This window comes from Parasteatoda tepidariorum, chromosome 7 (genome assembly GCF_982258835.1).
Source record: "Parasteatoda tepidariorum strain Cologne lab strain chromosome 7, Ptep-v5.0, whole genome shotgun sequence".
Taxonomy (NCBI): domain Eukaryota; kingdom Metazoa; phylum Arthropoda; class Arachnida; order Araneae; family Theridiidae; genus Parasteatoda; species Parasteatoda tepidariorum.
This window is the reverse complement of record NC_141761.1, coordinates 17,885,447-18,029,625: the sequence shown is the minus strand read 5'-3', so window position 1 is coordinate 18,029,625 and position 144,179 is coordinate 17,885,447. Positions and strand designations below refer to the sequence as shown.

General features: G+C 31.3%; 5 protein-coding genes across 5 annotated transcripts; 3 read left to right on the top strand and 2 right to left on the bottom strand.

Moving 5' to 3' along the window:
- Positions 1-3,373: 3,373 nt before the first annotated feature.
- On the top strand, positions 3,374-17,647 carry LOC122270846 (uncharacterized). The gene is made up of 3 exons (XM_087168697.1): positions 3,374-3,903; positions 4,529-8,178; positions 8,296-17,647. Exons 1-3 carry the CDS (start codon positions 3,475-3,477, stop codon positions 17,522-17,524), a joined length of 13,308 nt encoding a protein of 4,435 aa, XP_087024823.1. The 5' UTR covers positions 3,374-3,474; the 3' UTR covers positions 17,525-17,647.
- A 44,859-nt stretch (positions 17,648-62,506) lies between these two features.
- Positions 62,507-64,565, bottom strand: LOC139425207 (uncharacterized). Its single transcript, XM_087168696.1, has one exon. The coding sequence runs from the start codon at positions 64,563-64,565 to the stop codon at positions 62,685-62,687; it is 1,881 nt and encodes a 626-aa protein (XP_087024822.1). The 3' UTR covers positions 62,507-62,684.
- A 9,598-nt stretch (positions 64,566-74,163) lies between these two features.
- On the top strand, positions 74,164-81,994 carry slx1 (structure-specific endonuclease subunit SLX1). The gene is made up of 4 exons (XM_016067778.5): positions 74,164-74,550; positions 76,139-76,190; positions 78,916-79,101; positions 79,988-81,994. The coding sequence occupies exons 1-4, from the start codon at positions 74,384-74,386 to the stop codon at positions 80,336-80,338; spliced, it is 756 nt and encodes a 251-aa protein (XP_015923264.2). The 5' UTR covers positions 74,164-74,383; the 3' UTR covers positions 80,339-81,994.
- Positions 81,995-88,331: 6,337 nt separating this feature from the next.
- Positions 88,332-88,917, bottom strand: LOC147806930 (uncharacterized). Its single transcript, XM_087167436.1, has one exon. It carries the CDS (start codon positions 88,800-88,802, stop codon positions 88,425-88,427), a length of 378 nt encoding a protein of 125 aa, XP_087023562.1. The 5' UTR covers positions 88,803-88,917; the 3' UTR covers positions 88,332-88,424.
- Positions 88,918-89,129: 212 nt separating this feature from the next.
- On the top strand, positions 89,130-141,357 carry LOC107451613 (carboxypeptidase D). The gene is made up of 26 exons (XM_087167432.1): positions 89,130-90,115; positions 93,921-94,063; positions 94,188-94,357; positions 95,781-96,163; positions 97,245-97,436; positions 99,547-99,830; positions 102,472-102,574; positions 104,973-105,115; positions 105,768-105,934; positions 108,392-108,659; positions 109,200-109,308; positions 111,694-111,949; positions 119,679-119,868; positions 126,003-126,111; positions 127,412-127,558; positions 129,470-129,650; positions 129,948-130,140; positions 130,382-130,508; positions 131,905-132,033; positions 134,389-134,499; positions 134,584-134,645; positions 134,731-134,862; positions 137,262-137,447; positions 137,581-137,683; positions 139,880-140,120; positions 141,174-141,357. The coding sequence occupies exons 1-26, from the start codon at positions 89,242-89,244 to the stop codon at positions 141,208-141,210; spliced, it is 5,040 nt and encodes a 1,679-aa protein (XP_087023558.1). The 5' UTR covers positions 89,130-89,241; the 3' UTR covers positions 141,211-141,357.
- The last annotated feature ends 2,822 nt before the right edge of the window (positions 141,358-144,179 follow it).

Below are 144,179 nucleotides of genomic sequence, written 5' to 3'. Positions count from 1 at the left end.
ACACATTATAGCCTATTCTAGGAAACAACCTTGATTTAACACAGATTTAAATTCACTTTGGGAGGTTAGTCAAGAAGAGTCTGGGAATGAGTTTATTTTGTAAATTAACAAAATAAAGTTGAATAGCCCTTTGTTTGTATCTTTTTTTTTCCTCGCGATATTGAGAAAAATAGAAACAAATAAAGTCTTTGCGTAGTACTTCACATGGAAACTTTTACATTTTTACTAACATATAAGAGTAACAAATTGGCGACACCTGAAATCGTTTTTATTGAATAGTGAACCTATAAAAGCAATGACCAGAATCATCTTAATTTCTGTAACTTACATAGCAGTTGGAATACAATTTTTTTTCTTCATTACTATCTGCTAAAACTGCTGAGAAATATCGAATATTTCAAATAACTTGACATGCTATGTATGGTGAGCATTTTAATAAGCTAATTTCAATTACGTAATATTCTATTTTAGATTGTCGTTTTTAAAAAAGCTTGGTGCACTGAGATTTTAATTCTGATGGTGTCGAGTAAGTATGTGAAACAATAACAATTTTTTTGAATACCTTTCTTACATCCTTTATGCTTTGATTTTCTTAAACATGTAATTTATCTTTCTTTTTATGTGTTTTGTCAGAGTTTGCGTCTGTTGATCCGATTCTTAGATATTAAATCATTAAATGGCTCATTAAATACAAATTTTAGTTAGTATTAAAAGAAACAAAGTGTACTTAGATCTATAACCTATAATTACTTAAAAAAATATATTTTCATAACTATTATTTTACAGAATTTAGTGTTTTTTGTGAAAGAAGAAATCATTTAATGAAAAAAAGATCAAAGTTTCAAAAACTCAAAACTTAACATCAATTTTAGTTTAAGCACATTTCACTAAGTCTCTAAAAAATTTAAGAGTATCAAAAATAAATTTTTTCCATTTATACAATGCGTTTTTCCAACTATGATTCCGAACAAAAATATCATTTATTTATAATTTTTAAACTTACTTTTTATTTATTATTTTGTACGCTACATTAAATACATTATTTAAATGATTGGCAAAGTTTGAATTGTACTATAATAGTTTTTTACATCAAGTGTATAATTAAGGATCTCTGAGAAAAAAGAGAAACTTTCCAAATTTTTTTTCTTTTCTTTTTATTCATCATTGCATGCGTAGCAAAACTCAAGGAAATAATCTTACAGCAAATCGACAAGGATCATATACACGTATGGGATTTGAATCATCAAATTTTCAGATTTTGAATTCAACTCAGAGGACTAACGAATGTCAAAACAAGTTCTAAGTCATGATTTACGTGGAAATATTTAATGTCCAACATTGTGATTTTGGACTGTCATGCTATACATTTTACATACCAACCAAGCGTAGCCAGTGTTCGACGTCTGTTTAACTCCTTAACGGTCGGGTAATTTTCAAGAAAACGGTCATAAAAGTGTCTATTTTGCCAAATACAAGTATTTGATTAGTGCTGACATCTAGTTTAAAATAAAATAACTATCCACAATTATCTTAAAAATATCCCGGTACTGCCATCTGGTGTGTAAAATGAGTAATAAAATGTTTTCCGGTCAAATGAAATGAATTAGTTTTATTCCTATTGGCATGTTACTACTGAACACTCCAGTCCGGAAATTTCACGAGAGCGAGAAATCGAGGGCGAATCCTCACCCCGTCATTATCACGGGAGCGAGAAGGAGCGTTAAGAGTTTAAAAAAAAAAATTTAAAAAGTCAATAACTGCATTTTTTTAAAAAAAATTGGCTAAAAAGGTGAAATAATTTGGTTTTTATCACGCAAACCCAGAAGACATAAGAAGAACTATTACAAAAGTGATACGCCGTACATTTCTCATTTTGAATCTGAGAAAAATAAGATTTCCTTTTTTTTCCACTTAGAAAACGTGTTTTATAATTACATATTTTTTTTATTTTATTACTCACTTCTTTTGAGTTTGACGGTTAGTTGTGGAAAGTTGTGGCAGTTATAATAATAATAAATTTTAATAGAATAGTAATAAATAAAATAGTAATAAATTTTACTTGTACAATTTAGAAAACGATTGAAACACAAAATTTTGGTTTAAATTTAAACATTACAGCCAGTCGCGAAGTGGTTGAAATTTTCATAAATGAGAAATTCTGTTTGGCTGCAAAAGAACGAATTTTTTTTTAATGGTCAGGAAACGATTGATGTTTACATTGGCATCAAACACAAAACTCCAGGAAAGATTTGAGTATCCTAGCTACTCAAAAAGTAGTCGTAATTTCGATAACAAGAGGCGGCTTTCAAAAACGTGTAGATTCAAAAATATCAAATTAATAAAACGAATAAATAAGTAAAATTAGATAAAACTAACTCTTTTAGCAATTTTACAAAATTATTTTCGACAAACGAGTTTGAAAATAAGTTCTACAGTCACCAGTAAGGTTTTACTTTCTCAGATCGCTACATTGCTAAGAGTTAGTTTTTATTGCTTTGTTGGGAATTGGGATGCTTTTAAATAAATCTGACGATAATTTATAAATACATAAAGCTTATAATTCTGTGTTTTACTGCTATATTGAAGAGACCTTTCTTTAATTTCCATTATAACTTTGTTCATTGCGATGAATTCATACGAAAATATGAATCCATTTTTGTTTTGTCTACCACTACAAAATTACAATTCACTAGTATGTAAGACATGATAATTCGATTTTATGATGGGGTACCTTTTCATAGATGACGGCTGACATTGTTGTTAAGAACTCACCCCCACATTGGTGACCCGGACGTGATGTGAACACGCCTACCTTGACGGAAACGCCCACTACGATGTGAACACGCCTACTTCGATGGATGGTCCACATGGAACAGCTGACTTGCTACTTGTGACTGCGACATTATCCACCTCCTCGCACTGTTGCTACTCAGTCTCGTCTCGATCATACACAACGTCAGCCTGCATGCACTCGACTGCTAAAGGCAACACAGGAGCGACTGCGACCGTGAAGTTAACACACCTCTCACATTCAGCACTCAAAAAGTACGGTGATCTTAATACAGCTCTCCCGGCCTCTCACAAAACAGCAATGAATCAACTAGTGGTATCCGTTCATTGAATTCTATCACAGATATAATTCTGGTGGGGGAGTACTGTAGGGTGTCCACCACTACAAAATTACAATTCCACTTCCCTAGTATATAAGACATGTTAACTCGATTCTATGATGGGGTACCTTTTCGTAGATGACGGTTGACATGGTAGAACAGCGCCCCACAGTGTAATAAATATTAATGAATCACATAACTATTTAAACAGCTTGGTGTTTCGATATTAATTAAAAACTACAAATTTTCCTTTTTAGCACACGTCACAAGCTCCTTTTGTCCACGGCTGAATTTACCAACGAATTTAAAAATTGGTGAACTGTGTAGCAATCAATTCGGAGACATTTGTGAAGTTGTTTGTGAAATGAATGGTATTGAGATTTGGAAACACTACATTCAATGCCTCGAAATTGGCGAATGGGAAGTTCTCCCCGACTGCCCATCGCCATTGAAAAAATCTTCCAGTTTGGATCTGATTAGATGCAACAACCTTCCAGTTGATCTCCAAGATCTCTCGACATGCTTTAGAATCAAATTGACTGCAACAAGTTCAGGAGTCTACCGCCAGAAGTCGCACTGTACCGACATTTTGGCTTTATTCGTTAAGTTCGGAAGTTGTTCCGAAATCTCAAATGATTGTACAGTAAATTGTGGCAACAGTAAATTTGCCCTACTTTGTATAGAAGATGGAAAAATGTTTCCCAAATGCGCCCCATCACTAAGTCTAAAATGCCCGCCTTTGAAGTTTGCTGAGCTCGTAGACTGCTCTAGAAATCAAGATACTTCTTGTAAGGTTTGTAAGAAATAGAGCTACATTGATCCAATGAATTTTATCACACTTTAAGACTTGACTTGTAACTTTCTTAATTTTATGAACTAGCCCTTCACTCTCTGCTATTATGGTGCACTCTTAAAAACTTAATTCATAAACCTAATAGCATTAAAATGTTTTACGAATTCTATGATCCTACACTAAAAGTGAAGAATTTATTCTCTTTATATAAAAGTGGGACCTTAATTTTTTTTAAAATTGAAATTTGTAGTTTTAAGAGAGTTAATATTTGCGAATGTTGTTTTTGCTTGCAAAGTGTGAATATAGAATTCTTATAAATTATTAAATAAATGTCCTTTTACAGAAATCCCTGAATTCTGCAGTAATTATGTTCAAAAATTCAATCTAGTGATTTTAAAAATTAATCCATGTAATGAAGGAAATTATTGTAAATTAGTAAAAAGTTCTAAACCTTTCATTTAACTTTAAAGGGACGGAAGTGCAATAAAACATCAAGAAAAATTATTAAAATAAAATGTTTATTTGATAACACTATATCTGTTTTTTCCTGGTATTTTTTAACTTTTTTTCCACAAAAAAGCTTTAGCTTGCTTAAATTTTTCAAAAAGGACTCTTTTCATTTTAGATTCGATGCCCCAATCAAAAGGTCATGCCTCTCGCATCAACATGTCTGCCTTCAGGTGAATGGTCACCTCTGCCTACGTGTAATGCCCGATTGCAATGTGCAGAAGAATCCCTTCCTATGGAAGTAAGTTTCATCGATCCCACTTGCAAAGCATCCCAAAATAAATTTTGTGAAGTTGGTTGTCGAGTTTACACTTATGTACCGAACGTCAAAATATATCCTCAAATAATTGTTTCCATTAAAAAAGCTTACTGTGGATCATCTGGAAGCTGGAAAAATTTACCACATTGCCGAAATGCAAAAATTCATTTTTGGGATGACAGAATAAAGAATTCCCAATGTCCTAAGCCAAAGCTTGATGAGAACAGTTTGATAGAAAGCAATTGCTTCAGAAATGAAGGTTCGGTGTGTCTGATAAAGTGTAAAAAGGGTTACGGACCAGAAGGTTGGCACGAACTACGATGCGTGAAAAAGAAGTGGGTTACTAAACTTCATTGTGTTCTCATAGAGAAGTGTCCGCCTTTGCCAAAATACTTGGTCCTTACTTGTGACTGCAAACAGAGTGCAGGATCTGCCTGTCAAGTAGAATGTAGAGAAGGAATATTGCAAGGAAATAGCACAGTGTATTGTTCTCAGTTACCTAAATGGATGGGACTTCCTCGCTGCTTACCTGAAAACTTTTACAGAACGTCTAATTGTAACAGAAATCACTTGCATCCTTACATACAATTTGTAGATAAATGTGCTTTCAAAGAAAGGGAAAGATGTCAAGTAAGATGCATTAATCAGTTTGTACTTATAGGACAGAACTTTATCATTTGTTATAAAAGTCGATGGATTAATGTTCCCGAATGTTTTCCGAATGAGCTCTCTCCTTATAAATTGTTCAGCATGCGGTGCGCGTTTCCTCCCCCGATTCCTGGAAATGTAAGGATAACAGGGATTTGTAGTCCTAATGTTGGTATAAGCTGCAACCTCACTTGTCGTGATAATCCGACAGCTAAAATTTCGGGACCGAACGCAACTACCTGTCTTTTTCCCGGGCTTTGGAGCAAAGTAAAACCTTGCGAAGGAGGTAAAACTTACTGCCCCGCTCCTATCTTACCGAAGCATTTAGAGGTTATTAGTGATTGCTCTGGCGTTGAAACAAATTCAGAATGTAACATTCGCTGCAAGCAACGCAAAGAACTTAATTTCACTTTGATCTGTCGAAGTATTGCGGGATGGAATAGATATCCAAATTGCCCATGCCCTCCTCCGTCCATTCAAGATCCTTTATTACTGAAGGAAAAATGTAATTTGAAATATCCAGGAGAAAGGTGTCATTTAAAATGCAAGCGTGGGTATGCCTTAGAACAAACCACGACTATCAGATGCTTAGATCAATTAGAATGGACTGCCTTCCCTGTGTGTACGAAATTACTTTGTCCGAAACCAAAGTTGACCGCCTCTTTGACTTTTCATGAAAATTGTGCATCAAAAATGTCCGGTGAGTACTGTCAGCTTGAATGCCGAGAAAAGGGTCTATTCGTAAAGGAAGATAAAATTAAATGCATTGATGGATTATTTTGGACAGCCTTACCGAATTGCACTTGTCCACTCCCTAAACTTAGTGATAATTTAGAATTTATAAGCAACTGTACAAGTGTGATGCCGTATAGCACTTGCTCTCTCACTTGTAAGGAATATTTTTATTTAGTTGGACATCATTTTATAACTTGTCAGGAAAACATGAAATGGAGCATTTTACCAAGATGTAAGAAAATAACTTGTCCTGAGCCTCTCATTCCAACAACTATATTTTTCAGCGAAGATTGTACATCAAAGACATTTGGTGAACATTGTTTGTTAAGATGTCGCTACGGAGGAAAACTGCTAGGATCGAATAAAATTACTTGCAAAAAAGAAAAAAAATGGTCATTGTTCCCAAAATGTGCTTGCCCTCCTCCAGTTTTGATTGATTATTTATTATTTGCTGAAAATTGTTCTACTAAGTTCCCGGGTGAACGTTGCTCTTTAAAATGTAAAAAGGAATTCTCCTCTGCGGGAAGTATTTTCATACTTTGTCAAAATGACACAAGATGGAGTCCTTTTCCAATGTGTAAACGAAAACCTTGTATCAAAAACATTCTGCCAAAATCATTAGAATATGTTGGAGACTGCGCAGAATTATTTCCCGGAGAAAAATGTGAAGTTGAATGCAGAGAAGGAGGTAAAATGCATGGTGTCAAGTATATTCAATGTATACAAGGTACTAATTGGACAGTTCTTCCTGATTGCTCATGCCCCATGCCAACTCTGCCAGATGCTCTAGAAGAAGATGAAGATTGTAAAAATGTGAAAGTTGGAGAGCGTTGTTACTTAAAATGCAAAAATACCTTTCGCTTGAAAGGAAAAAATTACATTATTTGCCTAAGTAATACAAGGTGGTCACCTTTACCAAAATGTGAAAAAGTGTTCTGTCCAAAACCTAAACTTCCTAAAAGTTTGATCTTTAATGAAGATTGCTCTTTCAAATCTTTGGGAGAAACATGCCGCCTTAAGTGTCGTGAAGGGGGTGATTTTCTTGAACTGAACATGTTGACTTGTATAGAAAACGAAGACACTGTTAAATGGACATCCTTTCCAAGTTGCACTTGTCCATCTCCAATGATAGATAATGATTTGAAAATGGTTGAAAATTGTAAATTCAAAATACCTGGGGAAATTTGCCTTTTAGAATGTGTAGAGAATTCAATTATTATTGGCAAAAGTTATATTTCTTGCCAAAATAATACAAAATGGAGTAAACTACCGATATGTCGTGAAGTATTTTGCTCCAAGCCAATACTTCCAAATGAATTAATATTTCGAGAAGACTGTTCATCCAAAGTTATCGGTGATGCGTGCTCACTCGAATGCCGTACTGGCGGCAGAACTATTCAGGATAGTAAGATTTATTGCATCACTCTTACAACCTGGTCATCTTTACCAAACTGCTCATGCCCACCACCTTTTTTCCCACTTAACTTAAACTCGTTAGAAGATTGTTCGTCGAAACAACCAGGACAAGTTTGCAAAGTCTTTTGCAAAGAAAAATTTCATTATCCGGCTAACAGTCACATAACTTGTGGAGCAAATTTTCGTTGGAATAATTTTCCTTCCTGCAACCTAAGACATTGCTCAAAGCCAGTACTACCAAGCTACCTACAGTTCGACGAAGATTGTTCTAAAAAGATACCCGGAAATGCTTGCAGACTTTTGTGCAAAATGGAAGGAGAAATCGCTCATGGTAATAAAATTAAATGCTTGAAACAGCTAAAATGGACTTCATTTCCTATATGTACATGCCCGAACCCGAACCTAAGTCCAGGTTTATTCCTAACTGAAACTTGCTCATTCAAAACTCCCGGAGAAATTTGTTTGATTGAATGTCAGAAAAATTTAGAGCTGTACGGAAAAAATTTTGTTATGTGCCGAAACAATTTTAAATGGACAATAGAACCTAAATGCTTAAAAAGAAATTGCTCTAAGCCTAATTTGCCTAGTCACCTAATGTTTAAAGAGAACTGTTCTTCCAAAGGTGTGAAAGAAAGATGCGAATTATTGTGCAAGCATGGTGGTACGATGAAGGGGGAAAATTACATTGAATGCTACTCTTCACTGAAATGGTCTGAATTTCCCATCTGCTTCTGTCCCTTTCCAAAACTAAATGAAAAACTAAAATTTCTAGATAATTGTTTTAATAAAAGTGCAGGTGATAAATGTCTTTTGAAATGTAAATCCAGGTTGAAAACTTCGGAGATCGTTTCAATTTATTGCCAAGAGAAGGGATCTTGGACAAGCTTACCAATATGTTCAAACACAACATGCTCTACTCCTAATCTGACAAACTCGATAGTTTTGAAAGAAAATTGTTCGGCGAAATATGTGAATGAAATATGCAGATTAAAGTGCGAAGATCCATTCATGATTTTAGGAAAAGATTTTATTGAATGCCAAGATGATGCAACGTGGAGCACGTTGCCACGATGCATAGAAAGGATGTGTTCTGAACCCGTATTTAGTAGAAGTGTTTTAACTTTAAAAGGAGCTTGTTTGAAAAAAGTGGGTTCGTTTTGTGTTTTAAGCTGCAAATTGGGAGGCGAAATTATTGGAGACAGTAAGATTGTGTGTTTAAATAACTATACTTGGAGCACTCTGCCAGATTGTACCTGTCCATCACCACTTTTAAAAAATAATTTAAAGGGTAACTGTTCTTATACTAGGCGCGGACAAAAATGCAATCTTTACTGTGAATATGGCTTGCAACTTGAAGGGTCGGATTTTATTACTTGTCAAAATGATACTAATTGGAGTTCTCAACCTTTTTGTATCCGCAAAACATGTCCAAAACCTGAAATACCAGAAGCAATATTGCAACTGGAAGAAAATTGCTCATCCAAATACGTAGGAGATAGCTGTAAAATTTCTTGCAAACAAGGAGGTAAATTGATTGGAAGCAAATTCATAAAATGTCATAATAATTCTGAATGGAGCACATTACCAGACTGCAGCTGTCCTGAGCCGCAACTCACAGATGAAGTAGAAATTAAAGACAATTGCACTTTTAAAAAAAGGGGCGAAATTTGCAAAATTAGTTGCAAGAACAATATGAGATTAATCGGGAAGGAATCAATTACATGCCTTAACGACACACAATGGACACCATTGCCGTTCTGCCAATTGTTAAACTGCTCTGTTCCTCAACTCCATTCTTATCTGACTTTAAAGGAAAAATGTTCTTCTTCAAATGAAGGGGAATCGTGTGAGTTAATATGTGTTAACAAAGGAACATTACTTGGAAATCATACGATAAAATGTACAGATGGAAAAACGTGGAGTCAGTTTCCTGACTGCACATGCCCACCATTGATTTTAAACGAAAGTTTAGTAGCTGAAGATGGTTGCGGGCATAAAAAAAGGGGTGAAAACTGCACCATTTCCTGTAAAGAAAACAGTAAGATGTTGGGGCAGAATTTAATAACGTGTCTTGAAAATGCTGAATGGTCGCAATTACCAAAATGTGTTTCAATTTGTCTTAATCCTGAATTCCCCGAATATTTGGAAACAAATGACAATTGCTCTTCGAAACATGTTGGTGAAAGATGTGAGACAACATGTAAGCAAGGAGGTAAAACGATTGGTAACAATACAATTGAGTGCTTAGTGAACCAGTTATGGAGTCCATTTCCAGAATGTTTGTGTCCCGCTCCGTTTTTAGGTGACGATTTAGAAATAGAAGATAATTGCGATGAGAAGAAAATTGGAGATATTTGCAAAGTTAAATGCATTGGCTACAGAAAATTGAAAGATGGTGAGTTTTTGACGTGCCTAAACAATACTAAGTGGTCAATACTACCTAAATGTGTTTCGATCTGCTCCGAGTTAGTACTTCCTGCACACTTAGTTTTTAACGGAACTTGTGATTCAAAGACAATAAATGAAACCTGTAGTGTGAAATGCATGCATGAGGGAAAACTTCTCGAAAATGCTACGGTAAAATGCCTAACGGAAAATGAATGGAGCGCCTTACCTAATTGCACCTGTCCACCACCGCTATTAACGGGAGGCGTTCTAAATAAAACTGATTGTAACGAAAAGAAGAAAGGTGAAATTTGCGAACTTATGTGCAGAAAAAATAAAAAAATTATAGGAAAAAATTTTATCACGTGTTTAGAAAATATAACGTGGTCAATCTCACCGAAGTGTGATATGATAATATGTGCAGAACCCAAACTTCCAACATATCTAAGTTTCAAAGGAGACTGCTTTTCGAAAGAAATCGGAGAACCGTGCGAAGTAGAATGCAATCAAAATGGTTTACTTCTCGGTGACACCAAAATCAGGTGCATGGCAGAGAATACGTGGAGCGAATACCCCACCTGCGCCTGTTCAAAACCAAACCTAACAGAGTATCTGAAGACTGAAGAAAACTGTGATTCGAAGAAAGTAAATGAACAATGTAAAATGACCTGTATGGAAAGTAAACGAATGCTAGGTCAAGATTTATTAACCTGTCAGGAAAATGCTACTTGGACAATGCTGCCGAAATGTGTAGCTGTATGCTTTGAACCTACACTTCCCAAGTATTTAAGAGTTGAAGGAAATTGTTCTTCTATCATAGTGGGGGGTACATGTGAAGTTGAGTGCGTTCAAAAGGGACAAATTCTAGGAAATTCTTCATTAAGATGCATAGCGGAGAAAGAATGGAGCCCACCTCCGATTTGCACCTGTCCACCACCCCCACTAGCAGGCGGTGTTATAAATATAGAAGATTGTAATAAAAAGAAAATCAGTGATACTTGTAAAGTTAAATGTAGGGAAAATAGTAAACTCTCTGGAAACAATTTCTTAACATGTTTAGAAGATACTACTTGGTCATCTTTGCCTAAATGCGATATGATAACATGTGTGATCCCTGTGCTGCCCGAATATTTGTCATTCAAAGGGGACTGTTTTTCGAAACTCGTAAAGGAATCTTGCGAGGTGCAATGTCATCAAAATGGCAGCATTATTGGAAACAATCTAATAACATGCCTAAGTGATCAAGAGTGGAGTGAGTATCCAGACTGCACATGCCCTTTGCCACATTTATCTGAAGATTTCTCGGCAACAGAAAATTGTAGTTCCAAGAAAAGGGGAGATACCTGTAGGATTAAGTGTAAAGGTACTAAGAAATTAATAGGACAAAACTTTCTGACGTGCTTAGAAAATAGAAAATGGTCATCCTCTCCTATATGTGCTTTCTTGTGTTCAACTCCTAAACTACCCAAATATTTAACTTTTAATAGCAATTGTTCTTCAAAAGTTGTAAACGATTCTTGCGAGGTAAGCTGCTCACAAAATGGTAGTATTTTAGGAGAGCCTGCAATAACATGTTTAAGTGAAAAAAATTGGAGCAAATGGCCAGACTGTACTTGTCCAGCCCCACTTTTACCAGCGGATCTCAAAACTGCTGAAAAATGTAATTTAAAAAAACACGGAGACAGCTGCAAAACTGAATGCAGTGGTAACCAGAGAATAATTGGACAAAGCTCTTTGATGTGTCAAGAAAGTAGGAAATGGTCAATATTGCCAAAATGTGCTCAAATATGTCCTGTACCCGTACTTCCAGATTATTTGGAACTAAATGGAAATTGTTCTTCCAAAGTTGTTAACGAAACTTGCGAAGTGAGTTGTACGCAGAAACGTCACCTTCTCGGTAATAATACAATAAGATGTATCCCAAATAATAAATGGAGTTCTCTACCAAATTGCACATGTCCCCCACCCTCTCTGAAGGGAGGTGTCATAAGCACAGAGGATTGTAATAAAAAGGAAATTGGCGAATCTTGTAAAGTTAGTTGTAGGCGACAAAGCAAAATGACAGGCAACAATTACTTGACTTGTTTACCAAACATGGAATGGTCTTCGTTACCGAAGTGTGATATCATAACTTGCTCCAATCCTACTCTTCCTTCTTATCTAGCTTTCAAGGGAGGTTGCTATTCTAAATTAATTGGAGAATCTTGCGAAGTACAGTGTGAGCAAAAAGGTAGTATCTTGGGGAAAACGGTGATAACATGTGTGAGTGAGCAGGAATGGAGCCAACTTCCTGATTGCACTTGCCCATCCCCAGTATTACAGAAGCATCATTTAGAGATGATAGATGTCTGTGATTTAAAGAAAAAAGGAGACCTTTGTAAAGTTCGTTGTAAAGGAAATAAAAAATTAGTAGGATCTAATATTTTGACGTGCAGAGAAAATAGAAAATGGTCATCCCTACCAGTTTGTACCTCAATATGTTCGGTGCCTCAACTTCCGAAATACTTGGCTTTTTCAGGCAATTGTTCTTCAAAAATTGTTGGTGAATCCTGCAGAGTAAAATGCACACAAAATGGTACTATAATTGGATCAAATCTGATAACTTGCTTAAGTGAAAATAGCTGGAACAAACCTCCAGAATGTACTTGCTCAGCTCCAATTTTAACAGAGAATTTAAGTGCATCAGTTAGTTGCAATACCAAAAGTATAGGTGATATTTGTAAAGTTAGTTGCATGGGAAATACTAGATTGGTAGGAAAAAGTATTTTGACATGTGAAAATAACGCCTCGTGGTCACCAGCACCAATTTGTGCTTCAGTGTGCTCTGTACCTAAACTTCCACTCTATTTAAAGCTGGAAGACAGCTGCTCTTCTCAAATAATCGGTGAAACGTGCAGAGTAAAATGCCTTCAAAATAGACACATTATTGGAAATCCCTCTATAAAGTGCTTAACACAGACTAGTTGGACTTCACTACCAACTTGCACTTGCCCTCCACCATATTTTACGGGAGGTGTAATAAATTTAGGTGATTGCAATAAAAAGAAGGAAGGAGAAGTCTGTCATGTTAAGTGTAGAGAAAACAGCAAACTTAAGGGCAATAATTATTTGATCTGTTTGAAAAATGCAACCTGGTCAGCGCAACCAAAATGCGATTTGATAACATGTTCAAATCCAAAACTTCCTCATTATTTGACGATCAAAGGAAATTGCTTTTCTAAATTCAAAGGGGAATCCTGTGAGGTACGCTGCAATCAAAATGGATATATTGTCGGGAAAGCTGTGATAACATGCTTGAGTGAGCACGAATGGAGCCAACTTCCTGATTGTACTTGCCCACCTCCACATTTATCACGTGATTTAGAAACTCTAACTCTATGCCATTTTAAGAAAAAAGGAGAGTCATGTGAATTGAAATGTAAACAAAATAAGAGATTAATAGGACAGAGTACTTTGATGTGTCAAGAAAACAGAAAATGGTCCTCACTGCCTACTTGTGCTACTTTATGCTCTAGGCCTAAACTTCCAAAATACTTGAGTCTAAAAGAGAGTTGCTCGTCGAAAATTGTAAAGGAATTTTGCGAAGTAAAATGTGCCCAAAATGGTAATATTATTGGTAAAAACTTAATAACATGCGCAAGTGAGAATGATTGGGGTAAATACCCAGAATGCACTTGCCCAACTCCAACAAATTTTATAACAGCAAACTTAAAAGTAATGGCTAATTGTGATAACAAAAAAATCGGAGAAATTTGTAATGTTAGTTGTAAAGGAAATAAAAGATTGTTAGGACAAAGTTCTTTAACCTGCCGAGATGATGCTACATGGTCTCATCCTCCAACTTGTGTTTCAGTTTGTTCCGTACCCAAACTTCCAAATTATTTACAGTTAGAAGGAGATTGTTCCAATCAAATCATCGGAGAAACTTGTAAAGTGAATTGTGTTCAAAGTAGACACATTATCGGAAATCCTTTGATAAAATGTTTAACGCAGACTAATTGGAGCGTACTACCAACCTGTACGTGCCCACCACCATCTTTCAGAGGAGGTATTTTGAATTTAGAAGATTGTAATAAAAAGAAAATAGGGGATGTTTGTAGAGTTAGTTGTAGAAAAAATAGTAAAATGGCGGGGAATAATTTCTTGACGTGTTTGAGTGATGCTACTTGGTCTTTGCAGCCAACGTGTGATTTGATAACATGTCGAAATCCGACACTTCCTGCTTACTTGACTGTAAAGGGAAATTGCTTCTCGAAGATCATTGGCGAGTCTTGTGAGGTACAGTGTTCTCAAAATGGCAGAATAATTGGAAGAGCTGAGATTACATGCTTGAATGAACATGAATGGAGTAAAATTCCAGATTGCACTTGCCCCCAACCACATCTATCAGGAGATTTAAAGGCAAATAGTGTCTGTAATTATAAGAAAAAAGGTGATACATGTGAAATCAGTTGTAAAGAGAATAAAAGAATAATAGGAGAGAATATATTGACTTGCCAAGATAGCAGAAAATGGTCATCACAACCAAAATGTGTCTCCATATGCTCTAAGCCTAAAATTCCAAGCTATTTAGAGCTTGAAGGAAAATGTTCTTCTCAGATCATTGGCGAAACTTGCAAAGTTAATTGTGTTCAAAATAGAAAGATTATCGGAAATCCTTCCATAAAGTGTTTAACACAGACTAGTTGGACTTCACTACCAACGTGCACATGCCCTCCACCTTCTTTAAGAGGAGGAGTTCTTAATTCAGAAAATTGTAATGAAAAGAAAATAGGCGAAATCTGTAGAGTTAGTTGCAAAAAAAATAGTAAAATGACTGGAAACAACTTTTTGACTTGTTTGGACGACGCTACTTGGTCATCACAGCCTAAGTGTGATTTGATATCTTGTTCAAGCCCTAAACTTCCTATTTATTTGTCTATCAAGGGAATTTGCGTTTCTAAATTCATTGGGGAGACGTGTGAAATACGATGTACTCAAAATGGTAATATTATTGGAGCAGCTGTGATAACATGCTTGAGTGAACATGACTGGAGCGAATTCCCAGATTGCACTTGCCCACAACCTCATTTATCAGTGGATTTGGAGACAAAAAAGAGTTGCGATTCCAAGAAAAAGGGTGATGTTTGTGAAATTAGATGCAAAGAGAATAAAAGACTAATAGGACAGAATACTCTAACCTGTCAAGAAAATAGAAAATGGTCACCACAACCAAAATGTGCCTCAATATGCTCGAAGCCTAATCTTCCCAAATACTTGATTCTAAAGGACGCTTGTTCAGCTAAAATTGTTGGGGAATCTTGCCAAGTAAAGTGCGCACAAAAAGGTAATATCGTTGAAACAAATTTAATAACATGCCTGAGTACAAATGACTGGAGTAAATACCCAGAATGCACTTGCCCATCGCCTTCTTTAACGGCAAACTTGAGAGCAACAGTGAATTGTGATCACAAGAAAATAGGAGACGTTTGTAGTGTTAGTTGTGTTGGAAATAAAAGATTGGTTGGCCAAAATGTATTGAAATGTCAGAGTGATGCCTTGTGGTCGAAATCTCCAACTTGTGTTTCAATATGCTCTGCGCCAAAACTTCCGCCTTATTTGAAGTTTGAAGAAAACTGTACTTCTCAAATCATCGGAGAATCCTGCAAAGTGAATTGCGCTCAATATAGGCATGTAATCGGAAACCCTTTGATAAAATGTCTAACACTGACTCATTGGACAGTACTGCCTACCTGTACGTGTCCACCGCCAGAATTAAGAGGAGGTGTTACAAATTTAGAAGATTGTAATAAAAAGAAAATAGGTGAAGTTTGTAGAGTCAGTTGTAGAAAAAATAGCAAAATGACGGGGGAAAATTTCTTGACATGCTTGGAAGGTGCTAACTGGTCTTTACAACCCAAGTGCGATTTAATAACATGTTTGAATCCGAGACTTCCAGTATTTTTGGCTATAAAAGGAAGTTGTTTCTCAAAGCTCATTGGTGAATCTTGTGAAGTGCAGTGTTCTCAAAATGGCAGTATAATTGGAAGAACTGCAATAACATGTTTGAGTGAGCATGCGTGGAGCACATTTCCAGACTGCACTTGCTCTCCACTTCTTCTATCGAATGATTTAAAGACGAAGGATAATTGCAATTTCAAGAAAAAAGGTGAAGTTTGTGAAGTTAGCTGTAAAGGAAATCAGAAAATAATAGGACAAAGCACTTTGACCTGCCAAGAAAGCAGAAAGTGGTCCTCTGCCCTACCAAAATGCTCATCTGTGTGTTCGGAACCTAAACTTCCTGCCTATTTGAATCTTAGAAGTAAATGTTCTTCAAAAGTGGTTGGCGAAACTTGTCACTTAACTTGTTCGCAAGGCGGGAAACTAATTGCAAAATCTCAAATTCAATGTTTACTTGGATCTAATTGGAGTTCCTTTCCTGAATGCACCTGTCCGAATCCCGTACTTCCTAGAAAATTAAATATTGTTGGAAGCTGCGTCGACAAAAAAAGAGGTGAAATCTGCACCATAGGTTGTAAACGACATTATAAATTAAAAGGTAATAATAAATTGACGTGTGGAGTTAATGCAAAATGGAATTTCCGAGCTCTGTGTGTTACAAGATGTCGAAAACCTAAACTTCCTTATTATTTGACTTTGACTGAGAACTGTTCATCCAAAGGTGTGGGTGAGTCATGCAATGTTAACTGTAGGAATAAAGGTCAAATGATAGGGAATGCCAAAATAATGTGTCAGAAAATGCACAAATGGACTTCTTTGCCCGATTGCTTGTGTCCACCCCCAACATTCACCAATGATTTGGAAGCCGATGAGAACTGTAACTCCAAAAAAAGGGGGGATGTTTGCAAGATTCGATGTAAAGGAAATAAGAAAATAAGAGGACATAAAACAATAATGTGTTTTAACAGCACCAGGTGGTCATCACTTCGTAGCACTCAATGTATTTCACCAAAATGTCGAATGCTCTTTCCACCCTCCTACATTCAATTTGAATCTCCATGCGTTAATCCGGTTGTAGGTAAATCTTGTTCCCTAGTTTGCACCCAACGCGGTAGAATGATTGGAAATAAAGTCATACGATGTTTAAGCAACGGCACCTGGACTGCTTTACCTGATTGCACCTGTCCACTACCAAGAATGAACCCAGATCTGGAAATAGTCTCAAGACATTGTACAGACCTGCGAATAGGTAAATATTGCCAACTCACTTGTAGGGACAGGAAGAAAAGAATAGAAGGAGATGGTAGAATGAGGTGCCAAAGGAATGCCCGATGGCCAAGGTTTCCGAAGTGTCGCACCGTTTGTCCCGAACCTAAGTGGTTTAAAACATGGTTGAGAAGTGATTCTACCTGCAAAAATATAGCAATCGGAGAACGTTGCGTACTCAGATGTAAGTGGGAGAAGGAAGGATCGAAATTTATTCAAGGAATAAACTACATGATATGTTTACGAAATCTAACATGGTCTAAGATGCCTGAATGCTACTGTCCCCCACCTGTAATGCCTGAAGGCATGGTGTTAGTACAAGATTGCTCGAAACTGGTTGTAGGGAATCGATGCCCCGTGGGGTGCGCAGCTGGATATCACTTAAAAGATCCCAGACTGAATTATTTATATTGCACCAGTTCTACTTCTACTTGGGGACAGTGGCCTGTATGTCTCAAAACTTAACTTTATTTGACGATTTAAAAACTATACTTTTTGTTAATCACTTCATTCTTCTCACTTCATATAAAGCGATTTATCACAGAGTGATAGCAATCTTATTAAACGACATAAAGTGTTGCTGTAGAACAGAACGATGTAAATATTTTTGTGAGAATAAATAACTGAATGGAGGAAACCGAAAAAGGGCTTCACATCACTTGAACTCTTATGTAGTAAAACACAAACCCTTGATACATAAGAAATATGAAAACATAGACTTCAAAGATAAATGAATTGTATTCAGTGTTTATTCTCAATTATACAATTGTTCATTCTCGTATTTTTGAGCCAAATACATAAATCAACATTTCCAATTTTAAAAAACTAAGTTTAAATGTAAATTCCCTCTAAAAATAGAAAAATTAGTTTCACATTTCTTTTAGATGGAAAATAGTGTGCACTTTCTTATTGTATAAAACAAAAAGGTTTTTAATATTTCGCTTGTAAAAATTGCTCATCACAACAGGTTAGTTTAGTTGGTATTAAATTCAAAGTGTAACCTACATTAAAAATACAATAAAATTACATTTTAGTGTTCAGAGATGTGCATATAAATCATTCAACTCTCACACAAATTATTAAACTCGATGTTATGTAACAACATTTTTAAATGTTTCACACTAATACTGACACGTTTTTCACATAAAATTTAATTTCATATAGTTGGGTAAACACTGTCACATGAATACATTTTCTGTTACTCATATAAGTGTAATGCAAGTGTAATCGCCTGAGTATTATGTCGTTTTTTTTTTAAATAAATGATCATAATATTGTAAAAGTTGAGCGTATTTTATAAAAAGTTAATGAAAGATCTCTATTTAAAAATTGCGAGAAATTACTTCATTTGTATTTACCCGGACTTATCTATTGAAACACAAAAATTTACAACTTTAAATCCTATAAAATGTATGAAAACTATAATTCGTTTATTTACATATGTAAATTTTCTGCCAGGAGCCTCTTTTATATAAAAATAAAGTATTGAAGGTATATATATCAAGAATATTAAAAAATATTTAATAAAAGCAATCATGTTACTAAAGATACTAGATTTAATAGAAATCACTATAAAAATTTGTGGCAATCTTCACTGGTGATCTTAAACTGTGGACCATGTAACTAAAAATGTTTTAAATTTAATTTTAGTGTTCAAGTTAAGCTTAAAGTAGTCAGAATTTTTATTGACGATAGATTCCTTTTGAAGATGATAATGATAAGAATTAATATTATCATCCAGTTCAAAACTCTATTTAAAATTTTTAATACGCTAGCCAGTTTTAAACAGATTGTAATTTCGATTGACGATAAAATTGCAAAATTCTACTTGTATCAATCAATAAACGGTTGAAACTTGCACTGTCATCAGACATGGAGCTACAATTGACATTTGAGGGTTCTATTTAATCGGAAATGGGTTAAACTTTTGATTGCAAAATTCCATCACTGCATACGCAAAAGCGAGCTAATAAAAACGTAGAAATAAAAAAATAACTTAACCCCAAAATATAGGGAATAGCCTCAATCTGGAAATTATGGCCCCCATATTTTGGTCAGAAGGGCGATCCAAAGTTTAGACCGCATAATGTTAATTTGACTTTTTACGTATTTCGTCATAGCTCAGTAACTTTCTAAGCGAATCAAAAAAGAATTTGCACACAATTTTAAAATTCGTTTATTCAAAGGTAATTCTATGCAGAAAATAGATTTCAGTAAATATTTATTATTTTATTTAATAATAGTCGAAAAAATTTAGAATTCTATGGTATATAATTTTTTTACATAATTTAAAAGCATGCAATTTTTCATGGCGAAATACAAAATTAAAGCAAAATCGTTCGAATAATTCCTGATAAATGGAATTTTAAAATTCAATTTCTCAGGAACTATTCGACCGATTTCGCTCAAACCTTGTATTTTGCCATGTAAAATAACATACTTTAAAATTATGAAAGAAATTGTATGCATTATAATGGAAATCGATAAATGTGTCGCCTATTATTAAGCTAAATGTCAAAAAAATAATCAATATAGACTAAAAGTTATTTTTTGCATGGAATTATCTTTGACTAAGAGAATTTTATAATTGTGCGCAAAATTTTTTCAATTCGCTTAAAAACTTCTAGAGATATGGCGAAATGCGCAAAAAAATAAAATTTACATTACTGGGTTCAAATTTTGGTTCGCTATCCTGACGAAAGTACGGTAACCGTATTTTCTAAATTGCGACTACCCCTATATTTTGAGGATTGAAAATCCAAATCTGTTGAGAAAAAGGTATGCGTACTCAGAGAAAGTGCGTTTTTGAGCCTCATTCTAATACATAATTGCACCGTTTTCCCAGTTTTTTAACAAAATAACATTATATTTTTTTTAAAAAAAATGCGTAACTTAAAGGAATATCAAATTTTAAAATGTCACATGCGACAAAAATTATTCTGAATAAATACTAAATAGAAAAATAAAAAATTTTTCTATCTTCTGACTACAATTTTATGATAATCATTTGTCAAATACTCATTGATTTAAACATGCCAAACAATAAAAAGAAGACATTACACATATAATATTGTCAAGTATTTATTTGTATTAAGGATCAAAAAAGGAGATTAGTTTGACAGATATTCAGCTAACTTCGGAGGATCAATAGAAAAGTAAAGCATGGTTTGATTTTCATATAGACATATCTATCAGTTGGATAATAAAGTATCACAAATGTAGATAAAAAAAACGTAAAAATGGTCATAAGAGCTCTTTTTTTTTCAAAAATAGCATCCACACAAAGCTTGAAATCTCTGTTGAAGTTATGGTTAATTGTAAACCTCATGCAGAAACTATGTCTTAAATCTTCAGCCATAAATTCAAAATAATAAGCTGTTTTTTTTTTATCACTTATTTCCTGAAAATCTCTAATCTACTATTTTTTCTGCTCAAATAACCGTAGTGTTACGTTTGAACAACGTTTTTTGAATCGTACGTTTTTACGTTTCTTGAATCGTATGTCACAGCTTTGAAAAGATCGTCTACGTCCATTGTAAATGTCTTTTTTAATATTTTGTATTTATAGTTAAAATAATATTAAAATATGTCAGCGGGGTATTTTTAACTTTTTTTCAACGTATTTTTGCAAAACCTCTTATTTTTACTGATGTAATATTTTTTTGAGCGGGAGCATTTCACCAAAATTGACTTAAAATCTTTATACGGAAGCTGACGCAAATTTGCGAATTCCCTAATATCAGGAATCAAAAATTTTAACGAAGAGGAAAATACTATACTGCACCCATTATAATCGAATTTTCACTTTTTATCAATAATTAAAATCATAAAACTTTAGGTTTATGTAAGTATGCTTAAAAAATGCAAAATTTAAAGAACTTTGATTTAAAAAATAAACTAATCAAGGTATTTGCGCATGTTGGCAACAATAAAAATTTTATTGTATTTATTTTGAACTGACATTAGTTATTACTATTTAGCTTATTTTAGAGATCTGCCGTATGAAACATTAAATATGTCTACACAATGCCGATTCAAAGGGTAATTTGTAAATATTTTTCAATTTCAATTCTAAACTATGGCAGGTTTATTATAACTGAAATGCTGAATTCAGTTCATGAATATAATATATAACTGTTAATACTAACTGTTCACAAAATATGTAAACTTCTTTAATTTGAATTTAAAAAAAAACAATGTTTAAATATTTATCCTGTATAGTAATTTTGAATTTATTACTTTTCGAGAGATTCATTTTAACAACTCAGATGCAAAATCCAATTTTAAAACGAAACGTGAAAAAGGGATGATATATAATTCCAGAGGGCATTATGAATTATGTTTTTTATTTATTTAATTTTGATCATTTTTTGAAGGGAGAGAGATAGACATTTTTGTTTAAAAAAAAAAAAAAAAAAAACAATTATAACAGCTGAGCTTGCGAAGGAATTTTACTCTTGGAGTTTGTCACCTTCTGAGATGAGTGTAAAACTGTGCTCTACCAATCCTGAAGCTTCCAAATATCACCACCATTCGTGAAAACTAATTTTGTTAATCACGTTTGTTCTATTTTTGTATGTTTTTAACTGTTCTATCAATAAAGAAACATGCCGTCACTACTCAACTGAACCACACCACTGAGAAGTACAAAGCTTTTAAGAAAAAATTGCAGCTTTAATATTTCAAAAAAAGGTTTGAAAATTTTCTAATAAATTTTGTGGCAAAGTTAAAAATTTAATAGCAGCATAAATTCCTTTTTTGAAACTGCACAATTTGAACACCTTTTAACGAAACAAAGCTTAAGAAAACAATCTATAACATTTGTTTTAATGACTAAAGAATAACAATAATATTTTTTTTTTATTATATAGTTGGATGTTCGTGAAAATGTAAGGGACATCGTGATTTTCATTTTGCTGAACATGCGTAAGTATTGGATCTTTTCGTACGTTTAGCCAAAAATGTTAAATTTAATTTTTCCAGTTTTCTTTCTCAGTACAGTATTTTGATTAGCTTTGTTAAACATTCAAACAGTTTGTGCGATTTCTTTTGATGTCCATAAAATAAGTAAGTTTAAACAATCCGGTAAAACTTTCAAGAACAACTGGGAATCACAATTGCACATTTGGAAATAAAATTACCTGATATCCCAGCTCACTGCTCAAAAGTATTTAAAACTCTTGAAAATATTTTATTTTTGATGATGCACTGTGTATAGAAAAAGTTTTTTAACAAACTCCTGACTATACCGGAATCAGATTATAACGACATCACTTAAAAATAGCCGATTCTGTGATGAAACTTCTTTATTTACGATTATAATATCCGTATAATAAAACATTTACGAAAATGGTGATTTATTTTCAGGTGTTTCAATATACCAAGGATAGTTCCTGGTATAGCGAAATACCAAGATTACATTACTTAGTGTGAAGTAGCTTTTTATTTAGTAACACTAAAATTTATAATACAATTAAGAGTTACTTTTATGATAAAGCAAGAATCATACACTTAAGATGCATATATACCTACCATATGTCTTAAATAAAATTAATTTGCTAATCTAATATGCGCTCAGACTGAATATTAATATGAATTTCATCAAAACCGTATTGAATGGAAGTTAAACTTTATAAAATTTATTTATACAATTGTCAGATTTATCTAAATTTCATGAGGACATAAATATATTTATTATACAACTATAAAAATACATGTATTTTATAACAGTTATTAGTAGTTTGTCAATTCAATCGGATAAGAAGATTTAAATTACTTCACGAATAAGCGACTACAATCAATATTTTTTATCGATCAGTAACGAGGATTAAAGCTTGCTTAGTATTCAATAAGCTGTGACTAGTTTGTCAATTCAATATGACAAGAAGAACTCGCCAGTACACTTCATGAAAACAAACCGCCATCTTGGCCGCCATATTCTCAGTATCTTAAAATTGCTCATCTTGATATTGATATCTTGATCTTTAACTTTCTACTAATGGCCAAAAAGTATTTTTACGTGATTTCACACAAGAATTCAGTTAAATACGAAATATACAAAAACTGTTCGCCAAATTTATGGAACTCTGAAAAATACTACCACCTCCACCAACGAGCTACTGATTGGTGTAGGTATTTAGATTTAACCTAATCCTATGAAGTGTGTTCGATTTGGTAGTAACGTTCAATAAAGAAATCATTCACACAAGAGTTTTTTTAAGATGAAATTTGGATGAGTATTACACCAGCACAGTTTTTACAAAGCAGCAATCTAAAGACAATACAGGATGCAAAATCAATAAGGTTGACCTATCACGGTCAGATCTTATAGCACTACCAAACTTATTTTTGTCTCTTAAAAAAATATTACTGATAAATATTAATATATATAAAAAAATGCTAAATTTATCTTTCCAAAGCAGTTTTTTTTTCTTTTTAAAATTATCTACTATCTCGTTACCTAAATTTATCTAATTGCAAATGTTTTCTTTTTTAGCTCCTATCCTACATTCAATATGTCTTCCATCACATTTGCCAAGAAATATAAGTATAGGTAAAGTATGTGGTATTCAGTCTGGAGATATTTGTGAAGTTATATGCGACATAAATGGTGTGGAAATTTGGAAACAGGACATTCAATGTTTAGAGAACGGGCAGTGGGAAACTTGCCTAAGTTGTCCAGCGAACAAAATATCTACTGATTTGGAACTGGTGAGATGCAACAAGCATCCAGAAACTGTTGCAGACTTTGCATCTTGCATCAAAATCAAACTAACTGTTTCATCTTATGCTCCGCATACCAAATCGTTTTGTCCTAAGCTTTTCGCTTTATTTTTAAAGTTCGGCAACTGCACGAATTACTCAGAAGACTGTACCGTGGCACTTTGTGGTCCTTTTGTCATTTTATGCTTAGAAGGCGACAGTTTGTTTCCTTCGTGCATCCTCAGAAAACCGAAGAAATGCCCTTTCTTGAAACTTGCTGTGAATTGCTCGAGAGAACAAGGAGCATCTTGCAAGGTGTGTGTTGACCAAAATTTTAATAATACTCGTATGATACCAATATAGAATTTATCAATAGCCTAATATTAAGTTCGTGGAGGCCATTGCAGAATGATATAGTAAAACAAAATGTTCGTGACATTATGATGATAAATTATTCTCTTTCTAAAGGATTTTTACATCATAATGTTATTTAGCTCTGTTTCCAGATAGTTACTAGCAAATTCTAGGATATCCACCAGTAAAAGCTGATTACCTACACACAAATCGTGAGGTTTCCTTTCGCAATAAACGCTCTCCTGAATAATTTTAAAATGTGACTTATCATTATATTATCCAAATTTTTTGAAATGAATTAATTTTAAAAAATATAGCACTCGATTTATAAAAAACAAATATGTATAAACTTTAATTACCCAATCACATCTCGACAGAAATAAATGTGATTGGAAAGAACAGAGGAAAATAAGAAATATTTAAATCCAATTCGAGCGTTATCAAAATATTGACAAATAAACTAGCACCAAACTTTTATGTGCATAATTATGGTACAAATTATAGTACGAAGGCAATGCAATAATTAATTATTGGAATAATTTTGTGAGATACAAAAGTATGTCTATTAGCTGCTTTTTTGAGAAAGTAACTTGCACAAAAAAGATTTGTTAAAACTGTTTGAAATTGTATTCATTAATTTAAATTTATTTAAGAGTAAACTGCTTCATCTTCAAAGTAGACCAAATTTTTAATCAATGCACAAACATTTTAAGAACATTTTTTAACTTGATAGTTAAATCGCTAAACTTAAAATTTAACATGATTTTTTTCGACTATTTTTCAAATGATAGTGGCATGGTCCGAAAATATGATATATTTCCGGTTTAGGTTATACTTACATGCAGGATGTCTTAAAATTCGTGCATAAAGTAATTTTGATATCAAGCCTAGATTTTTTATTTAATGATTATTAATTTCTTATTGATTCATGAAGTCTACCTGTTCTCTACGCACTAGCTAGCAGATAAGTCTCTTCCCCCAAGCATCCCATCTATTTGCAAAGATCTCTGCCAAATTAGTATATTCCCAAGGAAGTGCGATATTAGAAGTATATGTCCCATCTATCTCCATCTTTACTTCATGAATTGATGATAATTTTGCCTTTTTTTAATGATCTTTATTAGGCCAGAAGATTTTTGAAGGAATTCTAAAATGTTTTGTTTAGTTTTTCAGTTTCGAGAATATTTAGCTCAATACAAAAGTGAGGAGTGAATAACAACTTTAATAATATTTATTTTTGTGTTGATTTTTATATTTGAAGCTCTCCAAAATTTTTGAAGGCTTCTGAAACAGGCTCTGTATTTTAGGATTCTTTAGTTTATACCATCACTACTGTATCTTTGCTTATTTTCTATTGCTCCAAGGTATGTGAAAGAATCAACTTCTTCAGAATTAATTTTTATCTTAGTATTAAATTGTGTATTCCTTCCCATGGTTTTTGTTTTATTCTTGTTAGTTTGTAGACTGATTTTATTTGCATTTTTAATTCTGCTTTCTTTTCAAAATCGATGTGAAAGGAAGGCAACTGCATAATCAAAATCTTCTACTTAGAATTTCAACTGATCACTCTTTCTTTTTTTTTCTATTTTGGTTGTATTTTTCCCTATCCAGTCAGTGGAAATGTGCTTGTGCACAAGTCAGTGTATACCCGTCTTACTCCTGTTTCAACGTTAACGAAGTCTGTAAGTGCACTTTATACCTCAATGTGTGCTTTACTTCATCATAAAAGCTTTTGATGATATTAACAAATGTTTCAGGAATTTTGTAGTCTTTTCAAAAGTTTCCACAGTTAGTCCCTATCAATTGAATCAAAAGCCTTTCTGAAGTCTATAAAATTTAGATTTAGAGAGGAATTCTTCTCCAAGTTTTGGTCAGTTATTTTTCCATGCATAAAAATTTGTTGTATTGCTTTGTTTTGAGAACGAAAACCAGCCTGTTCCACTCGTAAATGTTTTCCCGTTTCGTATTTTGACCTATTACCCCTATTCGGATAATAAACTCTACAAAATACTTTTTTAAGTATAGAGAAGAGATTTATGCTTCTCCAATTTTCCACCTTTATCAGTGATTGCCATAGATATGGTGCTTTTTCATACTTTCAAATGATATTAAAAAGCTGATGTATATGGAGCTGATTGCTATGTCAATTTTCAGTAGTTTAAGAGCAATGCAATAATTAAGAGTAATGCAATAAAAATGGAGTGCTACCTCCTACACCTAAGAAAAACGCGTTTTCATTATTGATTTATGCCTTCGTCACATAGTTTCCCGCATTGGTGATCAGCAACGGTCACTTCGATCATGTGATTCAACGCCATTAAGATATCCTTTTTTTTATATATAAGTCGAAAGTTAATGCTAATATGCATGTGATCACAGACATTTTTAATTAAGGAAAAAATTGAGCTCTATATCAACGAAATGTAACCATATTTATAAAAATTAGTCTTTGAAAATTTTGGCTTTGAATGAGTTTATGTTAGCAAAACTACGGAAATCATTCACTCAATATGCTATTTCATACATAACGTTATACACTGTGTATTTAATGAATCAAAAAGAATTCCTAACTTTTCATTAAATTCGAGTGTTTTCTATTAAAATTAATTTTAAGAATTCCGATTCGCTCTGCATTAATGAGTAATTTACGCTACTGTACAATAATATCCAAAGATTACTGCTTGATTTTCTGACATAGGAAGGAGCATGTTCAAAAATACTTGCTTTCTTGCGTAATTTATTGTCTTTTCTTGGAATCTCTGAAAGTTTTAAATCTTTTTCCTAAGTCTGAAAAAGTTGCAAGAACTAAACATCTTTAAAGTTACAAAATAATCCTTTAATTATTTCTTATGACATTTAAAAAAATTTCAAAAACTGAAAGAATCTCTTTCTTTATTCTAGGGTAGTGCATAAGATATTAATTGGATCAATGATAAGTTTTTTTCCTATGACATAGCAATGAAATGCGGTTTTTCATGCACTTTCAGATTAGATGTCCCAACGGTAATATATTGCGAACCGAAGTCACGTGCCTTTCATCAGGAGGATGGTCGGCTCTACCAAAGTGTGGTGCGCAATGTGCAATGGAATCACTCTCAGCTGAAATATACTTCCTCAATCCCGTGTGCAAAACTTCGCCGAATGCAACGTGTAAAGTCGGTTGCCTAGTATATGTATACATGCCATTTTTAGACTCCCACCCGAGGAAAATTGTCTTTATTAAGAAGGCGTATTGTGGATCATCCGGGCATTGGGAAGGTCTTCCAAATTGTACAGAAGCAAGAATTCACTTTTGGGATTACAGGATCAAAACACTGCGTTGTCCTGAACCCTATTTTGATAAAAATGCTATTCTTCAAAATAAATGTTTAAGAACAGAAGGTTCAATATGCCTATTAAAATGTAAGAAAGGTTATGAGCCAGAGAATTTGCATGTATTTCGATGCGTTGAAAAGAAATGGGTTGGCAAACTTCAGTGTACTCATGTTAAAAAGTGTCCATCCTTACCCAATCATCTAATATTTACATGTGACTGCAGTCGTACTCCTGGAACTACTTGTGAAATTCAATGCAAAAGTGGTGTTCTACGTGGAAATAACACAATATATTGCTCTTATATCCTAAAATGGATGTATTTTCCAGACTGTATTCCTCAAAATTATTCGAAACTAACCGATTGTAGATCCAGTAACTTGCAACCAAATATATCTTTTGTGGATGAATGTACTTTCTCAGAAGGAGAAAAGTGCCAAATAAAATGCGCCAATGAGTTGGTTTTAGTTGGATCTAACTTTATGACGTGCAAAGAAGGCCAGTGGTATGATTTACCACAATGTATTTCTCTAAAATACTCGCCTTACACTATACAAAGAATAAAATGCGAATTTCCACCACCATTGCCGGGAAATTTGAAAATTGCCGGATTGTGCCGATCCGAAGGAGGAATGAGTTGCGACATAGAGTGTCGTGATTCAACAGCAAACCTACAAGGACCAAATGCAACTACTTGCCTTCCTCCTGGACTATGGAGCAGAGTCGAACCTTGTACTGGAGGTAAAGTTTACTGCTCTCAGCCCGTATTACCTAAACATTTAGAGCTTGTTAGACATTGCAACGGTCTTCAAATAGGTTCTGAATGCGAAATACGCTGCAAGCAGAATAAAAATTTAAAATTCACTTTAGTTTGCCTTAATGCAATGGGGTGGGACGAATTTCCTAACTGCACATGTCCTTCACCATCAATTAAAGGTCCTCTTGCATTGAAAACATCATGTGAACTCAAAACTCCTGGTGATATCTGCAACTTAAAATGTGAAACAGGATATTATTTGGAAGGAATATCATCTATTAAATGTCTCAATGACTTAAAATGGACTACTTTTCCGACGTGCAAGAAGCACATTTGCCCCAAACCTAAGCTAAACGAGTATCTTATTTTTAAAGAAAATTGCATCGCAAAATCAATGGGAGAATATTGCCAATTAGAATGTCGAGGAGGTGGAATATTTCTAAGAGAGAACAAAATAAAATGTGTGGATGGAAAACGATGGACATATTTGCCAATGTGCATGTGTCCTGCTCCAAAACAAACTGAAGAATTAGAATTTTTTAACAACTGCTCCAATATTCTACCAGGAAGAAGTTGTTCTTTAAAGTGCAGAAAACAAGCTTTAATCATTGGTGAACCCTTCATAACCTGTAAAAAAAATTTAGAGTGGAGCATTTTGCCAAAGTGTAAGAAAATAAGTTGTTCAAAACCTACACTACCCCTTACTTTACTCTTCGCTGAGGATTGCTCATCAAAATCTGTGGGTGAGCATTGTCTATTAGAATGCCGTCGGGGTGGGCAAATGGTGGGAACTAATAAAATATCTTGTTCTAAATCTTTAACATGGTCTTCAATGCCAATTTGCACATGCCCTCCTCCAGTTTTGCCTGACTTTTTATCGTTTACAGAAAGCTGCAATAAAAAGTCTCCAAATGAGCTTTGTACCTTAAAATGCAAGCACAATTTCATCCCAGAGAAAGATTCTTTCATAATTTGTAAAAATGACACCAAATGGAGTATTTTTCCAAAATGTAAGAAAAACTATTGCAAAATTCAAAAACTTTCCAAAAGTTTGAAATACAGTGAGGATTGCTCTGAAATTATCCCGGGTGGAAAATGCAAGGTTGAATGCGTAGAAGGAGGCAAAATGCATGGTAATAAATATCTAAAATGCTTAAATGTATCTCTCTGGTCACATATTCCCAATTGTTCATGCCCTGTTCCAAATTTACCAAATTATATGGAACCAGAAACAGACTGTACCGATGTGAAAATAGGCGCGAGATGTATTCTGAAATGTAAAATGCCATTCTATATGAAAAATGAAAATTTCATCACCTGTAAAAGTAATACTCGCTGGACTTCAATTCCAAAATGTATTAAAATGGTCTGTCCTAAACCAAAGTTAACAAAATTTTTAAAGTTTCATGAGGATTGTTCTTCAAAAGTCATTGGGGAAAAATGTCTTCTGGAATGTCGCGAAAGGGGTACAATTATTGGATCCAATTTTCTAACTTGTCTAAGCGTAAATGAATGGACTCCTTTACCAATCTGCACATGCCCAGAGCCTCAACTAGAGACTGAAATGAAATCTGTGGAAGATTGCAATTCAAAAATGCCAGATGAAACTTGCTCTTTAGTTTGCACACAGAACTCATATCTCTTTGGGAAAAATCTGATCACTTGTCAAAATGATACGAAATGGAGCAAACTTCCAAAATGTCGCAAAATAATTTGCTCTAAACCAATACTTCCAAAAGAATTAATGTTTGAAGAAAATTGCTTATCCAAAATTATTGGAGAAACATGCTCTCTAGAATGCCGAACTGGTGGAAAGACAATCCAAAGTAACAAGATCACCTGTTTAAATTTTAACCACTGGTCAGCGTTACCGAACTGTTCGTGTCCGTTGCCTGCATTCCCGAACAATTTAGTCTCACTGGAAGATTGTTCTTTGAAACAACCAGGAGAGTCGTGTAAAGTTTCTTGCAAAGGAACTTATGATATTCCTGATTACGATTACGTAACTTGTAAAAAAAATTTCGTATGGAACGCTTTTCCTACCTGTAGACAAAAATTTTGTCTAAAACCAAAACTCACAACGTACTTGACTTTTAATGAAGATTGTACGTCCAAGAGACCAGGAGATATGTGTAATCTTTCATGCAAAATGGGAGGAACTACTATTGGGAACAGTGCAATAAGATGCTTGACTTTAAGGAGATGGTCTCCTTTGCCTACTTGTACTTGTCCTAATCCAAGTTTCCCTCTTGGTCTATTAGCTATAAACAGTTGCAAACTTAAAATACCAGGTGAAACTTGTTTCTTAAAGTGTCGAAATAACATGAATCTTATAGGAAAAAATTACATTATATGTCGAACTGATAGTCAATGGTCAAAAGCTCCGAAATGTGAAATAAATATTTGCCCGAAGCCGGAATTGCCAAGTCATTTAATTTTAAATCAAAACTGTTCTTTTAAAACAGAAAGAGCACGGTGTGAGTTATTATGCAGACATGGTGGAAAAGTAATAGGTCAAAGTTACATTGAATGTCGTTCATCTCTAACATGGTCGAGGTTTCCCATGTGCACATGTCCCTTACCTATACTAGGCAAAGAACTTAAATTCCAAGAAGATTGTTTTAACAAAACTGCTGGCGACAAGTGTGTTTTAAGTTGCAATACCAAGCGAGAAACTTTAACAAAAAATTTCATAGTGTGTCTTAACGAAGGAAAATGGTCGAATTTACCAAAATGTTTCAAGAAAATATGTCCTAAATTACTGCTTGAAGGAAGTGTTCTGGATCTGAAAGGAAGCTGTTCTGGAGAAGTCGGTAAAAGTTGCAAAATAACTTGTAGACATGGGGGTAAAGTTCTTGGAAGTGATAGAATAGTTTGCTTAGATACACTTCTTTGGAGCCCATTACCTGATTGTACTTGTCCTGTTCCTTCTTTAAGAAATAATTTACATGGTGAATGTTCTAATATAAAACGGAATCAAAAATGCACACTGAAATGTCTTGAAGGTTTTAAGATTATTGGAAGGAACTTTATAATTTGTCAAAACAGTACAGTCTGGAGCTCTCAACCAATATGTAGTCGTATTAATTGCCAAAAGCCTAAATTACCAACACCAGTACTAGAATTAGGGGAAGATTGTTCGTTAAAGCATGTAGGTGATAGTTGCAATGTTGCTTGCAAGCAAGGTGGAAATTTAATTGGAAACCATGTCATCAAATGTTTGAGTAAAAACATTTGGTCTCCTTTTCCAGATTGCACTTGCAAAACTCCTAATTTAGGAAAACTTCTAACGGGAAATTGTTCTTCAATAATAAGAGGAGATAAATGCTTCCTATCTTGCAAAAATAACTCGAAACTCATTGGTCGGAACTTCCTTAAGTGTGAAAACGATACAAAATGGAGTCTAAAACCTAAATGCGTACCCATGTTCTGTCCAGTTCCGAAACTAAACATTTTTTTGAAAATGCAGGAAAATTGTTCTCTCAAAATGATAGGAGACCAATGCAATGTAGCGTGTAATCAAGGAGGGAAAATTATCGGCAAAAACTTTATAAAATGCTTAAAAGGTGAAAAATGGAGTAGTTCTCCAGATTGTACTTGCAGAACACCTATTCTTAATCTTAATTTGAAAATGCATGAAAATTGTTCACTCAAAAAAAGGATGGAAAAATGTCGGCTTACTTGTGAAAAACATTTTTTATTGAAGGGACGAAATTATATAATTTGTCTTGGTATCGGTAAATGGAGCGAATTACCACATTGCATGAAATTACCTTGTCTCAATCCTTCAATACAAGGTAAGTTACTTCAAATAATAGGTGATTGTTCTTCGACATTTTCAGGAGAGATTTGCAAATTAGAATGCGCTCCTGGTCGAAAAATCGTGGGGAAAAACTACATAACATGTTTACCAAATAGGCATTGGACCCCTCCTCCTGATTGTAGCTGCAAAATATTAAATCTCCCTCCACATTTAAAGCTGCGAGAGAATTGCACTTACGAAAGAAGAACAAAATGTCATTTACAATGCGAAAAGGAGTTTAAAATAGTTGGAAACACTTTTGTTACTTGCCAAAGAAATCACGAATGGAGTTCTTTTCCAAAATGCATTCCACAGCATTGTAGTACTCCAACTCTTCAGAACGCTGCCCTGGGGTTTAAAGAAAATTGTTCCGCCAAATTTATTGGGCAAATCTGTAAACTGTATTGTAGCCAATCAGGAAAGTTTGTTGAAAATGACTATATTAGATGTTTAGACATTAATCATTGGAGTCCTGAACCTGTTTGCACTTGTCCTTTACCAATGATAACTACTAATATGATTATGAGAGAGGATTGCTCAAATAAAAAACCCGGTGAAACATGTTTATTGGAATGCAATAAAAATAAGCATTCACTAGAACGATATACTATTAATTGCACTAGAAACTCTACATGGTCGCCATTATCTCCATGCGAAACAAAGTTGTTGACAGAATTTTATCCTTTTTGCCAAAATCATAATTCTAAAGGGAACTATCGACAGTTACACCGGATCTGTGCAACAAAATTAGATCAGAAGATGTGTAGTATTTCTTCTATGATATGTCCTAATCCCACTTTCCAAGGTGGAGTATTAATGCATGAAAAAAGCTGTACACTCTCTTGTCAACTAGGTTATGAAATGCTAAGTAATGAAAAAATGGAATGTTTAAAAGAAATAAAATGGATTGCCTCACCTGATTGCTCATGTCAAAAGCACGCGTTAATTTCAGAATTAATTCTCCAGAACCAATTGCCCATAAAAATAGAGCTGACAGAAAACAAAATAAAATGTAAGCTACTTTGTGATGAGAAATTTAAAATAGTTGAAAGGCATAATGAAGCTTGCTATCATTTACCAAGAAACTGCCCTGAACCAATAATTCCCCTTGAGATATTCGAGTTAAAAGAAAACTGCTCTTTTAAAAGTGTTGGTCAACTATGCCTCCTGAGATGTAAGCAGGGAGGATCAATGATTGGAAATAACAGCATAGAATGTCTGAAAACTTTGAAGTGGAGTTCACTACCTGATTGCACTTGTTCCTCACCACATTTACATTCTAATATTGTAAGCAAGAGTGATTGTTCACTGAAAAAGAGAGGAGAAACGTGTGAATTGAGCTGTGAAAAATATTTTAATTTGATAGGAAAAAGTACTATTACATGCCTTAATGATACAAGGTGGACACAGTTACCACAATGCAAAAGTGTTCCGGTTTGTCCAAAACCAACTATTCAAAGTGAAGTTTTAAAACTTGAAAACAATTGCACCTATAAGCATTCTGGAGAAACGTGTGAAGTTTCGTGTGCTCAAGGAGGAAATCTTGTGGGTCGAAGCGAAATCACATGCTTAAGCAATGGTAGGTGGAGCTCTTTTCCAGATTGTACCTGTCCCGAGCCCGCTTTTTCACAAAACTCTATGATAGCCGTTGAATGTACTGATAAAAAGGTAGGTGAGATTTGCAAGTTGAGCTGCAAATCAAATTTTAAACTCAAAGGTAACCCTGACATAAAATGTCGAAATAACACAAAATGGGATTTTGAAGCAAAGTGCATTGCAGTGTGTGAAGAACTAAAACTTCCTGCTTATTTAGAATTTCATGGAAACTGTTCCTCCACAAGCCAGGGAGAGTTTTGCTTTGTTGGCTGCAAGCAAAACGGTAAGATTGTTGGAAATTCAAATATTGAATGTTTGAAAGATCATAAATGGAGTCCAATTCCGGAATGCGCATGCCCACCTCCGTCTTTAAATGAAGATTTGAAATTCGAAGAAAATTGTTCTTTCAAAAGAAAAGGCGAAGTTTGCAAAATTAGTTGCAAAAACAAAAAGCAGTTAGTAGGGGAAAGTTTCATAACTTGTCAAAACAGCATTTTTTGGACAAATTTGCCACATTGTGTATCAACAACATGTCTTAAACCAGAACTTCCTTCTTATTTGGTTCTTAACGAAAACTGTTATTCTAAAAGCATTGGTGATTCCTGCGAATTAGGTTGTCAGCAAAAAGGAAACATTCTGGGAAATTCCACGATTATCTGCTTACTAGGCCGCAAATGGAGTCCATTTCCGGACTGTATGTGTCCATCCCCTGTATTAACAAATGGCTTACATACAAAAGAGAACTGTGCACTTAAAAAAAGAGGAGAATTTTGCAACGTTGATTGCGGAAATGATGCAAACATATTAGGTGAAAAGTACATACTCTGTCAGAACGACACGAAATGGCCAACGCTGCCCCAATGCATCTTAAAGAACTGCTCAAGTCCTGAACTTCCTGATTACTTAGATTTTGAATCAAATTGTACTTCAACGCATATTAATGAATCATGTGAGTTAACTTGTAGGGAAAAAGGTATGCTAATCGGAAATTCAACAATTAGCTGTTTGAATGGTAATAAATGGAGCCATTTTCCAGATTGCACATGTCCTCTGCCATTGTTATCCGATAATTTAGAAATTGAAGGTAATTGTTCTTTTGCAAGAAGAGGAGACACTTGTAAAATTAGATGCAAAGACGAAAAAGTATTAAAAGGAGATGAGTTTTTAAAATGTTTAAATGACGCTACATGGACAGCACAACCCAAATGCATCGATGCCAAATGCTCAGAGCCTAATCTGCCCGAGTATTTGATTCTTAAGGAAAAATGTGCATCTAAAAATATTAATGAAACTTGTGGAGTAGTATGCAAGGAGAAAGGCAAAATTCTAGGAAATAGCTCTATTAAATGTTTAAAAGGACAAAAATGGACTTCTTTCCCGGACTGCACGTGCGCAGCACCAAATTTAACTGAAGATTTAAAATACGAAGGCAATTGTTCATTCAAAAAAAGAGGAGAAAGTTGTAATATCACTTGCAAGAATAAGAAAAAGTTGTTGGGAAAAGATTCCTTACTGTGCCTTAATTCAACAAAATGGTCATCATTACCTGTGTGTACTTCTCTAAAATGTTCTACACCTCAACTTCCTCCTTACCTAGCTTACAAGGGACCTTGCTCTTCTGAAAATGATGGTGATTCGTGCGAGTTAACTTGCAACAACAATGGCACAATTCTTGGAAATCCTAGAATAAAATGCATCAGTGAACATGAATGGAGTCAATATCCGAACTGTACGTGCCCACCACCATTTTTAACAACTGGCTTAGCAACAGAAAATAATTGTATTTCTAAAACAATCGGTGAAGAGTGTAAATTTTCTTGTGAGAAAAATAGTAAAGTGATTGGACAAGAAATATTAACTTGCTCAAATAACGCGACATGGCCATCCATACCAACGTGCTCCTTACTATGCGTGGAACCTGCACTTCCCGACTATCTGGTGTTTCAAGAAAACTGTACTTCAAAGACTATTCAAGAATCATGCAAAGTGAGCTGTAAAGGGAAAGAAAACTCTTCTCTTGTAGGAAACTCTTCTCTTTTATGCATCAACGAAAATGAATGGAGTCCATTTCCTGAATGCACATGCCAACCGTTACTTTTAACTGAAGATATGAAAGCAAGCGATGACTGCAATTCAAAGAAAACGGGGCAAACGTGTAAAATCAGTTGCAGAGAAAACAGAAGATTAATAGGACCTGAGACGATTTTATGTTTAAGCAATAGTACCTGGACTTCACTTCCTAATTGCGTTTCAATATGCTCCCCTCTGAAGCTCCCTAACTATTTGCAATTCGAAGAAAATTGCTCTTTTAAAATGGTCAATGAAACCTGCAACGTAAAATGCAAGCAAAATGGCACACTACTTGGAGCTGAAATTATAACATGTTTAAAAGGAGATAAATGGACTCCTTTTCCTAATTGTTCATGTCCTGTGCCTACAGTAACGAAAGATATAAAAATTGAGGGAAAGTGTGATTTAAAAATGTGGGGACAAACATGTAAGATTGGTTGTAAAGCAGACAGTAGACTGGTTGGAGAAAATGTATTAACATGTCAAGCAAACAATGAATGGTCAACACTGCCGAAATGTGTTTCAATTTGTCCTGATCCAAAACTACCAGAGTATTTGGAAATGAATGATAATTGCTCTTCGAAAATTATTGGTGAATTATGTAATGTATCTTGTAAAACTGGAGGTAAAGTAGTTGGAAATGTTACAATAGAGTGCCTAACGAACCAAGTGTGGAGCTCGTTTCCAAACTGTATGTGCCGTTCTCCCCTTTTAGGTGATGATTTAGAAACAATGGAAAATTGCGATGAAAAAAATATTGGAGATATTTGTAATTTGAAATGTAAAGGAAACAAAACAATGAAGGGGCGAGGATGGCTTATTTGTTTAAGCAACACCAGATGGTCTAAATTTCCAATTTGCTCTCCAATCTGCTCCAATTTAACTCTTCCTACACATTTATCTTTTAACGAAACTTGTGATTCAAAGACAATAAATGAAACATGTAATGTGAAATGTACGCATGGAGGAAAACTCCTTGAAAATACTACCGTGAAATGCTTATCAGAAAATGAATGGAGTCCATTACCAAATTGCACTTGTCCCCCACCGCGGTTAATGGGAGGCGTTGTAAATAAAACTGACTGTAACGAAAAGAAGAAAGGTGAAATTTGCGAACTTATGTGCAGAAAAAACAAGAGAATGTTGGGGGGAAATTTCATTACATGTTTAGAAAATACAGCATGGTCTCATTTGCCAAAGTGTGATATGATAGCATGCTCTGAACCTCAACTTCCAACATACTTAAGTTTTAAGGGAAATTGTTTTTCGAAAGTAATTGGTGAATCTTGTGAAGTCCAATGTAATCAAAAAGGCCTTCCTCTCGGAAATACCAAAATAACGTGCGTTACTGAGCATGCGTGGAGTGATTACCCGAAATGTACCTGTTCATTACCCCACTTAAAAGAGTCTCTTAAAACAGAAGAAAACTGTGGTTTTAGGAAAGTTAAAGAACATTGTAAAATAACTTGTTTGGGAAATAGACGAATGATAGGAGAAGGTTTACTGACATGTCAAGAAAATGCTACATGGACTATTTTGCCCAAATGTGTAGCTATTTGTTCCATCCCAACACTTCCTGCCTTCTTGAAGTTGAAAAACAATTGTTCCTCTCAAATCATAGGTGAAACTTGTGAAGTAAGTTGCATTCAAAAAGGTCATATACTCGGAAATGCCACGATAAAGTGTATAGCACAAAGCAAGTGGAGTCAACCACCACAATGCTCCTGTCCCCCACCGACTTTATCGGGAGGTGTTGTCAACTCAGAAGACTGCAATAAAAAAGAAGTTGGTGAGAGTTGTAATGTTACCTGCAGAGAAAATAGCAAAATAGTTGGGAACAATTCTTTGACTTGCCTAGAAAATACCACTTGGTCCCCTCTACCAAAGTGCGAAATGATAACATGTTCAAATCCTATACTTCCCGTTCATTTGAAAATCATAGGAAATTGCTTCTCAAAACTCATCGGAGAATCTTGCGAAGTAAGTTGTAAGCAAAACGGTACTATTATAGGGAATGCTGTGATAACGTGCTTAAGTGAGCATGAATGGAGTAAATTTCCAAACTGCACTTGCCCAACTCCACATTTGAATGAAGATTTACAAACAATAGGTGTGTGTGTTAATATGAAAACAGGAAATGTTTGTAATCTTACATGCAAAGGTAATAGGAGATTGATAGGAAATGATTCCCTTACTTGTCTTAAAAATGCTACATGGACCTCGCTACCAGGATGTGTTTCATTTTGTTCAGTACCAAATCCACCAAGTTACTTGACTTTCAACGAAAGCTGTACTTCAAAAATAATTAATGAAACATGCAAATTACGGTGCATACAAAACGGAAAACTTTTAGGAAACGATTTCATAAAATGTTTAATTACGGACACCTGGAGTGAATTTCCCGAGTGCTCATGTCCAGCTCCGAAATTATCTGCTGATACGAAAACAAACGAAAACTGTAATTTGAAAAAAGCGGGTGAAGTTTGTAAAATTACATGCAGAGGGGCTAAAAAACTAGTCGGACAAAGTACCTTGGAATGTTTAGAAAGTCGACTGTGGTCGATGGAACCAAAATGTCTTACAGTTTGCGCAGTACCTTCCCTTCCCAGCAATTTAAAACTGGTTGGAAATTGCTCCTCAAAAGTGATTGGAGAAACTTGTGAAGTAAGTTGCGTTGAAAATCGAAAAACACTTGGAAATACTACAATAAAATGTTTAACAGATAATCAGTGGACTGGTCTACCAAACTGCACGTGTCCCCCACCACCTTTAACTGGAGGTGTTGTAAATTTAAATAACTGCAATGAAAGGAAAACGGGGGAAGTCTGTAAGCTGGGTTGTAGAAAAAATAGCAAACTGATAGGTAACGATACACTGGTTTGTTTAGATAATACAACCTGGTCAAAAATACCTAAGTGCAATATGGTAGCTTGTTCAAACCCTATCCTACCCAAATACTTGGGGTTCAAAGGAGATTGCTTCTCTAAGCTCATAGGCGAATCTTGTGAATTACAGTGCATGCAAAATGGAAGTATTGTTGGAAAAAATGCAGTAACGTGCTTGAGTGAGCATGCATGGACTGATCTTCCTGACTGCACTTGCCCATTGCCATCCTTGCCAGGAGATGTAGAGGTGGCTGATAACTGTGTTTTTAAGAAAAAGGGAGATAACTGCAGAATCAAATGTAAAGGCAACAAACGGTTAGTTGGAAGAAACGTTTTGACATGTCTGGAAGATAGGAAATGGTCGTCTCTACCTACTTGTGCTTCAGTGTGTTCTGTTCCTGAACTGCCCAAGTACTTAGTGACGAAGAGCGCGTGTTTTCTCAAAATCATTGGTGAATTTTGCGAGATAAGATGTGCACAAAACGGTACCGTAATAGGAAAACCAATAATAACGTGTCTAAATGAGAAAGAATGGAGCAAGTGGCCAGATTGTACTTGTCCAAGTCCAATTTTGCCAAAGGATTTAGAAGCTGTAAAAAGTTGCGAGTTGAAAAAGGAAGGAGATATTTGTGAAGTTAGATGCAGGGAAAATCAGAGACTTATAGGACAAAACAGCTTAAAATGTTTAGAAAATAGAAAATGGTCGCCACTGCCAATTTGCTCAGAAATATGCTCTGTACCTACTCTACCTGAATATTTAATATTAAAAGGGAATTGTTCTTCGAAAGTAATAGGAGAAGTCTGTGAAGTTATTTGCGCACAAAACCGACAAACACTAGGAAATTCTACCATACAATGCCAAAGAGGCAACACGTGGAGTTCTCTTCCTAGTTGCACGTGTCCCCCACCACCTCTAGCGGGAGGTGTTATAAATTTAAGCGATTGTAATAAAAAGAAAATAGGTGAAATCTGTAAATTGAGTTGTAGAAAAAATAGTAAAATGACTGGTAACAATACCTTAGTTTGTTTAGGGAATACTACTTGGTCACCACTACCAAAATGTGATATGATAACCTGTTCAAATCCTATACTTCCATCTTATTTAGCATTCAGAAGAAATTGTTTTTCAAAGCTGGTTGGAGAATCTTGTGAGCTACAGTGTGCGCAAAATGGCAGCATCATTGGGAAAAATATTATAACATGCTTGAGTGAACATCAGTGGAGTGAACTTCCAGATTGCACTTGCCCATCTCCAATTTTCTCTGGAGATATAATAGTTATGGTAGGCAACTGTATTTCTAAGAAGAAAAGTGATGTTTGTAATATTAAATGTACAGGAAACAGTAGATTAATAGGAAATAACACTTTGGTGTGTCTAGAAACTAGAAAATGGTCATCTCTACCAACTTGCGCTTCAATATGCTCTGTACCTAAACTGCCAGCATACTTGGTAAAAGATGAACTTTGTTCCGCAAAAATCATTAACGAATCTTGCAAGGTAAGTTGCGCACAAAAAGGTAAAATTATTGGAAAACCTACTATAAGGTGCTTGAATGAGAAAGAGTGGAACAAATGGCCAGATTGTACCTGTCCACCACCTCTTTTGCCATCAGAGTTAAAAGCTACACAGAATTGTGACTTGAAAAGAGAAGGCGACATTTGTGGCATAAGGTGCCAGAAGAATCACAGATTAATAGGACAAAGCCTTTTGAAATGTTTAGAAAATAGAACGTGGTCTTTACTACCGAAATGCGCCAAAATATGCTCTACACCAGTTCTTTCCGACAATTTAAAGTTGAAGGAAAATTGTTCCTTGAAAATAATAGGTGAATTCTGTGAAGTAAATTGCGTGCAAAATCGACAACTGCTCGGAAACTCTACGATAAAATGTCTAACAGATAATAAGTGGAGTGCTTTACCAAACTGCACATGCCCCCCTCCGCCTCTAACGGGAGGTGTCATAAATTTAAGTGACTGTAACAAAAAGAAAGTCGGTGAAATGTGTAACTTGGGGTGTAGAGAAAACAGTAAACTGATTGGCAATAATACCATAGTTTGTTTAGAAAATACAACCTGGTCAGCACCGCCGAAATGTGATATGATCATTTGTTCAAACCCTATTCTACCTTCTCACTTAGCATTCAAAGGAAATTGTTTTTCAAAACTAATTGGAGAATCTTGTGAGCTACAATGTGCGCAAAATGGCAGCATCATTGGGAAAAATATTATAACATGCTTGAGTGAGCATCAGTGGAGTATGCTTCCTGACTGTACTTGCCCATTGCCCATTTTATCAAAAGATATGGTTCTGGTCGATAACTGTATTTCTAAGAAGAAAGGTGATCTCTGTAAAATTAAATGCAAAGAAGCAAGTAGATTAATTGGAAGAAACACTTTAATATGTCTAGAAAACAGGAAATGGTCATCTCCCCCTTCCTGTGTTGCAGTGTGCTCTGTACCTAAACTTCCGGAATACTTGACACTAAACAATAATTGTTCATCAAAAATCATTAATGAATCTTGCAGAGTAAGTTGTGCCCAAAACGGTACAATTATTGGAAAACCTTTTATAAAGTGCCTGAATGGGGGTGATTGGAGCAAATGGCCGGATTGTACGTGTCCATCACCACATTTGACAACGAATTTAAAAACAGTACAAAACTGTGAGATGAAAAAAGAAGGCGATGTTTGTGAACTTAAATGTAGTGAGAATCAAAGATTAATAGGACAAAGCATTGTGAAATGCCTAAAAAATAAAAAATGGTCTTTACTGCCAAAATGTGCTGATATATGCTCTTTGCCAGATCTACCCGATTATTTAAAATTGGAAGAAGGTTGTTTCTCAAAAATTTTAGGTGAGATTTGTGAAGTAAATTGCTTGCAAGATCGGAAGATCCTGGGAAATTCCACGATAAAATGTCTTGCGAAAAATAAGTGGAGTGCTCTTCCAAACTGCACATGTCCCCCTCCTCCTCTGTCGGGGGGAGTTATAAGTGTAGGGGATTGTAATGAAATGAGAGTAGGGGAAATTTGTAAATTAAGCTGTAGAAAAAATAGTAAAATGACAGGAAACAATTTCCTGGTTTGTTTAGAAAATACTACTTGGTCTGCACTACCAACGTGTGACATGGTAACTTGCTCAAACCCTACACTCCCAGGCTATTTAGCTTTTAAAGGAGATTGTTTTTCAAAACTTATTGGGGAATTTTGTCAGTTACGGTGTGAACAAAACGGCAGTATTATCGGACCAAATTCAATAACATGCTTGAGTGAACATCAATGGAGTAGGCTTCCTGACTGCACCTGCCCAATGCCGATTTTATCAAACGATGTTGAAATAATAAATAACTGTACTTCTAACACTAAGGGAGGTATTTGTAGAGTTAAATGCAAAGGAAATAGGAGATTGGTCGGGCAGAATACTCTGACATGTCTAGATAATAGGAAATGGTCTTCTTCACCTGCTTGTATTCCAATATGCTCTGTACCAAAACTTCCTGAATATCTGACCCTCAGTGAATTGTGTTCTTCAAAAATTATAAATGAATCATGCAGGGTAAGTTGCGCCCAAAATGGAACAATTATTGGACAAGAATTGATTATATGCTTGAGTAAGTATAAATGGAGCAAACACCCAGACTGCACTTGTCCAATACCTATTTTAACAAAGGAAATACAGACTGCAGACAATTGTACTTCGAAAAGAAAGGGAGACACTTGCAATCTTCTATGCAAGGAAAAGAAAAGATTAATAGGTGAAAATAGTTTAAAATGTCTGGAAAGTAGGAAATGGTCGTCTCCTCCGACGTGTGTTTCAGTATGCCTGTTGCCTGCTCTTCCAGATTACTTGGCATTAAAACAAAATTGCTCAAACAAAATTCCAGGTGACGTTTGTGAGGTACGGTGCTCACAAAATGGTAGTATTATTGGCAAATCTGTTATAAAGTGCTTGGATGAAAATAATTGGGGTGATTGGCCGGATTGTACTTGTCCTTTGCCACTCCTACTAACGGATATGAAAACTGTAGGAAAGTGCGATTTTAAGAAAAAAGGTGATATTTGTAAAGTGGATTGTGAGGCGAATAAAACACTTATAGGTGAAAACACAATGACATGTCTTGAAAACAGAAAATGGACAGTGCCTCCAAAATGTGCTCCCATGTGCCCCATGCCTAAACTACCAGAATACTTGACTTTAAAAGGTACCTGTTCTTTAAAAACATCAGGAGAATCTTGCGAAGTTAACTGCGCTCAAGACGGTAGTATTATTGGGAAGCCTATCATTACTTGCCAGAATGAAAGTGAGTGGAGTAAATGGCCAGATTGTACTTGTCCAATACCGAAATTGACAGAGCATGTAAAAATGTTAGAGGACTGTAAAAATAAGAAAGCAAATGAAAATTGTTCTGTTAGTTGTCAAGAAAATCAAAGATTAATTGGACAAAGTGTTTTGACGTGTCTAGGAAACAGGAAATGGCCAATGTCACCGGACTGCGCTCCTCATTGCTCCTTACCTAAACTGCCCTTTTATTTGAAACTTAAGATCAACTGTTCAGCAAGAATTGTTGGTGAAACGTGTGAGGTAAGTTGTTTGGAGAAGCGTCAAGTTGTTGGAAATTCTACAATAACTTGTTTGACACCGACGAAATGGAGCACACTGCCAAAGTGTACATGCCCTCCACCAACTCTAACAGGGGGTGTTATAAATTTAGCTGATTGTAATACAAAGAATATAGGTGATGTCTGTAAAGTTAGCTGTAGAAAAAATAGCAAAATGATCGGGAACAATTTATTAACTTGTTTCGAGAACACGACATGGTCGACACAACCAAAATGTGACATGATAACATGCTCAAATCCTGTACTTCCAGCTTATTTAGCCTTCAAACAAAATTGCTTCTCGAAGTTAATCGGAGAGTCCTGCGAGTTGCGATGTGAACAAAAGGGCAATATGGTTGGTGAGGCAGTTATTACATGCGTGGGAGAACATTCGTGGAGCAAACTTCCAGATTGCACTTGCCCTTTACCACATTTGTCAGCATATTTACAGGTAACAACTAACTGTGCTTCTAAGAAGAAAGGAGAGTTTTGCAAACTTAAATGCAGCAGTAACAAAAGATTAATAGGAAATAACTCTTTAACATGCTTGGAAAGCAGAAACTGGTCAACTCCACCAACGTGCGCTACAATATGCTCTGTTCCAAAACTTCCTGAATATTTAGCTTTGAAAGATAGTTGTGACGCAAAAATTATTCACGAATCTTGCGAAATAAAGTGTGCTCAAAATGGAACATTAATTGGAAAGTCTGTAATAACTTGCGTGAGTGCTGATAAGTGGGAAGATTTGCCAGATTGCACTTGCCCAAATCCAGATTTATATGTGGATGTAAAAAGTTTAGAAAACTGTAATTTGAAGAAGGCTACAGAAAAATGTGCAGTTAGTTGCCAGAGAAATCAAAGATTAATTGGACAAGGTTTTTTGAAGTGTCTAGGAAATAGAAAATGGTCAGTGTCTCCAAAATGTGCCCCTCTCTGTTCTATACCTACACTTCCCTTTTATTTGAAAATGAACAGTAATTGTTCCTTTAAAATTGTTGGTGAAAGATGTGAATTAAGTTGTGTGGAGAAGCGTCAAGTTGTTGGAAATTCTACAATATCTTGTTTGACACCGACGAAATGGAGCACTCTGCCAAAGTGTACATGCCCTCCACCAACTCTAACAGGGGGTGTCATAAATTTAGCTGATTGTAATACAAAGAAAATAGGTGAAAATTGTAAAGTCAGCTGTAGAAAAAATAGCAAAATGATCGGGAACAATTTATTAACTTGTTTGGAAAACACGACGTGGTCGACACAACCAAAATGTGACATGATTACATGCTCAAATCCTGTACTTCCAGCTTATTTAGCCTTCAAACAAAATTGTTTCTCAAAGCTAATCGGAGAGTCTTGCGAGTTGCGATGTGAACAAAAGGGCAATATGGTTGGTGAGGCAGTTATTACATGCGTGGGAGAACATTCGTGGAGCAAACTTCCAGATTGCACTTGCCCTTTACCACATTTGTCAGCAGATTTACAGGTAACAACTAACTGTGCTTCTAAGAAGAAAGGAGAGTTTTGCAAACTTAAATGCAGCAGTAACAAAAGATTAATAGGAAATAACTCTTTAACATGCTTGGAAAGCAGAAACTGGTCAACTCCACCAACGTGCGCTACAATATGCTCTGTTCCAAAACTTCCTGAATATTTAGCTTTGAAAGATAGTTGTGACGCAAAAATTATTCACGAATCTTGCGAAATAAAGTGTGCTCAAAATGGAACATTAATTGGAAAGTCTGTAATAACTTGCGTGAGTGCTGATAAGTGGGAAGATTTGCCAGATTGCACTTGCCCATATCCAGATTTATATGTGGATGTAAAAAGTTTAGAAAACTGTAATTTGAAGAAGGCTACAGAAAAATGTGCAGTTAGTTGCCAAAGAAATCAAAGATTAATTGGACAAGGTTTTTTGACGTGTCTAGGAAATAGAAAATGGTCAGTGTCTCCAAAATGTGCCCCTCTCTGTTCTATACCTACACTTCCCTTTTATTTGAAAATGAACAGTAATTGTTCCTTTAAAATTGTTGGTGAAAGATGTGAATTAAGTTGTGTGGAGAAGCGTCAAGTTGTTGGAAATTCTACAATATCTTGTTTGACACCGACGAAATGGAGCACTCTGCCAAAGTGTACATGCCCTCCACCAACTCTAACAGGGGGTGTCATAAATTTAGCTGATTGTAATACAAAGAAAATAGGTGAAAATTGTAAAGTCAGCTGTAGAAAAAATAGCAAAATGATCGGGAACAATTTATTAACTTGTTTGGAAAACACGACGTGGTCGACACAACCAAAATGTGACATGATTACATGCTCAAATCCTGTACTTCCAGCTTATTTAGCCTTCAAACAAAATTGTTTCTCAAAGCTAATCGGAGAGTCTTGCGAGTTGCGATGTGAACAAAAGGGCAATATGGTTGGTGAGGCAGTTATTACATGCGTGGGAGAACATTCGTGGAGCAAACTTCCAGATTGCACTTGCCCTTTACCACATTTGTCAGCAGATTTACAGGTAACAACTAACTGTGCTTCTAAGAAGAAAGGAGAGTTTTGCAAACTTAAATGCAGCAGTAACAAAAGATTAATAGGAAATAACTCTTTAACATGCTTGGAAAGCAGAAACTGGTCAACTCCACCAACGTGCGCTACAATATGCTCTGTTCCAAAACTTCCTGAATATTTAGCTTTGAAAGATAGTTGTGACGCAAAAATTATTTACGAATCTTGCGAAATAAAGTGTGCTCAAAATGGAACACTAATTGAAAAGTCTGTAATAACTTGCGTGAGTGCTGATAAGTGGGAAGATTTGCCAGATTGCACTTGCCCACATCCAGATTTATATGTGGATGTAAAAAGTTTAGAAAACTGTAATTTGAAGAAGGCTACAGAAAAATGTGCAGTTAGTTGCCAAAGAAATCAAAGATTAATTGGACAAGGTTTTTTGACGTGTCTAGGAAATAGAAAATGGTCAGTGTCTCCAAAATGTGCCCCTCTCTGTTCTATACCTACACTTCCCTTTTATTTGAAAATGAACAGTAATTGTTCCTTTAAAATTGTTGGTGAAAGATGTGAATTAAGTTGTGTGGAGAAGCGTCAAGTTGTTGGAAATTCTACAATATCTTGTTTGACACCGACGAAATGGAGCACTCTGCCAAAGTGTACATGCCCTCCACCAACTCTAACAGGGGGTGTCATAAATTTAGCTGATTGTAATACAAAGAAAATAGGTGAAAATTGTAAAGTCAGCTGTAGAAAAAATAGCAAAATGATCGGGAACAATTTATTAACTTGTTTGGAAAACACGACCTGGTCGACACAACCAAAATGTGACATGATTACATGCTCAAATCCTGTACTTCCAGCTTATTTAGCCTTCAAACAAAATTGTTTCTCAAAGCTAATCGGAGAGTCTTGCGAGTTGCGATGTGAACAAAAGGGCAATATGGTTGGTGAGGCAGTTATTACATGCGTGGGAGAACATTCGTGGAGCAAACTTCCAGATTGCACTTGCCCTTTACCACATTTGTCAGCAGATTTACAGGTAACAACTAACTGTGCTTCTAAGAAGAAAGGAGAGTTTTGCAAACTTAAATGCAGCAGTAACAAAAGATTAATAGGAAATAACTCTTTAACATGCTTGGAAAGCAGAAACTGGTCAACTCCACCAACGTGCGCTACAATATGCTCTGTTCCAAAACTTCCTGAATATTTAGCTTTGAAAGATAGTTGTGACGCAAAAATTATTTACGAATCTTGCGAAATAAAGTGTGCTCAAAATGGAACACTAATTGGAAAGTCTGTAATAACTTGCGTGAGTGCTGATAAGTGGGAAGATTTGCCAGATTGCACTTGCCCACATCCAGATTTATATGTGGATGTAAAAAGTTTAGAAAACTGTAATTTGAAGAAGGCTACAGAAAAATGTGCAGTTAGTTGCCAAAGAAATCAAAGATTAATTGGACAAGGTTTTTTGACGTGTCTAGGAAATAGAAAATGGTCAGTGTCTCCAAAATGTGCCCCTCTCTGTTCTATACCTACACTTCCCTTTTATTTGAAAATGAACAGTAATTGTTCCTTTAAAATTGTTGGTGAAAGATGTGAATTAAGTTGTGTGGAGAAGCGTCAAGTTGTTGGAAATTCTACAATATCTTGTTTGACACCGACGAAATGGAGCACTCTGCCAAAGTGTACATGCCCTCCACCAACTCTAACAGGGGGTGTCATAAATTTAGCTGATTGTAATACAAAGAAAATAGGTGAAAATTGTAAAGTCAGCTGTAGAAAAAATAGCAAAATGATCGGGAACAATTTATTGACTTGTTTGGAAAACACGACGTGGTCGACACAACCAAAATGTGACATGATTACATGCTCAAATCCTGTACTTCCAGCTTATTTAGCCTTCAAACAAAATTGTTTCTCAAAGCTAATCGGAGAGTCTTGCGAGTTGCGATGTGAACAAAAGGGCAATATGGTTGGTGAGGCAGTTATTACATGCGTGGGAGAACATGCGTGGAGCAAACTTCCAGATTGCACTTGCCCTTTACCACATTTGTCAGCAGATTTACAGGTAACAACTAACTGTGCTTCTAAGAAGAAAGGAGAGTTTTGCAAACTTAAATGCAGCAGTAACAAAAGATTAATAGGAAATAACTCTTTAACATGCTTGGAAAGCAGAAACTGGTCAACTCCACCAACGTGCGCTACAATATGCTCTGTTCCAAAACTTCCTGAATATTTAGCTTTGAAAGATAGTTGTGACGCAAAAATTATTCACGAATCTTGCGAAATAAAGTGTGCTCAAAATGGAACATTAATTGGAAAGTCTGTAATAACTTGCGTGAGTGCTGATAAGTGGGAAGATTTGCCAGATTGCACTTGCCCAAATCCAGATTTATATGTGGATGTAAAAAGTTTAGAAAACTGTAATTTGAAGAAGGCTACAGAAAAATGTGCAGTTAGTTGCCAAAGAAATCAAAGATTAATTGGACAAGGTTTTTTGATGTGTCTAGGAAATAGAAAATGGTCAGTGTCTCCAAAATGTGCCCCTCTCTGTTCTATACCTACACTTCCCTTTTATTTGAAAATGAACAGTAATTGTTCCTTTAAAATTGTTGGTGAAAGATGTGAATTAAGTTGTGTGGAGAAGCGTCAAGTTGTTGGAAATTCTACAATATCTTGTTTGACACCGACGAAATGGAGCACTCTGCCAAAGTGTACATGCCCTCCACCAACTCTAACAGGGGGTGTCATAAATTTAGCTGATTGTAATACAAAGAAAATAGGTGAAGTTTGTAAAGTCAGCTGTAGAAAAAATAGCAAAATGATCGGGAACAATTTATTAACTTGTTTGGAAAACACGACGTGGTCGACACAACCAAAATGTGACATGATTACATGCTCAAATCCTGTACTTCCAGCTTATTTAGCCTTCAAACAAAATTGTTTCTCAAAGCTAATCGGAGAGTCTTGCGAGTTGCGATGTGAACAAAAGGGCAATATGGTTGGTGAGGCAGTTATTACATGCGTGGGAGAACATGCGTGGAGCAAACTTCCAGATTGCACTTGCCCTTTACCACATTTGTCAGCAGATTTACAGGTAACAACTAACTGTGCTTCTAAGAAGAAAGGAGAGTTTTGCAAACTTAAATGCAGCAGTAACAAAAGATTAATAGGAAATAACTCTTTAACATGCTTGGAAAGCAGAAACTGGTCAACTCCACCAACGTGCGCTACAATATGCTCTGTTCCAAAACTTCCTGAATATTTAGCTTTTAAAGATAGTTGTGACGCAAAAATTATTCATGAATCTTGCGAAATAAAGTGTGCTCAAAATGGAACATTAATTGGAAAGTCTGTAATAACTTGCATGAGTGAAAAAGATTGGGATAGTTGGCCAGACTGTACGTGTCCGTTACCATCTTTATCAGTAGATCTAAAAGCTATAGAAAATTGCGGTTTAAAAAGAGAAGGACATGAATGTAAAATTACTTGTATCGGGAATAAACGGTTAATAGGAAAAAATACTTTAACTTGTCTAAAAAATAGAATGTGGTCAATGTTACCAAAATGTGCTCCTATATGTTCTGTACCTAAGCTTCCTGAATACTTAGCTTTGAAAGGAAGTTGCTCTTTAAAAATAGTTGGTGAATCTTGCGAGGTAAAATGCGCACAAGGAGGCCATTTTATTGGCAAAACTCTGATAACATGTTTAAATGAAAATGATTGGGATGAATGGCCTGATTGCACTTGCCCACTGCCAGTATTACCACATGATCTTAAAACAATAGGTAACTGCGATTTGAAACAACAGGGTGATAATTGTAAACTCACCTGCTCAGGAAACCAAAGATTAATTGGCACAGATACATTAACATGTCTTGGTCGTAGAAAATGGTCAACATTACCAAAGTGTGCACCTATTTGTGCCATACCTAAATTGCCCAAATATCTGTTTTTCAAACAGAGTTGTTCTTTAAAAATTGCGGGGGAAACTTGCGAGTTAAGATGTGCCGAAGACAGTAAAATAATTGGAAAAAATGTAATCACCTGTTTGAGTGAAAATAACTGGGGTGAATTGCCAGATTGCACTTGTCCGCCACCTTTTCTATCAACGGACTTAAAAGCTTTGGAAGATTGTGATTTTAAAAAAGAAGTAGATGTCTGCAGAATTGACTGCAAAGGGCATCAAAGATTAATAGGAAAGAATGTTTTGACGTGTTTAGAAAGCAGAAAGTGGTCTACGTTACCCAAATGTGCACCGATTTGTTCTATACCTAAACTTCCTGAGTTCCTATCTTTAAAAGACGAATGCTCTTTGAAAATTATTGGGGAATCTTGCGAGATAAGATGCGCTCAAAATGGAAAACTTGTTGGGAAACCTAAGATTACTTGTTTAAGTGAAAATGATTGGGGCGAATATCCAGATTGTACCTGTCCACTGCCTGCTTTGCCAGCGGATCTAAAAACTTCAGAAAATTGCAATTTGAAAAACGTTGGGAGTATATGCAAAGTCCACTGTAACGTGAATCAAAAATTAATAGGGAAAGATATTTTGACTTGCTTAAAAAGTAGGTTATGGTCAGAGATACCAAAGTGTGCAGCCATATGTTCTGTACCTAAGCTTCCTTTTTACTTAGAATTAAAAAAAGATTGTTCATCTCAAATTGTGGGTGAGTCTTGCGAAATAAGTTGTGTCCAAATGCGTCAAATACTTGGAAATAATATTATCACGTGTATAAGTCCGAGTCAATGGAGTTCTCCGCCAAAGTGCACGTGCCCTCCACCAACTTTAACAGGTGGTGTCATAAATTTAAGCGATTGTAATAAAAAGAAAACAGGTGAAATTTGTAAAGTTGGTTGTAGAAAAAATAGCAAAATGATTGGAAACAATTTATTGACTTGTTTAGAAAATACTACATGGTCGACTATACCCAAGTGTGATATGATAACATGTTCAAACCCTATACTGCCTGAATATTTAGCTTTTAAAGTGAACTGCTTTTCGAAACTTATTGGAGAAAAGTGTGAGGTACAATGTAAACAAAATGGAAATATAATTGGATTGGCTGTAATAACATGTTTGAGTGAGCATCAATGGAGCAAACTTCCAGACTGCACATGCCCATTGCCGCTTTTATCAAAAGATATAGAAATCATTGATGACTGTGTTTCTAAGAAAAAGGGCGATGTGTGTAAGCTTAGATGCAAAGGAAACAGCAGATTAGTTGGACAAAACACTTTGGTGTGTTTAGAAAAAAGGAATTGGTCTCCATCCCCTATGTGCGCTTTAGTATGTTCTTCGCCTAAACTTCCTGGATACTTGGTCTTAAAAGAAAGTTGCCATTCAAAAATATCTCATGAATCTTGTGAAGTGAAGTGCGCCCAAAAAGGTAATATTATTGGTAAGCCCATAATAACATGTGTTGATGGAAAAGAGTGGGGAGACTGGCCAGACTGTACCTGTCCCCTACCAAGTTTATCAGCAGACTTACATACAAGGGAAAGTTGTGAGTCTAAGAAAGAGGGAGAACTTTGTAGAATAGCCTGCATTGGGAATCAAAGAATCATCGGAGAAAGAAGCTTGACGTGTCTTAAAAGTAGAATTTGGTCACAATTGCCAAAATGTGAACCAATATGCTCTACACCAAAACCTCCTGAATATTTGAGTTTAAAAGGTATTTGTTCTTTAAAGATAAAGGGAGAACTTTGCGAAGTAGGATGCGTACAAAATGGAAAAATTATTGGAATGCCTCAAATTGAATGCTTAAATGAGCGAGACTGGGGCGGATGGCCAGATTGTACATGCCCACTTCCATCTTTGCCAGCAGATCTAAAAACAGTTGGAAATTGTGAATTAAAGAAGCAGGGAGACGCTTGCAATATTGAATGCAAAGGAAATCGAAGACTAATAGGAAGAAATACTTTAACCTGTCTTAAAACTCGGAGATGGTCTATGCCTCCCAAATGTGCACAGATATGTTCTGTGCCCAAATTGCCGGAGTATTTATCTCTCGAAGAGAGCTGCTCAGCGAAAATTATGCACGAATCCTGCAAAGTAAAATGTGTGCAAAATGGAACCATGATTGGAAAGTCTATAATCACGTGTGTTAGTGAAACAAATTGGGATGAATCACCAGAATGCACATGTCCATCACCAGTATTGTCATCGGGTTTAAAAACTACAGAAAACTGTAATTTAAAGACAGAGGGCGATGTTTGTCGAATTAGCTGTAACGAGAATCAGAGGTTGATTGGACAAAGGTCTTTGACTTGCCTCAAAAGCAGAAAATGGTCTCCACTTCCAAAATGCATACCTCTATGTGCTATACCTAAACTTCCGGATTATTTAGTTTTTAAAAGCAGTTGCTCCTCAAAAATTTCTGGTGAATCTTGTGAAGTCACGTGCTCGCAAAATGGTAATATCATTGGTTCACATATAATAACATGCTTAACTGAGAACAAATGGAGTGAATTACCGGATTGTACTTGCCCATCCCCAATTTTATCGGTTGATCTAAAAACTACAGAAAATTGTGTTAATAAGAAACAGGGAAGTGTTTGTAGAATTGGTTGCAGTGGTAATCAACGACTTTTAGGAAAAAACTTTTTGACGTGTCAGAAAGACAGAAAATGGTCAGATCTTCCAAAATGTGCTCCGATATGTAATACTCCTATACTACCTGCATACTTAGCATTGACAGAAAGTTGTTCTTCAAAGATTGTTCGTGAATCTTGCAAAGTAAAGTGCACACAAAACGGAACTATAGTTGGAAGATCAGCTATAATGTGTTTGAGTGTAAATGATTGGAGTGAATGGCCCGATTGTACTTGTCCGCATCCAGTTTTATCCTCTGACTTAAGTACTTTAGAAAAATGTGATTCAAAGAGAGAAGGAGATGCCTGTAAAATTGGTTGTAGAGGGAATCGAAGATTAATTGGGCAGAAAAGTTTGATGTGTCTAACTAGTAGAACGTGGTCAATGTTGCCTACATGTGCACCCATTTGCTCTGCCCTAAAACTTCCAGAATATTTAGCTTTTAAATCCAATTGCTCTTTAAAAATTGCTGATGAATCATGCGACTTAAGGTGCGCACAAAATGGTAATATTGTTGGAAACCCTCTTATAACATGTTTAAATGAGCGAGATTGGAGCAAGTTTCCAGACTGTACCTGCCCATCTCCAACATTATCCAAGGGCTTACACACCAAAGAAAACTGTGACTTGAAGAGAGCTGGGGAAAATTGTAGAATTGGTTGCGACGAAAATCAACGATTAATCGGACAAGGAACTATAATGTGTCTAACTAGTAGAAAATGGTCACCACTGCCAAAATGTGCTTTAATATGCTCTGTGCTATTACTTCCTGAGCACTTAGCTTTCACATCTGATTGTTCCTTAAAGATTGCAGGTGAAGTTTGTGAGGTAAAGTGCAGCCAAAAAGGAAACGTTGTTGGAGATCCTCGGATAAAATGCTTGAGTGAGAAAAATTGGAGTCCATTACCAGATTGTACTTGTCCATCACCTCCTCTATCAGGGGGTCTACAGAGTACAGAAAACTGTGATAAGAAAAGAGAGGGAGATGTCTGTAAAATTGACTGTAATAAGAATCAAAGACTAATAGGACAGAAGACTATAATGTGTCTCAAAAGTAGAATATGGTCCGGGCTCCCAAAATGTGCTCTTATGTGCTCTGCACCTAGACTTCCTGAATACCTAGTTTTAAAAGTTAGTTGCTCTTCAAAAATTACTGCCGAATCATGCGATCTGAGGTGTTCGCAGAATGGAAAAATTATAGGTAAACCTTCGATAACTTGCTTAGATGGGAAAAACTGGAGCGAATTTCCAGATTGCACCTGTCCTTCACCACATTTATCATTGAATCTCCAAACTGCTGAAAATTGTGATATGAAGGGAGAAGGAGAATTTTGCAGCATGATTTGTCAAGGTAACCAAAGACTAATAGGGCCAAGATCTATAACGTGTCTAAAAAATAGACTGTGGTCTTCATTACCAAAATGTGCTCCAATATGCTCCCTTTCAATAATTCCTCAATATTTAACTTTCGTAAATATTTGCTCTTCAAAAATTGCTGGTGAATCTTGTGAGGTAAGTTGCTCACAAAAAGGCACTATTATAGGAAAACCTCTTATAACTTGTTTAAATGAGAGAAATTGGAGTGAATTTCCAGACTGCACTTGCCCATCGCCATCTTTATCAGAAGGTCTACGAACAACAGAAAAATGTAACATGAAAAGACAGGGAGATGTCTGTGAAATGGGCTGCAATAGGAATCAAAGACTAATAGGACAACATTCAATAAAATGTCTTGAAAATAGAATGTGGTCAACGCTGCCAAAATGTGCTCTAATATGCCCAACACCAGTTCTTCCTGAATATTTGACTCTGAAATCAGGCTGTTCGTTAAAAATAACTGGTGAATCTTGCGAGGCAGTGTGCACCCAAAACGGTAAAATAATTGGGAGACCTATGATAGTATGCTTGAATGGTAAATATTGGAGCGACCTTCCAGATTGCACTTGCCCAATACCACTTTTATCAGGTAGCCTAAAAGCAATAGAAAATTGTGACTTCAAAAAACAAGGCGAAGGTTGTGAAGTTAGTTGTGACCAGAATCAACGCTTAATAGGACAGCAAATTTTAACGTGTCTAAAGAGTAGAATGTGGTCCGTTAAGCCAACTTGTGCACAGATATGTTCAAAACCTACACTTCCTGATTATTTAGTTTTAAAAGGTAGTTGCAATTCAAAAATTATTCACGAAACTTGCGAAGTGAGATGTTCACAAAATGGAAAGATTGTTGGAAATCCTGTAATAACGTGTTTGAGTGAAAAGAACTGGACCGAATACCCTGATTGCACTTGCTCATCTCCAATTCTTTCAGAAGAACTACTTGCTACAGAAAACTGTGATTCAAAAAGACATGGACATACTTGTAAAATTGAATGTAATGGAAATCGAAGATTAGTGGGACAAAATGCTTTGAAATGTTTAGAAAGCCGATTGTGGTCAACGCCACCTAAATGTGTTCTAATATGCTCTGTTCCCAAACTTCCTGAATACTTAAATTTCAAATTCAGTTGTACTTTAAAGATTCCTGGAGAGTACTGTGAAATCATGTGTGCACAAAACGGAAATATTGTTGGGATACCTAAGATGACATGTATAAACGAGAAAAAATGGACTGAATTTCCAGATTGCACTTGTCCATCACCGCTATTATCAGGAAGTCTTAAAATTGCAGAAAACTGTGATGGTAAGAAAGAAGGAGGTATATGTAGAATCAGTTGTCAGGGGAATCAAAGATTAATAGGTCTAAGAACTATAACTTGTCAAAAAAATAGAAAGTGGTCAACATTGCCCAGGTGTGCCCTTATATGCCCAGTACCAGCACTCCCTGAATACTTAGCTTTAAAATTCAGTTGTTCTTCGAAAATTGTTGGTGAATCGTGCGAGGTAAAGTGCTCCCAAAACGGAAATATTGTTGGAAGACCAATAGTGACATGTGTAAATGAGAGAATTTGGAGCGAACTTCCAGACTGCACTTGCCCGTCACCAGTTTTATCAGCTGGTCTTCAAACTACAGAAAACTGTGACAGAAAGAGAGAAGGAGATGTGTGCAAATTAGGCTGCAACAAAAATCAAAGGCTAATAGGACAACAAACGATGACGTGTCTAAAAAGTAGAATGTGGACTACTGCGCCAGAATGCGCTCAGATATGCTCTGTTCCTATACTACCTGAATATTTGGCTTTCAAAATCAGTTGTTCTTTGAAAATTGTTGGCGAATCTTGTGAAATAAGGTGCACTCAAAATGGTAACGTCATTGGAACATCGTCAGTTACATGTTTAAACGAAAGAAAATGGAGTGATTTTCCGGATTGCACGTGTCCATCACCACATTTATCAGGAAGTCTAAAAACTTCAGAAAACTGTGATGCTAAGAAAGAAGGAGATGTATGCACAATCGGTTGCCTCGGAAATCAAAGATTAATTGGTTTAAGAACTATAACTTGTCTCAAAAATAGAAAGTGGTCAACATTACCAAGATGTGCTCTGATATGCTCTGCTCCAGAACTTCCAGAATATTTAGGCTTAAAATTAAGTTGTTCTTCAAATATTGTAGGTGAATCTTGTGAGGTAAGATGCATCCAAAACGGGAATATTGCTGGAAGTCCTATAATTACGTGCTTAAACGAAAGAACTTGGAGTAAATTTCCAGACTGCACTTGCCCGTCACCAGCTTTATCAGCTGGTCTACAAACTACTGAGGACTGTGGCAGAAAGAGAGAAGGAGATATGTGCAAATTGAACTGCAACAAAAATCAAAGGCTAATAGGACAGCAAACGATAACGTGTCTTAAAACTAGAATGTGGTCTAGTAGTCCAAAATGCGCTCAAATATGCTCTTCACCTACACTTCCAACATACTTGGCTGTCAAATACAGTTGTTCCTTGAAAATTATTAGTGAATCTTGCGAACTGAAGTGTTCACAAAATGGTAATATTATTGGAAGTCCTATAATTACGTGTTTAAACGAAAGAACTTGGAGTAAATTTCCAGACTGCACTTGCCCGTCACCAGCTTTATCAGCTGGTCTGCAAACTACTGAGGACTGTGGCAGAAAGATAGAAGGAGATATGTGCAAATTAAACTGCAACAAAAATCAAAGGCTAATAGGACAGCAAACGATAACGTGTCTAAAAAGTAGAATGTGGTCTAGTAGTCCAAAATGTGCTGAAATATGCTCTTCACCTACACTTCCAACATACTTGGCTGTCAAATTCAGTTGCTCTTTGAAAATTATTAGTGAATCTTGCGAACTAAAGTGTTCTCAAAATGGTAATATTATTGGAAGTCCTATAATTACGTGTTTAAACGAAAGAACTTGGAGTAAATTTCCAGACTGCACTTGCCCGTCACCAGCTTTATCAGCTGGTCTGCAAACTACTGAGGACTGTGGCAGAAAGATAGAAGGAGATATGTGCAAATTAAACTGCAACAAAAATCAAAGGCTAATAGGACAGCAAACGATAACGTGTCTAAAAAGTAGAATGTGGTCTAGTAGTCCAAAATGTGCTGAAATGTGCTCTTCACCTACACTTCCAACATATTTGGCTGTCAAATTCAGTTGTTCTTTGAAAATTATTAGTGAATCTTGTGAACTAAAGTGTTCTCAAAATGGTAATATTATTGGAAGTCCTATAATTACGTGTTTAAACGAAAGGACTTGGAGTAAATTTCCAGACTGCACTTGCCCGTCACCAGCTTTATCAGCTGGTCTACAAGCTACTGAGAACTGTGACAGAAAGAAGGAAGGAGATATGTGCAAATTAAGCTGCAACAAAAATCAAAGGCTAATAGGACAGCAAACGATAACGTGTCTAAAAAGTAGAATGTGGTCTAGTAGTCCAAAATGCGCTCTGATATGCTCTACACCTACACTTCCAACATACTTGGCTGTCAAATTCAGTTGCTCTTTGAAAATTATTAGTGAATCTTGTGAACTAAAGTGTTTTCAAAATGGTAATATTATTGGAAGTCCTATAATTACGTGTTTAAACGAAGGAACTTGGAGTAAATTTCCAGACTGCACTTGCCCGTCACCAGCTTTATCAGCTGGTCTACAAACTACTGAGGACTGTGGCAGAAAGAAAGAAGGAGATATGTGCAAATTAAGCTGCAACAAAAATCAAAGGCTAATAGGACAGCAAACGATAACGTGTCTAAAAAGTAGAATGTGGTCTAGTAGTCCAAAATGTGCTGAAATATGCTCTTCACCTACACTTCCAACATACTTGGCTGTCAAATTCAGTTGCTCTTTGAAAATTATTAGTGAATCTTGCGAACTAAAGTGTTCTCAAAATGGTAATATTATTGGAAGTCCTATAATTACGTGTTTAAACGAAAGGACTTGGAGTAAATTTCCAGACTGTACTTGCCCGTCACCAGCTTTATCAGATGGTCTACAAACTACTGAGAACTGTGACAGAAAGAAGGAAAGAGATATGTGCAAATTAAGCTGCAACAAAAATCAAAGGCTAATAGGACAGCAAACGATAACATGTCTAAGAACTAGAATGTGGTCCAATCCGCCAAAATGCTCTCTGATATGCTCTGCACCTACACTTCCAACATACTTGGCTGTCAAATTCAGTTGTTCTTTGAAAATTATTAGTGAATCTTGTGAACTAAAGTGTTTTCAAAATGGTAATATTATTGGAAGTCCTATAATTATGTGTTTAAACGAAGGAACTTGGAGTAAATTTCCAGACTGCACTTGCCCGTCACCAGCTTTATCAGCTGGTCTACAAACTACTGAGGACTGTGGCAGAAAGAAAGAAGGAGATATGTGCAAATTAAACTGCAACAAAAATCAAAGGCTAATAGGACAGCAAACGATAACGTGTCTAAAAAGTAGAATGTGGTCTAGTAGTCCAAAATGTGCTGAAATATGCTCTTCACCTACACTTCCAACATACTTGGCTGTCAAATTCAGTTGCTCTTTGAAAATTATTAGTGAATCTTGCGAACTAAAGTGTTCTCAAAATGGTAATATTATTGGAAGTCCTATAATTACGTGTTTAAACGAAAGGACTTGGAGTAAATTTCCAGACTGTACTTGCCCGTCACCAGCTTTATCAGATGGTCTACAAACTACTGAGAACTGTGACAGAAAGAAGGAAAGAGATATGTGCAAATTAAGCTGCAACAAAAATCAAAGGCTAATAGGACAGCAAACGATAACGTGTCTAAGAACTAGAATGTGGTCCAATCCGCCAAAATGCTCTCTGATATGCTCTGCACCTACACTTCCAACATACCTGACTGTCAAATTCAGTTGTTCTTTGAAAATTATTAGTGAATCTTGCGAACTAAAGTGTTCTCAAAATGGCAGTATAATTGGAAGAACTGCAATAACATGTTTGAGTGAGCATGCGTGGAGCACATTTCCAGACTGCACTTGCTCTCCACTTCTTCTATCGAGTGATTTAAAGACAAAGGATAATTGCAATTTCAAGAAAAAAGGTGAAGTTTGTGAAGTTAGCTGTAAAGGAAATCAGAAAATAATAGGACAAAGCACTTTGACCTGCCAAGAAAACAGAAAATGGTCCTCTGCCCTACCAAAATGCTCCTCTATGTGTTCGGAACCTAAACTTCCTGCCTATTTGAATCTTAGAAGTAAATGTACTTCAAAAGTGGTTGGCGAAACCTGTCACTTAACTTGTTCGCAAGGCGGGAAACTAATTGCTAAATCTCAAATTCAATGTTTACTTGGATCTAATTGGAGTTCCTTTCCTGAATGCACCTGTCCGAATCCCGTACTTCCTCGAAAACTAAATATTATTGGAAAATGCGAAAGTAAAAGAAGGGGACAAACCTGCACCATTGGATGTAAAAGACATTATAAATTAAAAGGTAGTAATCAATTAACGTGTGGAATCAACGCTAAATGGAATTTCCGAGCTCTGTGTGTTACAAGATGTCGAAAACCTAAACTTCCCTTTTATTTGATTTTGACGGAGAACTGTTCATCCAAAGGTGTGGGTGATTCATGCAATGTTAACTGCAGAAATAAAGGTCAAATGATAGGGAATGCCAAAATAATGTGTTTAAAAATGCACAAATGGACTTCATTCCCTGATTGTTTGTGCCCTTCACCAATTTTTACCCATGAATTAGAAGCCAGTGAGAACTGTAATATGAAAAGAAGAGGGGAAGTTTGTAAGATTCGATGCAAGGGATACAAAAAAATACGGGGACATAAAACAATAATGTGTTTTAACAGCACTAGGTGGTCATCACTTCGCAGCACTCAATGTATTTCGCCGAAATGTCGAACTCTCTTTTTACCCCCTTTCATGAAGTTTGAACCAGCATGTGTTAACCCGGTTGTAGGTAAATCTTGTTCCATAGTTTGCACACAGCGTGGTAGGATTGTAGGAAATAAAGTTATTACATGTTTGAGTAACGCTACCTGGAGTGCATTACCTAGTTGCACCTGTCCACAACCAAGACTGAACCCTGATCTCGCAATAGTTCCCAAACAATGTCGAGACCTGCGTAGAGGTAGTTATTGCCAACTTACTTGTAGGGACAGGAAGAAAAGAATAGAAGGAGATGGTAGAATGAGGTGCCAAAGGAATGCCCGATGGCCAAGGTTTCCGAAGTGTCGCATCGTTTGTCCCGAACCTAAGTGGTTTAAAACATGGTTGAGAAGTGATTCTACCTGCAAAAATATAGCAATCGGAGAACGTTGCGTACTCAGATGTAAATGGGAGAAAGAAGGATCGAAATTTATTCAAGGAATAAACTACATGATATGTTTACAAAATTTAACATGGTCTAAGATGCCTGAATGTTACTGTCCTCCTCCTGTTATGCCTGAAGGTATGATATTAAAGCAAGATTGCTCGAAATTGATAGTAGGAAATCGATGCCCCGTGGGATGCGCAGCTGGATATCACCTGAAAAACCCTAACCTGAACTATTTATATTGCACTAGTTCGACTTCTACTTGGGGACAGTGGCCGGTATGTCTCAAAACATAACCTACCTTCAAGCTTAAAATTTATATTTTTTAAACGCTTCAGTTTCGCCTCTTTACGAGCAACAGAAAGTGAATGCCGTATGAAGCAAAGTAAATTTATTGCTTTTATCCAAGCATATTTCCACCACCGTTTTATTAAATATTTTTACTTGAAAGGATTATAATACTCGAAATTGAAACGAACTAATACTTTGTTTGCTATAAAAAAATATTAAACACTGAATTTATATTTTTTGAAAGAAATATTTTATAAGTGTGACAATTTAGTTAAAAATTGAGGGTGGAAAAAATATATCATGAACTAAGATGTCTAACTTCCCTTATCTTCCACCTACTATGTTCATATGGTATTCCCCAAATATTGTACCAAATATAAAGTTGGGCAAAAACTTTTTATTCTATATGCAAAAAGCATTTAAAAGTAATTATTTTTATTAAATTTGTTCCAATCTATTTGGAATTTGTTTGGAGAAATATTTAATGTCTATTCAAAGCTTATATTGAAGAAATTAAACTGATGCGTTCTCTCGTTTTTATTTTGCATTTGACATTTTCTTAAAATGAACTACATGCACGCGATTCAACGGAAATTTGTGTTCCCTTTATATTTATAAATCTTTCGTTATTGAGATTCATTGTTTAAAAAATTTTCAACGGACTATCGAAAATAAATTTTAAAATGTGTGTATATGTAAAATGCCAATACTAAAATGTACAAAAGTGTGCTGTAGGACTAAGTCAATGAAAAGCAATATATATGATTATATTCGGATGACTAAGTTGGTTATTTATGCTTTTTTAAGTGCATGTGTATAATTTTAATAATAGCATTTAATTCAACTTTTACTGTTAATAAATGTATTTAATTTTAATATGAAATAAATGCTACTTACTTTCTTTTGAAATGACTTTTCTCTTTTATGATTTAATTGATAAATACCTGACTAAAACATTAAAAAAACGAATATTTTAGATTAAAAGTATAATTGCAAAACTAGGCTTCAAGAGGCATCTAAAAATTTGAAGACTAAGCATGAATGCTCGCCAGCGGATGAAGAGGGCGCACTCGCACCCCCTGAAAATCCAATAAACTAGAAATTTTATTTTGCTTTTTAAAAAAAATTATTTTAAGCAGTAACGAAAATGCCTGTTAAATATGATATTACATCTATTGAGATTCATAAACTGAGAATAAAATTGTCATAAGTGGCAGATAAAAAAAACTACAAATTGTTGAGAGATTATAGAGTGAAACCAGGAAACTTCTATCACCATTCACTCTCAGTTCTGTTGAGTCCGTCCGAGTGTTGCGCGAATCTGATTCAGTATCTGTGACTAGAACGTTGTTGTTGTTGTAGTTCATTTCCGTCACACTAGAGTGCACAACGGGCTATTGGCGACGGTCCGGGAAACATCCCTAAGAATGATCCGAAGACATGCCATCACATTTTTGATCCTCTGCAAAGGGAATAACACCCCTGCTTCGGTAGCCCGACGATCTACACGCGAAGTCGAGCACTTTACCGTAGAATAGTTTAACGAGGACCAATACCGCGCACTCTCGGCCCCTACGCAGACTGATCCAAGTGGTCACCCATCCGCACACTGACCGCAGCCAGTGATGCTTGACTTCGGTGATCGTGACTAGAACGGACTACAGAACTTGTAAGCAATGGCAGTATTCCAGTAAGTATTCCTCTATTCACGTATGCACGAGCTATCAAGTCAGATCAGCTATTTTTTAGAGGAACGGTTGGAGAGACGTGACATAAAAAATTTTTATAGCAAATTTCGATGTTCAATGACCATGTGCTGGGTTTATGGGTCATTCTCACTGTATGTGAAAAATCACATATTTGAATTTGTTGCTGCGAACGAGAGCCTGATTACCGAATTTTTAGAGAGTATGAAAATATTTACCCCGACCTGCCCCAATTGAGGGCATACGGGTAAATGTTTATTAAAAACCAAGTAAGAAAAACATTAAAGAACATAAAATACAAAAAATGCATAAAATACATAAGATACAAAAGTCAAATGGCAACAGCCTGTAAACTTTGCGGGCGAACAATACTCTTGAACAAAATTAGTTATCTACAATTAGTCAGAATATTAAAGGCACAAAATTTAAAAACTAATCATAGGGCAAATTGCCTATTAAGGAAACAATTAATCGAGTTACAGGTAGTAAAATCATCAAAATAGTGTTTAAATAGTAAAAGTGGATTAAAATGGTGTGAATGACGAGGACAGTTCAAATCCTACCTAAGAACACCATGAGATTTAAAAAAAAATTTTTTTTTTTTTTTTTAAAGTCACTATAAGTCCAGTTTTAAGGATAGTCATCCCGGCTAAAAGTCAAAATCGCCGAACCAGAGTCTCCAGCGATGAGGTAATTAAAGCGAGATAATTAGAGTTGACTCAGGGGATATGGAAACGCTGATCCATATGGTAGTTGGACGGCCAGAGTTAGTAAATTTACAGTGGGTTTAATGTATCTTCCAAAGTTGTTTTGATAATGTCTTTGATGATTGATCTGCAGGTCAGGTTAGAGTAAATCTGGTGTTCTGTTTTGTTGTGAAAATTGTTGCCTCGTCGTGTTTGAAATTTAGGACATTGAAAAATTAGGTGATGGATGTCTTGTTGTGAGTTGCAATAAGTACATGTTGAAGATTTCCCGAAAAATCTTGCTTGGTGTGTGCCAAACACGCCGTGGCCGGTTAAGAACTGATTAATATAAAAGTTTGCCTTCATTCTTGTAGTTTTTGGATCCTTAAAAAATTTGTAAGTCTGCCGTCCTTTTGTACTGTTGGTCCAGTCCAATTTCCACTGAGCCATAATATGGTTGTTGATTATAGATTTGATCTGAATGGGGGTCAGCCAGGTAGTATTTTCTATGGAGTCAAGTCTGATGGCTTCTTTGGCTAGTTGGTCCGCCTCCTCATTGCCGGCATGCCCCGCGTGTGCTTTAATCCAATTCAGTGAGATACTCTGTCTCCAAGCATGTTTTATGTCATGAACAATCGTATTTTTATGTGTGGGGTCAGCCAGTGCGTGCAATGAGGAGAGTGAATCTGTATAAATTGTAGTTTGTTCTTCCTGTTTTGCTGCATAATTTATTGCTTCTCTGATCGCCATCAGCTCGGCCTCAAAAACTGAGCAATAATCGGATGCTCTGGAGGAGGTCTTGGCAATAGTGATGCCATTACACTTTATGATTACTCCGAAACCTGTCCTGAAGTGTTGAGGTTTGACCTCCATCCTGGAGCCATCCGTATATATTTCTAAACCATTATTATCTGGAGAGTTATATCCCCAAGGCACAGCGAGTTGAGTGGCAGGGTGAACTGGGGCTTTTGTAGTAAGGTTCGTTTTTTCCAAGATGGAATCAATAACTGTCCTTTGAATGACGGGAAGAATGTCATCTATTTTCAAGCCCCATTTAATGCGTTTGTTGAAGATTGTCTCAATAACCTTCAAATGAATAGGTTTAATGCCCGCCAGTATCTGGATAGATTCAGTGCTTGCTGTGGAATAGCACTTTGTGATTGTGAGAAGCGGTATTCTTTGTATGGATGCAAGTTTCTGATTTATTTTATTAGTATTTCTATACCAGACACTGGCGGCGTAGAGTATTATCTTCTCGCTGGCCTGGAGATATATCTTTTTGAGAATATATGGGCTTAACCCCCAGGTGGCTCTAGCGACCCTTTTTGACATTTGATTGAAATTCGTGATTTTATCTTTAACCTCGTTGAGATGAGGAATCCATGTCAGCCCTGGGTCCAGTAACACACCAAGATATTTCAAACTGTTGACAATCTTCAGGTTTGTGGAGCTCTGATCCATTTTGATGCGCGGAGTTCGGGAAGTTTTCTTATTGTTTTTATTAAAGACAATAATTTTTGTTTTGTCCTGGCTAAATGTTAACTTGTGTGCTCTGGCCCAGGCTGACATTGCTGTGAGAACGTGGGTCGCTAGTTGATCAAATCTATATAATATGTTGTGTCTTAGAAGAATGAAGACGTCATCGGCAAAAACAATGATATTAAAATCTTGATAGTTAAAATCGGGGAAAGGACTAAAATCGATGAGAGAAGCGTGTTTAAAAATGGTGTTCACGTAAATTAGCCAAAGTATGGGTCCTAAAGATGAACCCTGAGGGACACCCAACTTTACATTGCGCTTATCAATAATGTTTCCCTCTTGATCCTCATAAATTACAGTCCTGTTGTTCAAAAAGCTGAAAATTATACCTTTGACATTGTAAGGGATATTTAGTTGGTTTATAATAGTCTTGAGAATATCCCAATCAGCATGGTCGAATGCTCCCTTAACCCCTTGCATCCGAAGCGTCATGAAAAGACATTTACAAGCAAACTACGGCAAGTGTCGTTTCGTGACGGTCTGGTTTTTTTGGGGTAGGGAGAGTAGAAGAAAAGATTCTTGGGTGGGGGAAGAAATGGGGGTCAGTTAAGGGGAGGACGAACAAAGAGAAGGGTTGGCAGTTTATTTCAATTACTCAAACTATTATCCATCCCCTAAGTTTCTTCTGAATGGGTTGCTTTTTGCTTTGAAATTTGGCCTTCAAGAAAAACGCCAATACTATCATTTTACTTACATTGAAAACTATTTTGTAAAGCACAACTAAGAAGCTTTTTCTTAAGCAATGTTTTTTTTTCTTAAATAACATTATTAAAAATATGTAATCTAAGATTATGATTATTCGATAATAATCTACTTCAAATAATGTTTTATTTTTTTTATCCGCATTTTGTTATCATTAAAAACAAATAAATAAATAAAGTAAAAAAAATTTATGATAATATTAAAAAAAAAAAAAATTCAGTGCTTTTATATTGTTTTAGTTACCTAAATTTTTACAGATTTCAATTGTTATAAAACTTTTTATAGTTTTTCGGTAAAGAATATAATAAAGATTCTTTGAATAATAAATTTTTTCTTCATTTTCTTTCCATTTTATCAGATAAGTGATTCTTTAAATTTTTATTATTCGAGGATTTATTCATCAAAATATTAAACAAAAAATCTGATTATAAGAACTTTACACAATTTTATAATTTTCAAGATTTTTACGTTTAATAGAAATACGAAAATAATGATTAATAGATATGGCGCGAAATATTAATAAAAGTTTCATTTTATTTTACTTCATATTTATATTATATTTATTTTCTTTCAATGCATGTAATAAATTTATTAATATTATATTTACGGATTTACTAAAAGCAAAAAATTTAAACGGAACAAGGGATGTTATTTTTTAAATTATTTTACCTGCGTTTTTTCAAACGAACCTTCAGCGAAGAATTAATAAGAGTTATTTAAAATCAGAATCAAATAAAAGTTGTTTAAAACCAGAATAGTTAAAATCCACGAATATTTGATACGAAAAAGCTTCTCGACTAATCTTTCTAATCACTATAGAAGGGGGAAAAAAAACTTGTTCTTTAACTATAAGTTAGATGTTTTTGACATAAAATTTTAAAATTCAAGGCTTGCTAAATCACGGTAAGCATCTCAGGGTACCAGAAAAAGTATAAATAACTTGATATAATCATATAATTACAGACTCAGTCATACAATTTAATATGATTTATTATTTATTATATAATATATTCATATTAATACACAATTAAAAGTTAGCCTTTCGTAAATTTGGTCTTTTTGTAGATAATTTAATGTGATTTAAAAATTAATCTGGTCTGGATCAGCTTGAATTCCTGATTAGTCAAATTTTAAAAGCTCAGTGGAAATCATTTAGTTCTTGAAAAACATGCATCAATAGTAACAATATCGAATGAACAGGAAGCATAATTTGAATTCAGATTGACCATCATACTATCGCGATTATAAATAATTTGAAGTTCTGAGTGTATACTAAGAACATGGTTGAGATCTAGAAATATTTTGTTACGAGAACAATAACAGTACTATTATTCATGCTACAACAGTACTATTTTTGCACTAAAAGAGAAAACGAAGTAATTTCCAGGCTATTCTGTGATTATTATTACTATTTTTGGTAAAAAATTAAATCAAATGCGGATTCATTTGCATCAGTACTATATAAAGAAATATGTTTAAAATTTATTATAAGTGTTATTAAAATTTATTATATATAAATTGAGCAGATTGATTTTATTGATTGATTTTATAATCCTTAAATTTAGTTTTTAAAAGAAATCAGGACATGGATTGCACAAATTTGTAGTAAATTATTATTTTTTAGTTATTTACTTAATTATTATTTTTCATTATTTGGGAAAAAACATCCTACTGTAAAAACAGCTTAATTGTGAAAACAACAGTTACAACTCCAATACATATATTAAAAAGGATTTTTTTAAGGGAAAAAGAACTTTTAACAACAAATTACATTAACCACCGAAACTGACTTTAAAGTTAGCAATCAGTGATGTTACAAATGGGTAAATATAGAGCATTTTTGCCATTATCAAATCATAATATTTATAACGATTACGGATTAAATCAAAATGAAAACATAAAACTATGAAAAAAATTGTTTCTGCTTAATTATTTATTCACACAATTCATATTATTAGGTGTAAGTATAATATTTAAAAGGAAAAAACCTGTTTTTTTTGTTGTTTTTCTTGCTTTTGTTTTTTAGAATGAATGGACTTTTATATCGTAAGACCAAGATATAAGGAATAAAAATCAACATGAAAATAAATTCATTAATTTTTGAATTTTCCTAAATATTTTGAAAACAAAACTCGTTAGTTATTTGTTGCATCTTACTTCCCCTGTTTCCGTAAAAATTAAATATTTTTTGCAATTACATTGAATTTGAAAATAAATTAATAAATAGAATTAAAAATAAACCATCTATTGTTCTTGAGTTCTTGTAGTAAGCACTTCAAGAGAATATTACTAGAAAGAAAAAGCATGGCGAATGGAAGAAAGTAACTAATTCCTTGCAATACGAAAGCATTTCCTGTATCATATTATAGAATTCACCGGAATCATTATTTTTAAACAGGCTGTCAACAAGTAAATAAGTATTGTAAAAACTACACAATACACGTTCTTGAAAGGATAATAATATACAACAAAATATAGCTCTTGACACTTATAACCGAGTTATACCATCCACCACTCCCCTTTGTGTGCTATCGGCATCACAGAAAGGGAAATACTTCTGCATTTACAGTGAAATCGTGTGCTAACTCATTAAGCATTAGCGAACATATTACTTTGATTATTACATATTTCATAGGGAAAAAAAACGGAATTTTGTTATGTTGAAAGAAAGATTGAAGTTTTTCCCAATTGAAATTTCGGGTAAAACTTACACGACCTTATTATAACATATGGTCTGGTTTGAAATAATTAAGTAAATTAATGTTTTAGTAACTTACTTTTTATAATTATCAAAATAAAATAATTATCAACAGTGAAATCTTAAACATTTGGAATGTATCCACATATAAAAAATAACCACACAAAAAAAGTATTACACCATATTCATCTTAATCATAAAATGATTCTTAAAATATAAGTTTAAGTTCAGGTAATTTTCATTCGCTTTAAGAAAACTCTTAGGACAAAAGGATTTCTATTTTACCAGGACTGTGGAATCTGTAATTAATAAAAAAAATAATTAATCAATATAGACAGGGACGAATCAAGACAAATACGAAAGCACTAAATTTTCTCCGCATCTCAGTAAGTATTTTAAATTTACTGTAGCAATAAATGACATTTCTAATACCGGGGAACTTCATGTAATAAATTTAACCAGCTTTATGTAATAAACTTTTGCTATAATAAAAACGAAATGCGCTATTATCTAAAAATTGAAAATTCTCAGCAAATAAAGCATTTTAATTTTTTTAGATTTGAAATAAAAAATAAAATGCAATATTTTTAATGATAGTAATATTATTGATCCGGGCTGGTGACTGGAAACCCACCCAGTTTTGGAGGGATGAGTACCAAGTAGCAGCTTGTCTAGGAAGTAAAGGTGGTTTGTGCGCAATAGTGACCATATTGCCGCGATCATGCCATCGCTGACAAAACACAGCTCGTGAGCTTCATTAACTATGTATTTGATTCTAAAATACGTACATTTTTTAAAACTTTATCTGCCTCGATGCCCCATTTTAAACATAATATTTATAAACATAATGCCAAATTTATGAACATAATATTTTATTTTTAATATTAACATCGTAAATCTTGGAAAAAATATTTCCCTGTGACTTGGACTTTTAGGTTATTTTACTTTCAAAATTTGTTTTCAGTTTTTTTTTAAAATTTAAAGTCTAATTATTTTTAAACTATTTTTATTTTCTATGATCATATATATAAAGAGAAGTTACGCCTTATACATGTTTCAATTGTCAAATTTCCACCAGATGTTCAAAACATTATATATTTCTGGAAAGATGTTAGAAGCTTTCCTTTTCAAAAAATATATAAGTGTGAATAATAAATAAAATAAAATAAAATGAACATTTCTTTTTATGTTTTATATAGAGTAGCCTGTGTATAATATAGGGAATTGAATATTAGATTTAATAATCTTATTTCGTATTGTAACAATTCTCAATAAAGCGTCAAAATTTATTAAAGATATTTAGCACCGAAACGATTTTTTTAAAATTCGTTTCCATCTTTCCTATTCGAGAAAAATTGCTAAAATTCCGATTCTTCTTTTATTCTCCCAATCATCTTTCTATTTTTTTTATTTATATTTAGATTATTTTAATTTTTTTATCTATCATATTATCTCTGTTTCGGTAAGAAACTGATAATTCTAAAACTGAGTTGCTCTTAGACTATATGACAGGAGAGAGAGAGACAGATGGAGGGAAGAGCCCATTCAACTTTTCTGAGAACAGAAGCAGGGAATATTTAGCGGTTCTCTTTTACCTAAGCTAAACGGTGAATTCCAGCCGTGTTCCTGAAAAGGCAGCACTATAACATGACACCTTTTGTCACACTCTATTGTAGAAAAACGCGTTGCACATTTCCTTCTTTTCTACTTTACTTAAAGATTTATTAGAAAATCAACCTAGTATCTAAAGACAGTTTTTTTTGTTAATCAAAATTGAATCTTAGATTATAAATCAGCCGCTAATGTAACTTAGCTTTAAATGTAACGACTAAGGCTAAATATTCGGTTTAAGTATTACGTAAGCGAAGTAATTACGAAAGTATTAAGTATTACGAAAGGAAGAAGAAGGAAGTTTGAGGTCTCATTTTTCTAACAAAAGGGGTGAGGTTAATGAGCAATGTTTACAAAAAATATTATAGTCACATTATTTTCAATTTTTTTAAAATAAAAAAAACATTTTAACGAAAAATTGGGAAAAATTAAATGTCCTAAAAGAAAATACTAGAATTTCCTGAAACAATATTCAAATTTTTTTTGTCTAAATCTAAAATTGCATCATAGAAAGCAGTAAGTTCAACTCGCTATTCAAAGCATTGTAGAGACCAATAGCAAGAAAATATAATTAAAGGTAACATACACTCAAATTGCTCACTGCAATTTTTCTTTTTTGGTTATTTGTTTGTTTTGCTTTGTCTAATTTAGAAATGTATGTAAATCAACACGTTAAACATTAAAATTAACTGAAAACAGAGTTAGTTTCAGTTTTAGAAGTAAAAATCGATTATACGACGTTATCGTTTATACGACGTTTTTCGGTGGTCCCTTCGGCGTCGTATAAACGATGCTCCACTGTATATATATATATATATATATATATATATATATATATATATATATATATATATATATATATATATATATATATATATATATATATATATATATATATATGTATATATATATATCTTCATTTATTGTGACTTTCAGAACATAATCTCTTTTTTTGTTCCACTTATATTGATTTTAAATTATTTTGTATTATAGAAAAATATTTTAAAAGTATAACTTTGAACAAAATAAACATGCGATTTCGGAAAACTTACTAATTTCGAGACGCAGTCAACCATAGTTTTGTTCATCATTGGGTTTATCTGACATTAAAAGATAACACTTGAAAATATCGTGCAATAAACACTTTTTATAATTAAATAGAGCTATGAGCTAGCAAACATTACTGATGTTTTATCTTTAAAATATATATATATTATAAAAATACATATATTTAAAATTGTTGAATTATTGTTTAATTTATAGCAAAGGTATCTGTAAAACCAATGAGTAAATTCTATTTTTCAAACTCTTGAACGATGTAATTAAATTTTTTAGAGAATTTTTAAGATGAGTGGTAGATTAGTTTCTTTCATCTTCTGTCCAAATTTTAAAATGCACTAACAGTCCTAATTAATACGAAACACAAACTCATAAATTGATAGTTATAGGTGTATATAAATATAGATCCATATAAATATAGATGCAGAGAAAAATAAAATAAAAAACGCACAAAATAAATATGCTTAAAATGTTTTATATTTCAGTATAAATTACTGTCGAAATTATAAAAAAACTTTTTTAACTTCAGTAAGTAGATTTTACTCTTTATAATTATGACAATCTATAAAAATAATTTATTCTAAAGAAATACTTTTAATTATATCAATCCCGCTACATATGAATGACTGATTTATGAACATACAAGAATAATAATTACTATTATAATTTTTATATTTTTATTCAACTGTATTCTTTAGTAACGTTATTACAAAGTAATTATGATTACAAATCCTGTCAATTTGAACACTGTTGATTTGAATTAAGAAGCAAGTCGTGAACAATTATATTGCATGCATCTTAATTTTTATTTTCGGCCAGGACACTTAATAAAATGAAAGATATGTTTCAGAAGCCGTTTCTTATTATTGATTTATTTTAAAAGCTAATACTCTTAAATTTACTAAAATATAACTCGGAACCGTTTAGTATTAATTTCTTTATTTAAGAAATAAATTTAAAGATAACGCAATCATAATATTAGATTTCATAAACCATGTTACATTAAATAAAATTAATAAATCGCTGTACTTATACAAAAATTAAACGGATGAGATAATTTGAATATTCGGCACTTATCAAAAGAGTCTTCCTCTCTTATTTAAAATTTCGAAAGAATAGAAAAAAAGGAAAAAAGAACGAAATAAATAAAAGAAAGAAAAAAATTAAAGTATAATTTATTACTCCTCTACTTGAAAATCGCCAATAAGGTGCTAAACTTTTATTTTCGGAAAACTTATATTTCATGTAAATGTTCTAATTTGTCAACAATTCCCCTCCTTTGCCGCATGAGTGATTTTGAATACTCAACTGCGAGAAAACGATGACCCCTCCTCAACCCTTCACAGGAAGATAGTTTTGGACGAGTTCAATCATAGAAACTGCTTTCAGAAAACTCCCGTAATGAAGGGACACAAATTCTAGGACTCGATCGGAATCAGAGGGTTAATATCCAGGGATAGAGAGTAAAGGATCATTCTCACTATCTGTTATTTTTTCGCATGCGAGTGAAAATCAGAGATTGTTGGTAAATATGTAACCACGAAAAAGTCTGCAATTAAACTCCCGTTCACATGCGATTTTTTCTTCTCGTTTTTCTCACGTCAACATGGGGTGACGGTCAGTCTTGATGGTGGCAGCAGAAATTAAGCTGGTTTTTGATGGAATATAAGTTGGAAACCAACAAAATATGTTGGTTCCTGATTAATTTTTGTGCTGGACCATCAGAAAGTACCATCAAACCATGTTGGTTTTTGATAGACTTTTTTTTTTTGTTGGACCATTGAACAATACCATCAAAATATGTTGGCTCCTGATAAATTTTTTCGTTGTACCATCAAACCATGTTAGTTCTTGATGGACTTTTTGTTTGACTATTGAAAAACACCATTAAACTATGTCGGTTTTGTCTATGTTGGCCCAACATAAATTAGTTCCAATTCCCAACATGAGGTGATGGTCAGACTTAATGGTACCATCAGGAATTAAGATGGTTTTTGATGGAATATAAGTTGAGACCAACAATATATGTTGGTTCCTGATTAATATATACATATATAATAAAAGCAAAAAACAAGAAGAAAATTAAGAAAAATAAGTTTTATTTATTGCGCATAAGCTGTAAGTAAATAGAACTCATAAAATAAGTTCAAAATGTATAGAAAACAAGGGAAAAATTACAGAACAATGAAAAAAGGGGAAAAAAGGAAAAATAATATTAAAAATAACAAAAAACCGGAAAAAAAGACAAAAATTTAAAAAAAATTAATAAATCCAGAAAATAAAAGATATAATCTTTTTATCAGCTCACATGATAATATCCGCAAAAAAGAGTGCTTTCTAATATTGTATCAATATAGCCGAAACAAAATATATCAATACAATAGTGTGACAATCAATACAATCTCATATTGATGCAATATTAGAAAGCACTCTTTTTTTTGGATATAATCGTGTGAGCTGATGAAAAGATTATATCTTCTATTTTCCAGATTTTTTCAAATTTTTTGCCTTTTTTCCGGTTTTTCGTTATTTTTATTTTTTACCCCTTTTTTCATATATATATATATATATATATATATATATATATATATATATATATATATATATATATATATATATATATATATATATATATATATATATATATATATATATATATATATATATATAATTTTAAAATTGCTTTTAATCTGTAGAAAAAATCTTTTAACGGCATGTCGTTTATTTTTAAAATTACAGACTAGCCACGTCCACCAAATAAATTTAGAGAAAGTAAAAATGCTTTTAATTGTGCTCCAGAAACATCCATATCATAATGTGACTTTGATGTTATTCTGTCTTGTGGTATCACATAAAAGTCTTCTTGACAATTTATTGCGATTTTTTTCACTTGGTAGTCATAAATATATTTTACCGGGAATTAAGTCCCTGAGAAACTATGTTGCCACTTGATTACAACTTTGATGCCTTAAAAATCACATGAGAACCATTTCACGACTAAGTTATAAGATTATCTCTTAAAATAGAATGTGTGAATCAGATTAGAGTCATGAATGGTCAAAACAATTGTCCTCACGTGTGATATTTTTTAAATGGCTCCAAAGGCCTCGCAATATGATTTTGAAAAGAAAAACTTATCTAAGCGCGTTTGTTAAAACACAATGATCACGTTGGGAGCCAAATGGTTCAAAAACACAGAAAAAAAAACCCGAAAGAATAGGCAGTAAAGAACTTGCTACGCTCCCTAGTGTAGAAAACACCATCCATATCGTTATTGTGTAGGCTGTACTACGACGGTTAAAAAATATATATAAGTTCCCGATCAAATGGGAAGAAAATACGGCAGGAATTTTTTTACTCCAGAATCAATTCAAGTACACCTTCATAAAAGGCTGAAGCAACAAATCTAGTAACCATAAACGACAATTAAGCGATAACGATAATAAAATTAACCAATAAGATTTGCGTATTTAATTTTAGCAGTGGCTGCGAAGTAATGTCATGTCTCTTTTAAGTTGATTTGTTGTTAAGTTTTTCGTTCAAATGAGATAATTGGCGATCGAAATGGGCTGTAGGTGGCGCAGATCAGAACTCTCTACCTATGGCAACATTTCACCAGCGTGTGGAGAATCATAGAGGAAGGAAGTACGTCAGTTTCTCTCTTGATTTTTATATAGATTAAAATCTTTTAAGTTGAAAAACTACATGAAACTGAAAGCTATATAAAACATAGTTCTAAAGAAAAGCATCACGGAAAGTTTAAAAAATATTTTTATTAAATAAAAAGAAAAAATATTAAGAAAAGGGAAAATATCGTAGTACATTCCTATACAACTGAAAAGAGGAGGAGAGGGAAGGGAGAAGGGCCAAAGGCATGAAACCGGTCTCTCCCCAGATGGCGTATTCGAGCGTTGCGATCGCCAATTATTTTTGTAAAAAAAAAATCCTTATTCTATACAGAAATAGAAAGTCAAAATCTATACAAATAAAAATAAAGAAATTTTGTTTGAAAATTTAAATTACATATACCTATGAAGATTAGTTGATATCGTTGAATCTGTATGAAAAATGATAAAATAGCATGAATAATATTCTTTTTAAGTTTTTAAAGATTTTCCTGTTTATTAAAGTTTTCTTGTGATATTAGATAAAGATTTACTACTATTTGTTTCAAAACAAAATGGAAGTGGAAAATTTCTACGGGTGTTATTTATTGTATTCTTTAAATGAAAAATATAAAGGAAGAACTTACATCGGTTTTACAGTGGATCCAAATCGCCGAATCCAGCAACACAATAAAGGAATGAAAGCGGGTGGTGCTTTTAAAACAAATGATAAAGGACCATGGTACAGAGTTCATTAATTTTAGAAAGAAGTCTTATTAAAATAAGTTTGTTGTTGCGCACATAGTATTAATACCCTATTTTTGCTTGTCTGTTAGCTTACTATAAGAGTGTTGATGAACGAAATTTTTTTTTCACAGAAATAATTTTGGCATGATGGCAAGTGCCTGAGATTTACATTTGCCCTGCAAACCAAAATTTGTAAATGCAAATGTCATTGTGCATAGATAAATAAAATAGACAAATAACTAAATAAAAAATTAATTACACTAATTGATGCAAATTTTACATCTTTGTTAAACTCCATTTAAAATTATTTAACATAATAAATTTTTAGGTTGTAATGAGGCTATAGGAGGAATGTAGGCTATCAGAATAATAAAAAATTTAGTGATGCTTTTCTGTTTAGTTCTGAATATACTGTTCTGTATATTCAGATAATTTACTAGTTTATTTTTCATTTAAAAGAACAAAGCTGGCACCTATGAAAATAAAATTAATGAAGAAAAAAAAACAGTTGAATATACTTGCATCAGGTAACTTTGCATATCTCTTATTTACACATTCTTCACAGGTATAAGAGTGTTATAGAATTCCAATTGTGTAGTTATGAAAATGTAAATATGTGTATCATAACAGACATGACATTAATTTCTAGGCTGTTGTAATTCATTCATTAAAAATTTACTTCTAATTTGTTATAATTTTATCAGAATATAATTTTGACAACTTTACGAAACATAAAATATGACTAAGTAAAAAGCTTAGTTATTGAAATGAAATTCGTGTAATAACATTTTAGTGTTTATGATTTGCATAGCTGTATTTTTAGTTTTCCTTAATTTAATTTCCTTAAAATTCAATTATTTCTTAATTACGGCCCTGAAATATTATACTTCCTGTACTAGAAACTGTCTGTTAATGAGTATGACACAAAGAAAAATCATTTACTTTCTTAGAATTTTTAAAAAAATACTTTTCGAATGGACAGCAAATGGCACCCAAACATTAAAGTGACCCATAAACTGTAAGCCAATTTAATAATTTTTTCTCAGAGACCCAGAACCTTGTAGTGCATAGATTTCCTACTGATTTATATAGCATTTGTACAATGCATACAAAATAAGTTAATAATTTTTATGTTATAATTGGATTTTCAGGTACTAGGTCTCATTCTTAATGGTTTAAGGACCTAACCTTCAATATGCAAATTAAATTGTATTGATGATATTTGATGTTACAAAATCAGAATTGAAAATATTTTTTCTTTGACTAAAAATGCAACGTTTCAATAAAATTAAATTGTTGACTTGGAAATAAGGGGAGGGGGTAATCATAACCGGGAAAATTTTGTCCATAATATTAAATAGTACTCTTTGTGTGTTTTGCAATATCTTTCAAATTATTTATAGACGGTGTGCCTATAAAATTTTAACAGTTTTATTATATGTAATATTTTATTTGTAAGATTTTATTTGTAATGTTTTATTTGTATTGTTTTATATGTAATATTTAATCAATGCATTAATGCTAAAAAGTTTTTTTTCTTTTTTGTAAATTCTTGTTCAATAATTAAATTAAATTTTTATCAGGGACATGGTACTTGTAGTACATGGATTTCCTACTGATGTTTCTGCTCTTCGAGTAAGTTTTTATTTTGTTATGACACATATGATATGACACATATTTCTTTCTGTATTTTAATTTCTCTTAAATATCACCCCTTTAAATTATGATATAAATGCTATTATTTTAGTCTCCAAGCATTTGACATCCAGATAAATTCATATATAATATTTTTTTTTTAATAATATGCCACACGTCTAATCAATGGCTAGAAGAAAAAAAATTTAAGCCAAACATTCAAATTCTCAATTTTTTGCAGAATCGCAGTAACTAGCTTTACTTGTGACAAAGCAATGTTTTCTTTAAAACTTGTAATTACTTGCAGTCTCAATTACTTACTGAAATGTAATTTGTTAAATTATAATTTTAATAGATTATATTGCTTTCAAGTAATTTCAAAATGTAAGAATATTGAATTCTTAAAAATAGAAAAAGCAATAAATATTTATTAAAGTGCATCGTTAAATCATACTAAAAGAATGCTCCATTTCCTAGCTTACTTATAAGGCTAACAGGCCATCAGGATTACAGTTATTATTTTTTTATTAATTAGAAATAAATTATAACTAAAAAGACAATCTCAAAATAATTAAGCAGTTACTGATTTCTTAGGCTATTATTAAAAATAATTAAATTAAATGGCAATATATTTTAAGTATAAAATTTATATACACAATAATTTATATTTTATGTGTTTTTGCACTCAAATTTTTTATTGAAATGTGTACAGCTTCATTTAAATGTGCTTTATTTTTTTACATATTGTTTTTTTTTATTTATTTATTAGATATTACAAAAAAATTAATTTATAATTATGCTCCTTTATCTTTGCAGTTTATACACTTACCTTTATACACTGCTTAACATGTTAAAAATAACTGATTTATGTAAAGTTGCAGTCTTGACAGCCAACCATTAACAGTAAAATCAAATGTAGAGGGCATGATAGAGCAATACCTGTTATCTCTATAAAATGCAGTGCACCAATCTATTCCTTTATTCAAAAATTCATTATGTTAGGTATTTGACCAAAATAGCACCATAGGTTGTTTCTGTAAGGAAAAAAGTATTTTATTAATTATTTCAAGATAGCTTATTTCTTTGAAATTCAATGTGGTGTTGCAATAATTAAGTGCAAAATATTAGCAAGATATCATTTGAGTTCTTACGATCCTGGACAAGCTGTTACACTACTGGAAGCAGGTCAAAATGTCACCATTGTGGCCTCAGTAATGGGAGTGTTATAGAGTTGTCATCTCGTGATTAAAGAAGACCGCTGAAGGTGGAAATGCTCTGCGATAGCATGTTGGCGGTCGTTATAGGTACATCGCACCACAAGAGGAACAGTATGTATTCCCAGCAGTTAAAGGAAACTGAAATGTTACTCCCAAGCAGATAGCTGCAGACCTTGCAACTACTAGCGGTACACATGTTTCTGCCAGAATCATCTTACGGCTATAAAATCTAATTGGTTTGCATGCATGGAAAATTGTTCGATGCATCCCACTTTAACCAAGCCATCGTTGAGAAAGATTACATTGATGTAAGGAACATATTAGGTGGGGTAACCAGCAATGGTTCAGGGTGATGTTCTCCAAAGAATCTCAATTTACTACGACAAGTGATTCTGGCTACCAGTTAGTGTGGAGAGATAGAAGAACATGTTCACAACAATAGGCTCATAGACGTAATCGGTGTGGCTCAGGCATGCATGTACGAGCAAGTATTATGCATATTGTCTGAATACTGCTTCGCATCTTTGAGCGAGTTTGTGTAACATGGCAGTGGTTTTGCAAAGAGATTATTCTGGATCATGTTTGTTTTTTCAGGGATGTAGTAGATCTGGACTTTCTGTTATGATACGTGGCCTCACAGGTTCACTAGAAAGTAAAGATATTTTATGTATGCCATGGCCTGTGTACTCCTCGAACTTAAATTCTATAGAGTATGCCTAGGAAGTTCTTTGCAGATGTGTTTCACAGAAAACACATCCTTTCTAAACCGTACAAGAGCTGAAAACCACATTGAGAGAGAAGTGGGGCAATATCTCCCAAAGACTCTTCAATAGTTTACTTGACAGCATCAATAACAGATGCAAAATGTGCAGTATTGTCCAAGGTTATTACACATCTTATTGAGATACTAATTTTTGTATCATTCTGGCAAAAAGAGCCATTTTTCATGACTTTTAGGAAATCCTCCATTGAGCATCTTTTTATTTTTAATTTTATTGTTTTTCTATATATCAATATCTGAACTATTTTGCAAAATAATAAATGCACATTGTCCCTACTAAATATGTATTTAGTTTCATTTCATCAATCAATGTCTATTATTAATTATTCTGAAAAATGTAAACTGTTCCTCAGCAATTGTCAAGCAGTTTATTCATAAAAATGAAACTAATATATTGTTTTATAGTAAGACACTTAAAGTTTAACAAGATTCATTTTCTCTGTTCTTGGATGTAATGTTTTGCTACTAATTTCAATATATTGTAACAAATAATTCAAATTTATTTCTTAATGAAAATTATTCAGAATTTAACATGTTGGAATAGAAATTTCATGTGTCAGAATCGGAATTTTACATGTCAGAATCAGTATTTAGCATATGGGGGTTGTTTCTCGAACTGCGATTGCTTGGCGAATAGCTTGGCATTTTAAGCTATTTTGTGTTAGTGATTGTTAAAATGTAGGCTGCTAAAATATCCTGTATAATTAATATTAGTTTATTTTTGCAGTTTGAATGGGCTTGGCAAAACCCTGATAAATCTAGAAGATTGAAGCATGTAGCTAAGAAAGTCCCCCGAGAAAGTGCTCTGAAATATAGATTTCGTGTTATGTCTGAAATGTTAAGAGTTGGTCCCTGGAACAGATTACCTTTGGCTGTGCAGTGGCTGGATATAAACTACAAGCAAGAATTTGATGTAAGTTTTATCTTTCGAATTTGAAAAAATTTATAAATAAACGGTGACCTTCCTGGAATTATTAACAATAAACAGTAAGGGTGTACAGTCTACCGACAGTTGACGTGCAGCCAGTGTGAGTAAGAAGCAGAATTCTGTTTGACCAGCCATTGCTGTAATTCAAGTGTGAAGCATCTCTTTGGAAAGTGAGTTAATTCCACCATTTCCCCCCTGCTCTCTATTGCTTACCAACCTTTGTATTATTGGTCCCAAAAACAGCTTGAACATTTCATTTCAGATCGCATGAGATCACTTTGTTTACTCTTTTTGCCATACCTCAATGTCTTTTTATATGTCATTTTAATAAGATACTTGCTAAGCCTCTGTACTACTGGCACGGTACTTTCCAGATCACTGTGCTCGCCCATTTCACCTCTAAAACCCCTGTTGGATGAAGTGGCAAAAAATCAAGATATTTGAGAAGTTTGATTTTTGTTCAAAAAAAAAAACTTGACAATTTAATTACTCTAAAATTAATTAGAAATTGAAATATGTATGGAATTGTAAGATGTATTTTTCATCTTCAGACGTAAGGGTGCGAGGCTACCAAAGATCATAGTTCTACTGCTAATAGTTTTGTCTAATTAAAGAAAGTGGGGGGAATGTGTACCATATTTAATAAAAAGTCATATTCTTAAGTATAAATGGAACACGAATACGAATTACTTTTTTCAATTATATTGATGAAGTGCTGAAACTATATTCATTGCAGAACCTTCTCAGTTTTATTGAAGTTGCATGTTTGTTTGTTTTTTCCAGATATAAATCATGTATAATTATTTTCCAACTTCATAGAAAAAATTTATATGATTGCTTTGTATATTAATGATTATCTTCTTTTTTTAAGGTTTCTAAATTACCTCCATTACATATACCTATATGCATTGGTCCAGTTCAGCCACGAAAAGTAAAAAAGACAGGCACTGAGTGCGAAACTGATGAAGAAGTGAATTTGAAATTTTGTTACATCTGTGATAATATTGTAACTAAAGATGATAAACAGTTTATATGCTTTAATTCTAATTGCTTGCAGATATTTCACATTCTTTGTTTAGGACGGAATTTTCAGTCTTGTACAAAAGAAAAATTCCTCCTTCCCGTTGAAGGTTTGTGTCCTAATTGTAAGACATCAACTTTATGGGGTGATGTAGTGCGGTATTCATCAGGATGTTATCGTGATACTAATTCTGCATCTTAAGTTACATAAGTTAAGATGCAGAGTTACATAAGTTAAGTTACTGTGCAAGTAAGCAGTTTACTTAATCGTTAAAATTGTTTATAAAATTGTTTTAATGATGTATAGATTTGTTTATTTTTCTTGCACTCCCTAATGTGCATTTATTTTGACTAACATGCTGAAATTAATCTGACTAATCTAGCAACTAAGTCATGAAGTATTAAAAGTGACAAAAGGTTAAGCAAAGCACAAATTTTCCATTAAGCTGTTCTTTATATAGATACATATAAAATGGCAGGCTTTGAGTTTTTCTAAAACCACTTAGTATTTTGAAACTTAGATGTCAGTGCAACTATTTAGTTTATATAGATATGCAATTTACTCTTTAAAGGGTAATTTGTTTTGACAATTTTTCTGTTCATTAGAAAAGTTAATTTAACAAATTTCACTGAATTAATATTGCTCTAATTAACTCTTAATAAGGTTTACTTGGATATAAATTATAAGATAAAGTCTCAAAAATTTAACATATTTCTGAATGTTAATATTGTGTACATGCAGTAGGCTAACTAGAAAATCTGGCTCTTTGCAAATTGCCTACTTTATTTCTGAGGCTTATTGTAGTGAGACTTGTAGGTGTTTTACAAAGTAACTTTGAGTTTGCTAAGTGTTAAATTTCCAATTAATCTTTAAAAGTTCAGTTTTTTTAAATAGTTTAAAATTGGTAATACATCTTGTAATAACGTTGATATTTGTATTTTGCATAGTTTTTTTCATCAAATTTTTCTGTGTAGCAATACAAAAAAAACTGTGATATATTATTTTTTATATGTTAAATTTTATTTTTAATTACATGTAAGTGAATGGTATATCCATATTATGCGCATGTTTATAATATTATATTTTGAAGAAACTTTTTATTTTATTGCAAATTTAACATGCTTTTATTATGAGAGCTTTTGGTCCTTGGCTGATTAGTGTGATAAAAAAATATTTTTATCTAGAAAGGTCTGTGACGGATAACAGCCCACAAAATACACTAAAAACAGCTAGTAATATGAAGTGATATGAATATGTATAAAGGATTTGTGCCATTTTATGATTTATCATGGTTCCAACCCATTTATGTTTAGTTACTTTTTAAAAGGACAATTATTCTATTCATAGTTAGATAATACAGACGCATGCTGTGCGCGAATATATTAGTGATGATTCTCAATTTTGCAGATACTTTTTTTTAAAAAAAATATTTATTGTGATATAAAAAAAAGTATCTGCCCTCGCAAAAAAAAAATTTATAGTGGGGGGAGAAAGAAAATGCAAAGCAGATTGAATAATCATGATTTAAAAAAGAAAGTCAGTGTTTAGTTGTATGTTTGCTGCTCCCAAAGAGAAAAGATATAACTGCCACTTTAGCCCAAAGATTAACAATCCCATCGTTGATGGTTGAGCTTACAATCAGCTGATTTTTTACAACTAAAATAAACGATTGCGATGACAGTAGGAAATCTTTTAATGTAATTTCGTTTAGAGCGAAATTACTAACATTACTTAATTTGATAATTACTTCATATGAATGTATTAATAATTTCCATGTATAACTCTAATGTTCAATAACATGCATGTGATGTGCATATTTTTTTGCCAAGAATAAATAAAATTATTTAAACGGTTTTCATATATTTAATAAAACTATTCAATTATCAAAAATATTATGAACTTGCAGATACTTTTGGATTGTGTGTGCAGATACTTAATGTTTTTATCTTACTATGATTTTATTTTACAAAAATTGTAGCACAAATGTTTCAACATTGGGATTTGTTTTGAAGAAAGAATTATAGTTCAGCGTAATAATGTATTAATAGTACAGGTACTTATACTTTGATCTGAAATCAATATGCAGTGCTTTTTCAAATCTTAAATGGTAAGTAACAAAAATAAAAATCCACTTAGTATAAGCAAATAAACCAGTTTTTCAATCTAGAAATTTTTCATGTATAAACCCCTTTTGGTGACTACAAGATAATTGGTTAAGTTCTGTTTCCCTTTTTCAATATGTATCAACCATAATCACTGAACCTAAGGTCATGTAACATTATTTTAGGAATTAGAAATAGAAACTACAATTATAATATAGTGGAAATAAATGCCTAAAAATTTTTTATCACACTAAATTAATGTTTGTTGAAATCCAAGGGTCCAAATCTCTGTTTATAAAAGTTTTTTTAAAAAAAACCTAAATGGTTTCAATATTTTCTGCTAAGTATAGATTTCATTTTACCATGACTGTGAAAAATGAAATGAATTATGGATCACATATTATAAAAGAGGTGTGTCTGTGTGTTCTATCTACATAGACCTCAGGCATAAAACTCAAATACATGTTATATACTGTTTAACATGACACAACATTTTAAAAAGAAAAAGTTGTCAAGTGTAACATAGAAACTGTTTGTAAGTTTTATCAATTTTATTTATTTAATTCATTTGGAAATCTATGAAAAATTCATAACCAAACCTTTTTTTTTTGTAATTAATCTGAAAGGAGCTAGATAGAGGAAATGTGTAAAGCTTCGCTTAAATGCATAAAGCTTGGCTTAGAATGAATAAAATCATAAAAAAATAGAGAACAATGTTTATCATCTACAATCAAATTTAATGTACATTAGTTTAATATAATGGATGAGCTTGCTGCTCATTACAAAACTTTTCCAATTGTAGAATAGAATAAAGTTTAATATCGCTATTTACTTTTCTTCCTATTTTTTATATTTAATTTAAAACAATCATTTGCAAATAGAAGCTATAAAATCTCCTTTTATCTATAAACCAAATATCTTCAGCAAATGATACTGCATCACCTCTCCTATATTTCCAATGAGTACCTTCACATGTTGTTGTTGGAAAAAATGAGGTAGCTGATGCCTAAGTTAAAGAAGCAACTGGAATAGTTTAAATTTCTGTCGTACTCACTTTTTTAGAAATCTGTTCCAGAGAAAAATCTGCTGTTGCCTCTTCCTGGGAATTTCTTCCAGCAGATGACTGGTACGGGGATAAGTAACCTGAAGTTGCCCTTAATTTTGTGCATGGCTTCACACTTTAGACTGCACTGTTAAGACCATCAAGTGGGCACTTAAAGTGTCTTAGATTTAACCAAAGTAAAAAGATATTCCCCATCTGTGGAAAATGGAATACCTTGAATTACGATTATCTCCTTTTCTGCATGGGATTTACACCCCCCTCTTGTATACGGACTCATAGAGCTGGCCAACCTAGACCAGTTAGAATAGGCAATGATTGCTCTTTAAAACAGCATGTATGAAATAACAAAAGGAATGAAACCTTTTACAGCTTTTTCACTTAATACTGGCTCAATATTAGACTTAAATTAATGCAGGGGTGATTGTGACACAAAGTGAAATACCCTGAAAATTTTATGTCCAAAAAATCGATAACAAGATATCAATCTATATACTATTCATATATAATTTCTTTGAATTAAGAGTTATAATTAAATGCACTACCAATGTAGAATATCACATTGTAGTAACTAATTTAAGAAAAAAACTTCGTTCTTACAAGAATCGTGACGTTGGATTTTAAAAACGCCAAAATACAAATCGCAATATTGGATTTAAAAAAGCAAAAATATAAATCGCAATATTGGATTTAAGAAAGCGAAAATATAAATCGCAATATTAGATTTTTGAATCGTGTAAATACGAATTGTGATATTTATTTTAAAAACATAAATACAAATTGCAATATTGGACTTTTAAATCACATGAATACGAATCGAGATTGCGATTTTTTAATCGCGTGAATATGATTCACAATGAGTAACTTTTGAATCGGGTAAATAAGAAAATCTATGTTTGATACTAAAATCGTAATATTAGCGGATTACGGTATAGTTTCAAATATTAAAAACGATAAAAATCCAACAAACCAAAAAACTAACATATTTTAGCAAAGGTTTCAAAATTTTAATTTTTGAATATAGAACTTAATTCTTACTTCAAATTTTAGATTGCAGTGAAAATTTCATCGGATTATAAGTTTTGTTTCGCGGAAGTCTGCGAATCAGTGGTCTTGAAATATGCAGATTTCTGCAAAACAAATCATATGCCCTGTTTCTAGGCTTGGAGGAATGATCCGAAATTCCGGGGTACACACCCGGAATACAATGACTCTTGTTAATATTAGACTAAAATTTAATATTGGACTGGTTGATTTAGGATTATTGAAATAATTGACACCTTGGGACACCCTTGAGTGCCATAGCACACACTAAGGGTGTCCTTGTTTTCGACAAAATTTCTAGATTTAAAAAAAATTAAATATTTTGATTTATTATTCAAAATTAAGGAAATTAATGTGACTATATATAATAAACAACAAAAACACTATATGCAATGCAAATTTAATATTTAAAAAAAGATTGTTACAAAATGTTACAATAAATCGGTCTATTTTAACGATAGTAATTTAGAAAAAGTTTTTAATATGACAATTAAAACTTTTACATGGTAATTAACATGGTTAAAACTCTCAAAAACTTATCAATCCTCAGATAACTAAATTAAAGAACTTTATCAAGGAGTACAGAAAAGGAGAAAAAAAAGTTTGGTCTTGCTATTCAAGAAAAAGCTAATGGATCATTGCTATTAAGAATGAATATTAAATAAACTCTTTCACCACCAATATATGAAATGATTTTATAATTTTTATTTTGCAGAATTATGAGAATTCGATATTGGGTTGCGGAAAAAATATTTTGCCGTTTGTCATATTATATTCATGAAACATAAAAAACATCATTAGGAGAACATGGAGTTTTAGTTTTTTCATGTTTATCAATATCTCTATAACTAGCTGTTTTAATATAACATAGAATGATTTATTTAAAAATTATTAATACACCAAATTAGAAAAAAGTTAACTGAGGTAACACAATAAAAATTTTATTATTTATTAAAATGAAACACCTTAATTGAAGTAAAAATATTTTTATAAATTTTCAAATTAACTATAAATTTTCTATTTATGTTCATCATTAAGTTTTGTTCATCTGTACCTTAATTGTGAACAAGTTAAATCTTTTTTCTTTTTAATTTTGAATAGGTAACTATTATTGAACTTATTTTAAATGGATTTACTTTTATAAGATATTTACACCAGCTTGCAATAACAAGGGTAGAAAAATGCCTTGAAATCGATAAGTTGTGTAAAACAAGAAATATAACACTAACGAAAAATATCTATCACCAAGCAATTATAATTGAAACATGACAAAATTAACTCATGTCATGTAAGATGTTTATTTTTAATTTCATATCCAGGGCTCGAAATTAACGGTGGTCCGTTGGTCCGTGACCACTAAAATCGGAGTCCGACCAGCATAAAATAATAAACAGTGGTCCGCCGGACCACCATCCGCCGCAGCCGATCTCCGCTAATCTATTCTCGATCTTATGAAACTTAAACGATCTTACTTAAAACTATTTTAGAGCTTATTCACAATTTTTTTTTAAAAATTTTTTATACAAAATTAATATTAATCAAAAAAATGCGATTTAAATCAAAAATTTATGATTTTAAAAAAAAAATCATGATTTTTTCAATCAAAAATGATAATTTTTTTTTATTTATTTGCAGCTAATAGGAACGCGTAGACGGACCAGTGAAGTTTTGTGCGGACTAGTAAAATGTTTTAGTTACTGGTCCTATGGACCAGTAATTTTTTTAAAACATTTCTACCCCTGATATCCATTATTTTCGATATTTACTCAATTTCTTTAAAAAGGGATTTGATCTTATATTTTACAGATGAAAAAAAAAAGATGAATATTATAAAACCCATACATAACAAGGACTCCAGAAACAAAAAAAAAGCTTGTTTAATCCAGTGACCTGCGAACTTAAGAGTCCTGAATCAATAAAAAAAATAATAAAACTTGAGAAACATCTTATGTGAATGGACAATTATAAGCAATTTTTTTAAAAAATCTTAATGCATTAGAATCCGTCAAAACCACTAGAAAACATTTTATAACTTTTTTAAGAGTGTCAATTATTAAGTTATTTTTGTAGCAAAAAACGCTAACTTTCGTTTTTATCTAAAACGGGGAGTCGTGATTATTCACGAACTGACGTCACTTGTGTACATCTGCCGTTCTTTTACAATTGCTGTGCATTTTTGCTTATGTTTGAATTTTCGTACTTAAATCTAGCAATTTTAGATGGTAAATAACTATGCGAGAATAAAGATATAATAAATTGAGCCCTAATGTCGCTTAACAAAAACGTGGCTGAAATGTGACATATTTTTATAATATTTTCTAATAATAATAACATATAATAATTTATATGGTACCCACTGAAACATTGTTAATAGTTGATGGTTCTGAAGATTTTTAAGTTCAGTAAAAAAGGAGTTAGAATGAGTTATGGATGCCTGATATTACTTAGTAAAATGTTATAAATAAAAAATAATTTTGTTCTATCATTTTTTTTAACCATGTTAATCTTAGTTTTAAAGTATAACTCTAATTTTTTTTCATGTTAAGTGAAAAAAATGGGAAAATTTTTTTTTATTAAATAGTTTTAGATTTTAAAAATATACAAAAGCTTAAGTTATTGATTTTTTTTATTTATTTATTCTAGTTGAATTTAATGCACGGAATTATCTTCAATAGTCTTTTTTAAAAAAATGTGATCCCAGTTAAACTTTTAATTCATTCTTTAAAAAAAAAAAAAAAACATTCAAGTTAAACTGGGGGAAAAAAGAAATTTATATATTCTAGATTTTTATTAACTTTATTTTACTTGCATTAATATATGTTATAAGAGTATTGAACTCAAGCATATGCATTTATTTAGTTTTAATTGGAGAAACAAGAATTAAATTTTATAAACACTTAGCATAATTATAAAACCCAAATATTTTGCACATAGATTGTCACTATTATAGATGAACTTCATTTATGAAAACACTGATTTTTTTTTAATGCAATGCCGAATAATAAAACCATCCACCCTTTATCTAAATGTATACTATTTCTATCCAATGTGCAATTGATCTGGATTAAGTAATTAGGCTGTAATTGAGCATGTTACTTTAACTTAAAAATAAGTTTCTATGAACCTGAGTACTACTCATTTTAACCGAAAATAAATGTTGATTCGCTGTGAAGAGCTACGTAATCATTTCTTCAGTTATTTTAGGGATAAATAAACAATTTGAAGCTGTAAAAATATTTTTTCTATTTTCCCACACTCTCAAGCCGTAAAATTACTTAACAAAAATTTTACTAATAATATACAAAGGATATTCATACGATATAACTGATATTAAAATTAAATTCAACTCATCTTCACTCAAACTTCAACTTTTGATATAGAAGTCTTTTGGGGGAATTTTAATACTTAATAATTTAATAAATACACATTTGGAGAAAAAACAATCAGTAAAAATATACTTGAGGGTACCCCTTGGCGACTTATGTTTGGCACCATTCCTATTTGCGCGGAACACCGTAGTAACAGGAATGGCAGCCAAAACATGATATTTCAATAAAACAATGGAAAATTTCAACAAAACTTGTATAAAATTGCAATGAACCTAATATACGCAAAATTAATAAACCCAATAAAATGTAGTCATTTTTAGAACCAGAAGCAAAAGTAACCTTACCAGCCGGTATTCTACTTAGAACTAACTGACATCCGAAATCACATATACCGTTGAACATTTAAAAATAGCGGTATAATCTCAACCAATTCGAATCACGATTGTTTCAACATCACCCAGCTTGGCGAGAATCAAGAGGCACCCTCAAATATAGTCAACCCAGGAGAGAAATTTGAAAAGTTAGGATTGAAATTTTAAAAAATTAAGAGAAGCTGTAATTTTCCATTGCTTAATTTTACATGTTTTAACTACATATAAAAGGATTTCTGAATTTAGTAAATGTAACCAGATAAAGTTAAAAATGAACAGTTAAACTACTTTATTAGAATATTTTTAATAAAATTTAATTTTATTCAAATCTTCGTTTTCTGCATATATTTACATCATTACACACAGGACTGATATAACAAACTAATTATCTGAGTCAACTTCACTATCGCTTTTATTCACCTGTTCTGAACTTTCTTCGTTTTTCCGCTGGCAAACAGATTTTAATCCTATTTCACACCTGTAAAACACATTCGTTGAATCGCTGCTTTGAATTGATAAAGCTACACTTGATTGTCCAGAATCAGCGATAACTGTCTTTAGTCCATCAAAATCTAGAGCTTTATAAGCATTTGTAACATAAATTGTTTCAGTTCTAAGGCTGTCCTTTTTCTTGCCTATTAAATACGGTTTGTTTTTGATTTCGTCATACCTTAATTCACACCATGAAGGGCGAAGAAGTTTCAGAGCCTTTTTAGCCAGTGATTTTTCTTTCTCCAATTCATTCATTATTGGTAGCATTTATTCCGTTGAACTAGATAAATTTTAAAAAAAAATTATATTGTAGACAAGTCGTTTCAAAAACAAATAATGAGATAAACATCCGGTTGATCATTTCTGCAACAATATTCAGCAACACAATTTGCAGTTACAGTTTGTTTGCTTTTATAGCAATGAAAAATATTCATGTGGACGTTGCCTATTAGCCGCGACTAATAATTAAATAGATAAATCTTATTGGCCAAATGATATAAGCCAGAAATAACGATGAGGATAACAGCCAATCAAATAAGCGTATTCGACTAAAAATTCTGTTAGCCAAGCAGAAGCTACGCAGCTTTTTAGTTGTTTCACTAAAAAGAGGCTTTCAAAATTGTTTAGTTCTTCTACTAAAACCGAAACTGAAAGTTTTTCTGGCAATGTTGTCATTCAGAGGTTGAATTGTGCTACGAAATAAATAATGGCGTTGATGATGAGGAACTTATTTATAAAACCGTTTTGTACATTTTTGGTGCTAATTATTTTTAACTTTCAAAGCAGTCCAACAATTGGTGCAAACGCTTCTCCAGCATTTAATTCTCTCACATCGAATTCATCACATTACCGTCATTATGAAGAACTGAAGGAAAATCTGCTGAAATTAGAAAAAGATTATAAAACTTTAACTAGTGTTTATTCCATAGGTCAAAGTGTAGAGAAACGGGAACTATATGTTATACGAATAACATCAAATGTAACAATTAACAAACCTATGTTTAAATATGTGGCTAACATACACGGCAACGAAGCAGTTGGTAGAGAACTACTTTTAAACTTAGCTCAATATTTGCTTGAAAACTACGGAAAGGACGAAAGAGTAACAAAGATAGTTGATTCAATTGATATACATTTATTACCATCAGCTAATCCCGATGGCTTTGAGTTTGCTCGTGAAGGTGATTGTTTTGGTTCCTCCAAACCAACTGGAAGAGAAAATGCGAATGGAATTGATTTAAATCGAGATTTTCCGGACCAGTTTTCTTTGGATGAAACAACCAGAATGACTGCTGGTCGTCAGCCGGAAACAGTTAATTTAATGACTTGGATTGTTTCCAATCCGTTTGTGCTTTCTGCTAATTTACACGGAGGTGCATTGGTTGCAAGCTATCCTTTTGATGATTCTAAGTATCATAAAATTTTTGGTGTAAAAAGCCCCTCACCAGATGACAAATTATTCATGAAGTTAGCTAAAACTTATTCAAATTCACATGCATTTATGAAAGAGGGACATATTTGCCCTGATGATGATTTTCCAGGAGGAATTACTAATGGTGCAGAGTGGTATGATGTTGCTGGTATGTTCAATGTTTAAAAAATAGTAGTAAAATACAGTATACAAAAGATTAAGTTGTTTTTCTTGGGGAGATTTCCATATCATGATCTGTGCCAGAATAATCATCAAGTCTTAGCAACTTTCGGGCAGCGACCCGTAGGAAATTAAAAATAAAAACTTCGCAGAAAGGGACCCATTTGAAAGGTATACTTTATAGCTACCTCCAGGCAAACATCTACATGTTTTTTTTTATTTTTTAAATGTGCAAGTTTGAAATCTATGTAGCACTTTAGTGATTGAACTTGGCGCGACAGATCACGATCCGGAAATATCCCTTTTGTCTTATAAATAGTAGGTATAGCAACAAGGGCAAAACTGTATCTAATGGAAAGATTTCTGAATTTGTATCAAAGCCAAAATTAAAGTTAAGCTTGGGGACTTCTGGGTAGTGACTTGCTAGAAACTGAAAAGAAAAATCATTACAGAAAAGAATCAACTCGAAAGTTATAACTCAAAGCCAACCCTAGTGAACCACAACATATTTTTGAAAAATTTTAGTAACCTTTTGGTGCCTTGCGAAAGGTAGTAACAAACAGATATCAATAGGGGAATATTTCCTATATTATATCAGGGATCTATCCAGGCCGAATTTATTACCGTTTAGCGGTACCTTCACAAATTCAACATTAGGAAAAACAGTAGTTTCCCAAAATACTTTTTCTTAAAATTTTATTTTCGTATCCCTTAAGAAACAATAAGTCCATATTTTTGTGTTGATTTTTGATATAATTTTTAATTTTTCACAAATTATATTTAAATTTTCACAAAATAGGCACCTCTCAGAAAAACCTAGACAGACCCCTGAATATTCTACGACAAGACTTTTAATAACTTTTCATGCAGATATTGTTACATTTAAACTCTAAATTATTTAAATTACTATAATGTAATTTTTAAGTGATAGAGATTCCATCAGTGTCTGTCTATATCTTCTATAATTGCTAATGTACCAAATGGTTTTTGTACTTACAAGAATTTAAAACGAAAATGCTTCGTGGTTTCCAGAATAGCTACAAGACGTACTTTTTGAATTTGTTTCTTTTTGTGAATTTTTTTTTAGTTGTCTAAAATTGCCTAGTTGTTTCCAAAATTTGGTGATAATAAAATTTTCATTGCAACTTGGATTTATTGTTCTGCAAGGGGCTTCATACTTTTAAGCACATTTTTTTGAAAGTATAGGTAATGTAGCCTGTATTAGGTGATCATTATAAATTAGGTAGCCATTCTTTTACTGTCTGTATGTTAATTTCTTGACAGGCAAGTTTAGATGTCCCATTAATCAGTGCACCATGGATGACCCAACTATATTTTTACCCAATACTTTCAATTGTTAGAATTAGGGTCTAGTTCATTTCATCGAAATCACTTTATCAAGAGGTCATTTCATTGGCCAGGTCATTTTGTTGATAGTGTCGTTTTATTAACAGGCCCTATTGTCAACATATTAATTTTGTTGTCAGGGCTGATATATCGACAGAGTAATTTTGTCAATGCTCTATTTCGTTGGCAAAATTGCCATTTCATCAACATGGTGGTTTCGTTGACAAGTTAATTTCGTCGTCAGGGTCATTTTTGTCAACAGGTTAGTTTTATCAACAAAGTCATTTTGTAGGCAGAATTGTTTCTTTGACAAGATCTTTTCATTAATAGGGTCATTTCCTTTTTCCCCAAATTTCCTTTTATTTATTTCCCTTTTTTATTATAGATAATAAATCATGACTTTTATCTCATTATGAGGACATAATTTTATATCTATCTTTTTTAACAATCATTCATTGTTACCGGGCTACACTGAAGGCTAATGATATTGCGATACATTTAATATGCTGCACTTGTTACATTGCATCTTACAGTGTTTTCATCTCAGAAAAAAAAATGGGTGAGAATTTCTCACCCTTTCTCAAAAACAGGGTGAGATTTCAAAGATTAAAAAAAAAGAAAAACACCAAGAGACTTAGGGGAAAAAATCATTTATTTAATTATAATGCATTTTTAACATCTTCTAATTTTTAAAGCCTTGAATATTTTTACTGCATATGGAAAATATTCTACATCTACTTTTTCATCAGCTATTCTCATTAGGTTGCTCAAATGCGTATTTGTTTGGTTTTGATCGTTTCTACCCACATTTGTCCGTTTAGGAGTAGAAGATATTGGCTTTACAAGGCATTTGTCCATCTTACATTAACGAGCAAAAAATTTGAACATCTTACATGAAGAAACCTTACCTACGGTAAACACCTGGTTGCAGAGAAATGCGTTCTGAAAGAGGTTCCGTAATTCGGAAGGATGGTGCTCTGTTGTTCTTAAAGGTTCTGAACAATACTGGTAAATAGGGAAGCTAGATAATGGGCCAAATGTTGAAAATAATAAAAGATCCAGGAAGAAAAGTGAAACGAATTTTATTCTAAATGGCGCAAATGAGAAATTTTTTTCAAAATGCGAGAAATTCGCGAATTTTGAAATTGGTTTATAGAATGTGCGAATTTCTCGCAGTAATCATTTTTTAATGCGAGAATATTAAAAAATATGCGAGATTCTCGCGTTCTCGCGCTGTAGTGAAAACACTGATATTAGTTTTGTTTTAATTTCATATTCGATTTCATGGTTTTGTATTGGATCTAGTTTCCAAAAAAATTTCACATTTTGATCTACCATTTTGAAAATTTTGTTCCCTTTAGTCATGTAAAGGAGAAAAGATTACTTTATTTATTTGTAGAAGAACGACTTGTTGATGTAGGTCAAATTTATTATGAAACATTTGTTTTCTTTAATTAGAAAAACTTACATCAATTTTTTGATTGATAAAAATCATGTGTTTTCATATTATCATTCAATTCTATCATAGAGCTACTTTTTTTTATTATTTAGTTTTTGTTTGTTTTCTTTTTTAGTTTCCTCAAATTAGAGTTTAGGATGAGCTGTCATAGAATAAAACCTAAAGTATCTATATTATATAAAACGTAATACGTATGTATCAATGAAACCGATGATATTTCTTTTCTCGTGTTGGCAACAGTTTTTTTTAATTGATGAGCTTCGGCGAGCAAGAGCACATAGTGAGCATCATATGGCTAATCTATATTATATAAAACACTAATACATTTTAATTGATAGGCTTCGGCGCGCAAGAGCACGTAGTGAGCATCATATGTCTGATCGGGTGAATTCTCACCGAATCATCAAAAAAATTCTCACAAAACTATCTTCATCGAAGCCAATGCTTTACATCCGACGTTCAGTACTATTTCATATTGTTTTACAACACATGGTTTTAGCCCTCTGGTGGGAAAGACTTTAAAACAAAGCTTACAACAGTTACTTTTCTCAACAACTGAAATTTTGAATAGTGTGACTAAGAAAAATATGTGAACTGTTTGCAATTTCAAATTAATATTGAAATGCACAGGTTTAGAATTTTCTACGGTGAAAAGTTTTCGGAATTTCTGTGTTCAAAAAAGTATACAAAAGCTAGGCGTTAAGAACGTATCCAATGAGCAAGCAAAGCGAGCATCGGATTGCGAAGCAATCCGAAGTGAGCTGCGAAAGCAGTTCCGGGGTTTGTCAAGCTCCAGCGAGCAGGGGGCGAAACCTCCTAGTATATACTAAAAGACTATGTCATTTTGAAAATTTATAAGTACAAGTTAAGTAATATACAAATATAAAATTTGTAGAAATGGAATTTGCTGCTAAAATTAAATGCATTTGTATTGTAATCAGACTAAATTAAATCATTTTGTTTTAATGATTTTTTTTCTCTCTTTTAGGTGGAATGCAAGATTTTAATTATATATATAGTAATTGTTTTGAAATAACTTTGGAACTTTCTTGTTGCAAATATCCTAAATTTTCAAATATGTCTGATGAATGGGAAAATAATAAAGAAGCCCTATTATCTTTCATGGAGCAGGTGAATCTAAGTCACAAAATTTTTAAATTCATTTTATTTTTTTATTTATTAAATAGTGGTTGTTCTTGATTTTTTTTTTTTAAGATTAGAATTATGTGTCCTACATTTTTAACATTTCTTTTAGATTCATATTGGTGTCAAAGGAAAAGTTGTTGATTCTGAAACAAAAGAGCCTATAAAGCAAGCTTTTGTAACTGTTATAAGCATTGATCATAATGTTACAACTACAAAAACTGGCCACTATTGGCGCTTGCTTTTACCTGGTATTTACAATGTGCAGTATTCTGCTTATGGGTAAATATAATTTTTTGTAGAATTTGCAAAACTTGTTTGTTTTTAGTATGCTTTTAGTTAGTTTTTTTACATCACTAATCAACTAATCCTCCTTTGCGCAATAACAAATCTGTCACATGCAATTTTCTGTTTGCAGTTCCTTTTACTTACTTTCAAATTGAAACCAAATTATCATCCGATATCGCCCAACTTGTCAATAATAAAACATGTCAAAGCAGTTGCTTACTTGTACTGCTATTAGTCCGTACTTGTACTGCTATATCTCCGTACTTGTACAGCTATTTGTACTGATAACAAAGCTGTACTGATTTTGCTTATAAAGATAAAAGTAATTTGAAATCTTTTTTTAATACTTATTTTTATCAAATAATGTTAAAAAAGTTTTCAAGCTCAAAATTTCATAAATTTCTGTCGTGTTATTATGAGCAACAGTGTGTCCACAAGAAGCATAGGGCTGTTCCCTATGCTTCTTTTTATCACTAGCCAAACTCGAGGACTGAGTTCTAATTAATACATATAACAGCTAGATGATAACAGCTAAGATTTATCTGTAATTTATTGCAATTTCATGATTGATCTTACAGTTGAGTAATAAAAATTACGATGTTTAAAATTTTACAAATAAATTGCTTAAAATAAGTTTTTTTTTCTCCTTAACTATCAAAAGTTATAAAAAATTTTTGCTTGCAACTAATCTACAATAATTTTTTTTCTATTCCTTAAATAATTTTGAAAACAATAAAAAATGAGAACTGTTAGATAAAAACAAGAAGAAGAAAAAAAGCAATTTCCTCTTTCCTTCTTCTTACAAGTTAATTTGAAATTTAATTCTCTCTCCTTATAGAAAAGCAAAGGAACATAAGCTCAAATCTTAAATGTTTTGAGCAAAATTTTTTGCTCAAATGCAAACAGGAGCACCGTTTCTATTTTAACCAAAAACTAGAGCAGGTAATCAGTTTCAATTTTTGTGTTTGATTTTTATAGTAAAGTATAAAATTTCAGTATTTTTAATTTAGTACCCTTATCTAAATGATGATACTTTTTTCTATTTAATGGTAAAGTCATGCTTAGTTTCATTAATATTATATACCTGCATAAAATTAAGCAGTATATATGCCTTAAAATTATGCTAATTTCATAAAAGCTAACTGTATATCGTTCTGTGTTATTTTACTTCTGATTACTGATAGCTAATTTGGAAAGTTGGCAGCTCTTCATATATTTATTACTTGAATCTTGTCACCTGAGCATTGGACAAAATTATACTGAAAATACCCTGCTTTACACCTACTAGTTCTCTTAGACTAATGTAATGTTGAAAACCAGTAACTGAAAATATTTTTAGTTATCTTAGTTACTTTTATGGACACAATTTTAAATGATTTTCAAATGGCAATTTTGTAACAAGTAATGTTCGTTTTAGGTATAAATCAAAAGTCCAGTTGGTTGTTATTAAAGGAAATATTACAGAAGAGGTCAATGTTGAACTTGATCCAGACTCTCCCGTAACTCAGCAAAATCTTGAAACTTCTTCTACTTCACCAACTCCTATTAAAATCACTGAATCATCTGTTTCAACATCTGAATATGTGCCTTCTATAACTCTAAGTCATGAATCAGAAGCCGATAAAAAATCTGACGTTCCACTATTTAAGCATCATCACTATGAAGAAATGGTTGCAATAATGAAAAACGTATCTCAGGAGTGTTCTAACATTTCTAGATTGTATACCATTGGGCAGTCTGTAGACAATCGAGAATTATATGTGATTGAAATGAGTGATAATCCCGGAATACATGAACCAGGTATACATTTTTTACATACAGTACAGAACCCGTTATCCGGAATTCAGAAAACCAAAAAACCGGAACGAAATTCGATAATTTTTCCCTCCATTTTTTAAAAAAAAATTTTTTTTCCTCATAAAATTTTAGGATTTTTCTTTCTTTTTTGAAAGATGTTTACCTTACAGTCATTTTGGAAATAATCATTAGTGTATTACATTATCGTTTTTTCTTCTTTTTAAGATTATTACCAAATATTTTCTTTTAGTTTGGTTTAACAATAAAAAAACGGCTTTTTGTAGCGATTCAGAAAACCGGAAAAATCAGTTATCCGGAATAGCGATGGTCCCGATCGTTCCGGATAATCGGTTCCCTACTGTACTTTGATATTTCCCTTATCTGATTTTTTTTTTAACTGCATTGCAAAGGACCTTAAATTTGCCTTGCATTAGATTTTTATGTTTTTAAGTATTTCTCTTATCTAATTATTTTGGACTGATCGTTCAAAATTTTGAAACTTGAGAATTACAAAATCCACCGCTTATAAAATTAAAAAAATTCCGGAGAATTCATGTATCGCAATACGACATATTGAGCTCTTAGAAATATATAGCGTTCTTGGAATCTGCCACTTTGATTATGGTATTGCTTGTGGATTGTAAAACACTAGCTGATTGATAAATTATTAAATATATCTCCAGTATATGCTGATTCATATTGTTCGTTGTTTATTTGATGTATATTTTAACTGAGTATAGATTGATGGAAATGAATCACAATATTTTTATTCATTGTTCACTTTACTTTGGATTATAAGTGTTTAGTCTATTTTGTATCATTTTGATTACTTGTAGCTTTTAACATCATTTTACTATGCAAAAGTTTTATAAAATTTCTTTAAAATATAATTTTTTATGATTAATAGGGCAACAAGGAATAAACCTATGTGTAGGATAGTATGCTTCATTAGATTGTCCAAGAATTTATATGTATTTAATTTTAGTTTTATCCGCAATTTTAAATTAATACTCAATAGTCATTTTATTAATTATCTATCTGTTATATACTTTTTTACCCATTAATAATTTTTGCTTCCTTTTAGGTGAACCTGAATTTAAATATGTTGCTAATATGCATGGCAATGAGGTTGTAGGAAGAGAAATGCTACTGCTATTGATTCAGTATTTTTGTGAAAGTTATGATAAAGATGAAAAGATTAAAAGGTTACTCGATACTACTAGAATCCATATCATGCCTTCTATGAATCCAGATGGCTATGAAAAAGCTAGAGAAGGTATGCTTTAACTGTTATTTGTTTGCCTTATGTTTTGGTTTCCTTGAAATAAAAAATTGTAAAGCTATTGCAGGTGCAATAATTTTAAGATTTCTCCCCTTACTGTTTTCAGGAAGCCTTATTTTTTTTTAAATAATGGAAGGAAATTATTTATAGGCTAATAACCATTTGGTATCAGAGGTTTAACTTTTTAATTTAAACTGTTTAAAAAATGTGAGCAATTTAACAGTTAATTTTTTTAATGTTTTATATATAAAACATTAATAAAAAACATTCTAACATTATATCACTTTACATAGAAATTGTTTGTGTGATATACAGTTAGAAAAAATATTCATTTCCAATAAAATTACTTAACTTAATTTTTTTTTCCTTCTGTGTTGAAAACTTTGGTTTTTGAAATTCTTCAAAAAAATTATTTTCTCACTTATTCTTTCCCCAAATTTAACTTTTGTTCTATATTTAAAATTTTTCCTTATGTAATTTCTTCTTAGATTTTTTTCTGCCCCCAAATTATCACAATTTAAAACAAATTAGTTAATTTGGGGTTTTTGATGGCTTACATAAGCATTCCTGATATCCTTAGATCCTACCTTGTCAGCAAAACAAGAGCAAATCTCAAAACTCCTCCGCCACCCCGTTAGATGCTTATGTAATATTTGAATGCCCTTTTGTGCGAAGACGTTAATGAAATGAACAGAAATGGTCTTTGAGAGTGGACGCCATGTAGTTATTATTATATTATTTTTAAAATTTCAAAAATAAAATAAATCATCAAAATTTTCATTGTAAAATATGATATTTACTAGAAATTTAATAGTCTGAGTTTTTTGTTAGTGTAGCTTTAATTTTATTTTCAATTTAAACATAAATATACTGCATATTTCAATGTATTAGTAGACTTTTCGAAACCCGAAATTTTGCGAAAATCAGGGTCGACACTGGTAATAATTTATTGATCGTGATTTATTGATAAACAGTGAGATAGATATGAATATATCAATTGGTATGTATATATCAAAATATAGATATGAATATATCAATAGGTAAATGACTGTATCAATTTACCTATTTCCAAAACTATTTTGAATATGTTCTGTACAATCGATTTTGCTTTTTTTTTCTAATCATATTTCTTTACACAAAAAGATTTTTTTTTGGAAACAATATGTTAAACTAGATTCAGAAAAAAATTAAGAATGAGAAAAGTTAACTATAAATTCAATAATATTTCAAAAAATATGACAGAATAAAAACTTTTTACTCTTAAAACTACAAATTTAAAGATTCAAGAACATTGCCAGATTTAATAATGTTAGTCATACAGATCCCACTCTTCAATGGATCCTCATCTGCTGAATCTCACAAAAAATCGTCTTCACCTCCTCTCAAGGATTTGAAAATTCCACACTTTTTAAAAGCTTTTAATGTAATATTTGAAATCAAGTTTTGCCATGCATCTAATATCATTTGACTTATGGCATCTATATAAATAATGATCAAGTAATTGACAGTAGTCGACTTACATTCCTGACATACCGGAAATTCACAATCTTGTCATAAAAAATAGGGGGTTGAATTAATCACTGAGATATACGTAGATATGATTGTGCACCGGAAAAAATCCGTATTTCCAGATTTTTCACTAAGCGTGATCCGGAAGTTTCTGGAATTCCAAAGTCCAGAAATTTGAAGAAATCATCGATCGTATTTATTTATAAAAATTCTTGTATATTTTATTTAAAAGTATTAGAATTAGAATTTATACTTGGCGTCTCTTTCATTTGTAAATATTTTTTCTGATAAGATAATAAATGTGATCAGAAATGAAAGTAAACTTATATATAATTATTCATTTAAATAATGCTGTGTATAATTTATTTAGAATTTCATGATTTGAAAATATAAATGATTGAAATTTATAAAGACTTTAATTTTTAGAAATGCGTTATTTTTACTCAATATGCGAAAATATTTACTCAAATTATTTCGCATTAACTCAAATGTGAAACTATTTACTCAAGAAATTTTCAGGATTTTTGGGTTAGGCTCACAATCACCCCTGTAATACGGTAGTGGTAGTTTTAAAAAGCTAATTTATGTATTATAGGAGATGCTGATGGAGAAGTTGGACGAGAAAATGCAAACAATGTGGACTTGAATCGAAACTTTCCAGATCAATTTGGTGTATTTAAAGAAAATGCTGTAGCACAACCAGAAACAGCAGCAATGATGAAATGGATTTTGTCCTATCCGTTTGTGTTATCAGCCAATTTGCATGGTGGTTCATTAGTTGCAAATTATCCTTTTGATGATAATGCAGCAGGAAAAGATATGTATAGCAAAAGTCCAGATGACTCCGTTTTTCGAAAATTGGCTTATGTATATTCTGAGGTAATTATTTTTTTTTCTTCTCACTGTAATTTTTTTTAATCTGAAACAAATAAAATTATTTTAAAAAAAAACTGGTTAACATCTAATAAAATAATAGTAACAGTTTTCATTGTTTATTACCTACAACAAAACAAAAATTTTTACAATTCAATCAGTATTTTTTTTATATTTAACTTGATGTTTTTTTAATTTTTGAATCATTTTTACTCTACATAATTTTCTCCCCTATAACAATATGCCAATAAGCCTGCAATATATTTAGGTTAAAATTAAGCCACATTCTTCCTTCTTAAAATATGTTTATTAATGTAGTAAATTTCACTGCTTATTTTCAAAAGAAATTGTCCTAGAATATTCAAATTAGGGTATACATAATAGTGATATTAAGCTAAATCTGGTAAATTTAGTTTATATCCTAAATTTTAATACTTTATTCCCCATTTACATAATTTTAAACTTCACTAAAGAAAAAAAAAAGAAAGACTAAAATTTATGATTATTAGTTTGAAATTGAATGATCATATCAAAGGAAAAATATATCTTTTTAATGTATTTTTTTCATGTAATAAACTTATCAAATAACTTTTCCTTATTTAGTTGTTATGTGGTAATACATGCATATTTATTCAAATTTTTAGTAAAATATTTTATTCTTTTATACCAAGGAATAAGTTTTAAAATGTTTTATACTCTGAGCTTCAGATCTAGCTTTCATACAACTTTAACTTTCTGTATAACTTACTAGTTTTTACTTTTAATTTTTCAACTAAAAAATGGAGCGAGTAGTATAATTTAGGAAAAAAAATTCCAATCTTTTATCCTTGGTTAAAATTGAGTTAAGTTTGAAGGTTAAGATTTAATTTTTGTGTTTTCTTAAGATAAACAATATTAGATATCCATTATCCATTAAGATATCCATTATTTTCTTCATAAAAATCTTCTTAACATTTTGCCTCTATAAATGCTATGTTACAGAATTAAAATCTCACTGTATTTGCTAATTTAGAGTTAAAAAAAAAATAATGTGATTGTCAAATTTAATGTAACACATTTCTCATTAATCTCATTTGCCACATTTTGAAAGGATTTTTAAAAAGGTAAGTTATGCATGCAATTTTTCTGAATACTGTCTGTAAATTTATTTTGAGTATCTCATTTTTAGGCAAAATTTTTCATTAGTTTATTCTTAGCACCTGGAAAAAACTTTATCATATTTTTTTCCTGTTATTATTTTTTTATTGCTTTTCACTATGATTTTGATAATCTTGTAAATTATATTACTTTTGTAAAAAAAAATATTAATTTTAAATGGAATGCAGGTTGGAAAAGAGGAATTTTTTATATTAAATTGATAAAAATGAACATTTATTACTCCTTAAACTGTTATTCTATCATCTGCTTCTTCAACCATTTGTGAAGCACTCTTTCAATTGTTACATTTCATAATGCATTCAATTGTTACATTTCTAGAATGAAGGAATGGGAAATTTTGCTATAATGTGCAACTCAAGTCATAATATTCACTTTTTCAGATTAACATTTATATTTCATTCCTTGGATAGAATCTCTTCTGGAAGGGGTTTTACTTAGGGTAATCAAAAGGAAACAATCTTAGATAAAAAAAATTTCTTTACCTAAAATCCTTACATTTTCTTTACCTTTAATTTAACAAATGCTGTAAAACAAGTGATTCAGCTTACGTGTTATCTCCTGCCAAGTATGCCTAGAATTGTTGGGAGGACAGCAGGGAAAAAAAGCTATAACCAGAGATGCCAACATGCTCCGTACATCGGATAAATATTTTTGAGTGGTAGCTTTTTAAAGGCATGATTCTTGATTTAATAAACTCAATTTAATGTGTTTCACTTACCACTTCTTCCAAATAATTCTAAGGCATGTATGATATACCACTTTGTTACAGTTACGTCGTGTTCAGCCTTTTTAAAAAGTCGGCAAAATTAACAGAAAATCTGAAAATTTCAACCTGTAATTCTCAATTGTTTTTTAAAATCTTTTGTTGAATTCGGAGATGCTGGCATCACTGTATGACGTCCACTCTGAGAAGACTAATAAAGAAAATAGGGGGCCAGCAGATTTAAGTAGGCGAAATAAAACAAAACTTTGAAAAAATTAAATTAATCAATGAAATAAAATAAAAATCTACTAGGAAGAAAATAGTAATGAAAAAGATAGATACTAATTGCCAAAACAGAATATGTTAGGTTAAATTTAAAACAATTATGGTAATTTCAGCTCAAACTGCTGTTACATATTATTTTAAAAAGAGAAAATTTAAATGTCCAGGGTCCTAAGTACACATAGTTATCAAAGACTTGCAGAATCACTTAAGGCTATTATTTAATGTGTTATTTTTGTAGTGTGTTTCGCTAATTGAGTAATTCATTTTCAATATTTTATTTTAATCACAGAAACAGCCTACAATTCATTTAGCTCAGTAATGTGGTAAAGGATTGATGAATTAATTATTTTCTTTTATGCTTAAATAAAAATTAGAATATAAGCAAAATTACATTATATTTCCATTAAATATGCTGTCATTAAGTTTTATTTCTGTTTGATGTATATTTATATCTAAATTTGTTAATTATTTTCATTTACTGGAATTTTACATTTATTGCAGAAACATCCTACCATGCATTTAGCTCAACCTTGTGGTAAAGGATTAATGAATGAAAAATTTCCTGATGGAATAACTAATGGTGCTGCATGGTATAGTGTTTCTGGTATGGTTGAATATAATTGTATATATTATCTTAATAAAAAATATTTTCAGAAATAATGAAAATATTAAAACAGAAAAATCAATTCAAGCCTTATTTGATTTGGGAATACTAATTTTACTAGTAACATCATGTAATAAAGCATGATTTCTTTTTAAGCCAACCAAATTAAGAAAGATATATTCAGTAATTATTGTCTAAGATAAATTTCAAATTAGTTTCCTTATAAAATTTCAACTTGTAATATTGAGTGAAATTCATAAATTTGGAAGATTATTTAATATTTTTATGCTTTTTAGAAAAATTAGTGTAGTGAAACCTCTATTTCTCAAAAAGATATGAAATCCAAGAAAATGCAAAAGTAGAGACTTACAAAATTTCAATCTAGATGTGCAAGAGTGTATTTTTATTGAGAAAAGTACAATTTTCAAAATATATTTCATAATGTGGATTTTTGAGAAAATAAATATATATATATATATATATTCAAAGTTTATTCAAATTAATATTTCTCAAATCCATCAATATAAAATTCCAAATTGATAATTTAAAAAATGCAGGGCTGATTGTACTCCGGAAAAAATCCGAATTTCAGGATTTTTCGCTAACAGTGATCCGGAAGTTTCCGGAGATCGAACGTCCAGACGTTTCAAAAAATCATTGATCACAGAAGTTTCCGGAAATCAAATTTTCAAAGGTGGAACTTAAAAACACAGTTTATTTTATTTGTTTGTAAGGGAGAGATACTTTATAAGCTTATATTCATGATTAATATTCATTTTTTATCAGTTAATAGTTGTTATAATCATAAACTCAAAAAAGAAAGACATATTTGTAAATTTTTATTACTTCTCCAGGTCATCATAGGTATGTGTAAAATTTTAAATATATTTTAGGTAAACTAAGAAATATTAAGAAAAAGGAAGAAAAAAAACCTTGTAAAATTTTTTTTCTAATTTTTCAATTTAAACCGTTTTTTTTTTAACTCAAGAAATTTTCCGGAATTTTGACTTGGACTCACAATCACCCCTGAAAATGTAAAAATTTTTTGTTTTATGTTTCGGGATACTTATTTTGCCAAATTTTTTTATATCTCTTTTAAAGTCACACGCAATTTATTTTCTGCAGATGACTTTCCATTTGTTTAGATACAAACAACGTTTTCAATTTCCAGTTTAACTGATACAGAAAATTCAAATGTGATCTTTTAAAATAGTTGTTATAACAACAGAAAATTAAAAGAAAAATTTCTATAGTTTTTTCCTATCCTCAAAATATCAACCATGCATCATTACAGAATTACCAAGAGTTTTTAATTGCAAATATCTATTGATTGATTGAATTTGCTGTTTAGAATCTGAAAGTCCTGTCTTGTTGTTAAAAAAAAATCTGTTTATTATGATTGATTTATCAACTAAAAACACTGATGTTTTCTGTTAAAAATTTTAAAAATATCTTTTGTTACAGACATTTGGATTACATAAGCTTGACTCTAATCTGTTTATATGTAATGAACTGAAAATTTATGTATTTAATTTATTTAAAAATGAGTGTAAAAATAAATTTTATAAACTTACTACAATGAATCTGTTACTTAGGAAAATAATTTGAACTATACATTAAAACAAATAATTCCTCTGTTTCATCTTTAAATTAAGGTTAAAAATTAAGAATGTCATAAACATTTCCTCTGAATTTAGTAAACATTTCTTACAAAGGTAGAACTTAATGATTTACTTCATCGTATTCATTATAATGAAATAGACAAATTTTTCGCACTAAATAAATTATGAAAGAATTTTCATGATTTGTTTGAATAGTTATTAACACACTAAAAGGGACTACAGGCACTTAACACACTAGACTCCATATTAGGGATAATCCAAAACACATAAGAGAAACAGATAGTGATATAGTATCAAGTGGTTGCTGCCAAACTGCTCAACTTTTTTATAGATTTTACCAGCTATGAAACTACTGTGAATGTTACTTATAAAATGAATTCTTAATCACTTTGACATAATCAGGGAAATTACAAATCCAATTAAGGTGGTGATGCTACCCACCATATGTGGGTGGCCATTTTTTACGAATAGATAAACAAAAAAGGGTGTAATGTTAAAATAATAATACAGTGCTTAGTAAAATTAATGATACATTTATTACAGGACTGCTAACTTTCTACAATTTGTGGGAATATTTTTTTATTGGCAGCAAAATTTATGCACTTTTAATTTTACAATTTGGTTACTTGAAACCATTCTGTATGACAATTATTTAAGAATTTTTATCACCTGTTAACTTTTCTTGAAATGGATTTAGTAAACTTCAAAAGTCTTTTAAAAAACATTTATTTAATGCTAATTTAAAGACCTCTCTCTTAGCTATTTATTTTTTGCAGGCGGCATGCAAGATTGGAACTATTTGCATAGTAATTGCTTTGAAATCACTTTGGAACTTGGTTGTTTCAAGTATCCAAATGCAAGTCAGCTTCCAGAATACTGGAGACACAACCGAGAACCTCTCATTGCTTTTATCGATCAGGTAGATATAAATTATGAAGCCTTAGAAGTTTTTTGAATGTTATGTTACTTTTCCTATGGAATCGTATTGTTAGTTTAATAAAAATTTCATGCATTTTCCAGAACTCGGGGAGTAAACAGTTATGTTGTATCTAAAGATTTTGTTTGGTTTATTATTATTATGTTATAGCTTTTTTTAAAAGAAATCGCATCCAAATCCATCAAAGAAAAGTTAGGTTTATTCAGAGAAAGTACGTTTGTGTGTCTGATTTTATAATTTAAAATATCAGCTGCACTAGTTACATAGCATATTTGAAGTCACCCCCACGAACCATTAAGATTGAGTCCTAAAACTTGAAGATCTCATAATTAGATCAAAAGTTATTCAGGGATTTCCGTTATTTTGGTGCACTGTACAATTTTGTTACCTATGCATAAATCGACCCCTTGATTCTAGTAAAATTTTAGGGATTTAAAAAATCAAGATGTATGGTAATTATTACGAAATTTTGATTTTAATAGTTGACAGCTTCTAACTGAGATGTTATCAGTAAAAGTTTATTTTCCCAATTTTACTTTCCTTTTATATTTAGTTTTTATAGCATATTTGCAGTAATGGGAGAAAGCTAACAATTCCTATGACTTGAAAAATGTGTAATTGATTTTTATTTCAGGTTCATAGTGGTATCCATGGTTTTGTGAAAGATGCAAATGGTAATGGTTTATCGAATGTAACTATACATGTTGATGGAATAGATCATGATGTTATATCTTCCCGCTTTGGTGATTATTGGCGCCTTTTAGCTCCTGGCAAATATATGGTTGTTGCAAGTCTTGATGGGTATTAATTATGCTTTATATAATTTAGCTTACAATGTATGATTTATACTTGTATTTATTTTTTTAGTTCTGTTTTTTGCTTATTTCAATATCATTTTATTAATTTTTTTACATCAATTTAATTATTATTTTTCGTAACACTTCATAATTTGCTTATATATATATTTTAAATCTAATTTTTACTGCTTAGTTTTCATTAAACTGATTTTTTTATTTTTATGTTTGATTAACTATGTCTTATTAAAAAAAATTTCAATATTTTCCCTTTAAATGTCAAGTTTTTTTTTAGATGAAAGTCATATCTTTTTTTAAAAAATGATAGTTTTTAAAATTATAAATCCTTTAAGCCTTTTGAAAGATGCTAAAAAATAGCCTTTACTTTTTTTCTGAACTTTTTTTTCTCTTTATCATTTTGAGTTAAGAAATACAAGCACACAATATCTGATATTTTCATGAATTTACTTTATTTTAATGTGTAGCATTTTGTTCTAAAGTAGTACCAATTATTTGGTGGATTGCCTTAAGTTGCTGTTCTTGTTAATCATAACTAGTTTTACATGGGGCTATACCTGATACAAAAATTTATAAACTAACCAAAAAAAATTAAACAGGGCTTCCATGGGTCAGAAAGAACAGGGAAAACCTGGAATTGACAGGGAATTTTATTTTAACTCTAAAAAGCGGGGAATATTGAAGGAAAGTTGCATTTTTCTACAAAAAGCCTGGAAGACTCCTATATCATACCTGGAAAATAACCAATCTCAAAATTATCAGTAACTGTAATCAGTTATTGAGATTGGAGTTAATTAATTCTATCTATTACGATTATTCTATAAAATTCAACTTTTTCGGGAAACTTTTCCGTGTTTCCATTCTTATTCTATTATATGTTTTCGCTCATAAATTTAATATTTTGCATTGCAAATATTCTGATTAAATTTTCTGATTAAAACTTGCATGGTGTAGATAAAATATGGAAAGAATTACCACTGTATTGAAATTTTCCTGCTATACCTGGAAAAGTTGGGGAATTTTTTTTTTCTGAAGATGAGTTAAAACCCTGTTAAAATCTAAAACAGGAAGAAAATTTCAGACATGAATTCTTTTTTATGAATCTCCAGCAAGAAAGCTTTTTCAGAGGGGAATTGAGCATTGTTACAGTTCTTACTACTTTAGAAGACCTTGTTTTTCTTGGCAAATTTAAGACTTTTCAAGTGTCCATTTAGGAGACTTGACAAAAAAGTCTCCTCTACCTTTAAAAGTAGTAGAAACTCCTGGCAGATTGCCACTCTACTCTTGAGTTGGAGAAATGAGTAAGAGGATAATTTTTGCTATAGAACCAGAACTGAACACTCTCGAGTTTTTACATATTTTAAAAGAAAAAAAAAGCACAGAAGTAGATTTCTGATTCCTGTTTAGGGCTGGCAACTTTCAATGCTTTTTGGGGAAAATTTCCAGTATTATTCTCTAAGTTTATGTCTTGACGTATGATTCGTTGTTTTGTAAATTTGATTTGAAGTTATATTCGGCACCACTATATTTAAATAATTCAAAAGTTTATACAAAATGCCACTTTGTTCCACCTCTATCATAGTATGGCTTTTAAAATGTTGGCAAAATTATCAAACATTTTGAAAACTTATAGTTTTTGAATGCTTACCACTCTATAAAATATTTTGAAAAAAGCATAGTAGTTGGCGATTTTTTCCTTTGGCTTACAAGGAAATCTTGTAATTGCAATAGGTCTATAACTCTCATGTGAGCCAGCTGAGAAATTAGTTGATTCGACTTTAATTGTTGCTATCCAACAGGTTTGCAGCAATCCTCTCATTAGGGGCATTTTGTCTATGATCATCATAAACGGCTATTGTACTACTCTCCTTTTCCCGTGAACCAGAAATCGTCTTTTAAATGGAACTACTATCAAAGCTACAAAAAAAAGTAAAACACTTTTGTACAGTCAATTGTTTTCTAAGGGGTCGTGAAAGTTAAGGCTTCACAATTTAAGCCAACGCCATGATGGTGACCATGTGGTCATCATTAGGAACAGAAACCTTTACTTCCTAGGCTGTCAGCCATTCTATTTTGAAGGTGGGTATGTTTCAAAAATAGAACCCAGAAGTGAATGGGATTGAACCTTAACCCTACACGATGAGAGTTCAGTACCTTAACTACTCTGACATTACCTTAGTATTACTTAAAATTCCAACAATTGTTCATTATGATATTGTTTTTTTCTACCTTAACTAAAGTACGCAAAATTTGCAATTATTATCAAGATTAGTTAATTAAACATTCATTTTTCCTTTTGAATCTTTCTATGGCAATGTTAATGTATATTAATAAATATCTTTCATTTTGAAACCGTGTATGTTCTCTCATTATATGTTTTGTTATTTGTCATCAAAGGTAATGGCACATTATTTTGTTTGAATTTATATTGATGATCACCCAACAGGTATGCCCGAAGCACTCTTCAAGTCGTTGTTCCAGATGATGTGCAAGGAATTCAATTGAACTTCACTCTTGATAACAAGTTTTTTGAGTGGTCGGAGAAAAATGATTTTGGTATTTTAGAAAACATTGACGACAATTATGTAGATTTCATGGAACTGCACAACCAGTTATTAAAGCTATCCTCAGAAAATAAAGCTCTCATAAAACCGATGGCCAACTTTGGTAGAAATGGATTAAAAGCCTTAAATTTCATAATTATATCCTCAGAGGTAACTTTCAAAATCTTTAAATTTATAAAGCAATTTTGAATGATTAAAAAAAACAAGCATATTAAAAAGTATTAACTTTCTTAAGAAATCATTAATTTTTTGTTTCAGTTTTTAACCTATATCTAAAAAATTAAAATTAATGAATAATTCTATGTATTAGAATTTAATATTATTTTCAGATAGGCAAAATTTATTGTATTAGTTTTTTATAACTTTAATGAACTCGAAGTAGTTATAGAGAGAACATATTTGCTAAAAGGTGTTATTTTATATTGCAAGAAATAAAAAAAAAACTTATTTAAAATGTATTAATTATTTTGTCAGAAAATAATATTCTAGAAACGTTTTTAAATGATCTGAATGACATTGAAACTTGGTTAATTTTTATTTTGTAGTTTTCTGCCAAAAAGTTTCTTATTACTATTTCCTTTATGTAAAGCTTTAACTTCAATGCTCATCAACGTTCTATAACCTTTATATAAAAAAATATCTGCTGCATTTTCTGTCATATTAGTTATAAGTAATAAAAATTTGTTTCAGGTTGAAAAAAGTGATCATAAACGTAAAGTAGCTATTGTTGGTGCTCTTCATCGTAACCAACCCAGTGGAAGAGAGTTATGCCTCAGGCTCGCTCGTCATCTTGTTGAAGGTAAGCAACTTTTATAAGTTGAATTGATTGATGATGTTTTCTATGATAGAGGTTGCTGTAAACTATGATATAGTGTGTTACTATATTTATCTTTGTATATTCATTATTAGAAACTTTATTACTATCATTGAAAAATTCTTAAAAATGGTTCATAACAAAGACTAATGCACTAGTTAATATTTGTAAGAATGCAATATCAAACACAGTATTAAAATATTTACACTAATGAAACATCGGAGCTAAATCAAAATTACTAAAACAGCAATTTCTTAAGACCTTTTTTTTCATGAAATAAAAACATAAATTTCTTTAAATAATGTGGATGGTTAACCAAATGAAGCTGAACACAGGTGGTGCTAGTAGTTGAAATTTGTAATACTACTGGATACTACTTCCAATTTATTTTTATGGCTTAGCATGAAAAACACAATATCCTATATTGTAACTGTGCTATTCATTTTTCCATTTTTTAAATCCATTAATCATACAAACACTTAAAACATTGCAACTCATACACTTTATTCAGGCTGTGATATTAACTTTTCTAAATAGATTTATGGATTTGGATTTTTTTTAATTTATAAAATACTAAAAAAACTTATGAATGGTAATGCTACCTTTAAATTTAAACGCAAACTTCAATAATGAATCTTACTATAATATCAAGCCTGTTTATACATTATCTCATAAACATACCTTAAGTGAAAGTAAACACTGGGAGTTCTCTAGATTCTATTCCAGTTTGTGGACTTTGTCATTGTGTACACTCAGTTAACCATTCCGTTTGAAAATTATTAAGATCAAATGAAAAAATGTCTCTTTTATGTATAACAAATTTGAATTCAAAGCTTTTGTTACTTAAGTGATGTGTAGGGTATCCACACACCGGGAAAGTCATGAATTTCAGTATTGAGCAAAATTTGTCATGAAATGTCATGATTTTAACTATTTTTTAAAAGAAAATCATGGATTTAGGTCTGTGAAAAATCTAATTCTTAAAATGGAATTTAAAAATATCCCCACCCCCATTTCATGGTTTTCCAAATATCTGAATTTGTAATAAAATCCCCATTCACAGTCATATTTTATTAAAATATTAAATGTTTTTATCCTGTTCTTTAAAAGTTATGGTGTTCTTTCAAAAAATGAAAGAAAAAACATTCTTTCTAGAGCGAATTATCTTTTAAACTTCTGTGATTTCAGAATTTTTGTTATTATTTTTAAAAAAAAAAATTTTTTTTATCAATTTAAAATTCTAGCTAAAGCAGGCCAGTCATTGGCGAATTTTTTTTATTCCGAAACGAGAACAGAAAAATCAGGAGTATTTCTTTCCTTTCGGATGAACAAGAAAAGTATCTTTAGAATGTAATTCGGCAGAAAAAAATTATTTGCTTTTGTATTTTTTTCAGCTATTTTGTTGCTTCAACTCTTTCTTTCCTCTGTTTTTTTTTTTTTTAAATTTAAAATCTTTAAATATGAAGATGCAGAGTATAACAGTTTTGGTTATACCTATCATTTCAATTTATGTTATTGTAATGCTTTTTTAAATTTCTTGTTGTTTTCTTGTCAGAGAAAATAGTAACTTTGTTAAATCATGAAAAATTCTAGGAATTAGTCATGAAAAGTCATGAATTTGAAAATCTAAAATATAGCAGATCCCCTGGATGTGTTTTTTTAACAACTGAATCAGATTTTCTAGAATATTGCCTTATCCTAAAAAATCCAATTTAATTTACAGCTTGCAATGGCTTTCTAGCCATGAGTAGGTTTTAAAAAGTTTTTTTTTTTTTTAATGCAATGATTACAAACTGCTTTAAACAACAAAGTCACTCATTTAGGAGAAGAGTTATGCTGGAGGATGCAATTTGCACTCAAAAAAGTTTAAGATTTATAAAAAAAATAGTTTTGAATAACAAATTTAAAACAATTTCTACATGGAAATTTATAAAAAATTATCTATTCATGCTTATGAGCCAGTTTTTCAATATATATATTATTTGTTTTTGCATTTTTTCTTTCAACCTTCGATTTCTTATGCCTTTTTTGACAGCAAAATATTGAATTAAAAAAATACTTCTGATTTTGTTAAATTGATTTTGTTTTAAGAATTGAGAGCTACAGAGCAAAATATGTAGCTCTCAATTGAAATAACATGCACACATTCTTCTAATTTTGATCATGAGTGTAGATTCACATTTGAGGGTATGAAAAAGAAGTAAGAAAAGTAGCACAGCACTTGAGGGTCAAAAAAAGTTTCAATTGCAATAATTTCACCACTTATAGCACTTTAGCTCCAATCACTGACAAGTGTTATAATATTTTGTGTTATAATATTTAATGTTATTAAACTAGTATTGCTTTTAACTCTATTAATGTTATTTTCAGGTTATAAACAAAAAGATCCTAAAATTGTTAAATTATTGGAGGATTTGGCAATACACATAATACCTTCTGTGGATAACAGAGAATTTGGAAAGTCGCATCCCAAAGAAAAAAATACATCAAATGACTTAGATTTTGGAGATAAATTTGGGGATGATTTCGAGGGAGTGTTTGCACCGGTTGAAGGCTTAAAAAATAATCTTAACTCTTATCATTATTCTTCATTAATAAGTATTGAAGAAGAAGGTTTAGAAATGAGGTACTACACTATTATATTCTAAATATGTGCGTTATTTGTTTTTAGCTGAGATATCTTTAATTATTTGTATTTTTTATTATTTTAGCTGATTTTTGTAACAACTTTTTTATTTTTAAACATAATTTCGTTTAAATGTTTTTTCTGTGATTATATTTTTCATTGTAGTGCATAGTCACTTACATATAATTTTTAAATTTTTTTAATACTTATCCTTGTTGTTGGATTTTTGTAACAGAGTGTATTTTCATGGTAAATTTAAGCTTAGTTTAACATTTTATTTTGCTATTCAGCGTATAATTTTTTTTATATATTGTTTATTTTCAATTCTCCCTACTTATCATATTGACTTATTTTTATAATTATATTTATTTATGCTTAAATAAATATTTATATTGCATTTTATAACTAAACTTTTTTGAAAATTTTCATTTTATGACTTTTTTTTCTTTAAAGCTATTTTTTTTAATAATTGCCCTCATTTTATTACCCATTAAATGATTAGTATATTAAGAAATGTATTGCATAAAGTTATCAAATAGTTACATCTTTAATGCCATTATTTGTTATTTACCATCAGCTAAATTTGATTGTCTACTTACCTTATTCTTTTCATCAAACGTTGAATTTTTTAATAAGAATTAAGAAGCTCCAGAGTTTTGCAGAACTTCAGATGCCAACCTAGACTGCTCACACAGTTCTTTTCAGATCGCTTCACTCACTTAATTAAATATTCACTTTAGTCTTATTTAATATCCCTGCTTATATACTTAAGAAAAAATTTGAAATTGATAAACTTAAAAATTTCTGTAAATCATTTAATCAGATTAAAGCTAATTCTTAAAAGTGGATTTTCTGATTTCAATAACATAAAGAAAAATATTTTTCTAGTTAACTTTCAAACATAATTGATTAAATAACTTAACATCTCATTTGCTTCTTCCATTGAATATTTTTTTTAGTTTTTTATCCTTGTTCATTTTTTATTCCATAAAAATTTTTGAAATAATATTTCTGCTATTCATTGTAAGGTAAAATTTAGAAAGAACTCTTTAGCTTTCCGCTTCAAGTTATTCTTTTAGACTTATTGCATTGCAATAAAATTTTATTAATAAAGGCGGTGTGTCATGTTTGCCGTACTTTAAATAATTTATCCAAGTTTTTATTTATCTTTGAATCGAATCTTTTTATTTATCTTTGAACGAAAGGATTTAACTTTTATCACAGTAAAATACTGCGATAATAGTTAAATCCTTTCCTATGAAAAGTAACTTTTTTAAAAAAAAATATGTATTGTACTAAAGCAAATATAATAATCAACCTGTTGATTTTTATTTGATTTTTGAGAGAATAATTATACTTTTATAAAATAATTTTTTATAGAAGGACTAATGAAGAGCATTCAAAGTAGGTAACTAAAAAATGCAATCAAATACTGTGATAGGAGTTAAAATCAGTTCTATGAAAAGTTTTTTAAAAAAATTTTATTATAACTAAAGCAAAAATAATAATCAACATGATGATTTTTATTCAATTTTTGAGATAATAATTATACTTCACTTTATGGTAGTTTTTTTAAAAGTTAAATATGATATTATGGTGTTATAGATTTTGTTTTATTAGTCAATAATGTTTTTAATTTTAAAATATTTAAAATTGACTATAAAAAGCTTATTTTCATCACAAAGTTTAACTGCAATTTTATTTTGTGTTAACTAAAGCCATTCAGCATTATTCTTATCTGCTTTTATAATTAAATGCTTGTACACTTTATGTAGTCCGTGGATCGAGATTTAGACAGAAAGTAAAAGTTTATTAACAAAAAGCAAACAAACACATACAAATTTAAAAAGAACGCCATCTGGCGGTATAAAAAGAAAAAGACTTCGTAGCTATCCTTCCCAGGGAATGACAACAATCTCCCCCTGCGAGAAGGATTTTACTTTTTAACACATATAACAACATACACATAAAAAATATTAATTCTCTTAACATAAATTTCAAATTAAACTTATTTTTTCCAAAGAAAAAATTAACTTCTCAAAAGTTACAGCTTTAGTTAAAAAATCAGAAATATTATCATTAGTATTCTTATAAACAGTTTTTAAAATTTTATCTTCAATCATGTCTCTCACAAAATGAAATTTAAGATTTACATGCCTGGTTTTGTTAGAAGATTTACCATTATTCAACCAATCAATAGCTGCTTGGCTATCAGAAAACATAGTAACAGGAGCATCAATAAATTTTTTACAGTTCAGTTCATTTAACATATTTATTATCCAAGTAAGTTCTCGAGCTGTGTCAGCTGCAGCAAATAATTCAGCTTCACATGTTGAAAGTCCTACACATCTTTGTTTTCTACTTTTCCATGTTATAAGAGAATTACCTATCATAATTACACAACCTGAAAAAGATTTTCCTCCTTCTGCATTGCCCCAACTTGCATCCGCACTACAATTTAAAAAACCAAATTCTCTACTATAAAACAAGACTCTATCTTTTGAACCGTTCAAATATTTTAAAACTCTCTTGGCCAAAACATAATGCCTTTTTTCAGGACGTTTATTAAATTGTGATAAATAACTAGTTACAAAAGCAATATCTGGTCGGGTTCTATTTGCTAAATATAAAAGTTCACCGACTATTTCCTGATAATCAGTTTGATCTACTAAATCATCAGTAGGATTAAAACATCTATCTTCACCTTTAGTTATGGGAATATTTGTTTTCTTGCAATTTTCCAAACCATATTTTTTCATTAAAGTTTCAATGTAATGAGTTTGAGATAGACCAATTCCGTTTTCTTTTTGTGAAATCTCAATGCCTAAAAATTTTGAATCGTTAGTTGTTTCTTTTAATTCAAATGTTTGATTAAGTTTTGAAATGATATCCTTGTATAATTTCGAATTATTATAAAATATTGCCAAATCATCTACGTATACACAAATTGCGAAAAAGTCATTATCATTAATTTTAGTAAATACGCGATTGTCAGATGCAAGTTGAGTGAGACCAATCTTTTTAAGTTCATTTTTTAACTTTATATGCCAATTTCTACCAGATTGAGGTAGACCATAAATACTTTTATTTAATTTACACACTTTATTTTTACCATATTTATCTTCAAAACCTGGAGGTATTTCCATGTATACAGTTTCATCAATATCACCATATAAATATGCAGTTTTAATATCATAAAATTTAACAAATAAATCCAATTTTGCTGCTAAAGCAATCAATAACCTGAATGATTCAATATTTACCACAGGTGAATATGATTCAGAATAATCAACATTTTTTATTTGATTAAACCCTGCTGCAACCAGTCGCGCTTTGTAAATTTTGTTTTCATCGTTATTTTTAATTGTATACACCCATTTACTTTTTATTATTTTTTCCTTCTTAGGCCTCTCAATTAATTCAAAAACCTTATGTTTCTCCATCGAAAGAAGTTCGTTTTCCATTGCGGTTTTCCACTCGGAATATTTATTACTATTTATCGCCTGGTCATAATTTTGAGGAATAGACGATCCTTTCAAGGCTAAGTTCGCGTTTGCGGATATTTTGTTTTTAATTCTTTTAGAACGTCTTAATGCAGGAGTATTTTGATTATTTTCATTTTGTGAATCAGCACTTTCTTGAGAAGATTTATGAGAAAAAGAATGTTCACTGCTTGATTCAGTAGGAGGGGAGTTTTGGGTTTCAGTTTCGATCTGTGGTAGAGGCATATTAAACTGGGTCAAATCCTCAATGTTCCATATGCTACATTCATTTTTGTTTGTTAAAAATTTACTTCCACTTAATGATTCGTTAAATTTAACAGATCGCTCTTCAATTACAATATTTTTATCAACATCATATATTCTATAAGCGCGCCTTTCTCTAGAATAACCGACGAAAATCCCACGTTTTCCCGGAACATCAAATTTATTTCGGAATTGTTTAGGTATATGAAAATAAACGACGCATCCAAATACTTTTAAGTAGTTAAGTTTAGGTTCTTTTCCTGACCATATTTCAATCGGAAGATTCTGTTTATTTTTACGCGGTGTTAGATTAGAAATGTGAGTGCTAAAATTTATCGCTTCAGCCCAGAATTTTAATGGTAATTCACTTTCATACAATAATGTCCTAGCTCTTTCTACTAATACTCTTATGGCTCGCTCAGCACGTCCATTTGACGAAGGATTATACGGTACTGTTTTTTCATGTATGATCCCGTATTTTTCTAGAAAACTATCAATCTCGTTATTGACAAATTCTAAACCGTTATCTGTTCTGAATCTTTTGATTTTCTTATTCATTAAATTTTCATACCTTTCTTTAAACATACAAAACATTTCAAATACTTCATTTTTATGTTTCAAAAAATAAGAAAAGTACATCCCAGAAAAATCATCCACAAGTACTAAAAAATATTTTGAATTTCCTAATGAATCACAATTTATAGGGCCTGCAAGGTCCGCATGAATTAACTCTAATACAGAATTACTTTGTGCAATATTAACTGATGGATGACTCTTATGAGTTACTTTACTTATATCACATGATTCACAATGATAATTTTCAAAATCTTTAAAATTTATGCCTATAACATTTTGCATTTTAACCATGTATTGTGGATTTAAATGACATAGTCTTTTATGCCAAATATTATAAGTATCTAAATTACTTACTTCATTACATTCTAACTCAGAATTGTTTACATCGTTATAATCAAAAAATTTAGGTGAAATGTTATTACACGGTTCCATTAAAATTTCAAAACGATTGTTTACTTTTACGGCTTTTAAAACACTGCGATTATCATTAGTTAAAATCAAAATATCATTACCATTAGATTTAATTTTATAACCTTTATCAATTAATTTAGATACTGAAATTAAATTGTTTCTTAAATCTGGTACATATATTACATCGTATATTGTTAGATTTTTACTGCAATTATCAACTGTTGTTGTAGCTTTTACAATACCGATTCCTTTTGAAATTAAATTTGACTTCTTACCTGCTAATTGTATTATCCCATTAACATGATTTAAGTTTTCAAAAAAGTTTAAATCTTTTACCATGTGTGAAGTAGCACCAGAATCCAAAATGAAAACAGTTTTGTTTTTACCGGTAGCACTAGATTTTATTTGATGTAGTTCTTGTTCTGCGGCAAGTGCAAAATTTTCACTAGAATGTTTATCTTGATTTTCAAATGCACAATTAGCGTTATTGTTTTTGATTTTGTTCATGCCCGATTTATAGTTCGTAAATGTTCTTTTTTCTTGCGATGTTTGGTTTTGATTTCCCTCGTTCTTGTTTCGGAAATAGCAGTCTTTAGCTAGGTGATTCGTTTTATGGCAGATGAAACATTTCTTCCTGATTCTATTTTCATTTTTATGTCTTACTCCGAATGCTTCTGTTCGTCTGGGAATATCATTTCTTAATTTTGATAAGATGTTTTCTTCCTCGCGCAGTATTTCTAAAATTTCCTCCATTTGTTTTGCGTTGGGTTTTTAGGATTTCCCTTACTTTTGCAAATTTTCCTCTTAATCCTCTAACAGTATAATAAACAAGTTCTCTTTCAGAAATTTCCACTCCCAGTGACGAACATTTCGTTTTAAGTCCACGTGATCTTGCAATATAATCTGACACATTTTCATTTTCTTTCATTTCTAGATTTTTTATTTCGTTACTTGCATCGATTTTTCGATCTTCTGTTTTACCAGTAAATGTGCTTTGAATTTTTTCCCATAGAATTTTTGCGTTAGTTTCGTTTGCGAACTGAAGACTTTGGTCATCAGAAAGCGATAGTTGTATGTATGCAACTGCGTCATCATTGTTTAATGTCCATTGTTCCCGCAACTTTGGATTAACGGGGGCTTCTTCAGTTAGCACATTAGCTATTTTCTTAAGTGTCAGCAAAGCCTTGACTTTAATACTCCACTGGTGGAAGTTATCACTGTTCAGCAGTGGGATACTCGGCAGATCCCTGTTCATTTTGATTTTGGAATCTAAACGATGTAAATTACGGCGAAACTAAGTGAAACTTTTTACTGCGTCATAATTTTCAAAACCACAGCCGTGCTGCCAACTGTAGTCCGTGGATCGAGATTTAGACAGAAAGTAAAAGTTTATTAACAAAAAGCAAACAAACACATACAAATTTAAAAAGAACGCCATCTGGCGGTATAAAAAGAAAAAGACTTCGTAGCTATCCTTCCCAGGGAATGACAACACTTTATTTATAAGATAAAAAACTACACTATAAAATACATTTATGTAATTGCATTTATTTAATAAAACTGTTGTGGACCAGTTGAACAAGGCACATCAAGCATTATTTTAATGCCATTGTGAAATAAGATAAAAAATGTAATTTTAAATAAGAAGAAAGGTGTAAGAACATCACCCCTTGTATAGGAACCCTGCAGCATAGCAGCTGGCACTGTAGACTATCACTACATTTTTCTTTTACAATCGCTCTATAATTTTTCACCTCAGATTTCTTTTTTAAAATTGCTAAAATAATTTTTAAATAATTAAATACAGTAAATATTATGTCGGTAGAAAGATGTAAATAAATGCGGCAGATTGGAAATTACTCATTTGGTACGCATAAATATTTTCACAACTCTCAAAAACTTTTAAAATTGGTTTGCAGTTATGTATGAAAATTTATGCTTTTTAAATATCTAATAAATTTTTTTAGTTAACGTGACTTTTTAAAACAAAAAATTAGAAAGTCATTTCCGATACTATGTAAAAGTTTATTGCATTTTTTAAAAAGTAATAAATTCCTTTAAAAATATATTTATATTATGAGAAATTCAAATTATATTAGCATAAATTTTTTGTGTATAATTTTCATCCTTTCTTTTCATCTTTTTTTTTTTTGCTATTTATACGCATGTTATATTAAGGCTAATTTGTGTATACATTTTTTTTCTGTCTTGGGCTCACAAAAAATTTAATTTAATAAGATTGTAATTCAGACTAATTTAATTAATTTAGCCATCAGAAATTAACCCTACTTAATTAAACATTTGCTCAATAGATTATCGACTTTTGCCAGCTTGTGAAGTTGGGTTGTTACCATAAGTAATTAATGTCTTTAAAGATTATAAACATTGAATTTTATTACTTTTTTATATTTCCTTTAAGCTAGGCTAACTTTTTTGCCATAATTAAATGAAATATTAAGATTGCTGTGTGTTTAATTCATAGACTGTAAGTCGTATGATTAGATAATTACAGATTTAGGTAAATTTATTAATTACAGATTTAGGTAAATTAATTAATTACAGATTTAGGTAAATTAATTAATTACAGATTTAGAGTTCCTGTTCATCATTTGTAATCAATTACCAGTGTTCTTATTTAAGACTCATTTCTCTTTACTTATACAAATTATAATTTATACAAATTATATTTCTATACATTAAACAAAATATGTAAGACTAAAGTTAAACATCCTTCAAAATTTTAGATGTAGAATGCAAAATAAGGCATTCCTGCAACATCATGTTGTCAGTCAGGAGGGGGTTATGGAGGTTAAAATTCTACAAGTTATCATCACCAAGGACATGAAATATAAAGAATATATCAATTATTTTATTTTATAGATTGAACCCAAAACTATAAATGTTAATTCTTTTAACTATTACCTTTTAATAATTCTTTATTTGAATTAAATGTTTGACTTACAAGTTTTTTGTAATTATAATTGATTATGTTGAAGCTTACCTCAAAGCATTGAAAATGATGTTTTGGATTCTGCGACCTTCAGTGATTTATCCAGGGCATTTGTTCAGAACCACCCTCTTTTATCTAAGGCTTCAATGTGTGGAGAACAAACTTCATTAAGTCCATCTGATCTAACAACTAATACTCTATTGGATTATGCTTTTACTAAGCATGGAACTATTGCAGTATGTATTTATGATTATACTATATCTTTCTGATTTTGTATTACTATATCTTTCAATTGATATGCTTATTTAACAAAATGTTTGCGCTCTAAAATGAATTAAAATTTTATTTTATCTTTTGGATATTTATTCTGGACACTGGTCATGATTAAAATTTTGATTATGTAAACTTCTATTTGTTTTTTGAGTAAATTTTTCTCTTTATTATAAATCTCAGACAATTTTGTTTGATGTTTCAAGTAGAGGGTTAAATATTTGTCATTTTCTTAGTATATGGTACATATGGATGATATTTTCAATATAAATGTAAACAAAAGCAAATCTCAATCTCTGTACCTTCACAATTTCCATTTAGAAGGTTAAGAGCTACTTACTACAACTTATTGTTCAAGACAACATTTTTAAGCAGATAATTTTATTTTCAAAAAAGGAAATAAATAATATACCCTCTGAGCACAAATCTGCTGCATTTCATAAGATATTAATATTATTAAGCAATTCTAAAAGAAATTAAGAGAATTTTTTTAATACTTCCATTGCCCACCTGAGTTAACATTTTGTCAATTCCGGCATATTTTTCGGCCACTCTTTCAGGGGCACCATATTAGGTGGGCCAACGTTGTTTCCACAGTAAGGACAGATAGTACAGAGAATGAAAGAACATCCATGCCTTGCACGGGATTCGAGCCCAGAACCTTTCCAATGCTAGGCCAGTACTCTGACCCCTACACAATTAAGGAAAAGGTTAAGGGAAAATTTGTCGTAGCTATTTATATAGTATATATTGTTAAATAAAGCAATAAGTTTGTTATATTTTGAATAAACTCGCTATTTTGGCAGTCCTGATGAAGGTTCTTTTGGACTTGTTTATTATTTTGGACTTGTTTGTTACTATTTGTTCTTGTTGCAAGCAATCCACTATTCATACGTTAGTGTTAGCATTTAGTTAAAGTAGCAAGACAAAATTTATTTTGCAACTTGTCATTGAGATTTAAATTTTGAAGTAAGTATATTGTTGACAAAATAATAAGCATTTAAAACTCATTCAAATAACTTATAACTTATTCAAATATTACGTTTTTATTAGATCTCAAACCACATTTTTACTATATTTTAGACATTTATGTTCATTATTATATAACTATCTGTACTATTTATAGTCATTTCATCATTTAATGTGTTCACTGTTAAAATCCTGATATTTTTAATGCGATATTATTATGAGTTTTGAATAGCATAATTTAAAAATTACTTTTTACTTGCTTTATTTTTGCCAATTTCGTTGTCAATCCAAGTTATTTATCTTTCTTTTTTTTTTGCTTTTCAGTTTTTGCTATTTATACCACATGTTTTTATTTTTTTAAGTCTTGATATTTTTAATACAATATTAGAATGTGGGTTAACTCTTTACTGTTTTTCACCTTGTTTTCTAATTTTTTTGCACCTTAAGAAGTTCCTAGCATTCATACAATCTCTTATTTACTAAATATAAGTGTTCTGAACTTAAAATTATATTCCCAACCCATTGTTTAATCTTATTTTGGGCTATAATGCATTTGTTTTATTGTATATTATTTTAGAACCCATGAAACTTCTGAAAATATTTAATTTGCATTTGCAATAAATAAAAATAATCATTGAAATGAAATAATATTTCAATAAAATAGTTATTTATTTTTTGCATTTATTCTATGAACATTACAGTTAATTTATTTTAAAATAAACTTTTGTATTATATGATGTGATAAAAAACCATTAAATTGTATTTTTCTCTGTATAAATTTAGTTTTGCTATGAAGGAAATTTTTTTTGAAAGGTATCAGTTCGATATTTTTTAGTTTTGAGTTTTAATATTTAAAAGCATTTAATTTCATTCAAATATATCACTAAGTTGAGTGATAAAAAGTATTTAATGTAATAAATACTGACGTTTATATAAAAATTGCCACTATTGCCAGCAACATGACTAAATACTTGGGCATGCAATTTTTCATTAGACAACCTTCTGTACAAGTGCCCTTTATTCAAAAAGGATTTGCACTCTTATAATAGAAATGTTTGATTTTGAAAGGATGCATGAAAATTATATTAATCAATCATATGAAAATCATATTAAATTCTTATTATTTTACCCAATTCCTGTCAGTTTTTTGCTTTTACTTTGGTTTCCTTTTATAAAATTGTCCTGATTTGTGTATGAATATTAATAATATTTATGCTACTTCAGGGTTCCCACGGTCCTTGAGAGTCCTTGAAAGTCCTTGAATTTTTTTTTGCTAAATTTAGGTCCTTGAAAGTGCTTGAAAAACGTCTTAGGTCCTTGAAAAACTTGATAGGTCCTTGAATTTGTCCAATACTGCCGGCGGCCCTTTTTATAAAACACCCGCGGATCTTTCTCGTTCTTTCTGTTTTGTTCCCGAACTCTCTCACATGGTTTTTAACGCCACCGTTTCTAACCGGGCCTAGCGTCTTGGTGTCTGCCAAGCACGCGGAGCACAGCAGACAATCAATGCGTTCGGGGCGAGACTCCACTTCATCTTCTGTCACATATGCTTAGATCTTCTTTTTTCTTAACGAAACTGGAATACTCTCGAATTTCGTAACAATATGTACCTTGTAGTTTTCAATAAATTTGCCGTTTTACCATCCGCACTTGTCCTTACGTTTGCGTCATTTCAAAACTTTATTGTAAAGCGTATTCGCAAAGGCACGGCTTCGTATTTGTGTTATGTAGTTTAGACTAGTTATGCCTGGGAAGTGCTATTTTAATCCCCAACGGATGGATAATCAAGCTTATAAGGAATGGATTTTATCGATGCCCGAAAAGAAGTTCAGAGCCAAGTGCCGATTATGCACATGAAGGAGATCGATATCGCGAAAATGGAAGAATCTGCTCTGAAATCACACATCAAAGAAAGGTAAAACAAAAAAGCAGTCTCATGCCCTGAGTTCTCTTTTTCCAAAGACATCAACATCTAATTCATCTGGTGTAAATACTCCTTCAACATCGTGTGCCCCATGTGAAACAGAAACTTTAGTGGCCGAGGTAACATTGTCTTTTTATCTGGTCAAAAGGAATGTGCTTGATGCTGAAATTCTCTGGAGTCTGAAGTGCATCACTAGTAATTATTCATGTAACTCCTGTGAAGGGATTAGTAAATTGTTCTCCAAAATGTTTGCTGATAGCTGTATAGCGAGACAATTTTTTTGTAGTGCCACAAAGTGAGCCTATTTGGGCTCCTTTGGATTGGCACTATACTTCAAAGGGATTCTTATAAATGAGCTGAAGAATGTTGATTGCTACACTGTACTCTTTGATGAGACGTTAAGTCAGTCTCTACAATCTAAGCAGATGGACATTATGGTAAGGAATTGATAATAAAGTTTGCAGTAAGTATCTTACCTTTCAATTTATGGGTCATGGAACTGCGGAAAATATTTTGTCCTCTCTTTACAAATGCATAGATGATGGTTAAAAGCTCTCTAAGATACTTCAATTATCCATGGATGGACCCTATGTCAATTGGAAATTCTATTAGAAGCTTCAGTGTGAATTAAAAGCGAAATATTCCCACCAGCTCATATTCATTGGCAGTTGTGGATTACACATAACGAATAATGCTTTTAAACATGGTGAAAATGGGATATGTTCCTTCTAATTTTTATTTTCAGAAAGAATTGTTGCTGCATAACATTTAGAGAAGGTTGTGTAAATTATGGATGAATAATTTCAGAAACGATGTTTAATAGAGGAGAGGAGGGGGTTATGGAATAGTCACGGAATATGGAATACCTAAGATTTAACTCTGTCTTTCATGCAGCCTTCACATGGAAATACACAGGATTAAAGGATTTCACCATTAACACCTCATTACCATTAGTTATAGATTGTGCTGAAAATGATTTTGTGAATTAATATGTAAAACCAGTAGGGTTGTTTTTAAAAAAATCAGGGATAAGATTTTTCCGCTTTTTTCACTTTTATCTCTTGAATTTCTGGTTTTTTTTATCAAAAATTCAGATTTTTCTAAAAATTTCACTTTTTTTTATAAGTATTCCGCTTTTTCAGAAAATTCACCGATTTTCAAAGAGAAACAGAAAATTCAAACTGAATAGCTAGCAATCCTTTCTCATTTTTACTTATTATAGCTATTTTCTCCCCTTTTACTACAGCAGCTGATAAGATTTTCCGAATTTTTTACCCGCCCTCCCGATAGATCCGATTTTTGTAGTACAAGCGACGCTGCTTCTGACAAGCCTTTTAGAGGTTCCAAGCCTGGAATCTGCTAATATCTCCATTCTTATTCACACGATTTTAATATCAAACATAGCTTTTCATATTTGCGTGTTACGATTCTTATTCACGCGATTTGAATATTGTATGTTACGATTCTTATTTACGAGATTTAAAAATCCGATATTGTGATTCGTATTTACGCCTTTTTAAAAACCTATATAGCGATTCGTATTCACGCAAGTTTAAAATTAATGTCTTGATTTGCTCATGCGGTTTATAATATCAAACATTGATTTTCGTATTTATACATGATTTTAAGATAAGGCATTGGGATTCGCATTCACGCATTCTGAAAATTATGCATCATAACTCTTATTTATGCAATCTAAAAATTACGCATCATGATTCGTATTTACGCAATCTAAAAAGTATGAATCGTGATTTGTATTTACGCGTTTTAAAAATTCTATATCCCAGTTTGTATTTCCTCATTTTCAAAATCGTATATCTAGTTTCATATTCATGTGATTTCAAAATCCATAATTGTTATTCATATTCACGCTATTTTAAAATCAACTATCGCAATTCTTGTAAGAAGTAAATTATTTTTTTAAATTAGTTACTATAAAGGTGACTGTTTTTCTAACGACGATTATTAGTATATGTAAGTGTTACAACATCTGAGAAACTGGAAGGGAATATATTCAAAACTTACATTCTGTGCTTGCAAAGAAGAAAAAATAGGATTTGTCACAAGATGTTTGAAGATGGACTAACGACTAAATATAGCAAACATAAAAGATATAGCAAACAAAAGCAATCACTTAAAAAGGGATTTAATTTAATTTTTTTTTTGGAAAAGGAGTTAATTAACTCATCATCAAAATTTTATTTATAATTGCTGTTATTTATGCTATAAAAGGCAAAATTCTTATCAAATAAAAAACAATTATCTAAATAGTTACTGATTGTCATGTAATTTTTCAAACTAAAATAGCAATTTTTGTATGTAAAGGAGTTACTATATATTTCTACTTCACTGTTATTGATATGTTTCAAAGGGCTCTAGTTAGATTAGACTATAATATTAACATAATGATTCGGTCCATTGTCAAAGTTTTTTTTTCCAATATAATTTAAAAAGTAATATTACTGATATATTTGCTATAAATCACATAACAGTATTTATTAAAAGAAATGAAATATTAATGTATATTCTCAGTAGTTTTAATTTGCTAAACCAGGTAGTTTTTCAAGTAATAATTGTCTCTTATGTGAACTGAGGAAAATTATAATTTCCAGCTTTATTTTTTCAATTGGTAATTTTTATTTTCACTAAATGTTAAGTAGCAATGTAATCATTTATATAATAATAGATTAGTACAAAATTGTATATCAACACATTATTTATTACCTTAAACTGTCTGGAATTTATTATCAAAGGGTTGCGCTTGCGTAAAATTTTTGATCGTGGAAATTCAGCTTTTTTGCCTTTTGGCTAATCTCATCCTTGAAAAATATAAATTTTAGTCCATAATACATATACTCTCTTCTCTCTATATAGGCAAAGCATTTAGGTATTATATTTGAAATTAATTATTGCCACAACAAGCATTGTTGCTTCTAGTGAAATAGAAGAGAATAATTTTTGAAATTGGTCTTAGATTAAGGTCCTTGAAAATTTTGTTGAGGTCCTTGAAAAGTCCTTGAATTTCAATCTCATCATAGAGTGGGAACCCTGTACTTAAAACTACATTATAAAAATACAAAGAGGATATTTTCTTCGTCAGTAAGCATTCTGTAACACATTTTTTTTAATGAGAATAACTTCTTTCAGCTATCTGATAGTTTTTTTTTTTATCATCATATAATTTATTCAATTTTATTTACTTTGTAGGTTGCAGCTCATATAAGTTGTGGTAACAATCCAGATCCTAGTGTTCTACCAGAATTATGGCGCAATAATCTGCGTTCACTGATTAGTTTTCTTCAAGCATCCTCTGAAGGTATTTTATTCAACATTTAGATAATTTTAATACCTAATTTCTTTAATTTTCTTTTAAGTGATTATACAAATTGATGAGTTTATTTTTGAATGGTCGGGGGTTTTTTTATGCAAAGAAAATAATAAGTAAAGAAAGTTTGGCCGTATTTTTTTAATGTGTTATAAGTTTTAAATTTTGAAATCGTTTTAACATTTCTCAAATAATTTTTACTTGTCTGTTAATTGTTTTCTATGAGCAAAATTTTAATAAAGGATTAATACTTCAAGGATTATTACTACGATTTTATAACGTTCTTTATACAATTATATTATCTAGTATTATTATTATATCCCTTTCATTTTATAATGACTGTTATAACATTTAGTCTGTTTATCAATTATGAACAGCAGATGTAGCAGAATGATTGAACCATGCAAAATATTTTTAAATAAAAAGAAATAAGAATTGCAAGTAGAAGGAATTGTTAGATCTTTAAGTTATGTTAATTATTTGAATTTTTGCTTTAACACTCTTCAGTTACGGAATTTATTTTTAAAAAAAAAACTTTTATGTAATTTTTTTTATTTATTTTTACTAAATAGTATATGCATCATCAAAATCTAATATTGCAGATCTAATTTATAATAGGTATTAAGTTATACTTTATTCCAATTACCACATTTTAACTTCTATAAAAGGTATATTTAAAAAAAATTCTAAGTATTCCTTATAATTTTTTGAGTTTTTTGATTTGTTGTTTTATAAACAGAAAATGTTACATACAGAGTTCTAATATAATTGTTTACAGATGAACATCACAAAAGATAAATGAAGTAAAAATATCCTTAACAATCCACTTCCACTATTACTGTATTAATCAAACTTTCAATATATCTAAATAAAATGACTTATGCTTTTTTTTTTTTTTTTTGTATTTAACACTTACGGAAATTTGTATTTAACACTTACGGTTAATTTTTTAGGAGCATATCTTCTTTCTTAGGAACTATATAGGCAGAAAAAAGTAAATTAAATTTTTTCTGATAATCTTGTGACCACAGTTCTAATTCGAATTATTTGGTTACTGTAACTGAACTAATAATTTATATCTGTCATTTAAGTTATCAAAACACAAGTTGCATGTTTATCTATGAAAAATGCTTTACACACATAGTGTGGGAATAATTTATGCTTTATTGGCATTGTTTTAATATTTAGTTATCCAGATTTTTTCAGGAAATTAAATTATTTTGAGGCATACATTTAAACTAAGTCTGTTTTAGGTTTTATGTAATTTAATTAAATGGCCATTTTATTTCAGGTGTTGTTGGCCACATTAAAAGTAATGATGGTTATCCTCTTCCCAATTCATCTGTACATTTACTTGGGAAAGAAAGACTTATACCTGTTGATTCGACTATGGGTTTTTACAGCGTTATCTTGCCTGCAGGGCAGCATATCTTAAACTGTGAGTTATTTCTTTTTATAATAATATCAATTAACTGTAGCACAAATATAATTTTTTTTTATTTTTAAAAGAAAGCAGCAAAATTCATCATGCTTGATTTCTTACAGAATGAGACAAAAATCAGCTGTGCAGAGTTCTTATAGCTAATTATTAATTGTCTTCAAGTAATTGTTACAGTTAATTCTTAGAGTTAATTGCGGAAATAATCAAAAAGGAATATGCTCTTACCTGAAAAATGGAAATTCCATTAATGGTGGTAAAATATTTCTTTAATTTTTTATACAATTAAGCAAGGACTGACGACCATAAACAGTCCTTTAAATGAGGAAAGTTAACATTCATTTCATGTAAAATAATAATTCGGTTCCATTAAATTTTGTTTGTATAAGCAGGTTATCCGATATGCAATTAATTGGGGCAGCTGCAAAGTTTTTTGCATTGATAAAAATTGGTTTGGACTCCAATCTCTTTGATTCTTCTTCTTCTCATTGGCACGACAGCCCAGGATGGGCCTTGGCCTTCTCAACAAGCCTATGCCAAGACATTCTTCCCTTAGCCAAGGTTCTCCAGTTAATTATCTTTAAAATTTGTAGGTCCTTTTCAAGGCAGTCTAAAAATCTTAGGTTTGGTCGTCCTCTTTTTCTTGTACCTGTTGGCCTGGCACAGAAAACTTTTTTGGTTGTCCTGCTATCCTCCATTCTTATAATGTGGCCTGCCCATTTAATCCTTTGAATTTTGATAAATTTAATGACATCAGGTTCTTTATATGCTTTGTAGAGTTCCGTATTTGATCTTCTAAACCAGGTACCATTTTTACTTATTCCACCAAAAATGCTTCGCAGTATTTTTCTCTCAAAACTAGCTATCATATTTTCATCTCCACGGGTCATTGTCCAGGTCTCACATGCCATGGTATTGTCCAGGTAAGCACTGATCGTATAAGACATTTATAGAGTAACACTTTTGTTTTTCTTTTTATTAGGCTTGACTTAAGATATTTTCTTAGGCCATAAAAATACTTATTGGCCATCGTGATTCTCGTGTGTATTTCTTGTGTAGTGTCATTTTTGTTGTTAATCTTAGACCCCAAATAGGTGAAGCTATCAACGGCTTCGAATTTGTATGCTCCAATTTCAAACTGTGTTTCTTTATAGCCAGCTTTTGTGCAGGGCATATATTTAGTTTTATTTTCATTGATTCTTAATCCCATCTTAATGGCTTCCTTCTCCAGACATAAAAAGGATTGTGGTAGTGCTGTCTGCGTTCTAGCGATAATATCTAAATCATCAGCAAAAGCCAATATTTGAACTGATTTGTTGAAGATATTTCCTCGGGTGTTGATGTTTGAGTCCCTTACTATTTTTTCTAATGCTAGATTAAAGAGAAGACATGCCAAGGCATCTCCCTGTCGTACATCATTTCTAATTTCTATTGGATGGGAAAGACTATTCTGTATCTTGACCATGATTTTGGTTTCACTTAGTGTCAAGCTAATCAAAATCTCTTTGATAAAAAGGCAAATATATGTGCAAACATTTGAAAGGTTTTAAAAACAAGAGAAAATTTTGCCACATTTGTTGAAACTAACTAATTTGAAACCATTTTTCATTGAGTGGTACTTTTTTATGATTAAATTGGATTGATAAATCTAGTTAGAATTTATTACTACTTAAACTTTTAAGGTGTGTTTGTTATAATATTAAAATGTTATGCTATTTATAAGGTATAATTTTTGATAAAAAGAAATTTAATTCCTTAGCATCACTCATAATCTTATTTCTTGTCAGCTAATTATGAACCTTTTCCTTAAGCTGCTTACTTAATTTTTGTGTGAAGGTCCTTATTCTTTAAATGTATTTGTTTCTATATATTTTAATGGAGCTGTATAATTTGAAAGTTCTTTCATTTCAGATGCTTCTCCTGGCCATGAGAATGTCAGTAAATCAATTAATGTTGAAAGTGGGAAATTAATCAATCTTGATGTGGTTTTAGATACTGTTATTTCTCAAGTTTCACTTACTGACTATTCTAAAATTGAAAAATCATTAAAGGAAATAAAAAATATTAATCCTAGGATAACAAAAATTTACAGGTAAAAATTTTACTCAATTTAAATGGATTTATTTAATTTTGCTTGTGTTACTAAAGTTGAAATATATGTCTCTATATTTGGAATAAAATGTTCTGTAAGTCACATAATCTGTTACTTCATTTAATTTTAATTTAATTTTGAATTGTAATTTGTTGTTGTATATTCATATTTTTGTTTAATTAATGTTTTGAGATAATTCTATGTGTAATTTATTATTTGTTATAATTATATGAATTTTTATTGTGATCAAAAATATCCAGTACATTTTAAATCTGAATTTTTCTTTGTTTTTTATAGCCTAGGTGAGAGCAAGAACCATAAGCAATTATGGGTACTGGAAATTAATAATCATGATAAGGAGAATTTACAATTACCTGGTATTAGATTTATGGCTGGCTTAAATGGTTATGAACCTGTGACAACTGAATTACTTATTCAGTTAGCAAAATATTTAGTATCTTTGTATGAAAAAGACACTACCATAACTGATGTAAGCTATTTTTTTTACTTTTTGTAACAAGATAAAAATGCTCAATAGAAATGTAAAAATTATGATTAGTATTCAAACAATTGAGTAAGACATTTAATTATATATTTATTTCACTTATTAAATACCATTTAATATTTCATGCACAATTTATTTTAAATATACATTTATTGTAATTTCAAAATATAAACATAATGTAAATATTTTATTAAGTGTCTCTGATGTAATTTTGTATTTTGTTTAGTTAATAAACAGAAGGGTGATATATATAGCACCTCTTTTGAACCCAGACAATATTCTAAAAAACGAACTAACAAATTGCTCTCTTGGAATGACATCAGCAAGTGCCAGTCTAATTACTAATTTTCTTGGTAAGTTTTAAACTTAATTCATACTTCTAAAATTTATATTATTACTTTTTTATTTTTGATTTAATGAGTTTGATAAGTTAATAAATCAAGAATTTTAATTATAAAATGGTTAATAAATAAAATTTATTTGCCATCATTTTTTGCAATGTTTTTTTTAAATTTCAAATGTAAAGTAGATACATTTAAAAAGTTCAGTACAAGTTCCCCTGGTTAAATAATTGCTTTAAATGTGATGTTTCTCCTTTTTAAAGGGGATGGCAGACATAGGTCTCCCTACCATCTAAATCATTACGGATCACTTTAACACCATTAGTATGAAATGATGTGTCATGGCAAATTAAAAAAAGGGAACATCGAGATTTGCTTTAAATTAGACTAGATAGAGATGCTTGAAATGTTAATAAAAGTGTACTATGTAAAAGCAGTAAATAAAAAATGTGTTTACATAATTTAGAGATGTAAAGAAAAATGTTTAACATAACATGGGTGACAGGGTTTTATGTTACAATAACAGTACGGTTTCATGCAAAAATGGGGCTTTGCGTGATATTAAAACAAACCTATGCTGCAAAAAAAAACGAAACATCAACACAAATTATATACAACTGCTGTCAAAAGTGTATTGTGTAGCTTATGATGATTAATTTGAATGGCAGTAAAAGTATTTTGTTTGCATTTCCTAGTCTCTTTATTTTGTTCACCAAATATATTCAATATTCGGTGAATTTATTCTTTTTGAATTCACTCAATTTTTCAAACACACCTTAACAAAGTCATTATTTGATTTCTCTTTATTTTTAAGTCCTGTGATTAATTTTCTTGGGTTAGTGAGAAAATCACTAATTTCTGTATTGAGTGATATTTTGCATTGAATATTGTTTTTAAACACAATTTCAAGTTTTAATAAGAAATAATAACTTGAGTTTTGCAATCAAAATAAATCATATATAAAAAAAGACATTAAAAAATTTTAGTCAACTTTATCAAATGAAAACATACATCAAATTTGATTGAGAACTTATTAAGATAATTTGGACAAAAATTTACATCCTCTCTCATCATTTGCTACAAAAAGTAATCATAAAACTATAGAATCTCATTAAGTTCTGTAGTTTCAATTTTGGGTAAACTTTTTAATGAATGCTTGAAAATGCGTTCTTGTGTATTTCCATAGAACAAATTAGTCATCATTTGTTCACTATGTTTTTCCCCACGTCTTGCTGCAAACTCTTTCTTTGATTTTTGCCATATAATTTATGATAAACAACTAAACTTTGAGTCATCAGGTACTTAATTTTTCAAACATAGCTTCAGAATTTTACTTTTTTAATATTTAATATCAATGCAATTTTATTACGATTGTATTATTATTATTATTTTTTTGTTGCATCTATAGGAGAAGATGAAAGACCTGAGGTTAAACTTATTAAACAGTGGACTTACTCTAAACCAGCTATAATTTCTGCAGAATTATACTCTGGGGCAAAAGTTGTTGCTTTTCCTTTTCAAGATTCATCTGCTCCAAGTATGTTAATTATTGTATTTCGAAACAATTTCATAGAATTTCTTGACTTTCCTTAATTGTGAACTTAAAATAACTAAAAAAAATTTGGAATTTTTTATGAAGTTAAATTATAAGGTTATCTTCTTTAGTGATGCTCCTAGCCTACAGAAAAATATTAAAACATATACCAGAACTGGCAATAAAATATTGTAAAATAATTAGCACATTAAACTAACAATGGAAAAGGAATTTAGTCTTTCAACTTTATTTCACAAAAAGAGTAATAAAAATCTTTATAAATCAGAATACAAGTGATATAGTTAGGAAATTTCACTTTCCCACAATGGGATGTCTGAACGTGGAATATATCGTTATCACTTTCATTACATTCCATAGTAGATTTTGAATGACGTTACAGGTACTTTTTTTACAATTCTATTTATAAGTGGGTAAATTTTTTTTAAAAAAAAAGTTTTAACTTTTAAAACTTTATTTGTTATATCTGTAAGTTTTTTTTTCTCGATCTTTTATCTATGTAAATCTTTTCTTTAAGAAATTAGGGTAAACTATTGGGAAAAAAAAGATTTATAAGTAGGTTCGCTTACATTTTCAAATTTATATGAGGTCGAATTTTTTTATCTATATATACATGATATTTAAAACACACGATTAAAATTGCTTAGGTATCCATGCCCGGAAATGACTTCATACATCACTAGGGGAACTTATCGCCTATGAAATGTTCGTGTACCTCTAAACAAGTCATAATAGGGAAGCGCTCCTAGTGGCCTGGGACAACATTTCAGGGCATATGTTTCTATGCAATTTAAATTCCGGTGATTTCATATTTAAAATCCCTACATCCAAATTAGGCAAGGTCAAGTATTTGTATAAATGCAACATGAAGTTTGTTCCCAAATGTTATTGCTATCAAAAATGTTTTGGGAAAGATTAGATTTTCGTTACCCTGTCTAATATAGGTATAAAACCATGTGTATAAATAAATGAAAACCTATGTACAACGAAAACTGCAATAATAATAAACGTTTAGATAAATAAAGAAATTATCTAACTCGCTATTAGCAATTATTTGTAGAGAAAAAGAAGTTCTTTTAGTCTTTCAGAAAATCTTTTAATTACTTTTTTAAATATATATAAAACAATAAAATATATGAAATATTGTGAAAATGAATTATGTTTTTTGTTAACATAAACTTTATTAAGATTTTGGTACTTATCTAATCTTTGCTTATCATCTGGAGAATTAACCTTTCAGTTTTTCTGAAAAAGTCTGTCGTGATTTGTGTGAAAAACTTAAATTGGGGACAAAATTAAACATTTAGGTATCTATCAACAATTTCATATTATATTAAGAATACATTTGGCACACAGGTTCACGTGTAGTACATATCCAAGACTCATATCTAACACTTAATTGAACACTCTCAGTTTTTTTAATTGAAAATTAATCACTATTATTCTTTCATATTTGTACAAAAAACAATAATATGTTTAATATTTAAAAATATGCAACAGATATTTTTAAAATACATTCATATTTTGAAATGTATTTCAAAAAGGGAAATTATTTTTTTATAAAAAGAAATCCATCTGAAAAGATTATATAGATCAAAAAATAATGAGTGACACATTGGGACTTACGAGTTAAAAAAAAATCTTTAGTTAATTTTTCATTGATTATAAAATGAATTAAAGTAATACAAAAGAAATTTTCGATTGTGAACCTAAATTCCTAAATGATTTTTTATTTTTATAAAAATTCCCCTATTTTCATAAAATTATAAGACATATAACACTAAATTAAGAAGAATGAATGAAGAGTTCATTAAGGATGTAATGAATATTATGTGCTCTGAATATTGTAATTTGAAAATACACCTTTTTTTTAAATGAATATTTGTGCAAGTTTAGGGACACTCACATGTGGTGGTTTCCTTGTATTTAATTTCTTTCATTGTCATTGTATTATCTGGTATTTAAAGTACTCAGCGGGGACCAGAGTTCTTAATCCAAAGTATGGGCCTCATTACAGCAGTCAAAATGACTGATAAATCTTCCATCTTCAAACTACTCAATGTAATGACCATGAATAATAATCCAGAGATAAATTTTTTTTATATTTGCTGAAATATTGGCTTTGTTGAAACATTGACTTCAAGAATCAGGACAGAACCTGTTAAAATGACTTAGCGCAGTTTGTTCGCAAATTCAATGACGTCATCACCTCATATAGTATTTTCAATACATTTTTTAATTTCATTTAAATGTAGCTTTCAAAATCAAGTGTTGTTTTTTGCATTTCTGTTGTGGGAATAAAACAGTTAATTCATTTCTGTTATTAAATTACTCTTTCAGATGAGTATATGGCACAAGGAGATAAAAATGTGTTTACAGATTTGGCCAGAGAATACAGCATGAATCATCCAACTATGCATTTAGGAAGTTTTACTTGTGCATCTCAAAGTTGTATGATATATATTAAATTTATATTATTACATTTATATTTATTAAATAAATATTAAATTTATTAATATTCGTTAAATTTTCTAGACAATTTTCCGGGTGGTATTGTTCAAGCTTCTAATCTACATAGCCACCATGGAAGTTATATGGTAAATTATTTGAAAATAAATTTTAAATTGAGTTCTATACATCTCATATGTACATGTTCTGCAAGAAAAATATAATTTGTTTCAGGATTATGTTTATAATAAAACAGAAGGCTATGACTTGGAAATATTTGCTGACTGTTGTGCTCATCACACACCTGAAGAGATGGCTCAGATTTGGTTAAATCACAAACCTCCATTGCTAAATCTTATAAGACAGGTAAAATATTTTTTTTCTTTTAATATGGATATTTTTCAATATAATATTTTTACTTAAGCTTAGTAGTTTAAAAATTAACTAACCATGCTTTTGCTCAATATTATTTGTCTCTTAAGGGCCCAATATCCCAAAACTACAAACAAACAACAACAAAAAATTTAAAATAAAAAGAAAGAATATTGTTTTTCAAAGTAACTAACATTTATACATTTATAAGTACTTAATTGCATTTAATAAAATTTAGTACTTATCATTTTATAAATACTTAAATGCAATGTTATGTATTTTATAATTTGAATACACCTTGTAACTTTTACGTACATTTAATATACCGAATAACTTTTAATTTTTATAATTTATAACTTTTAATATTTAATTATACTCAACACAATAATATGTAAATCTATATTTATTAAAATATTGCATGAAAAGGATCAGTGCAACTGTATTTATTTTTAACTTTTCAAAGTTTTGTACATTATTTTTTTTAGCTTTCCTATCAATACTTTACACAGTTGTTCCTACTTATAACGCTTCTTTTGTATTTGTTAATAAACTAGCAAAATATCTGTTAGTCTAAAAAAATTTTAAATGTTTTTCTTCACGGCAAACTTGTGATAATCAAGATTTACCACATCCACACAATTTTCTTAATGATTCTTAGTGTTCCTTGCATAATTTTAGTTAATTTTTTTAATCCCTGTTGACTTTACCTATTTAAGTGTATAAAAATACACTTCAGAACCTTAACTATGAATTAAAAAGGAGCTTGTTTCACACTTTTAAAATACTAACTTAGAGACTTTCTCCTAACCTGCTACAAAATCTAGCATGTTGATTTTACTTCTTGTATATGTTGGTGTTGAGATCGTGCATTGAAAATACTCCTCACAATCACTGTTTAAATTTCAGAATCCTGTCACAAATAGATTTGAAGTTTACTGAGAGACATGCACACAAACTCTTTCTTTTATTACAATTACAATTGTAAAAAATAATACATTTTAGTTTCTACTAACTAGCGTACAGTGCGCCAAAAAAAAACCTGACCACCCTGAATAACTTTTGATCTAATGATTTGATCTTCACGTTCTATCACTCAATTTTAATGGTTCAGAAGGGTGACCTCAAATCTGCTAATTAATTGTTACAGATGTTATTTGAAGTTACAAAATCAGACACAAAAATATACTTTCTTTGAATACGGATTCTGATTTTTGACCCCCCCCCCCCCCCAAAAAAAAATATATGTATATATAGGAGTAACCGCAATCTGGTAAATATGTTTCCCATAGTTAGGTCAGGATAGCAATCCAAAGTTTGGATTTAATTTCTTTTTTTGCACTGTACATTCCTTTCTTAAAAGAAAAATAATCTAAATTTACCGACGGAATTTTAAATGTTACATCATTAAAATTACTAAAAAACTTCTTCAAATTTAAAAAATAAAATACTTCAAATAAGAAAGGTTCTTCTGTCTTTTTTTCTGTTCTTAAAAAATAAACTTATAATATTCCTTTCAGTACCGTTTTTTATACAATTATCTGTGAAAAAAAATTTGCTAAAACATAAATTTAATCAAGGCGATGTTTCTTCAAAACTTTCTTTATTTCCCCCATTTAAATTTCTTTTTAAATTGGCAAATGCTGTTTTATTTTATAATGGTCATTGAACAGCCGACCGAATTTTCAGTTTAGTTTATGACTACCAATGTTCAACTCCGTATCCTTGTAATTTTGAACCCTATCCAGAAGACAAGGGAACTCTTGGATCAAGTATTGGAGAAATTTGCCTTTGTGGAAGACTTTTTGATAGAACTAACCCAAATTTGCTTTACATAGAGAAGAAAACCTCCCATGGTCAGCCTGACAGCAAGGGGACTCTTAACTCGTGGTCATTCTACCACTCAGGATATTTTATGTCAGCACTGTGGTTGTTGCGATGCAGGTTCAGAATTCAATTAAACCAGCCATTGCCGGGATTCGAACCCAGTTCACCTCATTAAGAGGCGAGCCCTCTATCCCCTGAGCCACCACGACTCGGCAAATGCTATTTGTAAGAAATGTGATTAAATCATTTAGCTATATTCTAAATTTTTTAACTTTTTGTTATTAGCATTATTATGGATCTCTTTAAATCAGCTTCATTTCTGTGCTGATATATGTTACAATTAAAAGAAAAAACTACTATTTAATCCTATGGTAATGTACAATACTAAGTTTTGTATCTTTTTATTGCTAAAAGGTATGTTTTTTTAAATTATTTTTTAATGAAACACTCTACTTAGTTGTCTTTTATAAAAAATTTTAGAATTTTTAAATCTTCTTTTAATAAAATATATTGAAATGTATATTGTTTCTTTAGCATTGTTAAATATTACTTTAATTAAACGACTTTAGGCTGATCGAGGGATTTCTGGATCTATAATTACGGCAACTGGGCAACCTCTTCCTTTTGCTGAAATATCGATTGCTAATTTTACAAGGCAATTTCATAGCTATTCTGACGGAGACTACCACCTTCTACTTTTCCCTGGAGAATATGTTGTCACGGTCATCGCAGGTGGTCATTTACCACTTACAAAGGTACGATAAGTAGATATGAAAAATTATTAACAATAAGATAATGTTTAATTTTGTATAAAATATTAATTTTTATTGTATCAGATTATGAATATTATTTGTGGGAATTAATGTGTTTTTAAATATTTATTTTTAGATTGTGCATGTATATGCTGGTCAAGCAACAAGCGTTGACTTTAAATTAAAACAAGACCCTCGCATTGTTGGGGTACCTCGACATTCCTTTTTTATAATTATAGGTGAGTATTACATGTTTCAGTTTAAACTATAAGTAAAGTTTTTACTTAATAGGTAATTTTAATTTTTTATAAATGTAATTAAAGATGGCCACAAAACAGGGAAAATTCAAAGAATTTTTTCCATCCGTAGAAGTAGGGAGTTGTTTTTTTTTTCTTTTCTGAGTGTTTGTGAGTTATTGTTTATGTAAAAATAATCGAAGTTTACCTCTCTGATTAAAAACTTTGTATAGAAAAAAAATAGCTGTTAATATGCAAAAACAAAATGTGAAAAAAATTTTCATTTTCTATATGCTCAATATGTAACAGTCAGGTGTGAGCCTAACTCAAAAATCCTGATAATTTCCTGAGTAACATCGACAATCATTAATGGTGCATATTAAAAAATGTATGTCTTTATAAATTTAAATCATTCATATTTCAAAATATGAAATTCAAGATAAATTATATGCAGCATAATTCAAATGAATAATTATGTATAAGTTTACTTTTATCTCTAATCACATTTGATATTCTACCAGAAAAAATATTTACAAATGGAAGAGATGCAAAGTATAAATCCTAGTTCTAATATTTTTAAATAAAATACACAAGAATTTTTATACCTAATTTTTTACACATAAATGTGATCAATGATTTTTTTGAAACTTCTGGACCTTGGATTTTCAGAAACTTCCGGATCGCCGTTAGCGAAAAATCCGAATTTTTTTCCGGAGCATAATCATCTCTGATCTTGCAAAAATTAAAAGAGCAATTGAAAAAGTTCATTTATATTCTTTATTTTGACAGTTAAACTAAAAATATAGCAGCACTCTAGGTTATCAATGATGTTATTACATTAATAAAAAGCTCTTCTTCAGCTTTCATTCTATATGAGTATTTTAAATAAAAGATCCAGCATATATAGTTGGATAAGGTGATGAAATAGATTTTTTTCCACGAATTCTAATCGATGCCTCTGGTGATAAATTGTTAATAGACAAAATTTAACAAATATCAGTTAATATTTTGAGTTGATACTGCTATTACTTAGTTTTCTTTATGTTTTGCATTAAAATATTGCCTGCATTTTACTGAAAAGAGATTTGAAATGCAAGTAAAATAAAAAAGTGAGTACCCTAAAAAACTTTCAACCCAATTTTCATGTATTACGAATCAATTTTAAATGATTTAAGAGTATAACCGTAAATATGTAATTTATTAGTGCAGACAATATTTTTAAAATTACGAAATCAGACACAAAGGTGTATTTTCTCTGAATAAACATACCTTTTTTCGATGGATTTAGTTCTTTACCTTTAAATTATGGGATAATATTGACGATGTGGAAATTATTGCCCCAACAGTTTAGTCAAAAGAGTGATTGAAAGTTTAGACTCCTTAATATTACATTCCCTTTTTCTGTATTTTCCTATAAATATTATATAAATCCTTTTAAGCGAATCAAAAAAACTCTTGTATCTAATCATAAAATTTGCTTAACCAAAAATAATACCATTTAAAAAAAATAATTTTATAATTTATTATTTTTTATTCATATAATTGTATATTAGTTGAAAAATTTTGAATTTTCTGATAGACAAATTTTTGAATCATTTTAAAGAAAACAATTTTAAATGACAAAATACAAAATTTGAACGAAATTGATTGAATAGTTTCTGAGTTATAAAAGTTTAAAAACGTCATAAAAATTTGATTTCTCAAAAATTGTTCCATTGTAATTTGTCATATAAAATTACATACTTTAAATTGATGTAAAAATTTTTATACCTTACAATTTAAATTTTTTTCTTCTATTATAAAAACTATATAATAAATTAATGAAAACTTATTCTATTTATGCAGATTTGTGTAAAAACCCTTACAAAACTGCATATTTTATTTCTGATTTTTTTAATTTAATAGATGATATACAGAATATCAAGATTTGAATGCTTATGTGCATTTAAAAATAACAAATCTGACAGTAGTAGTATTGATATTGAATAAAAATGAAAATTTTATTTATAAGTAAATATTTAATTTATTTTTTATTCAAAATTATTATTCACTTTGTGTTAGAGATAGTTCTTTTTAAATTTGCCATTGATATAAATTTCTTTTTTTTTTTAATTTCATATTTATTAATTTTTTTTAAAGATTAAATGTACAGCATCTATAATTTTTATTGTAAAATTTTAATTCTTCTTCCTGTTACAGGATCTTTGGCACTTTTGCTGTTAGTTACAATAATGTGTATCTATAGCACAATTTTATACAAAAAGAGAAAAGGTTACTCCTTCCATCGCCTAGATCAAGGACAGTGCTTGTTTGATGAAGATGATTTTCCTGGTTCTCTGAAATTTGGCACTAAATTAGGTTTAAAATCAAAAGAATACCGGGATGATACCTCATCAGAAGATGAACTATATAATACATATGCATGGAAAAATGGCCATGGGTAAATATAGTTTTATAATTAATTATTCTCTTGCACTTAAAAAAGAAACAACCTATAATTATTTTAAATTCTTGTGTAAGTAAGATTAAGGCAAATAAAATCAGTAAAACGTTCTTATTTTTAAAAAACTCAAACTTTAATCTACATTTAAACTCAACTTGTATTGCAATTTATAAAAATAAAAAATCTAAAAGATACTATACATGTTGATTAAATCAAATATGCATTTTAAAAAACATTTGTTGATTTGAAATATAATATTATTTAAGAACGAAATTTATTTATATATTATATATCCAAACGAAATTTATTTATATGATATATAAATAAATTCCGTTGTTAAATAATATTATATATCCTCGCTTTAGTTTAGAACAAGTTGGGCATAGATTCTACCAGGCTTCAGAGTTTTCAACTGTTTCTTCATCTCTCTACCCTACCGAAATAAGTTAAACAAATGAGACTTATTTTTATTCTACAATTCATTTTTGCAGTTCTTTGCATGCACATAGCGCCTCTAAATAAAACAAAGTTATTAAAATCCAAAGAATGCCTTAGGCACTCTAAAACAATCTTTTTTTCCCAACAAAGTCTAAAAATGTACCCTTTTTCAATCAACATTCATGCTCTACTGTTCAATGACTTATATTGCTTGAGTGTCAATATTAGATATTTCATTTGGGAGGGAAGGGAAAATTTGTGAGCTTTTTTTTTACCTAAAATTTTATAGGAAAATACTCAAATTTATTGTTAGAAAATAATGCCCTTAAAAAAATTATGCATAAAATATAATAATGCTTATTTTACAATAAGTTATGAAGCTTTTCTGTAAAATAGGAAAGGTGTTGTTCAATATTATTTTACTTTCATACACAATTTATTCTATGATTATTTAATTTCAATGAAATGTCCAAAAGTAAATGATTTGATCTCATGAAATAACGTAGGGAAATACCTATATGTTAAATAAAAAAAATAAAACAAAAGTATTGTAATAAAATAAAAGTATTTTAAATAAATCAAAAGTATTTCAATAGAGTTCATACTTTTCAGGAAACAGAAAAAGAAACTTTTAGATGATACTACGTAACTTGGATCTGGAGATAAAATATGTGATAATAAGTATTCATTCCTGTATGTTAATAATAGTAAATAACAATGTAAATAGATTAAATGTTGTTATTTTTAGAATTTTATTCAAATAGAAAAAAAGCTGTAGTCTTCAAACAATTTTAAGTATTTATGGAAATTTTAATATGCATAAAATTATTTGTTATTGTTTAAACTTAATACAATTTGATTGCTTTTTAAAGTAATCATAGAATGATTATTTAACAAAATAAATGTGTATAGTGTTTTCATTATAAAATTAAATTATTATCTTTATCTTATTTAGCTATTATATAATTATAAATTACAATATTTTTAAAAATATTGTATTAGTTTTTATTTTAACCAATTAATCTCAAAGTGTTATCGAGTTTCTCAATTATTAGTCATATAAATCATAAAATATTGTATAAATTATTAATTTAATAACTTTAATCATGGTTCTCACAAAATCTATAGTTTTTTTATTTATTTTGCAACTAGCACTATATTATTTTTAAAAAATGCGAACACATTTTTTAAATCAGGGTTATTGTAGATATTTTATTAATTTTGTTTTTTTTAAAAAGGATCATTTATAACGATTTTTCATCTCAGAAATTTTATCATTTCAAATTTTACCAGTTTTTGTACCATGAATTTTACTCCTGATAGCTTCCTGAATTCAAAATAAATACAATATGATTGATATTTCATAATTAAAACAATATTTAAAGTATCATATTTTATAATTCATATGTAAATTAAAATAATTTCTGAAGTAATTGCTTGTATTTTTAATAGTTTAACCAGAAAAAATACTTTCTTTGTTTTTGGCCTGGTTATTAAGAATTCTGTTTATTGCTTTCTTTTTTTATTTTGTTGAAGTTTTCATAAAATTCAAAGAGTATACAGTGTGTTTCAATACTTGTCTATAATATATATGGCTAAAAATAAAGTAAAACCAGATGCTCTATGTTAATATTTAAATAGATTAAGACTTTGATAACATTTTAAAAAATGTTATCCAAATCTGTCAAATCATTATCAGAATTAATCACAGTGAAAGTAGGAGTATGGCATCAAAACTAGCTTAATAATTGGATAAACTGAAAGGCATTTCTAATAATTGTTTGGATTATTAGAATTCTGATTGACATCCAACCTATAAAGTTTCTATATCTTGATGTCTTCGATAAATTTTTTTCAATTAACTGTCCCCCATATGACTTTATTGCAGCCGTGCAACATATATTAATGGGAGCTATCAAATGTGTTATGCAATTAAATGTTTTCTTGTGTGACACTGTTATGCTACGCAAATTGAAGCAAATCATGCTATCAAGTAATCACTTTTTAACACTAGATTATCTTTTATATTGTAAATCCTATTTCAGTGATAAACAAATCCCAGAAATGCGTCACATTTTGTATTCACATGATTTATGAATCTCATATTCAAGCTAAAGTATTTTTTGACCACTCTTATTATTGTGCAAACCTGCATTATTTTTTAGTCAGGACATAGCACTAAAGTTTTATATAAGCACATCATTGTAAACTATGCTTACAAATATTTTTCTCGAGTTAATTGTGCCGTTCATTTAAACTATCATTGAAATGCACAAATGATCGTAACTCAAATTCATATATTTTTTTTTCTAATTGCATTTTCAACCAACTGGTTAGTTTTCCAAAATTTTCCTGAAATATTTTACAAAAATTAATTCTTTTTTTTTAGTAATTTTTAAGAAGTATAATATCACCTCTATTTATCTAAATTTTCTGATTAGCAAGAACTAGTGTAATTTTTGCAATTCATATTTATCACTGTTTGCACTCTAAGTATGGATATATACAGAAAAAAATAAATAAATAAACATATTGGATGTAACAAAAGCTTTATGACACATTTAAAAAAAAAAACAATCAAAGTTAGAGTATTTAGTTGATAGTTGAGATTACTTTGAGAGAAAAAAAAAGATTTTTGTAAAATGGAGCCCAAAATCACTGATCTAAATATATTTTTTGTACAGTTAATCAGAGCTATTTTTATTCAGATTCTTATATCTGGGGTCATAAGAATACTATTTCATAATATAATACATTAGCTTTCTATGATTATAATCAATCATAATTAAATATATTACACTGATCATGTCTAAATATATTTCACTACAAATAAATCATGTTTTTTTTTTCCTTCATATCATTATCTCTGAGAAAGATATTTTCACTGTGTAGGTTGTTTTTTGTTGATAGCACACTAAAAATACTTGAAATAATTTTCAGTATACCTAAAAATGTAATAAAAAAAAATTTTATGATACAGAAAAAAAAACTTCAAATTATTAGTTTACAAAATTAATTTAATGAGCAGGATATTTGACAAACCACCTCCGAATCTATGCTGGGTAAAAGTAGCGTAAGCTCTTGACGTGTATTACTTTTCATCATTGTAATTATATACAAAATAATGTATAACCCAAATAACAACAGAAATTTTGGAAATCTGTAATTTATGAAATAAAATGTAGTTGGAATTAAACAGAAAACATAATTGGCCAATTTATTAAGCAGATTAATTAAGACCTGAATTTGGTGATATGTCCATTTAGATGAATATTTTTATTAAAACTCACACATGTAGCTTTTGTAGCTGTAGACAGACTCTCAATAATTAACTGCTTCAAGAGTTATTCAATTCATTAAAGCAACAACAACAAAAGAAAACCTGAAACTTTGATGCTTTTTAGATCTTGAAGAAGCGGGCACCTTCTCAGTTGTTAATTTTGCAATTTATATTTTCTTGACTACATTCTCTTATGTTCTATACTCCACACATTAACCCCTGGTGGGAAAAATTCCAATGACAGTCTACAACAAATTTCAGAACATATGAAATTAGAAAGTGATTATAAATGTAAAAAATGCATGGCAAATGGGTTTTAACAGCAAATATATATATAT

Bases quoted from the DNA above. Each gene is read 5' to 3' on its own strand.
- LOC122270846 (XM_087168697.1), top strand. From the start codon at position 3,475: ATGAATGGTATTGAGATTTGGAAACACTACATTCAATGCCTCGAAATT. The intron at 3,904-4,528 runs GTTTGTAAGAAA...TTTTCATTTTAG, and splicing joins ATCAAGATACTTCTTGTAAG to ATTCGATGCCCCAATCAAAA. The intron at 8,179-8,295 runs GTCTGAATTTCC...ATGTAAATCCAG, and splicing joins TGCTACTCTTCACTGAAATG to GTTGAAAACTTCGGAGATCG.
- LOC139425207 (XM_087168696.1), bottom strand. From the start codon at position 64,565: ATGACGCTTCGGATGCAAGGGGTTAAGGGAGCATTCGACCATGCTGAT.
- slx1 (XM_016067778.5), top strand. From the start codon at position 74,384: ATGGAAGTGGAAAATTTCTACGGGTGTTATTTATTGTATTCTTTAAAT. The intron at 74,551-76,138 runs GTACAGAGTTCA...AATTTTTATCAG, and splicing joins ACAAATGATAAAGGACCATG to GGACATGGTACTTGTAGTAC. The intron at 79,102-79,987 runs GTAAGTTTTATC...TCTTTTTTTAAG, and splicing joins ACTACAAGCAAGAATTTGAT to GTTTCTAAATTACCTCCATT.
- LOC107451613 (XM_087167432.1), top strand. From the start codon at position 89,242: ATGGCGTTGATGATGAGGAACTTATTTATAAAACCGTTTTGTACATTT. The intron at 105,116-105,767 runs GTAGATATAAAT...TTTTTATTTCAG, and splicing joins TCATTGCTTTTATCGATCAG to GTTCATAGTGGTATCCATGG. The intron at 108,660-109,199 runs GTAACTTTCAAA...AATTTGTTTCAG, and splicing joins TCATAATTATATCCTCAGAG to GTTGAAAAAAGTGATCATAA.
- LOC147806930 (XM_087167436.1), bottom strand. From the start codon at position 88,802: ATGCTACCAATAATGAATGAATTGGAGAAAGAAAAATCACTGGCTAAA.